The 105,922-nt window shown below is 47.0% G+C and overlaps 4 protein-coding genes across 25 annotated transcripts; 3 read left to right on the top strand and 1 right to left on the bottom strand.

Moving 5' to 3' along the window:
• The first annotated feature begins 10,941 nt into the window (after positions 1-10,941).
• On the top strand, positions 10,942-41,867 carry KLHL20 (kelch like family member 20). 7 transcript variants are annotated; one of them, XM_054834300.1, is made up of 13 exons: positions 10,942-11,087; positions 13,244-13,304; positions 20,743-21,316; positions 25,883-26,041; positions 27,198-27,292; positions 28,514-28,629; positions 29,005-29,188; positions 30,370-30,513; positions 30,730-30,863; positions 31,470-31,678; positions 33,326-33,432; positions 35,491-35,571; positions 35,656-37,388. In XM_054834300.1, exons 2-13 carry the CDS (start codon positions 13,282-13,284, stop codon positions 35,684-35,686), a joined length of 1,857 nt encoding a protein of 618 aa, XP_054690275.1. In that variant the 5' UTR covers positions 10,942-11,087; positions 13,244-13,281; the 3' UTR covers positions 35,687-37,388. The 7 variants fall into 7 exon arrangements, with proteins under 7 accessions (XP_054690275.1, XP_054690280.1, XP_054690276.1 ...); XM_054834301.1 differs by lacking the exon at positions 10,942-11,087 and adding an exon at positions 11,105-11,952; XM_054834305.1 differs by having other exon boundaries at positions 10,943-11,087; positions 35,491-37,388.
• CENPL (centromere protein L) lies at positions 37,780-42,587 on the bottom strand. The gene is made up of 4 exons (XM_054834321.1): positions 42,411-42,587; positions 41,870-42,121; positions 40,670-41,212; positions 37,780-39,267 (listed from the first exon to the last, which is right to left on the bottom strand). Exons 1-4 carry the CDS (start codon positions 42,570-42,572, stop codon positions 39,196-39,198), a joined length of 1,029 nt encoding a protein of 342 aa, XP_054690296.1. The 5' UTR covers positions 42,573-42,587; the 3' UTR covers positions 37,780-39,195.
• An 85-nt stretch (positions 42,588-42,672) lies between these two features.
• DARS2 (aspartyl-tRNA synthetase 2, mitochondrial) lies at positions 42,673-72,061 on the top strand. Of its 7 annotated transcripts, none has more exons than XM_054834291.1 (19): positions 42,685-43,124; positions 44,527-44,626; positions 45,954-46,020; positions 46,308-46,409; positions 47,464-47,559; positions 48,509-48,632; positions 49,256-49,302; positions 49,999-50,105; positions 50,907-50,976; positions 51,559-51,738; positions 52,566-52,673; positions 53,908-53,970; positions 54,149-54,301; positions 55,129-55,347; positions 55,650-55,760; positions 55,948-56,023; positions 68,661-68,763; positions 71,121-71,434; positions 71,925-72,061. In XM_054834291.1, exons 1-18 carry the CDS (start codon positions 43,010-43,012, stop codon positions 71,431-71,433), a joined length of 2,154 nt encoding a protein of 717 aa, XP_054690266.1. In that variant the 5' UTR covers positions 42,685-43,009; the 3' UTR covers position 71,434; positions 71,925-72,061. The 7 variants fall into 7 exon arrangements, with proteins under 7 accessions (XP_054690268.1, XP_054690266.1, XP_054690267.1 ...); XM_054834292.1 differs by having other exon boundaries at positions 68,661-68,799; positions 71,121-71,272; positions 71,925-72,029; XM_054834293.1 differs by lacking the exons at positions 68,661-68,763; positions 71,121-71,434; positions 71,925-72,061 and adding an exon at positions 57,328-58,224 and having other exon boundaries at positions 42,673-42,723; positions 42,991-43,124.
• RGS8 (regulator of G protein signaling 8) lies at positions 72,011-102,460 on the top strand. Of its 10 annotated transcripts, none has more exons than XM_054834308.1 (8): positions 72,011-72,119; positions 76,137-76,185; positions 76,335-76,439; positions 80,270-80,328; positions 84,263-84,364; positions 85,282-85,346; positions 93,669-93,835; positions 95,857-102,460. In XM_054834308.1, the coding sequence occupies exons 1-8, from the start codon at positions 72,100-72,102 to the stop codon at positions 96,037-96,039; spliced, it is 750 nt and encodes a 249-aa protein (XP_054690283.1). In that variant the 5' UTR covers positions 72,011-72,099; the 3' UTR covers positions 96,040-102,460. The 10 variants fall into 10 exon arrangements, with proteins under 10 accessions (XP_054690283.1, XP_054690286.1, XP_054690285.1 ...); XM_054834309.1 differs by lacking the exon at positions 72,011-72,119 and adding an exon at positions 73,530-73,590 and having other exon boundaries at positions 80,249-80,328; XM_054834311.1 differs by lacking the exons at positions 72,011-72,119; positions 76,137-76,185; positions 76,335-76,439 and adding an exon at positions 73,461-73,590.
• Positions 102,461-105,922: the final 3,462 nt, after the last annotated feature.

Here is a 105,922-nt window from a genome sequence, read left to right as displayed (position 1 = left end):
GTGGCATGCTCGCCCTAGCCTTGGAGGTCCTAAGGACCCCACATGGGCAGGCACTGGCCACCGCCACCTTACAGGGACATGGGTAGCCACCACCAGACACGTCAGCGGGACATGAGCACGCGCCAGGCACCTGAGTGGGATGTGGGCACCCTGCCAGGATGTGGGCCCTTCCTCTGGGGACGTGGGCACCCATGGGGCCCCTCACTGCCACGGATGCCTGTTTTCTCCTGCCCCACGTCCCACTCTGCACAGAAAGCAGCACTCGCACCGCTGCCTTTCACGTTGCCAACCCGCCGGGCGCACGCTCCAGCTGGCATTGCACGGGGACCTAGAGAAGGCTCTCCTCACCTTTTTGCCATGACTTCTTCTTGCAGTGCCGGTGCCGCACCTCTTGCAGGTGGAGGCGGTAGATAAACCTCTGGCACCTGACCAGCAGGGCGATGTTGGCTTCCAGCCAGCTCAGCATGTCGTATTTGCAGAAGATGCACTGTTGCTGGCAGTCTGTCCCCATGGTAGACGAGGCCGTCCATCCCCTTCCCTGGAAATGACAGTGCAGGAGGCACAGTGAAGCAGGCGGGAGCTTGGGTGGCGGACAAGTGTCCTGCTGGGCTTGGCTTCCTCTGGAAGACCTCCAGCCTCGCAGGACTGCTCGCGGCAGCACGTTGGGCTGAGGAAACCTCCGCCTGGGCCCATGTTGTGCTGGGGGCTCCCGGAGGGCTTGAGCCCTGCGGCTTGGCGTGTCCCAGGGAAAGAGGCAGAGGATCTCTCGGGGCCTGCTGAGGCTTTCTTGCCCGCACTGGGTTTGGTTTTCTCATTGCAAGCCTTCCTGGCCAAGGCTGTTGCGGTCCCCTGCTCCCCACAACCCGGACCCTTCCTGTGTGACTGATCTCCATTGCTCACCTGTGCTTGGGGTCTCTTCACATTTCTCCAGAGGCCAACCACAATCCAAGCCATGCAGAGCAGCCACACGGTCTGACAGGCCCTGCAAAGCAGCCAGGCCATGTCCTCCTGGGCAAGTTTGTCCCAAAGCTGGCCCAGAGGGTAGGGCAGGTCAGAGGCCATGCTCTCTGTGCCAATGGGCTGTTGCTTCCGGCCCTCAGGAACGACAGCCATCCTGACCCTCACCCAGCTCTGGGGGTTGTGAAGGCCAATGGTGCTGCTCCATTTGGCGGCCATCCTCTCGGTAACAACGGACCATTGCTTCCGGCCCTCGGGAACGACGGCCATCCTGACCCTCACCCAGCTCTGGGGGTTGTGAAGGCCAATGGTGCTGCTCCATTTGGCGGCCATCCTCTCGGTAACAACGGACCATTGCTTCCGGCCCTCGGGAACGACGGCCATCCTGACCCTCAGCCAGCTCTGAGGGTTGTGAAGGCTGATGGTGCTGCTCCATTCGGCGGCCATGCTCTCAGCGCCAACGGGCTTCCGCTCTTCAGGAAGATCTCCTCCATTGGCTATGACACGGTCAGGGTAGATGCAAAGGCCAAGGCCAGTGGGGAACAGAGACACCATGTAGACAGCAACGGTGAGGGACAGAAGCAGGCTGAGCTTCATCGTGGTCTCTCTCAAGGAAGAAAAAATTTCCATGCACGAGCTCAGTTGAGCTGTCACCCTGAGCAGTGTTCAGGCAGTGACGTCCAGGAGCGAGTGGCCGCGATTGCAAGTGTCTGCGCTTGAAAGGGTTGCCGATGTGACAAGTCATGGGCTGATGTCACACAAGGCTCTGTGATGTCACAAGGCCGTTCCTCGCCTGCCCAGCAAGCCGTGAGGGCTGAGGCAGAGCTGGGGAGCCCCTCTGTAGGTGGATTTTGAAGCCTGCTGCTCCCACTGCTGTGCCCGCCAGGGCACACTGAGCCCAGCAGAGGAGCGGGACTGTGTCCTACGTGATTCGGGCTGCGCCTTGAACTTCTGAGCGACAAGGAGCTGTGTCCAGTGCTCCATCCAAGCTGCGTTCAGTGCTGTGCCCCAGCTGGGCAGCCATCACCGGGTTCCGCTCAAAATCCTCTTGGGGACAAAGTGGCAGCCCACGTTAAAAGGAAAGCCAAAAATACACTCCTGTTTGACAAAAATCTTCTCTGCTGAGAATGAGGAGCATGATTAGTCTAGAAATATTCCTGGAGGGACATGATCTCTGGGTTCCTGAGCGTGCAGTGGCCACTGCCACCACACAGGGTCATGGGCGCCCACCAGCCACCTCACAGGGGCATGGGCACCTTGGCTGGGATGTGGGGTCCACTTCCTGTAACATGGGCAACTGTGGGGCACCTCACAGCCATGGATGCCCGTTTCTCTCCCACCCTGGCTCTCCCACTTCTCCCGGAGCGCACGCTCCACAGGGCCGCGTACAGCAGCCTGACTGGCACCATTGCCTTTCATGTTGCCTCTTCCCTGGAACCCTCGGTACTGAAATGACACGTGCTACAGGAACAACGCGCTTTATTGATCTGAACAGCGCTAGAAGATCGGGAACGGAAGCTGCTCCCGGCAGGACTTTTGCCGAGATTCCCAGATGTCTCTGCGGCCCAGGCATGCTCTGGCTGTCCCCTTCGGAGAGCTGGAGATGAGCCCTGGCCTTTGGGATGCCAGCGGGCCCCGGCAGCACCGTTGGGAGGGTGGAGAAGGGGACCCTCTGCAGAGGTCCTCACCAGAGGGTTGCCAAACGCCCATTAGCTGTTGTGCCTGCTGGGCACAGGAATGCGATCGTCAGGGCGATAACGGCCTCCAGCCAGCAGGAGAGGTTGTAGTCCATGGAGGTGCCCTCAGCCCAGGAGCCTTCGGTGGGCTGAGGCACGTCCTGACGCACCAGCTGGCTGCTGTCACCCTGAAGAGAATTCACTGTTAGCTGGACGAAAATGCTACAGTTGGCATTGTTGTCCACCCACTCGCCAACGCCTGCCCCTCCTCCTGGTGGCATGCTCGCCCTAGCCTTGGAGGTCCTAAGGACCCCACATGGGCAGGCACTGGCCACCGCCACCTTACAGGGACATGGGTAGCCACCACCAGACACGTCAGCGGGACATGAGCACGCGCCAGGCACCTGAGTGGGATGTGGGCACCCTGCCAGGATGTGGGCCCTTCCTCTGGGGACGTGGGCACCCATGGGGCCCCTCACTGCCACGGATGCCTGTTTTCTCCTGCCCCACGTCCCACTCTGCACAGAAAGCAGCACTCGCACCGCTGCCTTTCACGTTGCCAACCCGCCGGGCGCACGCTCCAGCTGGCATTGCACGGGGACCTAGAGAAGGCTCTCCTCACCTTTTTGCCATGACTTCTTCTTGCAGTGCCGGTGCCGCACCTCTTGCAGGTGGAGGCGGTAGATAAACCTCTGGCACCTGACCAGCAGGGCGATGTTGGCTTCCAGCCAGCTCAGCATGTCGTATTTGCAGAAGATGCACTGTTGCTGGCAGTCTGTCCCCATGGTAGACGAGGCCGTCCATCCCCTTCCCTGGAAATGACAGTGCAGGAGGCACAGTGAAGCAGGCGGGAGCTTGGGTGGCGGACAAGTGTCCTGCTGGGCTTGGCTTCCTCTGGAAGACCTCCAGCCTCGCAGGACTGCTCGCGGCAGCACGTTGGGCTGAGGAAACCTCCGCCTGGGCCCATGTTGTGCTGGGGGCTCCCGGAGGGCTTGAGCCCTGCGGCTTGGCGTGTCCCAGGGAAAGAGGCAGAGGATCTCTCGGGGCCTGCTGAGGCTTTCTTGCCCGCACTGGGTTTGGTTTTCTCATTGCAAGCCTTCCTGGCCAAGGCTGTTGCGGTCCCCTGCTCCCCACAACCCGGACCCTTCCTGTGTGACTGATCTCCATTGCTCACCTGTGCTTGGGGTCTCTTCACATTTCTCCAGAGGCCAACCACAATCCAAGCCATGCAGAGCAGCCACACGGTCTGACAGGCCCTGCAAAGCAGCCAGGCCATGTCCTCCTGGGCAAGTTTGTCCCAAAGCTGGCCCAGAGGGTAGGGCAGGTCAGAGGCCATGCTCTCTGTGCCAATGGGCTGTTGCTTCCGGCCCTCAGGAACGACAGCCATCCTGACCCTCACCCAGCTCTGGGGGTTGTGAAGGCCAATGGTGCTGCTCCATTTGGCGGCCATCCTCTCGGTAACAACGGACCATTGCTTCCGGCCCTCGGGAACGACGGCCATCCTGACCCTCACCCAGCTCTGGGGGTTGTGAAGGCCAATGGTGCTGCTCCATTTGGCGGCCATCCTCTCGGTAACAACGGACCATTGCTTCCGGCCCTCGGGAACGACGGCCATCCTGACCCTCAGCCAGCTCTGAGGGTTGTGAAGGCTGATGGTGCTGCTCCATTCGGCGGCCATGCTCTCAGCGCCAACGGGCTTCCGCTCTTCAGGAAGATCTCCTCCATTGGCTATGACACGGTCAGGGTAGATGCAAAGGCCAAGGCCAGTGGGGAACAGAGACACCATGTAGACAGCAACGGTGAGGGACAGAAGCAGGCTGAGCTTCATCGTGGTCTCTCTCAAGGAAGAAAAAATTTCCATGCACGAGCTCAGTTGAGCTGTCACCCTGAGCAGTGTTCAGGCAGTGACGTCCAGGAGCGAGTGGCCGCGATTGCAAGTGTCTGTGCTTGAAAGGGTTGCCGATGTGACAAGTCATGGGCTGATGTCACACAAGGCTCTGTGATGTCACAAGGCCGTTCCTCGCCTGCCCAGCAAGCCGTGAGGGCTGAGGCAGAGCTGGGGAGCCCCTCTGTAGGTGGATTTTGAAGCCTGCTGCTCCCACTGCTGTGCCCGCCAGGGCACACTGAGCCCAGCAGAGGAGCGGGACTGTGTCCTACGTGATTCGGGCTGCGCCTTGAACTTCTGAGCGAGAAGGAGCTGTGTCCAGTGCTCCATCCAAGCTGCGTTCAGTGCTGTGCCCCAGCTGGGCAGCCATCACCGGGTTCCGCTCAAAATCCTCTTGGGGACAAAGTGGCAGCCCACGTTAAAAGGAAAGCCAAAAATACACTCCTGTTTGACAAAAATCTTCTCTGCTGAGAATGAGGAGCATGATTAGTCTAGAAATATTCCTGGAGGGACATGATCTCTGGGTTCCTGAGCGTGCAGTGGCCACTGCCACCACACAGGGTCATGGGCGCCCACCAGCCACCTCACAGGGGCATGGGCACCTTGGCTGGGATGTGGGGTCCACTTCCTGTAACATGGGCAACTGTGGGGCACCTCACAGCCATGGATGCCCGTTTCTCTCCCACCCTGGCTCTCCCACTTCTCCCGGAGCGCACGCTCCACAGGGCCGCGTACAGCAGCCTGGCTGGCACCATTGCCTTTCATGTTGCCTCTTCCCTGGAACCCTCGGTACTGAAATGACACGTGCTACAGGAACAACGCGCTTTATTGATCTGAACAGCGCTAGAAGATCGGGAACGGAAGCTGCTCCCGGCAGGACTTTTGCCGAGATTCCCAGATGTCTCTGCGGCCCAGGCATGCTCTGGCTGTCCCCTTCGGAGAGCTGGAGATGAGCCCTGGCCTTTGGGATGCCAGCGGGCCCCGGCAGCACCGTTGGGAGGGTGGAGAAGGGGACCCTCTGCAGAGGTCCTCACCAGAGGGTTGCCAAACGCCCATTAGCTGTTGTGCCTGCTGGGCACAGGAATGCGATCGTCAGGGCGATAACGGCCTCCAGCCAGCAGGAGAGGTTGTAGTCCATGGAGGTGCCCTCAGCCCAGGAGCCTTCGGTGGGCTGAGGCACGTCCTGACGCACCAGCTGGCTGCTGTCACCCTGAAGAGAATTCACTGTTAGCTGGACGAAAATGCTACAGTTGGCATTGTTGTCCACCCACTCGCCAACGCCTGCCCCTCCTCCTGGTGGCATGCTCGCCCTAGCCTTGGAGGTCCTAAGGACCCCACATGGGCAGGCACTGGCCACCGCCACCTTACAGGGACATGGGTAGCCACCACCAGACACGTCAGCGGGACATGAGCACGCGCCAGGCACCTGAGTGGGATGTGGGCACCCTGCCAGGATGTGGGCCCTTCCTCTGGGGACGTGGGCACCCATGGGGCCCCTCACTGCCACGGATGCCTGTTTTCTCCTGCCCCACGTCCCACTCCGCACAGAAAGCAGCACTCGCACCGCTGCCTTTCACGTTGCCAACCCGCCGGGCGCACGCTCCAGCTGGCATTGCACGGGGACCTAGAGAAGGCTCTCCTCACCTTTTTGCCATGACTTCTTCTTGCAGTGCCGGTGCCGCACCTCTTTCAGGTAGAGGCGGTAGATAAACCTCTGGCACCTGACCAGCAGGATGATTTTGGATTCCAGCCGCCAGAACATATTTGCAGAAGGTGCTCTGTTGCTGGCAGTCTGTCCCCATGGTAGACGAGGCCGTCTGTCGTGTTCCCTGGAAATGACAGTGCAGGGACACAATGAAGCGAGTGGTAGCTCAGGGGGCAGAGAAGTGTCATGGAATTGTTTTGGTTGGAAACGTCCAATCTAAAGGTCCCCTGGCGCAATTTGGGTCAGTTTCCTCTCGTCCTATCACTTGTTACTTTGGAGAAGAGGCTGACCCCCACCTGGCTACAACCTCCTTTCAGGTAGTTGTAGAGAACGATAACGTCTCCCCTCAGCCCCCTTTTCTCCAGGCTAAACACCCCCCCAGTTCCCCCAGCCGCTCCTCATAAGACTTGTGCTCTAGAGCCTTCACCACTTTGTTGCCCTTCTTTGGACACACTCCAGCCACTCTTCCCCAAGCCTGTAGCGTTGCATGGGGTTGTTGTGACCCAAGTGCAGGAGCCATCACTGAGCCTTGTTGAACCTCATACAGTTGGCTGTGGCCCATCGATCCAGCCTGTTCAGATCCCTCTGTTGAGACTTCCTGCCCTCAAGAATATCAACATTCCGCACAACTTGGTGTCATCTGCAAACTTACTGAGGGTGCCCTCGATTCCTTCATCCAGATCATTGATAAAGATATTGAAGAAAACTGGCCCCAATACTGAGCCCTGGAGAGCACCACTTGTGACTGGCCGCCCACTGGATTTAACTCCATTTACCACAACTCTTTGGGCCCAGCATCCAGCCAGTTTTTTAGCCAGTGAAGCATATGCCTGTCCAAGCCACAAACAGCCAGTTTCTCCAGAAAATGGTGTCAAAGGCTTTACTAAAGTCTAGATAGACAACATCCGCAGCCTTTTCCTCATCTACTAAGCAGGTCACCTTGTCATAGAAGGAGATCAAGTTGGTCAAACAGGACTTGCCTTCCATAAACCCATGCTGACTAGGCCTGATCGCCTGGTTATCCTGTACGTGCTGTGTGATGGCATTCAAGATGATCTGCTCCATAACCGTATCCGTCTCCAAGGTCAGACTGACAGGCCTGTAGTTCCCCGGATCCTCCTTCCGGCCCTCCTTGAGGATGGGTGTCACATTGGCTAAACTCCAGTCAACTGGGACCTCCTCCGTTAGCCAGGACTGCTGATCAATGATGGAAAGTGGCTTGGCTTCTGCCAGCTCCCTCAGTACCCTTTGGTGGGTCCCATCTAGCCCCATAGACTTGTGTGTGTCTAAGTGGTGTAGCAGGTGGCTAACCATTTCCCCTTGGGTTATGGGGGCTTCATTCTGCTCCCCATCCCTGTCGTCCAGCTCAGGGGGCTGGGTACCCGGAGAACAACTGGTCTTACTGCTAAAGACTGAGGCAAAGAAGGCAATAGGTACCTCAGCCTTTTCCTCATCCTTTGTCACTGCATATCCCTCCAACAAAGGATGGAGATTCTCCTTAGTTCTCCTTTTGTTGTTAATGTATTTATAAAAACATTTGTTATTGTCTTTAACTGCAGCAGCCAGGTTAAGTTCTAGCTGGGCTTTGGCCCTTCTGATTTTCTCCCTGCATAGCCTAAAGACATCTTTGTAGTCCTCCTGAGTTGCCGGCCACTTCTTCCAAAGGCCATAAACTCTCCTTTTTCTCCTGTGTTCCAGCCAAAGCTTGCTGTTCAGCCAGGCCGTGCCCTGTCTGTTGGCACATGGGGACAGCCTGCTCCTGTGCCTTTAAGATTTCCTTCTTGGAGAATATCCAGCCTTCCTGGACTCCTTTGCCCTTCAGGACTGCCTCCCAAGGGACTCTGCCAACCAGTCTCCTAAAGAGGTCAAAGTCTACCCTCCAGAAGTCCAAGGTGGCAGTTCTGCTGACGCCTCTCCTGACTTCTCCAAGGATCAAAACCCCTATTATTTCATGATCACTATGCCCAAGATGGCCTCCACCCATCACACCACCCTCATGTCCTGCTGGGCTTGGCTTCCTCTGGAAGACCTCCAGCCTCACAGGACTGCTCGCGGCAGCACGTTGGGCTGAGGAAACCTCCGCCTGGGCCCATGTTGTGCTGGGGGCTCCCGGAGGGCTTGAGCCCTGCGGCTTGGCGTGTCCCAGGGAAAGAGGCAGAGGATCTCTCGGGGCCTGCTGAGGCTTTCTTGCCCGCACTGGGTTTGGTTTTCTCATTGCAAGCCTTCCTGGCCAAGGCTGTTGCGGTCCCCTGCTCCCCACAACCCGGACCCTTCCTGTGTGACTGATCTCCATTGCTCACCTGTGCTTGGGGTCTCTTCACATTTCTCCAGAGGCCAACCACAATCCAAGCCATGCAGAGCAGCCACACGGTCTGACAGGCCCTGCAAAGCAGCCAGGCCATGTCCTCCTGGGCAAGTTTGTCCCAAAGCTGGCCCAGAGGGTAGGGCAGGTCAGAGGCCATGCTCTCTGTGCCAATGGGCTGTTGCTTCCGGCCCTCAGGAACGACAGCCATCCTGACCCTCACCCAGCTCTGGGGGTTGTGAAGGCCAATGGTGCTGCTCCATTTGGCGGCCATCCTCTCGGTAACAACGGACCATTGCTTCCGGCCCTCGGGAACGACGGCCATCCTGACCCTCACCCAGCTCTGGGGGTTGTGAAGGCTGATGGTGCTGCTCCATTTGGTGGCCACGCCCTTGGCAACAATGGACCGTTGCTTCCGGCCCTCGGGAACGACGGCCATCCTGACCCTTACCCAACTCTTGGGGCTTCGAAGGCCAATAATGCTGGTCCATTTGGAAGCCGTGCTCTCAGCAATAACAGGCTGTTGCTTCCGGCCCTCAGGAACGACGGCCATCCTGACCCTTACCCAACTCTTGGGGCTTCGAAGGCCAATAATGCTGGTCCATTTGGAAGCCGTGCTCTCAGCAACAACAGGCGGTTGCTTCCGGCCCTCAGGAACGACGGCCATCCTGACCCTTACCCAACTCTGGGGGCTTCGAAGGCCAATAATGCTGGTCCATTTGGAAGCCGTGCTCTCAGCAACAACAGGCGGTTGCTTCAGGCCCTCAGGAACCATGGCTGTCCTGACCCAGAGCCAGCCCTGGTGGCTATGAAGGCCAAGGCCAGTGGGGAACAGAGACACCATGTAGACAGCAACGGTGAGGGACAGAAGCAGGCTGAGCTTCATCGTGGTCTCTCTCAAGGAAGAAAAAATTTCCATGCACGAGCTCACTCGGGCTGTCACCCTGAGCAGTGTTCAGGCAGTGACGTCCAGGAGCGAGTGGCCGCGATTGCAAGTGTCTGCGCTTGAAAGGGTTGCCGATGTGACAAGTCATGGGCTGATGTCACACAAGGCTCTGTGATGTCACAAGGCCGTTCCTCGCCTGCCCAGCAAGCCGTGAGGCCTGAGGCAGAGCTGGGGAGCCCCTCTGTAGGTGGATTTTGAAGCCTGCTGCTCCCACTGCTGTGCCCGCCAGGGCACACTGAGCCCAGCAGAGGAGCGGGACTGTGTCCTACATGATTCGGGCTGCGCCTTGAACTTCTGAGCGAGAAGGAGCTGTGTCCAGTGCTCCATCCAAGCTGCGTTCAGTGCTGTGCCCCAGCTGGGCAGCCATCACCGGGTTCCGCTCAAAATCCTCTTGGGGACAAAGTGGCAGCCCACATTAAGAGGAAAGCCAAAAATACACTCCTGGTTTTGTAGCCAAAAAGATAGGCCTGTAATGAAGGCCTACTTATATGTGATAAGAAACTATTCATTGTTACTTTAGGTAGAAGGCTAACGGTTCTTAGAATGAGCACCTGCTACACATCATGATAAAAAGGAGCTACAAGACACTTCATGGTCCTTATGTACACCCTTTTCAGAAAGGGAGGACACTAATTGCCTCCAGGAGCATCCTTATCTTCCTGAGGTATATAGCGAACAATTACCAACACAGAAGTATTGAGAAAGTAGGGGAAAGGTAATTTGGGCCAGGGTCCCCACAACCACCGACCCATAAGCCCCCTACCAAATTATACCACCTACTCAAAAGATAGAGGTGGAGAAAGGAACTGAGCGTGCATTCTAGTTTGCATACCAGGCGAAGAAATAGGAACCAATTATTGTAACGGGGAGTGTACCGCCTTGTCATCTTTGTAACATGTCCATAAATATGACAAGAGAACCAGCATTAGGGGTGCCTGATTAGAGTTACTATCCTCCTGACACCCAACGCTGCAATAAAAGGCAATGCCTGCTTCTTAATGCTAAATTGGTGTTAAGGAGTTTTCTTTTATTCCCCAATTTCTGTGACAGTTTGACAAAAATCTCTGCTGAGAATGAGGAGTGCGGTTAGTCTAGAATTATTCCTGGAGGGACACGATCCCTGGGTTCCTGAGCATGCAGCGGCCACTGCCACCTCACTGGGGCACGGTCTCCTACTGAGAACCTCTCCAGGCCATGGGCGCACCACTGGGACGCAGTCACCCCGCGGCACACTGGCACCTTCGGCCGGGCACGGCCATCCTTCCGTCACTACGGCTGACGTGGACACGTGCACGCGGCCGTCACGGACACGCCAGCTGACACGGGCCCTCCGGGACAGGGCCACCCCTTGGGACAGGCCGCAGCAGGCCGCGCCAGGCCTTGCCCGTAGCGGGGCTGGGGCGGGCTCGGGGCCGTTGCCGCTGCCGCGGGAGGGCGGCGCGGGGTGGGCAGGGGCGGAAGGGGCGGGTGCGACTCGGTGCGCGGCGGCGGCGGTTGGCGGGGGCGTCGCGCGGGGCCGGACCGCTTCCTGCCGCTGAGGAGGAGCCCGGCGCGGTGGGCTCGGCTCGGGGCGGCTGCTGCGGGACCGCGGCTTGGCGGCGGATCCCGCGCCCGGCGTGAGTCGTCCTGCGCCGTCGGGCAGGGGGGCGGCGACGGCGCCTTCCTGGGGCTGCGGTCGGCCGCCCGCCCGCTGGAACGCGGAGGTGCCGGGGGTCCCGTTGCCCCGCCGGTGCGGTGTCGGTTCGGGCTCGCTGCCCTGCCCGGGTACCGCCGGGGTGGCGGTGCAGCGCCAGCAGTGGTGTGTGTGGCGGCGCCTAGCGCGGCCCGGGCCCTCCGCTCCCGGGGGCGGTGGGGAAGGCGGCGGCCTGGGGCAGCGTGCCCGGCTCCTCGGCTCGGTCTCCTCTTTGCGGGCCGGGGCTCCGCGCTTCTGCCCTCCGCCTGCGGTCGGTTGGCGGTGTGTCCTGTTTGCCGCGGGCTGCCGGCGTGAGGCGTTAAGGGGAAGGGGGCGGGAGGGGAGCGGTGTCCGTCCCGGAGGAGCAGCCGCACGCCTCGGAGAAGTTACTTGTTCCTGCGGGTGCTCGAGAGCCAGGGCCACTTCTTGTTGGGCAAACCGCCGTTTTATCCAGTGGCTGCCCCGCGGACATAACTAAATCGAGGACCCTGGCCCACAATGTTTTTTTCTTTTTTTTCCCCATGACTTTTAATTTGGGTTTTAAAGGGATTAAATCTGATGCAATCGGGGGTCTAAGAATAGCACCGGCCACGTTTCCTAGCATGTGCAAAGTGCTCTGAAGGGCTTTTGCATGTGTTCTGCACACGGCCGGTTGTGGAGATGCTACTTCGCAGTGGGGCACCCGGTGTTGCCCGCGGTTGCATGCGGTGAGGTTCGCTTTTCCATGGAGCCCCTCGATGCTGGGGAGAGGAGCGGCAGCCGAGTCTGATCGGGGAGAGGCTGGGCAGTCATAGCTCGGATTTAAATTGGTATGCGATGCCCTAACCGTGAGGAATTAGCTTGCTTTATTTACAGGAAAGTATGAACCTGAGTAACTTGCAGCAGTGGAAGACGGCACGTCTTGAGCTTATTCTTCATTAACTGGCAAACTGCTGTACTTGGAGAATGTTGCATATAAAATAATGTGCTTGTTCACGTAGCCAAATAAAGCTATAAGCCTTTTGTAGTTCAGTTTAAATTGTGCCAGAAATAGTTTGTTATGGTTGGACTCCAATCTGACAGGGCTACAAGCTGACAGTCTCAGTCTTCCAAAAATGATTTTATTCTTCCTAAATTTAAGTTTTTTCTAATTTAAATGCTGCTTCTGTTTATTTTAAGAGTTATTCACTCTCATTCTGTCATTGCTTTTCCTATTGTTTCACTGGTTTCTCATTTCTCACTCCATTTCTGGGTGGGAAGAAGTCTGCAAATATCAACATGGAAGCAGAAGACCCTTCTGTTCTTTTAGTACATGACAAAAAGTTAGGCTTACTGCTTTAAATAATGATTGACTTAAATTTATTCCTAATTGCATAGTCATTAAAAGTGAAATCGGGATGAGTGATGCCCTTGTAAAAAGGGTTAATCTACATTAGAATTAGAAGTTCGTGGTTGAATATGGAAGGCCTGTGCAGTTTGCAACTGTTATTCCTCTCAGAAGATGAATATTTGGAGTGGAAGTGTAGCGAGCATCAGGCAGCATCATTAATCTTTGCAGACATAGTACCATTATTAGCATCCCTCTTACCTCTGGGGCACATAGTTATCTTCAATTTCCAGACACAAGTTTTATCTTCTATCAAATTCTGGCTCTGCAGTGTAGCTGTTGAGCAGTGCTGTGCTGTTTATTAGGTGCCAGCCTGCCTTAAATCTCTGGTGAATGTATGAGGGAGAGATGCCTCCTGGCTCTGAGCGAGGAGTGAGAGCGAGCACCCTGTTACTTGAGATATTTTCTCCTTTGATAGAACAATTTTAAGGGTTCAGGGAGGCAGACAGTTTACTGACTGATGTGTGTGTTCCATTTGCCTAAAGAATCATTATGCAGCTGTGGTAAAATTACTTTTAATGATGATTATATTTTCTTTTGCTTTATTCTCTGCAATCTAGACATTGTTAATCTAGGCTGTGAATTTTATAGCTGGATAAGAGCTTGAAGGCATATTAGTACATGGATGTGGTCAGTTCTGTGGTCCTAGAGCTGGACTGAAGAGAGAAAAGAAGGTTCTCTTGCTTCAGAATATCACTCTTTTTTTTTTTCCTTTTTTTTTTCTTTTGGATCAGGTCTTGAAGCATAGGGTGAAGGTTTCCTTTCACGGTGCATGGACGGAAAGCCAATGCGCAGGTAAGGTACAAAAAATGATTGTCCTTCTCCAAATAGGATAAATCACATGAGTTGGTTTCATAAGTGCCTAGACCATAAAATGTTGTTTGTTTGGTTTGTTTGTTTGTTTGTTTTTTTTTTTTTAAGGCCTGGTTAGGAGAATTAGAATATAAAGCATTCATTTTTAGTCCTTACTTAAATGTATTTAGTTTTCGATATTTACAAGACCAGATGTCTTTAAATGAATATGCTGTTAGAAAGAATAGGGAAGACAAGTTATCATAATTCTTCATCCCCCCTCCCTACTTCCCCCATTTACTATCATATTTAAAATTCAGTATTTAATTACTTAGGTATTCAAATTGTGTAAAATAAACTGCCTGAGAATACATTTAAACTTGATTTCTAAGGGACATTATTTTTCCCTTAACTAAAGGTGTTTTGTCCCTTTGATGGGGTGAGGTCTTGGGTGAAAAGGAGATTTCCTTTTCTAATTATGGATGCCAGCTGCCTCGGTCCTAATGAGCTGAAGATGCAGCTGAAGTTTAATTCAGGGGAGTTCTTGCTGTGGTTATGTCAGGAACATTTTCTGTTATATAGAGAAAAAATTGTCACAGTAAATCAACACAACGACAAGTTGGCAAACAGGATTGTGTGCTAGTTCTAGTTGCTTTTTGCTATCCGCTGGCAATCCTGTGGCAAAACTTAACAGCAGATATATTTCTGTATTTGATACAGGCTGTGTGGAAGCAGTTTCCTGAAGTTCTATACTGCTAAATGAAATAAAGAGAACTTGTGCAAATTGCTTAGTCTGTCTGCATTCCTTAGGATCTTGAAAGGGGGGAAACTTTATTACGGATAATTCTGTAAATAGTCGTATAAGGGAAGGCAAGGAGTTTTAACCGTACATGAATATGTAGAGCATTTCTAGCTACAGCATTTGCAGAAACTGTTAGCCTGGGTTCTGTGTAAGGAGGTAAGAAGTAAATAGTCATTGAGACCCTTGAAGAGTGGCCTGATGTTGTTTAATTAAATGAACCCCTCAAGCGCAACAAGAAAAGACTGTGCCACCGCTTCAGTTAAGCTAATGAGTAAACCTTGGGACATGATATGGGCATCACTGGGGCTATGTGTTCAAAGTTTTTGCCAAGATAAGAAATGTGGTTTAGACAATGAGGAGCCGTATGTGAATCTTACAGTGAGTTCCTTTTTCTCCAAGACGGATTAAGTAGCAGATGAGCTCTCTTCCATGTTCATCTTCTACAACGGAGACTGTTTTAATCTTAACGTAAACCCCCACAGCTTTTCAGGTTCTTATGCTGTACTCCATTTATCAAAATGTTTTTGCAAAATGACATAAAATTGGTGACTAGCTTGGCTTGTGTTCTTGTTTTCTCTCTGCTTTACTTTTAGTGTTCCTAGTGGAAAAATTGGGTTTCTAAATTTATTTTTATGTCTGCTGTTTTCTGCACGTGGCATTGAGGCAGAGAATTAAAGTGCTCAAGTTTGTATGTCTCTTGTGCGTTTGTGGCCTTGGACTTGCTATCATGAAGTTTTTCTGCCACTCAGACTGGGTAGTTTCAGTGGAGGAAGTAGAGGTTTTCTATTGCGGTGCTGATCCTGGCACTTCAGGCTTTTTTTTTTTTTTTAAATTGTTGGGGGTTTTTTATTTTATTTGAATAATGGATGCAGACCAGACCTTTCAGTACCTTTTGTTTTTCCTCCCTCTCTGGCAAGCCAAGGTAGAGCATGAATAATAGGTTTGACACATTTACATGGCTTCACTTTTGAACCACCCTTACAGCTGATATCTGTGCCTGGATGTATTGTATTGCGGCAGTCTAGCCTAGCAAGCATGGCTCTTGGACTTCAGTTCTTGAATGTGTTTACATGTTTTAAGGGCCTCTGTGTGGACTGTTAAAATTTCTGTTTGTTGTTCTACTGTGTATCTTAGCAGAAAATATAAAACATTCCTGACTGGATTTCAGGGTCACAGATTTTCTATGAAGTCCAGCAAAGCAGATGGCAGAGCACTTCCTTTTATCCTTTTACTCGGGGCACTGCAACCGTTTAACACCACGTGCAAGAGTCGTGTTAGATGTTGCAGGAAGAGGGAGTGAGACTTGGTCAGTATATATTAGTAAACACGGTGAGTTGGTATCAAATGTGTACAGCATTCAGAGGATGGGAAGTACAATTTGAACAGAAAAGGCATTGCAGCTATTCCAGTCAAGATTATAGTAGAGAAGATGCATTGATGTTGAAACAGGATTTATCTTGCATTAGAAATGAAGTGATAGCTGGGGCAGGCTATTCTTTCTCACTGTCAGTGTTCTCTCTGCAAGAGAACATTGTTTAGTTGAAGATAAAAGCAAGGCAGAGGGGACCTCTCCAGTGAATGGCATAGTCCCACAGTACCCAAGCAAGGAGGGCAGAGCAGATCTGATGACCAGGGTCAGCCAAGAGTCTGGTGCTCATCAGGCAAGTCTGTAGTGATGAGGAAGGGCTGAGGTCAAGCTGAGGAAGCCAGCTCAGCAGTTCATTATCAGTGGGGTACATGGTCAGGTGCAGATGTGCTCAGGCCAGGCACGAGGGCTTGAACAGCTCCCAAGCAAAGTGGGGAGGCCTTCCTCCCAGCTCTTCCTCACCCAGCTCTTTCCTGGCAGCCTGATCCTAGACCCTGCTGAGGGGGAGAGGCTGCAGATCCCGACGGTGCACTTGGGGCCCTTGCATGCACTCAGAAAGCCAACCAATTGCTTGGACATAGCTCTTGCCCAAGATAACTGCAGAAGGGTTAGGAAGGTTTTGGAAGACTCCAGCAATGACCTCATCTTTCAGAGTATGGACATCCGCGTTCTTGGTGAAACTGAGTTTTCTGGGCTTGGTCAGTGAAAATCAAACTAAACAATGTAAATAGGGATGTATATACCAGACCCTTGCAGTTCTCCTTTTGAGTAATGTAAAATAATATTGCAGTCAGATTTATCTGCTTGTTTGCTTAACGCAACCTCATTGAGAACGTATACCTAAACCTTGCTAGCTAGGTAAGAAAAGGAATCAGTGGTATTTTTACTGATAATCAGACTTTCAGCTAACTAATTCCTAGAGTATTGATTGCCACAATAAAGCATTTCCATTTATTTAGTAGGTAGTGTTGTGGTGGTCACTTCTATTGCTGAAGGTATCACCTTTGACTGGGCCAAATCAAAGATCTTTGTCCTAGCAGTTCTGTAATGAGTATAGGAAATATTTTCTCTGTGTATGCATTAAATTCAAACCCAGACATTGACAGAAATCACTGCACCAGTTTGGTTTGTTATCTTCAGTTGCTACTAAAATCCATTGTTACTGAAATCCACTAGAGCAATGTGTGATTTTGGATTTCGGTCAATGTTTTCAGCCTGAGACTTGTTCTGTTTCATAGACCTGAGGTCAGCCTATTGTTTTCTGCTGAACTGTGTTAAAGCTTGCTTGTAATCTCATGCTAAAACATACATTATCTTAAACAAAAAACCACGGGCCATTCTGACTTGAAAGTCAAGGAGCTCTATGACAGTATCAGAGAGAATTTTTCTTAGATATGTGTTATTAGATTTTTTTTTAAAACTTTGGAAAAAGCTGCTATAAGCTCTAAGGATGGATGTCTCAGATGTCTATGTTAATAAAGTTTTGGGAACTGGTATAGCTGAACAAAATGGAGGCAAAGCAGCCTATTTATTTAGCTGACTTAGTGTTGCAGACTGCCTGTGTTCCCATTTGTACTTTTCAGCAGTGTGCTACAAAAACTGATCCTTTGTCAGCCCTTTCTTAATCCCATTGTATTTGCTGATTTCCCCAGCCCTGCATTTTGATGGAAGCTAATCCCAGAATATCTGCATAGCTGAGCGTGAATCTTTTATCCTTGCATACACATTTCCTCTCCGATCCTCAACCCTTCTTAATCACCCCGAGTACTCAGGAGCAGCTCTTAGCTTTGCATGGTGGGCGGGGGGCGGGGGGGGGAGGCAGCTAGCCTGCCATGTGAGAATCAAGTGCTGCCTTCTGTCTTTCACACCTCTAAGCTACTGACTCATCATTTCATTCTCTATGCATATATATGCATAATGCACACATAATGCAGTTAAATTATTATCCTCATGGAGACACATGCCATCAGACGGTGTCCTTTTAATTCACACTTCTGTGCCTGTGTATAGCAGCAACCCACCGTGCTTAATATCAAGCATCTGGTTTGATCCAGTATGGAAATTCCCAAGCCCATTGATCACTAGCTTCTGCATTACCCAGAGATAAGTTATGGATGAATCAGGAGTGCTAATTTGATTATTACTCTTTTTTCCATCCATTCAATTTTCTTTAATCATTAACCAGCACTTTTGCTCCTGGAGGAAGGAGGCTGGATACAATGCAGGCACTCAGATAAGCACTGATGGGAACAGGAATGCCTCCAGTTCTTACTTAACCAGACTCCTTTTCAGTTAGTTAATTTAAAGAGGTGTTCAGCAGAGTCTCATTTGGGCAGAAAAATCCTGTTCTGGCTAGGAAGGACTAGGACTACTGCCTAAATCTGGTCCACTGTTCATGTGGCGTAAGCTGGTCCACCCCATTGCTCTGTGTCAGCAAAGAGCCTTGGGCAGTGGGATTGACAAGGCACGCTGCGTTCCTTGTGGCAGCGTAGCCTTAATGTAATCTTTTTGTAGTTAGAATCTGTGTTAGTATTAAACTCTTTGAGATCTCTTTAAGGGCTGTTTTTAGTGAGGGTTGTCTTTGAGGAAAGACTACAGGTGTAACAGAGAGGTTCTGCTTTCCAAAAGGAGGTGCTATCCTGGATGTAGGCTGTCTCTTGTGATCTTTAGTTATATGAAATGGGGTTTTATTTTAAGAATGCCTGTTCTGTGTTTAGATGCTTTGACAGACAGTCTGGTCAAGACAAACTGTCCAAAATTATTACAGTAGCATGTGTCTTAATAGGGTACTTATTTTTTCTTTTTCTTTTTTTTTTTTCCCCTCCCAGGGGTTGGTTTGACATAGCTTGAAACCCCTAATGCACAATAAAATCCATTTGGCTTGCTTAGCAAGAACTAGACTCTGCAGGGGGATTTTTGTCAGCACCTTTCTCCATCTCTTGGTAGAAAGATTAAATTACTTACCCTCTGGCCTTAGCTGCTAAGGACTATGAAAGTAAGCCAATTAGATAAATTAATCTTTATCCAAAGTTTCTTGGGGTTTTTGTGGGGGTACCATTAAACTTAGTTTGCGTATGCTGCTGTGAGGAGAGCTTAGCTGCATTGTTCGTGAGTGTTCGTGGCAGAGCTTTGAAAATGGTTGTCAAACCCCACAAGGTGAATTTGGGTTGTGAGGGACAAGAGTGGGTGGAGGAGAGTGAGAGGCAGTATAACAGCAGAAGGATTTGTCAGAGGTGTCAGAAAAGGAGAACGGTGATGGATATAGAAAAGATGGAGTAGGGATAAAAAAACCCAAAAACAACAACCCAAGGCATTTAAGGTGCAGAGGCTGAACAGGAGCAAGCAGCAAAACCCAGAGGGGAGACCCAGCTGGATCTGTGTAACTAAGATATGAGGAAGAGGTAATGGTCTGAAACATCTGAATATGATGATCAAGGAGAGAGTGTGGGGGGGAATGGGAAAACAGGCTAAGATGCAAGTGAATAATTTGAACTGCTGCAAAGAGACTGGTTTCCCTGTGGTTAGAAAGCACCGTTGACATAATAATGAGAGGAAAAGATGTGAGTTGTTTTTTTTCTAATTCTTTCCTTCAAGCATGCTGCAAAATACATTGAGCAGTGGCAAAGCGAAGTTAAATTTCTTTTCAACTCTTAATATGAACAAAGTGAAGTAGCGACAGCTCACAAATGCCAGTGTACCGGAGAAGCTGGTAATGGATAGTGTGTATTGGGTCTTTCGGTGTATCTCCAACAGCCGGTGCACTCACTGGCTAATTCATAACTACCAGTATTCTGATATTTTGCTCAGTATGCTTTAATTGCTCTAAGTGATGGTTTTCCTTTGAAGTGGGAAGAGGCAATAGTTTCCTGTATTTTCTTTATTTTCATAGTAATTGATATGTCACTGGTGCTGATGCATCTTTTTAAATAATTGTGCGTATGTTATCTGGCAGAAATTCACATGTGTTCGAACACGCAAAATGCTGTCTCAGTTACGTTCAGTCTGCTGAAAACAGAGTTGGGTTTAATTCTTCTTGTTTAGCACTGATTTCAGTCGTAACATGATAGCGAAGCCTGGGGTGTAGGCAGACGTCTCTGTAAAGTGAGGTATGAGATGTGTCATCTTGGTTCATTCCTGCAGAACTGCAGAAGGGCCCAGGGCAGTACTGCATTCCCGTTCTCTTGAGTTAGTAGCGTACAGGGTGCGAAGCGTGATCTGTCAGCCTTGTCGCCCTGCCGTGCAGAGCGGTATTGCACTTAAGCTGTGGCAGAGCTGACATCTGCTCAGGGATGTGAGGGATAAAGGAAAGGTGCCTGAACTTTCGTAAAGAGGGACATCAGGTAGTTGGAACATTGCGTGTGGAGCTGGGATGATAGTATGCTTTTCCTACCCTGTGCCAGAAACTTGGTTTATATATTCTCAAGTCATTCCTTGTCTCTAAAGTTACCATCTTGGCTTTATTTTCTTCCTTTTTTGGTAGGCAAGTAGTTGTGGATGCTTTGATTGTTTTGACTTTTTCGTGATTGTTCTGATAATCCCTATTGCCTTCTACAGTTCTTAGTCTGCCATCCCTGGGAAAGATTAACTATCTTTTGAAATGTGGCAGGGAAGGTGGATTGAGTCAGAAGCCTCTATAATTCAAAAATAACTGAAGAGGTGATGATTAAATGGATATTCTGTGAACCTGAAAGATACCCATGTTAGGCTGCAGGCCATTTTAAGTTACTGAAGTCTGTGTGACAGTTTAGTGTGTTCAGATATCAGAGTGATGAGTGACCCTATCGAAAATGTAGGTAGAAGAACAGAGAAGTTTGGCTAAATCATGCAGCTGGAATTCTTTGCAGTGGAAATCCATCTCCAGCTCTGTCAAAGAAAACTCAAGTGACAGTGGGCAAGTCAGCTAATCTTCTCTGCTTTGAGTCACTCTCTATGAAATGGGGATAATACTTCTCTACCGCACAAGGCTATTATGAGGTTCAGTTAATAAATATGTATGTGTAGTTGGATATTACAGCAGTGTGTCATAGAAAGCACATTAAAAGAGATATAAATATAAGCCTGTTGCAAGTTGGCATTTGTTTACTTCTAGGTACGCTTTGGTTTGAGACGGATTCCTCTTTCACGTGATCACCTGCTTGTTTCCGTGTACCAGCACGGAGCAACAGGCACTGCTAGCTTTGCGCTCATGATCGCTGCAAGCTCTAGAGCTTTGGCTGACAGTTGGTGGTAGATTAGTTGATGATGGTCCTATCTTATGGCTTCCTTCGCTGCAGGTGTACCAGTACTCGACCAGGAGAGACCGGAATGGACGTGACTAGCCGTTGCACACTCGGAGATCCAAACAAACTGCCAGAAGGGGTGCCGCAGCCTGCTCGCATGCCCTACATCTCTGACAAGCACCCTCGACAAACTTTGGAAGTCATCAATCTTCTCCGGAAGCACCGGGAGTTGTGCGATGTAGTGCTAGTAGTCGGTGCGAAGAAGATCTATGCCCACAGGGTGATTCTGTCCGCCTGCAGCCCTTACTTCCGAGCCATGTTCACTGGGGAGCTGGCAGAGAGTCGGCAGACAGAAGTAGTGATCAGAGACATTGATGAAAGGGCCATGGAACTGCTGATTGACTTTGCGTACACCTCTCAGATCACTGTGGAAGAGGGAAACGTCCAAACCTTGTTGCCAGCTGCTTGCCTTCTCCAGTTGGCCGAGATTCAGGAGGCTTGCTGCGAGTTCCTTAAGAGACAGTTGGACCCTTCCAATTGCCTGGGCATCCGAGCTTTTGCTGACACTCACTCATGCCGTGAACTGCTGAGGATTGCTGACAAGTTCACACAGCATAACTTCCAGGAGGTAAGGATTCTGGAATCATGGTGTAAAACGTGAACGTGTCCTGTGAGAGCCTGGGCAAGTCTCATTTTGTGCTTCTTTCCAAATCCTGTCTTTACATCTGCTGTGTGCCCTAATAGCGATGGGTGTCAGCCGTTAGTTGGGGAAGGAGGAGGGAAGAGGGTACTTGCAGGACAGTGTTGCGCTGATGGTTTGTATACGATCCACAGTGTTTCTTCTCTTCAAGTTGTGTGGTGAGTGCTACGTGGAAGGCAGGGTCACAGGCATCGTTGGAGTTTGGTATTATATCTGATATGGCTGCGATGGTGTGACATTCCACTCCCCTTTCAGAAATGTTCTGAATTCTACAGGATTGGAGGAGACACAGATGTTAAAGTAAGGACAATACATCAATAGAACAAAAAAAACCCCCCCACCTGGTGTTGAGTTTAGGGATTGGAAATGTGGGTGTATTGGGGGAGCATACAGCTGCCTCAGTGGAGTCTACAGCTCCCTTGCTGTAGGAGAACTAGGGTTTTGCATCTATTATTCAGCAGAAGTTGTTTGAAAGTAATTCAAATGTGTAATTTTGTAGCTGACCTTTTATAAACCCAAGTCTCTTTTCCTTTGTTAATTCTGCCTAGATCATTTTTGGAGAAAAAAAAATTGCCAGCAACTGTTTCAGGGAATTCTGTGAGCAATAGTCTGAGAAAAGTGGGTCTTTACTTAACTGTTACACTCAGATGCAGAAAGGAGCCCAACACTTTTAAGTGATGTCTTTCCTGAGCCTTGGTTGGAAGGGGAAGAATTTGCATATATGTTGGAAACAGCTACTCTCTAGGAGTGCACCCAGCATAAAGGTCTGTTCCCCTGCTAGAGAGGTTTGTGTCTTGGCTTTTCCAGAAACTGCACTCTTCCATCCTTTGGAACAGGTAGCCTGCTGCGGAGAAATCTCTTTCCACCTGCTTCACGAGTAGAACCTTTCCAAAGGGAGTAACTCCAGTATCGACTTCTGATGCTAATTTAGTTTCCCCAGAGAAATGGCAGTATGTAAGTGCAGTGATTGATTGCAGTTTGTTGATGTTTTTTTCCTCACAGGAAACAGATTGCAATTGTATTAATTTCAGTCAGATAGTACTTAAAATTATGAGCAGAAGCAAACACAATTGAACTTGACTTCTGGACACTTTGAAGACAATACTTGGTATTTAACTGTAGACATATGACATCAGTGTACTCTAAAAGTTGCAATTAAATACGCCTTTCCTAACCATAAATACTAGAATTTGCTGTTTAAGATGAGAGGTGGGTTTTGTGGGGTTTTTTTTGGTAGAACTTGGTGATTTCCCAAAAGCCCTACATTTTAGCTGGCCATTTCATGTGCTGTGTGCTTGCTCTGCATTTCTTCTATTCTGCTTTTTTTTTTTTTTTTGGGAGCAGGATGGTAACCAGATGGTCGTTTATTTTCAGTGCTTGGTCGTTTTAATGGTTAGATCTGTGCTCTTCTCATTATTACATGAGTAGGGCATGCTTGCAAGCCTCTAAATAACTTTTTAACAGCATAACAATTTTGTTTTAAAATGTTTTAGCATTAATACATGCAGCTGGCTGTTAAGAGCTGCCCGCTATGGAGTTCTTTTCTTTCACAGTCCCTCAAAGACTGCTTCCTGTCTTCCTTATCCCTGTTAAAGCACACAGAGGAAAAGTTTTGGACACTCTCCTCCTCAAAGATGATGCAAATTATAATTGACTTAACTGAATCATGGCCTCTGGAAAACAATTGCTTAGATTAGAGCACTATTTCTTTGGCCTGAGCAGGTTTTGGTGTCCCTTTCAGTGCCCCAGGAGTTTTGCAGCTCTTTATCCTTAACGATCATTTCTTTTGCTTCCACTGCAGACAATCTTAATGGTGCTGCTTGTTGGGATTGTGTTCTGCTCTGCTGTTATTTTCCATCTGGAAAGTGGATTGGTAAACCCTGATGGAAGCCAGTGACTTGGCTACTTAAACATCTTCCACTGTGGAGGTTGAGAACTGATAAAAAAATGTGCCTTTCTCTGCAGAGGCTATATGGTCATCGTTTCTCCAAGCTGGCAGAAGGAAACGTGAGATGGGAATTTCCTGAATGGCAATGTAAAATATTAAGCACTAGGCATCGAGCCAACCCATGCAGTTACTTTGAATGCGGTCTGAATTGCTTCATGTCCTCTGCTGTGCTAGTTCTATTAATTTTTATGTGTATTGCTGCATTACATCATTAACTTCTTGGTAGAATGTTTTTCCAAGTTTTCCATTCCCCTCAATTTAATTTGTTGACTAAAACCCCTAGTGAATCTTGTGCATGTAATGTGAAATGGTTCTATTAACAACTCCACTGTACAAGAACAGCCTTCGTATTTTTTTGTTTGGTCTCTGACATCTGTGTGAAGGGAAAAAAATATACGTAAGGATGAACGACTTGTACTTTGTATCAACAGACAAAAATTGCACTCCGTATTGTATACTCTGGCATTTATTCTATCTGTTTGTAAATATAGTAATGCACATGAATACTGTAGAGGAAATGAAGCCCATCAAATTCTTGTTTAGTAAGCAAGTCAGTCAAATAGACTATTAATATTAGTCAGATAATTATTAGTGTCCTGATAATTAAGCCAAAGCATTTTAAATAATTATTTGTTTTACTCTGTAAACTAACAAGTTGCATAGTAGTAATAACTTGGTTTGCAGAAGTGCTGCCAATAGTTTGAGTTTTGTGAGGCCATTGATGCAACTGGGTTTTCTGAGGGTGGAGGAGAGCCTGGATGACCATCCTTAACTCATAAATTTCCAGAGCCTCTGTTTTCAGAGTCCGAGGCTGCATTTACAAACTGCTGGGGTAAAGCTTAGACATAAGCTAGTCTATGTGGAAGGGAGGGAGACTATGGAAAAATGCTGATAATAATCTTTAATGACCAACCCAGTTCTTCTAAGGCTGAAGAAGTGTGTGGGCTAACCTTGCTGTGGCTCCTACTGCCTCTGAAAGCCCACGGGATCCTAGAACAAAGTCTGGTAACTGGTTTCGCTGTCTGTTGTGTTCCTTCTAACTATATTTGCTGTTGTCAGTACTTGACAATTTTTGTATATTCATTCAGTGCTCTTAATTTCTTTAGGTAATTAAAAGGACTTCACAGCTGACTGCTGTTGAGATGATGGTGTCAAAGAATGTATTTTTCTTTCATTCATGCTGCAAATCATAAGTCCTGGAATCCTAATGTGGTCGCAAATGATAAGGGCAAGCCTGTATTCAGTTATTTTCTATCACTGAACCTCTTGGAGGCTCAGCGGAATGGTTGTAGGGAAGCCAAGCTGGCAGTTATCAATCAAACCATTTCTGCAGTTCTCTTTATTTTGATTCTTGCATCTTTCCCATCTACCTGGTATCCGTGCAGCAGATGTGGTTGTGCCTGAGCTCTGTAAGCTCTCAAGGCAGTCGCAGGCTGACTCACATGTGCTCTGTGGTGTGGTGTGTGAGCAGTCCTCCAGTGGTGGCTAAAGCCTCCTGAGAAACTCGGTCGCTATCTTGGGTACTGAAGGAATTAACATGTTTGCAGATTGTCACTGGCTTGAATTTCACAAGAGATCAGCCCTTAGGGCCTTAGGAGGCTCTGATTCCTTCTTAATGCATCTGGACTTGTGCAAACTCTATATAATTTAGAGCAAATGAAAAAGGCAGGATCAAATGAGTCCATCACCCTCTCCTGAAATATTTTCTGTTCTGCCACAAATCGGCATTCAGGAAGACTTTCCATGTTCTCTACAATGCGTCTGGTAGCTTGTTTGAGACTCGTATTTTTGTGCTCTGTTTTGGATTTCTTTTGACTAGAGCCTCTCTATTCTGATACCACTTTTCAGTCACATATTTATTACCTATGCAATGTTTTTATTTCTGCTTTTTTAAGCTGAAGGAGGGTCGATTTAGATTAGACGTCAGAAAGAAATTCTTTACTGTTAGAGTGGTGAGGCCCTGGAACAGGTTGCCCAGAGAGGTTGTGGATGCCCCATCCCTGGAAGTGTTTAAGACCAGGTTGGATGGGGCTTTGGGCAACGTGGTCTAGTGGAGGGTGTTCCTGCCCGCAGCAGGGGGGTTGGAACTAGATGATCTTTAAGGTCCCTTCCAACCCAAACCATTCTATGATTCTATATATATTAGACATGGCAAACAAAGAGACTGATTTTAAAGGAGGGCTTTGTTTTTGCTAAATTTGGAAACCTGATCAGTGTGTTCTGTGGTTTAACCCTTTAAAAGTGTCTGACAAGAAAACTTGTGTAAAATTCCCTTTCACTTGCAACCCCATCTCAAGGTGTCTGTGTTGTGTTGCTAGGGACTGCAGTCTGCTCTGTGCAGCAAACCCTTCACACGTGTCAATGTCAAAATAGTGATGGGTATGTGGCACTTTCCTGGATCAGTCCATTAGACTAATTCAAGTGGACTGTATCCACTTCAGACTTGCACTGAAGTACTGGAGTGGTGAATGGCTCTTTGGTGCTTTGGCCACTGTCCTTACCTTTTTTTTTCTCTCTCCCCTCCCCCCCCCCTTCCATTTAACCAGGTAATGGAGAGTGAGGAGTTCATGCTGCTCCCTGCCAATCAGCTTATAGACATTATATCCAGCGATGAGTTAAATGTTCGCAGTGAAGAGCAGGTGTTCAATGCGGTGATGGCCTGGGTGAAATACAGCATACAGGAAAGAAGACCCCAGCTGCCACAGGTAATCTTGAACGCAGTAATATTCGAGACCGCTTTATCCAGGGGAAGAGTAATGAGGGCTGATGTGGTGGTGCCACAGCACTGTCACAGTTCTGAATGCGTGCAGAGCCACAGTAATCCTCTCTGACTTCCACCTATGTTAGGTGGCTTCCACTCTCCCATCATCTAGGCTGGAAGGTGCAGTGGCTAGAGCCTTCAATAGGGGCTTTGTTGAATTGTTTCCAGGTAGGACTTGCCAAACTAGATCACTCCAGTAGTCTGTCCAGACAAACCTGCCTGCATTGCTTTGAGTGTTGTATAAAAAACCATAATGGATAAGGAAAAGCTTGCTTTCGTTTGGGCTGTATCTTTAAGCACTGCTGTTTGATGTATGCCTCAGCCGTCATGATCTTATACTGGAGCTTGTCAGAATGGTTTCGTTGAAATAGGATGCTTCATCTAAGCCAAGGCATTTCAGAGAAGCACCCATTCTGACAAAGCTGTCAGCTGGAAAGCCTCTGAAGTCTCAGGCTTTCTGATCAAAAGAGGTGAGAGTCTGCCTGCCTCAGTGTTTCTGCTTTGGAAATAGACATTAAATGCAACTTTATTTAGCGGAAACCTTTTGAAAATTATTTTAAATAAACCAAACCAGAAAAACCTGCTGTTCTCAAGGTAGCTCTTACTGCTCTTATAACTGCGTGCCTTTTTGGCCCCTCTGTACCTGCTTGCATCTCTAAATTCTAAACTGTTGTGAAAGGCACGTTATTTTCTATTGTTCATTTACTGCACAATACCAGTCACACTTGAGAGCTGAATAGTTGATAAAGCTTCTAACTGAGCTAGTTTTTCAGGCAGATGTATTGACATCTGTAATTTTGTAAAGGTTTTCAATTGTGACCTTGTTTTCAGCTGTTAATAGATCCATTGGATTGTCCCCTTTCAAAGACTGATTTTCTGTTGGGTGTCTAAATGGGTATATTGAAAAGGCAGTGGTGCTCAAAGATGAGCTGTGTTTAACTAAAATGCCAGGGTTTGGATGTGCAAATGACTGTGCATGTTTGCCAGAGGAATTACTAACTCTCTATCAAAATTTCTTAGCCACTATTGTTTTCGATTTGGCTTCTTGCATCTCTGTGAGTATATGTGCTTTACCATATATGTTCTGTTTTGTGTTTTAGGTCCTGCAGCATGTCCGTCTACCGCTGCTGAGTCCCAAATTTCTTGTGGGTACAGTGGGCTCTGATCCACTTATTAAGAGCGATGAGGAATGCCGGTAAATCTCCTGACTGATCTACAGATTTGGATTTCGTTGTATTTGGGTGCCTTATTTGCATCTGTTCTCTAAAACTGCTGATTGTCAGTGGTAAATGGGTGGTATCTCACAATTTCCTCTTTTGCAACTGGGAGGAGAAGAGATGCAAGAAAGTGTTTAGTATTTGCAAAATAGTGACTAGTGTGCCCTAGAAGTGTTTTTGTTCTTTCAAGTTTTCAGTGTAATAGTAAACTTTGAGTGCACAGTTTGACTGTTGGTAAAATACCCTTCAGTGTATTGTTTTCCATTTTGCTGCTTTTTTCCTCTAGTCATGGCCTTTCATTACAGCTTACCATTTGCATGGCATTCGTGATCTCATTAGGACTTAAAGTATGTAAAAAGTCTGCACTTTGGTAACGGAATTAGACTCTGGGATTAGAGTCTGCTATTTCCCACAATGCTAGTGCAGGAAAATTCTCATTTCCTCCTCTTAGGGTATGAGTCTCACCTTTCTAGTTCTGCAGAGTTCTGTGTCATCTATAAAGCAGGCAATTTTTCTTGTCCTTAATGTTAAAAAAGTTCAGGGGATAGGCTAAACTGTTCTCTTCCTGAATAAACATTCATAGTGGGGGAGTTCCACATATGTAGAGGGGAGGAGGACTACTTTTTTCTTTTTTTTTTTTTTTTGTTTGTTTTATTCAAGGGTTTGGAATATTAGGATTAGTCCAGGTGGCAAGTCATGAATGGATGGGCAGTGTGAGCTGGCCAGAGCAGATGGAGAAAATATTCATCAGAAGGGTACTATCTCCATCTGTTGGTCGTGCGTGTGTATTATGTATCTGTGTGCTTTTCAACTCCTGTTTTTTTCCTAGGCAAAACAACTGATTGTTAAGTTTTAGCTTGAGGCAGTCTGGGTTTTTCTTTTCTGCACAGTAAGCCTGACAAATCTCTTGTCACAGGTTTTTATCAGTCTTTGTATAGCAAGCAATATCTATTATTAACTCTGGCCAAATACTGATACTGGTCTAGTGCTGTCACTGTGTAAATGACTTGTAAACAGCTGATGAGTATTTAGGTGACGATGTACGTTTTAACTAGAGCTAGTCATGCACTTAGGTGATTTGTGAATACCTGAAGTGCATGACTAGTGCTGGCTGCTCTTGCCCTTGGTTTTGATTTGTACCTTCTCCTGAGACTGGTATCAGTGAACTTTGGGGATTAATATTTTCCTGTCTTAAACAGGGATCTAGTGGATGAAGCTAAAAATTATCTGCTGTTGCCCCAAGAGCGGCCACTGATGCAAGGACCAAGAACTAGACCACGCAAACCCATCCGCTGTGGAGAAGTGCTCTTTGCAGGTATGTATAGCTCCTTCTGGCTTAGGTCAGGAAACTCAAGTCTGGGTTTTCTGGTGATAGTTCTTCTGTAAGGCTAGTCTTTACAACATGTTTCTGAAGTGACCTGTGCATTAATATTTGGGGATTTATCTTATGCTTTCTTACTTGTGTGATTTCTTTGGTGCTACGAATGCCACAGTATTTCCAAAGTTATGCTAATCCTCTTGAAAATCACATTCTGTCTTCTAATTATAATCCTCAGAATGAGTAAGTCAGAGATGGGGCTACTGGGTTAAGGCTGACGAAGTCCGGAGGGATTATTCGTACCAGGCACATGTACAGTACGTGAGCTCAGTGTGTTATTATGATGCTATTTCTTGTGTTTGGTTCCTACAGTGGGGGGCTGGTGTAGTGGGGATGCAATTTCCAGTGTCGAGCGCTATGACCCTCAAACCAACGAGTGGCGGATGGTGGCTTCCATGAGCAAAAGACGCTGTGGTGTTGGAGTCAGTGTTCTGGATGACCTCCTCTATGCTGTGGGAGGCCATGATGGTTCCTCTTATCTTAACAGCGTAGAAAGGTAGGTCTCCATAAGGCCAATGCGCAAAATGTTAACTCTGGATGTTTAAACCTGGGTGCAGCCTCTTAAAAATGAGTTCATTTTGCCAGCTGCATTCTTGTTCTGCTGAAAACCTGAAATTTATATTGCACGTTATCTACATTTCCTCCTCCCTTGTGTACCCCTTCAATATTGTGTTGGTTTACTGCTGAACTAGGACTTCATGCATAACACCTTGTGTCACATAATCCCCAGCTTAACGAGACAAGATGTAGCCTTTGGTATAAGGAAGGCATATGTAAGAGATGGGTCTGGGTATAATTGATGGGAGAAGTGATGATCCTGGTTAACCTTCTTTGTGATTGCTGGTTTGTTTTTAGCATTGTTGAGGAAGGTGAGGTTACAGTAAGCATTTCTCAGATGGTGAGGAAAAGATCCTGGAATTTTATTGTGGAGCATTAACCAGAGAATTAAGGAACCTTGCAAACACTTACACAGAAGGAAAATAGGTCAGGTTTAGACCTGTGAAAGACATAAGTCAAACAAGCTTTGTCAAGCTTCCTGTTTCTGGGAGCTGCATATGGCAATCCCCATGCCTAAAAGCCACATGACTCAAGCGCTCCTAGCACTCTAAATCTCAGCCCTGTAACAAATCCAACAAGCAGTACAAATACCACCTTTGTCCTCGAGCCTCCCTTTCTTCCCACGTATCTCCTTGCATACTCCCAGCTTCTCAGATCATGGCCTTAGCCTTACATCTCCCATGTCCCATACTTTTCTGCTATGCACCATGTTTCCTTGTCTCTGGATTCCCAAGTCCATCTGGTTCCTTCCTCTTTTATCTCGAAGTGTAGGTCCCAGTGCTGGCTGAGTTCTTGTGTGAACTGCAGAGAACATACAGCAGAGGAACTCTGTCTGCTGCTCTTTGCATAGATGCAAGTTGCCACATGTCAGCCAGTCTCTGGTAACCTGCTGCCTTACGAAGCTGAACCTTTGATCTTCACTTTGAATCATCTCAAGCTGCAGTTTGAACATCCCTGGAATAACACGTATTGGATGCATTATATCACTTCTGGGGTTTTATCCACCTTACAGAATAGCTGTGTTGTGGTTTAAGCTCAAGATAAGCAAGTTTCACTGCCTGGAAGAGCCTGAAGTATACATAGACAAGCAATTTTGTGCTGTTTGGTGTGTTTTTCTAGGTATGATCCAAAGACCAATCAGTGGAGCAGTGATGTGGCCCCCACCAGCACCTGCAGGACCAGTGTTGGAGTGGCAGTTCTTGGGGGCTACCTCTATGCTGTGGGTGGCCAGGATGGTGTCTCTTGTCTCAACATTGTGGAAAGGTACTTTTTAGTTAAATTGAAAAAAAAAAAAAAAGTGGTGCACAGGGACAAGAGCATCTCTTAGAAGGTGCAATTGATGCAGACGAGCTGGAGAGGGGGGTAAGTACTGTACAAATTTTACAGGGATTTTTCTTTGGAGAGAATAAGGTCAGTCTTCCTGCCCCTTTGTGAAGATGCCGACACTTCACTAAGCTTCAGCATTTATTCTTTTGCCAGGTATGATCCCAAAGAAAACAAATGGACTCGAGTGGCTTCCATGAGCACCAGGCGCCTGGGGGTTGCAGTGGCTGTGCTGGGGGGCTTCCTTTATGCTGTGGGAGGCTCTGATGGGACTTCTCCTCTCAATACGGGTATGCCTTTTGCTGTCCCTCATTGCAGTCAGCACTTGTCACTGTCCTATTTGTCCTTAGTGTCCCCAGATGGCTGTTGAATAAATTAGTCATAACTTTGCTGAGTTTTTTCTCCTTTAAATGTGATTTTTACCATACAGTAATTCACTTTTTAGGCTTGTGAGCCCCTATTACCTGGTTCTGTGTTGGTTTTTTTTCTTTCTCAATGCCGCATTTGGCAGTGTGTCCTGAATAAAATACTTTGATTTGCATAACAGTTGCAAGCACATCTTTTTTCTGCAGTAGCCCTTTTCTGCTGTAGGAAGGAAGGTGCCAAAGGTAAAACTACTGCAAGATGGTAATGCAGGTCAGTTTGTAGCATTGTCAGCTCACTCTTGAGTGAAGATGCTGAATGTGATTTGACTTTGGGACTGGAGAGAGAATAGCAAGCCTTCTATAGAAGAAAGGCATTAGAGTGAGAGATAACAAACTGGTTCATCATATTTTTGGTGTGTGGAAATTGCAGCATCTTTACAGATTGAGCAATACTTTGGATGCAGGTTCAAAACTGCTAACCCCCACTGCCTGCCAATCCTGTTGTCCAAAGATGTGTCGTTTCCTCTGCAGTGGAACGTTACAATCCCCAGGAGAACCGCTGGCACACAATTGCACCCATGGGGACGAGGAGGAAGCACCTGGGCTGTGCAGTATACCAAGACATGATTTATGCTGTGGGCGGCAGAGATGATACAACAGAGCTCAGTAGTGCTGAGAGATACAACCCTCGAACCAACCAGTGGTCTCCTGTTGTGGCCATGACATCCCGCCGAAGTGGAGTGAGTTTGGCTCAGTTTGCTTGCTTGTACTGTATGTAATCACGTGGTGAGAGCACAGGGTAGTGTTATCTTGGGAGGTTTCTCTTTTGTTTCCTCTCTACCTTCACCTTTCCTCTTCTGTGAGGAGAAAGGTTTGCAAAAAGTCAAAGCTCTTTAGCAAGACTAGTGAATGAAGTGGTGGTTGTGTCATACAGCTGTTTAACATGCCTGAGGATGGGGAAGTGGAGTCATTTGAGGGTCTTGTTAAATAATTTTAGTCCCTTATATGGAGTCATCTACTTAGGCCTGAAACAGAGGAGTTCTTTAGGTTTTTACTTGGTGAAGCAGCCATACTTGGTGTGAGATACTATTAGAGAACACTATCAAAATTAGTACCCAAGTCTCATCCTGCAATCCACTTTGGATGAATTGGGAGGTGAACATACCAACTTGCCCAGAAGTAAGAGCTGGGAAACTGGGCAAGTATGTGTTTAGATACAAAATTCCAGCCAAGTCTTTTCATTGCCTTGAGATGTGTGTGGGAACAGGGTTTCTGGGCTTTCACTTAGTATGTCGCCTCTCTTCTCCGAATCCTGTGAGTATGGGGAGTGACAGCATCTTCACATTAACTGCTAATCTTCCTGCTTTCTGTAGACATGCGAACAAAAGATTAACATAGTGTTTTAAGTAGTCATCGTGTTTGGGCAGATGCAATTGTTATGAATATTTATCATTGGATGCTGGATTATATAGTAAAGAGTGGATTAATTCTGTCTCTATGTTAGTACTTCAGTGTCTGGTGAGGCAAGTATGAATCATAATTTGAGCAACTGCTGGTTTTGGAGGCAGAGAACACATACTTATTTCCATCCTCAAAACATATAGTACACTGTCCAACACACTCCTTTTTAGTTACTGATGAGGCATTGACTTTTCATGAACCTCTTCTATATTTGCTTTCTGTAGAAACTACTAAACACATGCGTCTGTAGCCTTCCTGAGTTGTTTCCAACTTCCTCAAAGCCAAAACAAGGATGGGCCGTTTTACATTGTGTTCTTGTTGTCTTTGTTATGCCATGAGATGTTTTCACTGGAAGTGATCTTCCAAAACCTCAGAACTGTTTGAGATTTCAGTGATGATGTGCTTCAGCACAAAGACAAGAGAGAAAGTCTGGAGGCCAAGGTGCTTAGAGATGTTCCAGACCTCCAGCCTGAGAGGAGTAGGGCAGAGGCTTACATATGGTTCTCCTAGTTTAAGCAAGCGTTCCAGGCTGTAGGCTGGTAGATACTCTGATACGTGTGTGTGTGTCATACTTTGTTAAGAATTTCAGTCCAGGACATAGCAAGTTTTGGCTGATAAAGGCTTAGGTTCTCATGTATCTATTATCACACAAGCAGATCTAGTTCTTGTAGTTGGTAGTGAGGGGAACCTTCTGCTTTTTCTTTGATGGTCTCTATTTTGAGATGTATATTTAACTGTTTATGTCTTGTTATTTTTTGGCTATTTTGTTTGTGCTTTTTTCTCCCCCAAACTCTCTACTACAGACTGCCTTTCACCAAACATGCTTATTAAATCCTTTTATTAACATTTTCATTTTAACCTTTTCAGGACCTGTCTTCTCAGGACATCCCAGCTAATAGCTACTATCTGTGGTGGTTGTTTTACAGGTTGGCCTTGCAGTGGTGAATGGACAGTTAATGGCAGTAGGGGGTTTTGATGGCACAACGTACTTGAAGACCATTGAGGTGTTTGATCCAGATGCTAACACATGGAGGTAACTGTTAAGTTTGTGAAACAATCAAATATTGATCCCCAGCTCTAGCAGCTGCCACCCAACTGGAGCTGTCCTAGCCAAATTAGAAATGTGAGGTACGCCATAGTGAAGAACTTGGGTGTGGTAGCCAGTCTAATCTGCACGTTGTGGCTTGTTGGCTGGCATGGAAGTGTAAGCAAGAAAACCACATTTTTCAAAATATCCCAGTATGCCATTTACCTTCAGCATCCCCATGCCTGTGACTGGGGCAGTTGAGAAATATTTTCATGCTTATTTCTGATTGAATTCCAGCCATTGATTCCATTTTAAGTAAAATGGGAGCGAGTTTTCCATAGTTTTCCCATCCAAGTATCCCAAGAGATTTAACCAACACTTAATGAATAAAATCTCATTGCATCTTTTGCAGGTAGGAAAATGGTGTGTAGATAGGTTACTGAGACCCAGAGAAAATAAGTGATTTAGCAGGCTTGTTGGGTAGCAAGCAAAGGATCATACCAAAACCTAGTTTGATTTTTTTTAAGTGCTGCTTTTGAACATAACAAAAATGGACCCCACTGAGAAAGAGATACCCCTTCTGTTTGTTTTGGGCTGAGTCTCTTCTGCTTCCCAATAAAATTAAGCTTGCATTAGCAGAAGGAGCTCACAGGCATCATGTAGAATTCCACCTACTCATTTTTTGCTTTCAAGCTGAGGCTCTGATTTCCAGATCCTTTTGGAGGAGCTGAAACAGAACACTTTGGGCATTCTTTCCCTTTAAATCTGCAAGACAGCAATTAGAAGAATTTAATCTGATTTACAGACTGAGAGGAATAATGGGTTGCCCTGAGAAGCTGTGGCTGCCCCTGGCTCCCTGGCAGTGTTCAAGGCCAGGCTGGATGGAGCTTTGGGCAACCTGGGCTAGTGGAGGGTGTCCCTGCCCATGGCAGGGGGGTGGAACTAGATGATCGTTAAGGTCCCCTCAAACCCAAACCATTCTATGATTCTATGAAATTGCCTATCAAAGATATGTACTGAGCAGAAAGGCTATTTTTCCTATTACTTTTCTAGTTATAACTACACTGGAAAGCAATTGCCTGTGTATTTCTTCCCAAGTCCTAGTTAGTATAAAATTTCAAGCTCCTGTCTGTATTCTTGCTGCTTTAGTAATCTGGCAGGGGTGGGGAACAGAAAGAAGCTAATGTCCTTATTTCTTCCAGCCTAGTAATACTAGTAGATTTAACCTTTCCTGGTGAGATGAGCTGTCATAAGCAGCAGTGGAGGAACTTCCCTTTGTTGAGCTATGGACAATGCCTTTTGAACTGCTGAGAAAACCAGTTGAGTAGAGAGTAATATGTACTTCATGTTCCTCAGCTGAATGGTTTCAGCTACTTCCAGTGACAGTAATAAGATGTCTAGAGGTAGGAGTTACTGCCTGGGATAGCATTCACAGAAGTTTAGGAGGTTGTTCAAGGTATTAGCTTGTGGTCTGTGACACAGAGAGGAATATGCAGCTGAAGTGAGTAGGATGTTGGAGTCTATAGGGATCAGATTTCTATATGAAATGGAGCCACCATTTCAGTAACATATTTTGGAGAAGCAGATGGTGCTTGGGATGTGTTACATCTTGGTTGGATCAGCTGAATTTAGGGTATTAGAAATAGAACAGGAATTAGTTGTATTGTAAGTAGCAAACCTATATCCTTGCTCTTGTGTTACCTAAAATACAGCCCAAGGTCAGCTGCAGCCTGCAAATCTCTCTCTCTTTTTTTTTTTTTTTTTTTTTTTTTTTTTATCGTGCACATAATCACTTGCTTTCTCCCTGTCTGGTAACTTGAGTGACTGAAAACTGTGGTATCAAAAGAAGAAGCAGTTTCTGTTTTGAGAGAAAGGCATGAGCAAATACAGCTGTTTACCTTGGAAGTATATAAAATGACTGCTACCCAACTTACTTGTCATGGTCCGCTTTAACCAGCGGTTAACAATGGTGTAATTATGCTGACAGGGACTGATTCGGTCTTTCCCGTAGTAGCTCCATGAAGGAGCTGAACCAGTGTGAGCACCGAAACCTTGTCTTTGCAGGTTGTACGGTGGGATGAACTATCGGCGGCTGGGAGGAGGAGTAGGTGTTATCAAAATGACACACTGTGAATCTCATATATGGTAAGCATCAAGATGGGGGGAGACCCCTTGGTTCTCGTTCCTAGAAAAACTGAAGAGACTTGTTGACACTGGACCTCTTTGCAGCTCTGGTATGAACGGTCTAGATCCAATGTAACTCTTTGCCGGTGACTCTTTCTATGGAATTATAAAAATTACTTCTGTGAGAGTGCCCAATGGGAGACCACGTCAGACTCCAGGGAACCACTGGACAAAAGTAGAAGTGTTGCTTATGTCCGTATTTTTTCTAAATAGTCTACATTTTTGAATAAACCAAATGGTAAAAGATATTGTAGCGTAAACAGTGCTGATGTAGAGACCATGTGCTATACTGGGAGTCTGGCAAGGAGGAGGGTTTCCTGCTTTCCCTCCTGCTGTGAGCAGTGGATGTGGCAGCTGTGGCGGGCGAAAGAGGAAAGTGATACGGAAAACATTGCTTTTTGCCTTATTTACAGAGAGCTTCAAAAAAAGTACTTGACCTGCAAGGTGCCACCTTTGCACAGAAGCTTTTCTGTGCACAGAGTATATTTATTTTTTCATTTAATTTGTATCATGTATTTTCTTTGTATCGCTCACAGCGATAATTCCAGCTTTTTATATACATATATGTGTATTTTATATATATATATATGTATATGTGTGTGTGCGATTTGAATTTTGACAAGCTGGTGGTTAGGGCAGGGCTATGTCCTGCCGGCTATTGTGGTTCCAACCCTTGTGGTATGTTTTAGGGTCTCTTAGAGTACAGGAGAGCTATGAGGATGGGTGCCCTGAATCTTTTCAGTCTTGCTGGAGGCAAGAAGTAAAACTGGAACTCTCATCTATCGACTGAATCAGTGAAGTGCCCAAAAAGGGTGAGAGTGAAAAGGATTTCAAATGATGCCTTTTTACTGTACAGCGTATGGTACAAAAGTTCAGCTTTTGTCTCTCCCCTCCCCTGTATATGAACCTAGAAACAACTAGTTGTTGCTTACTTATAAAGCCCTTTTTCTCACATTGCGTGCTAGCTATCGGTTCTTGTCTGAAGCTGGGATGCAGGTATCATCTGTTAATTCTGACTAGCCTAGATCAGCTCTCACTTCTCAGGTTCTTGCTAGAATGGCAGACCCGCAGTCGGCTCCTGCTGAAAAAAGCTTAGACCAGCATCATCTTCACTGCCCTCCTGCCTGTGTCCTTAGAACTCCTGTTGTGAAATGCTGACCCTGATGAGATGGTATCCTCCCTTTTAGTGATTTTTATGTCCTTTGCCTGTGTGTGTTAAGAGCAGGGAAAGGTATGAAGCTCACTAAAGAGTTTGGAGGGGAGGGACTATGAGTAACTGTCATGTTTCAGTGACTGTGGAGGCACCCAGGTGTGGGGGGAGAGGGGGGAGGAACTCTATACTCAAAGGTTCTGATATGTTTGTACTGTAATTTCTATCTAGTGTGAAAGAATGACCTTTTGCACCTGATATAACTTTGGACCTTACTAAGTCTGATTTTAAAAGAGTAAGAGGACTGTAAATTCTCAAGATGAAAAAGGCAGTGCTGACATCTTACGTTCTTTAACTTCATAGTTTGAGTCACATAACTCAGCATTTTAATGTGCTTGAATATAGTAAAAATTACACTACAGTAATAAATGGGTCATTAAAACTTTTTTAAAAGCCCCTTTTCCCCTAAAGGTTGGTATTCTTGTGTTTACATATGAAGATCATTTGCACCTTTACAAGGAAAACAAGTATTCTGTAAACAAATGTTTACATGTATCATTTATGCTTTTTTCTAGCATGAGTAACTTGTATAAATAGTGCTATCTTAATAAATTTCTTCTATGCTGTTTTTTTGTTTGTTCCTTTGGGTGAAAGCAGTGGACTATACTTTTGTATAGTTTGTGTGGACACAGATGCTGGGGTGTTTTTCAGATACCACTCCAAGTAAAACTGGCTTAAAACTGTTTGATATTATGCTCAGTTGCTTAGATGCACATTTCTTCCAGAAAAAGCTGGTTCTCAATTATCTGGCTAAATCTAGCTCTCTTCGCTTAACTGCAGTTATCAATGAGGGCTATACCCATTTGCAGATAAGCATGTAAAAAGAAAAAAGTACCTTTTCATTCCAACACTACCTTAATACACTCATACATAGCAAAGCATCACTCGTGAAAGCTGAGTATGGCTGTAGTTTACAAGCATACGCCACTGGAGTGTCACATGCTATTAGTCTGTGTTCTTAAGGCAAGGAAGAGGTTAAAAAAGGCTGTATGCAAATTTGTTGGAAAGAGCTGAGCATTAGACTTAAAACCAAGCCATGGGTGTAACAGTACTGTTTTCAAATCAAATACAGGTACCAGTTATGTCAGACTTCCTACTTCTGCTTTACCCAGTGTTCCTCTGAATTGATATAGACAAATAAATGGGAAACTAAAGCACCAAAAGTGATAGTTTAAATAGCTGGTGAGCTGTCAAGACCTTCAGAAGATTACTTAGCTGCTTCTACCAGGGTAAGAGTTATCACTTTACAGACAGCAACCTTTACAAGCAAAAATAATCCATCTTCAACAAGTAAACAAAAATTAAAACCAAGTGCGTATTTCTTTGGCTAGTAGTTTAGTAAGGTAAGCTATAGTTGGAAATAAACACTATACAAGTATATATTTAATCAGGCGTAGGTGGTCTTTACTTTGCTCAAGACCAATCTATTGGCAAAAGATGGTAAATATTTTCTTTATTTGGTACAGTAATAGAAAAATCATAACACTTGGCGTGCACTTACTCTACTTCCTTTCTGCTCATTTAAGCTATAGCCAGGCACTGTGCACTAGCTCTCTGAACTACCTGCTATAGAAGGGAGAGATCTAGTATAAAATTTTAACACCCATAGCTCCAACCCTGAGAGCTCTCTGGCCTACAAGATGACATCCAAGACAACAAACATCAGGCAAAGCATAGTAAATATCTAGCTTATACACAGACCTTAACTTCCTGTGTATTAATTTGTCTGAGGACCAACAGGCTGAACACACAAGGCAGTTGTCAGTCTCATGCTGTTCACCTTAGCCCAACCAGAACATAGATGAACACCTTTATGACCATCACCAACTGGCCTTAGCAAACTAGGAAGGAAGTTAGAGACCTGGATATTTCTGCCCTGGGTTGTAAAACATGCACCCTTTCTCAGGTGTGCTTGGCTTTGCATTTAGACTGGCCCAAGAGTAGTCACAGTTTAGCTAAGGCTACTGTCTGTATAGCTTTAGGCTAAACTAGTTAAGTGAAAACCAAATTGCTATTTGAAACAACAGAAAAACCTGTCAATAAGTTGCATCCAAGAATTGGCAAAGTGTTATCTCCTAGCCCCTGGCTGATATCTACACATAAATGAACAGAGTGACTATGATAAACCAAAGGTGCTTAAGAAGCTATTAGCAGTTTGTCCTGTAGCCCTTCTTTAGGGCTTTAGTCTGCTTTTCTTTGCTGTGCATGATGTTGAATTACAGCTAGTTAGAGTTGAGTGCAGGAGTTAGCATCCAACTTTGGACAGCCAGCATGGAAGGCAAAAAGATTCTGCAAGACTAAGTTTCCAATCAGTTTCTCAGCATGCATCTTCCAACAGTAAGCCTTTTTAGCCTGAAGATTTGCTGTAACAACTCTCATTGTATCTGAGAGATTGCTAGTTCCGTCAGAAGCATCAGCACTCCAGTTAGGTATTGGCTTTGTAGAAACTGTAAGGAAGAGAAAAAAAAAAAAAGCATCTCAAAACAAGAATTGCAGTTGCCAGATTTCCACACCCTTAAATGGTTGGAAATCTACTACTGAGTGTTCTGTGTGATTAGTCAGCTTCTCTGTTGTTGTTTGCAAGGTACCTGTTACTGTTTTGACCCTGGATATGCAGAAAACAGACATGCCTACAGGCTGCTCCCTTCAGAGCCCTCTGACTTCTGCTTCTGTCCCGTGTGAAGTGGGGTACCTAAGAGACACCCTGCACCCACTCCTGCTTTTTGAAAGATGAGAATCCTAGCACTTCTGCTACCTCCCTCCTTCTGTAGGAAGGCCAGGAGACTATGCCAGTTTCCTTGAATACCCATTTCTTCCCATCTAAATATCTGTCTGACTTGAACTCATCATCCCTATTATGGAAGGGCCATAACTGAGCTTACACAACACTTTCCAGAAGAAGAGAACCCTTCTTCAGAAAGCTTATTCAGTTGAGTATCTCTTGTGTTTACTTGTGACATAGTTGTTTAAGCCACTTTTAAACTACTGCAGGTAAAAATAGGCAATGTAACACTAACGTAGTGGTTTGCAGTTATCCTACCAAAGGCTGAAATTGTTGAGATTCTTCGCAGCAAAGCTTATTTTCTTTTCTTTGATGAACTCATGCTCCAGGAGAGAGGTGCATGAGTGGGGTCCCGGTTGTAGCCTCTACCATTCCCTCTGTACTCAGAGCAATGAAGTCAGCACATCATAGACAGACTAAATTTAAGCAATTGCAGTTATCCAAACTGTTCTTTAACTCAGAATACCATATTGTATTCCTTGAAGAAACTTGAGGAAGGGTTAATCCTCCATGGTTTTAAAGTGTGGTTTTGATACCTCTATAGGGAGACTAGCACCTTTATGAAAAGGGTTACAAGTGAAGTAGCTTTAAGCAAGATGTTTTGACTCTAAAGATCATCCATCTCTTAGCTTTCTAGTATTGCAGTTACTAAGACATAGGCAGAAGACAAATATAATTAACCTGCTATTTAGAAATAACTGCTGTGGGGGTGTGCTAATGAACTTTTTTTAAGGTTTTTGATTAAGTTTGGGATCTTTAAGTCTAAGTTTTGGACAATGGGCAAAGAAACTTTCTTGTTCATAGCGCAGCTAATAGACCTATTTCTGGCCCAAGACTAGGGTTAGTAGCTTCTGCTGCAATATGGTAGTAAAATACTACATTAATAGCTGCCCCACCTCCAGAACTAATTATGACTAATAAGAGCTGAGGGTTTAACAACTTCTTTGTAGGAACACATGCATAAGAAACATGAAGCCTTCATTTGTAGAAGTAAGGCATTTCTAGACAGGTACAGCCATTTTATTTGCCCAGTATTAGTTGGGACAACATGCTACTTAAAACCTCACCTTTATAATCCCATCACAGTGTGCTGAGGCAATTGCTGTAGAAACTTTCACCAGTTTTGTAGCTGACAAGCGGATCTTAAAGTGTCTGTGGAAGTGAGAGTAAAGGCAGTCCATAAAGACATCCACCTCTTCTTGAGTGATCTCTCCTGGAGTTTTTTGGACTGTGTCCCACAGAGCTTTTGCATCCTCTGGATGAATGGCATATGAAATATCCAGAGGCTGGGGCAGATGGGGAACAGAGAAAACAAGTTCCATGGCAGATGCAGTTTTGTCCACTTTGCATCCGGTCCACATAGCTGCCATCCAACTGAGATTGAGAGGGCTGATGGCTAAACGACGGAAGCAGCAGTCAAAAGTCTTCTGAAACCAACTTCCAACAATGGACGTGTAACTCTCTGCCCCGTTAGCAAGAAACAGAGGTAAACAAGTGAAGTCCTCTGGCACGTTCTCAGAAAAATCATCTCCAGACACAGAGCAGAACCAGCCCGACCATATCACTTTCTCTTCTGAGTTTTTTGGGGAAGCTGGTGATCTCGAAGAAAGCTAGGATGGGGAAAAGAAGTATTTGAATGCTACAGAGAAAGTTTGACTTTTTTAGCCAAAGATGGTTTTTGTTTTATCATTTCGAGTGTTTGGTATAAGATTTTTCTCAGGACCTCGTATACAACATTCTTCTCTGTAAAGCTCATACAGTTACTCAGTCTATCCATGACATCCCTAAAAGATGTGTGCAATTTTGTTGAAAACAGCGGGGAAAAGCATTTTGTACTTCATTAGGAACAGTCCTGAAATCTGAGTTTATGCTGCTTAAGAAGAGCCAATCCGTAGTACGTCCCATAACCATTGACACACTGAACTCAGTGTTTCAGTAGCATCTTTCACTTGAGGCAAAGCATTTCAGAAATATTAATTAGTCTTGAGCTATGGCCAGGAGGTAGGATTATACCAGCTTTGTCCAGGAAGCTAAATAACCGGAGTTCTTGCAGTAAATTGACTGCTGAACTGAAAAATTAGACGAAGATTGCTCCTTATATTCTTACTCTCATCTTATCAAAGAGTTGAACTCAAAATTGCAATTAAACGTATCCATTGCTTATGAGATGCTCTGTTCCAGTTAAAAATAGACAGGACTCATTTTCATTAAATCTCAACAGATACTACAGTAGTTATTCCATACAGCTAGGGTGGAAGACTCCTTACCTGCACAAGAATCGCAGCCTGGTCTCGGTCACTACCTCTCAGGTCTGGAAGGCTGGAGATGGCCACTTTGATGCCCAGCTCGACCCCTATTTCCACCGCTAATCCTTTCTGCTTCTCAGCAGCAATGAAAGCACTGAGCAGTCTGGCATAATCCTTCAGGTGAGTGTCAGAGAATCTGTACAGAGGGGTCACGCTGTATAAGGTCCACTGCTTGCGCAGTAGAAATGTGGTTTTCTGAGAATCTACGTTTTCCTAAAAAAAGAAAACCAACAAAAGTTAAGAAAATAAGATTACAGCCCAACAAACAAGGGCAGCTTCCCCCTTCGGGGCTTGCAAAGGGACCCCAGCCCACACGGCCCGGGCGCTGTTCCTGAGCAGGGGTGGTTTTCCTGCCTGGCAGCACTGCGGGAGCGGTACCGAGTAGGAGTCGGTAGCGCCGAGGTAGCCCCAAGTCCCGCTGAGGCGGGGAACGAGCTGGGCCGGGGGGCAGCCCGGCTCAGGGGACAGGTAGGCCCCACCACTACCACCGGCCCGGCCCTACCTGGGAAGGCGGCGCTGGCGGGAGCAGCCGACTGCTGGGGCTGAGCCCGACCCGCCCGTGCACCCCTCCAAACAGCAGCCCCCGCGACAGCAGCCCCCGCGACAGCCGCCCGATACTGGGCAGCGTCCGCACCGCCCCGTCCACCGACTCCATGGCCGACATCAACCCCGGCGCGACTCCCCGCCGGGCGCCGTTTGAACCCCCTTCCCGTCAGCCCCCGCGGCGCGCTGAGCGGGGCACCGCCCCCGGCCGCCATATTTACGGCGGGCGGAAGCAAGGGAAAGAAAGAAGGAAGCGGTGGCGGTAGAGTGAGGTTGGTTTGGCTTGGCTGCTGTGCTGCGGCTCCTGGTGGGGAGCTCTTCCTCCGGTGAACCGAGCCTTACCGTGAGGCGACTCGCCTGCTGCGGCTGGGGACCTCTCTGCTGCTCCCGGCTCCGGGGGTTCTGCTCCCCGCCGGTGCCCCTGGTCCCTCCGGGAGACGGCAACCCCTGAGGGGAGAGGCTGAGGCTTGGGGGCTGGCGTGTTCCCTCCCGTGCTTTTAACGCCTCGTAGGTTTGTGACAGCCCCCTCCCGTTTCCAGTTCAGGTGCAGGCTCTAGGATGGCCCTTCCCCGCCTGCTGCAGCTGCTGCCCCGGGCGCTGCGGCCCCAGGCCCGGCCGGGCTGCGGGCGGGCCCTGCACCGGGCAGCCTCAGCGCTGGTACCAGCGGCTCCAGGTGAGGAAGAAACGTTTGTCTTGTCCCCGCTGCCGCTTTTTCTGGATTTTGGTGGTTTTTTCTTCCCTGGGACCCAGCTCAGGGTAGTCTGCAGAGGAGACTAAAGGCATGCTCATCATAAATTGCTTTCTCTGGATCTTTTTTTTTAAATGTCTTTTCTAAATCCTGTTCTTGTTTGACTTTTGGTATCTTGCAGTGAATTGTGGTTCAAAGTATATTGAAACCAATTTAAGTTCTTTTTCCTGATCCTTTACTTTGCTTCCCCCCCCCTTTCTCCTATAGCATACAATCTATAAACAATGTGAAAGCAAACCTTCTTGCCCTCTACTCTCTGCAGCCTTTAGGCTGTCACAAAGGTGGCAAAGGAGACTAGTTCTTATAGTTACACACACATATATATGTCTAGGTAACAGCATCCTTCAAATTTCTCTTTGCAAGCTGAAGCTCTAGCATGCTCTATAAATGGTGTACTTGGCTTTATAATTAAGTCACGATGCCAGGCCACTGAGATCTGCGGAAAGTCTTCTGTAATCATGGTTCAGGTGTTTTACCAGTAGTTACAAGCAGAAAACTGTTGAATTTACACCCACGTGGTGAGTGTCAATATGTTTCAGTCTTGGCTTGTCAAGGCCCCTTTCTGCTGTGTTTTCTATGTTCAAATGTGGAATTGCCTGTGTGCCTCAGGGCTGATCTGCAGCTTTCCCTTCTCTTGTCCCTGGAATTTGCAGGGCAACAGTTTGCAGCAAGGCTGTGTTCAGATTCCTGTATGAAAGTGGGACTGAGACATAAAAATAATTCTTAAAAATTGTTTAAAATAATTTCATGTTATTTTTATGTCCTAACATTATAGCAATTGTACTGGGGATGCAATACAATACAACACCGAAGTCAATGAAAAAGTAAATAGGGGATATGAGTTCAGAGAGTAACTGCACAGGCTAAAAGGCAGCCTGGAAAAAAATGTGAAGTAGACAGCAAGGATGAGGAGTGCTGTGTTGAAGCACTGCAGTTTGTCTTGTTTACATTTGTGGAACAAACTAATTCAGTATAATAACTATTGATGCTGGTTTTTAATACTTAAGAGACTTTCTTTTAGATGTAGTTCCAAGAAAACACTTTGATAGATATCTGCCATTTTAAACTTTTAAAAGTCTGGTAGTTTCTTTTTCTCTAGCTATATTACTAGTGTTTCTTTTGATGGGGTCATTGTATAGTCTGGGTTTGGTTTCCTGGGATTTTATTAAGGCTTCTTGGTAAAGCTCAGAAGGGAAATTTTGGGATATAAATACATACAGCATAGGGATAAATATACATACAGCATAGAGATGGATTTTTCAGGGGAACTCTGTTTTGTCTTGCTTGCCTGCAAAAGCTACAAAAGAATTTATTATTTTTATTCAAGACTTCAATAGCTTTGTTGCTCGGACCAACACTTGTGGAGAGCTGCGTTCTGCTCACGTGGGACAAGAGGTCACGCTGTACGGATGGATTCAGTATCAAAGGTAAATGCAAACTGAGGTGAAAATGGCGATTCTTGTTTGCCAGATCCAATGTATGCTCCAGGCCTGGATTCAAATGCTTTTTTTATGCTTCAGGTTATTTTTTCATATCCTGCAGCAGTCGCTTTGGAAGTGAGCAAAACAGTTGAGAATCGTGCCAGATCAGTATGTAAAACTTCAGAGTTTCATACAAATGTTAATTGATCCTCATTACAACACTGTAAAGCAGTTAAATATTGCCATCCTCATTGTATAGGAGAGAAAACAAGTAATAGAGTATTTATAGCAATTCTAACAGCTGTGAGCAAATAATTTCTTTTAATTGTGTCCTTTAATTTTAAGCAGTGTTGTTTGTCTTTTCAACTACAGCATCCCATGATGCATATTTAAAGTATGCATGCTTTGCTTAAAAAAGAAATAATTAAGCAAAGGTAGCAAGCAGGGGATGAAATGTTAATTCCAATAGTTTGCTATAGGTGGCGTGATATAGACACTCCTAATGGACTTGAAGGTTTTGTAAATGCACACAGCATGCATGATGCTCCAAAATGTTCTGTTCTGGGGTATGTGCTTATAAAATGGAGATAGGTCCCGTGACTTTGATTAAATTAATTTGTATCAAAAGTTGCATTTTGCATTTTACAGTCCAGAGAGGTTGGGTTTTATCCAGCATTGTTCTGCAGTGATGGTCTGCATGGATTTTTTTTTTTAGCAAATCCTGACCACCTCAGTTCCGGGAAAGAGAGTTAGGATTATTGCAATGTGATCATTGCACTCTTGCTTTTAAAGACAGCCAGAGCATGTTCCATTTGGCAGCTTCTTGATGAATTAAGTACAATGGTAGTTGTCTCTACTGCAGCTGAAGGGATCAAGATTTATGATTCTGAGTCTAAAGTGTGGATTGTTCATGTGAAACTTTTTATGGGACCAGTGTTCTCCTCCTTGTTTTGTGGTTGGACTTTTTTTCGTATCCATGTGAACTTTAGTTTTATTGCTCATCTAAATATGTTTATCTGAATGATGTTTCCCAGCAGGAAATTGCATGTCTTCAGAATCCCTGCTCTACATGGATTAATGTTCAAATTAAAATCCTACCTCTCCTGGTTATTTGCACATTCTTTGTCTGTGGCTGGGCAAAATCTGAAACAAATTGTTCAGATTAGATTCAGATGTGGGAAAAGTATTTGTACGTACGTTATGTAGAAGTGCTTTGAGATTAGTCACAAGGTACAGAAGGTAGCTAGCTGTTATGTGGTTTGGCTTAAAAAGCACAAGACTACTGATTTCTTGGGGAAAAAAAGTTTTTCCTTTTGTGTTTTTCATGGTTCAGACAAGACCTGTTTCTGGTTTTGAGGGATTTCCAAGGGCTGACCCAGATCATCATTCCACAGGATGAGGTAAGTGCTACCAAAATATGAGGTTTTTTTCCCTTTGACAGCTTGGGCTCAGCAGACATGGAGAGCAGAATGAGGTACTTTGTCAGAATGAGTGCTCTGACTCACAAGTGGATGGAAGCATTAGGAGAGCCCTGATCTGACACTGCAACAGAAACATTAATGCTGTTTTCTCTGGGTTATGAGGAGCGATCCTGGATTCAAATGGGCCATTATGAAATGAGGCCCTTGAGCATGGTGTGTTTGTCCTCTTCTTTGAGTGTCTGTGAGACATGGTCATCTTCCTGCAGGCACATTCTCATGTGAAGAAGCTCTTGTCTAATGCTCCGGCGGAGTCTGTTGTCCGAGTAACTGGAATTGTGTGCCCTCGGCCCCCAGGGCAGGAGAATCCGGTGAGGAGGATGGGATCTCAGGGGTTTTTTCCTTGTGGAAAAGAGCACTGCATAGTAGGAGTATGGTGGGTTTTCTGTCGTAGCTTTGCCATGGGTTCTAGCGGTGAAATAATTGTTGTGACATGTAACTTAGGAGAACTTCAATGCACACTTGACACTCACAAATTAAATTGTATTCCAGCCCTTTGAAAGGATAATGGCTAGTTTTTCAGGCTTTCAAAGTGTGGTTGAGAATTTCTTTTTCTTGAGAATACATATTGTCATCACAAGTTCCATAGCGTATGATGACCTATTTCTCCCTCTGCATAGATTTTGCTGTTCTCATTGTATAGGAAACAGAGGTTGAATAATTTTTTTAATGTTATGCATTCCTCAGCTCTCATTGTAGTCAGCTGTAGATTAATCTGTCAGGATTGTACATATCCCATCACTGGCAGACCTAAAAAGAGAACCTAGATTTATGACCATACTTTTTTGCTCTGACCGCTTATAGATATCCATAAAGAATGTAGGCTTCAAGAATGCTTTTATTTCTTTTAATCATTTATCATTTTGTTGGAAGGTTGTACATACCTTCCCTTGGTAAATAGAAAGAGTTCTGTAGGATCAAATGAACTTTGTGGTACAGTGTGAAGTGGGGAAAGCTGTCTGTTCTCCCTGGGGATCCAAGAAAAAGACTAGTTCTGAAAACTGGTGTTCAGAACTAGAAGTTCCTCACAAATTGCCTTTTTTTGAATTGTATTAAGGACTGATGGTGATGCTGCTAATGGACATTAAAATGTATACTGTGTTATATTTCTGGTAGAGAGCAGTATGCTACTGGGAAAGAATATGCCATCTTTGGTGAGGTGACTTGTGTTTTTCTGAACAGAAGGGAAATCTAGGAGAAATCTGTCCCTGAGAGAAGTTCTCAAAGTTGGACTGTGTTAGAAGGCAGGGAGGATAATCACATGGGTTTCTTTTTTCCCCTGACCTGAAATACTTGAATGGTGAAATGCCTTTGTCCAATTGTTCTCCCTAAGTTTTGAATCTATTTTTTTTCTTTTTGCTCCAGAAAATGCCAACAGGGGATATTGAAGTGAAGGTGGAGACTGCAGAGATCCTAAACTCCTGCAAGAAGCTACCTTTTGAAATCAAGGATTTTATCAAGGTGTCTGTGTTTTGGGTTTTTTACCAAAGTGGTGGCTTTTCAATAAATTGGGAATTTGCCCAGGGCAATGGCAAAACATCTGAGAGCTTCATCTGGTTTTCTGCTTTGGGGGAAGGATGGTATTTAAGAGGGGTGCTGCTTGTTAGCTGTGGGGATGTATTTCTAACTAAAGCAGAAAACAAGGCTTGAATGATTCCGGTGCACAGGGTTTTCAAATACCACTGCAAGAACAGATGATAAAGGAAGAAGAGTGAAAGAAATCAGGCTACGCTAGCTTTTTTGTTTGAGAGCGTGAAACAGAACCTGCCAATGCACTTCTGTGCTTTAAGGCAAGGGTGATTAGTCTTATTTGGACAAGTAGCTAGTCAGCCAGAGGATTTTCTTCCTCTGTAAGTACACAGTCTTACAAGAGGTTAGTTTTAGTGCAGGCTCCGTGGTGTAGGAGTGGCATCTCTGTTAATAACAGATATTCTCAGTGCCATTGAAACTGTGACTAATACATAGGTGTTGGAATTGGAAGACCTAGGTCCCGTTCCTTCCGTGTTACGGGTCCTGAGCAATTCCCATCAGCCGCACTACTTTAGTTTTCCTGTCTGTCATAAGGATGTATCACCATTTAGTTGTTCTTTTAGATCTATGTATGATACCACCCCTCTGCTTAAAATTTGCAAGAAGAATTGCTACAGTCTGTTGCAGTGGACTGAAAATAAGGAGGGCTGAAATCCTGAACTTTATGGAGAAAGCTCTTATCACAGGAAATGTCTGTCTGTTTTTTCTAAAGTAATTGTTGTGCATGGAAACGCTCGGGGGCTGATGTTTGTGGCGGTTGTAGCAATAGAGCAATATCCCTTTTTCAGCTTCCCCTTTTTGTTCTGTGGCTTTAGGAGCAGCTTCATTGGACATACAGTTTGAATTTTGTCTCTTAATCCTAATTACCTCTTATCTTCAGAAATCAGAGGCCTTACGGATGCAGTATCGCTACTTGGACTTGCGTAGCTTCCAGTTACAGTATAACCTGCGGTTGAGATCACAGGTAGTGATGAAGATGCGGGAGTACCTGTGTAACCTCCACGGTAAGAAAAGTGCTTGACGAACAGTGTGCAGCAAACAACGCTTTAGCTTTCCCTTCTTCTGTTTCCTGGAGAGATTGCCAATCAACTTGCTACTCCAAACTGGTCCCACTTAGTAAGGACATGTCTGCCTGCAGTGGGGTCTTTAGAGGGATGTTGGCAGGCCTGAAGAACAAAGTATGTTGAAAACTTTCAGCATGCTACTAACCGGTTGTTTTAAATGAGCTGTATGCAGTGAGGAAAGGTGTTTGACCTCTTGGTCACCCACCTTGAGGTATATCAAAGGGATGGATTTCTTATAGGGCTTTTGCTTGTCTTAAAATCAGGAAGTCCTTTTTGGACAGTTCAAAATGGATAAAGGATTAATAACTTTTCAGCCTTTGTGAAGTCCTCTGTCATCAACAGTTCTGGCAGGACATCTGGCAGGGTAGCTCAGAGCCTTTAAATCTGTCATTATGCAAGTTATTAGAAGTAGCGAAATCTGTAGATCTTGGAGAGGCTATATGGTGTGCTAGATTACCTCTTTTGCTGACTAACCCTACTCTAGCTTACTTTGTGTCATACATACTTTGTGTTCTCCCTGCTCTCAGCATATTCTGTGTCTGAAGCATGTGTTTGTTCCTCAGGGTTCGTGGATGTAGAAACTCCAACGCTCTTTAAAAGAACCCCAGGGGTATGTATTTTATTAGTAATGCATTTTAGCGTAGGCAGTTCATGGTTGAATTACTGTCAATTGCTGCTCAGCCTTCACTGCTGTTCCCTCACTAAGTAACAGCTCATGTGCCAGTGTCTGATGTGATACATGGATCCTTTTAAATGTAGAGGGAAGAGGTGAGATCTTGTGTCTTAATTTTGAACCTTCAAATGAATAAAGCTTCTGTCTTGTAGAGTGTATGTTGAATGCAAGTCCTGTCCTGGAACAGCCAGATTATAAACCTAAAAAACTTTTTCTAAGCACTGTTTCCCTAGCATTTATCCTTTAACTAGTAGGTTACTGCAGTGGCACTGTCCTTTTTAATTTCTGAGTTTATATTCCTTTCTATCATTTCAAAAATAATCAGAGAAAGAGAGTTGTAGCACAGGAATTGTTGATGGAACTAACACATGGAGTTCTTGCATTTAAACCCCTGTCTTGGATGGTGTATTGTTATGCGTTAGTCTCAAAGCAGAAGGTGGAGAATCCTCCTTTGTGATATTTTGGACCTAGTTGGTTAACATATTTAAGTGTACAAACAGCCATTTCCTTACAAGTGGGATTTCATAATGGCAAAAATAGATCCTTTCCTCTTGCGCTTCTAGTCTGTGCTCTCTGTCAGGAATTGAGGTCACTTATTTGCTGAACTGTGCAAGCTTTTCTTTATGATGCTAGGGAGCAAAAGAATTCCTTGTGCCCTCGAGGGAAGCGGGCAAGTTCTACACTCTGCCACAGAGTCCTCAGCAGTTCAAGCAGCTCCTCATGGTTGGAGGCTTGGACAGGTAAGAGTTTCTTGGACTCCTGTTTTCTGCATGTCCCATCCAGAGTTTGCTTGCTTTGATCTGTGATGTTTTAGATACTTCCTCAAAAACTTACTGCCAAGGGTTTTGAGTTTTGAAGAGGGATTCTTAAATACTTAAGACTTTTCAGCTATGCCAAGCCCTTTGCCCCGCCCCCAGCAATAATGCCTCCCAGTAAGAGGAAATGTATCCTGTTAGACGGTTGAAATCTTCACTGTAGTTTTAAATGGAAACCTGATCTGAAGCACAGTCTGCCTGAAATGTAGAAAATCTAGTGTGTGATAAAAGCCTCTCCAAGAGTAACCTATAGAACTAATTGAGATGAGGCTGCGCAGCTGAGCATGACTGAAGACAAGGGAAGCATGTTCTTAGCGAGCATGAGTACAAGCTTTTAATTGTGCTCGTTTCTCAAATAAAATTGAAGGAGAGGGAGACAATTGTTCATGCAGTGAACTGCAGGCCAGGTGTTGACCATGAGTGAATTTTGCATGGCTGTTAGTAAAGTCCAGGTTTGGAGCAGAAGGTGAGAAAAGGGGTTGTGTATGCCTCTGTTGGGACACAGCTCGCTTGGTAAGCCTCTGCATGCCTCTGGAAGCTGTGGTTGGAGATGGATACAGCTGCTTCCACTCAAAATTTCATGCTTTTGAGGGGATGGGAACAACCAGGGCTATGATCATCTGCTGCACAGAGAACAGAGTGCTTTTTTCTCTTTTTTTCAATTCTGTAGTCATAATTTAATTTAGGGTACTTACAATTGTTATCTAAGTACAAGTACTATTGCAGGTACTTTCAGGTTGCTCGCTGCTACCGAGATGAAGGTTCACGGCCGGACAGGCAACCTGAATTCACTCAGGTAACAGCTCACACTGCTTTTCACCCTCCTCTTCTTCAACCCAAACATCCTGTAGCTGTTTTGCCTTCTGAAGGCTTAGTTTCTGCTAGCTCTTGTGCTGCTTGGGGGGCTACAGTGTTTGCTGCATGTTTCATGGACACAGCCCTTTGAAGTTAGTATGGGACACACACAGAGTGGTTACTGTCCTTGGCTGACTGCAGGGTCTCAGGTGCAGTAGATGTGGGAATTGTGTTGCAGCAGTGATTGTGCTTGATGATGCAATCTCCTCCTGTCCTGCTGGGTCAGGCATGCCATTCCTCAGCCTTGAGATTGCAGGCAGAGTTAGCCTGGTTCATTCAAGGCTGCTTCTTCTGTCCTTGTCATCATTACCTCATTCAGTTCTCTGAGGAGATTGTTGCTTGAGTCATCAGGCTGTAGGGAGATCATAAGCACATTCTTAGTCTAATGCAGTCATGCTATGATTTCATGTAGTATATTGTTTCTTTTTATGCTGACTTTATAGTCAAATGCTCCTGCAAGTAGTAGTGCAAAGGCAAAACCTGTAGCTAATGTGGAATCCCCCCTCTTGTTTTCTGTTTTAAGGTAGATATAGAGATGTCATTTGTAGATCAAGCTGGGATCCAGAAACTGATAGAGGGCCTCCTTCAATATTCCTGGCCTGAGGAAAGAGGCTCCATTACAACTCCTTTCCCCTCCATGACATATGAGGCGGCACTGGCTGACTATGGGACTGATAAACCAGACACCCGTTTTGGGATGAAGGTGAGGGTTTGCCTATTGGAAACTTGCAGCTTTTCCTTTCTGTTAGTCTTTTAAGAATAATCTTTTTTAAAATCATGTATGCATGATTGGCAGAGGTTCTTAATGCTGTAATTTACCTAAGGTATCTATCCTATCATTGCTGCTTTGTACAGGTAATCATCTCTCTTGGAGAAGAGAGGGCTTGATTATTTGGTTGTAGGAAAACGTATGATTTTAGAACCTTTTATTTTAAAGGTAATGTATTGTTAGGAAGCAGTGTATCTTGACTGTCCTCGGAGCAGAAGCCCATAAGGCAGATACTGTAAGCGCTTCTCTCTACTACTCTCCAAAGCATACTCCTGGTGAGCATGCTTCACGAGACAGGCTTCTCCAGCCTTTTAATGGCCTGAAAGGTATTTTCAAGATCACCAACTACGGTTGTGTGCATACACTGTTTGTATATGAAATAGAGTATGAAAGTATGAAATAAGAATATTGACAAATGTATTAAGAACAGTGTTGAAAACCAAGAAAGCATCTTATATTTACCCAGAAACTAATTTTGGGGGTTTCTTTTTCACTATTCAGCTCTCTTCACTGCGGTAGGATGTCACCATCTCAACCTTATGTTTTCCTGGCTGTCTTGCACTTCTGTTTCTGTAGTGCTCAGCCTGCTCATGGTCATTCCAGCTTAGCCCCATTCATTTCTTTCTGGGAACCATTTGATTTCTCTGAGCAAAGAAATGATATCCCAGGGAATGGTGTTGAATGTGTTAAGACATAGGTGCAAGATTTTTGCTTTGTGTTTCTACCACTGTTGCTTTTTCCTGTGATCTCTCCTTTCTCAGATAGTGGATATCAGTGACTTTTTACGAAGATCAGACATTCCGTTTGTACAGAATGCGCTCAGTTACCCACACGGCACTGTCAAAGCCATTTGTATCCCTCAGGGAGCGGTAAGTGATGCTTTTACATACTGCTTATAGTTTATGTGAAATAAATACAATATCAATTCAAATTCATTTGTTGGTATGGAAATGTTCCTTGCTATTACTGGGGCAGTAGTGCCCTTCAGGGAACTTGGGATTGGTTGTGATTGATGTCCAGTTGGGCTGAGTGGTGTTGAGGGGAATGGAGATGATCAGGTGACGGGAAGAAAATATTGTCCTCAGGAAAGGGAGGAAGAAAACAGAGCTGCAAAGTCCCTGAAGAATAGGGAAGCCTTTCAGGATTTCAGCTTGCTTTTGTCAAGGATGACTTCTGATGTGCATTTCAATAACAAATTGTGCCCTGGGGCAAGAGATTGAAATAGATCGAGGTATGGCATAGCTCTGTTCTGGACTAGTGAGAGAAAGGTTGGGTGGTTACATGCCCTTCTCATGTTTGCTTTTACTGCATTTGTGGGCATAACCTGTGTCTCGTAACGAGAATGGCACAGACCAAATCCAAGGCTGACAATAGATGTAGAAGATTATTTGACACAGCCATGTATTTTGGCAGGGATGCAGATTTAATTCTGCCTGTGGACATCTTTGCAACTTGGGCAGTATGGAAAAAAAAATCCACTAAACACTGAGTTTTATTTGGGGAACAGGACTTCCTGACTATGGTTTCTCTTGGGATTCCTTAATTTTGGGAGAAAAAGTGCAAGTTACTGGCTTCCCACGAGAGGGCACTAAGGTGTGCATGTGAGCAAAACAAAAGTAGAATCTTGAGCTCCTCTGAACATCAGAGTAGCTGGGGAAAAAAAAAATCAAGATCTTGATGCAGCTCCTCACATCTACTGCATTTCTTTGCACGTGAGAGTCAGCCTGGTTGGCTTCCTTCTGTTCCTCTAAATGGAGCTATGCCTTCCCCATCAACAGTGTGGTGTAATAATCTTGTTCCTGCATGCTGGAGGCAGTTGGCATGATCTGACTCTGCTGACGGCTGATCTGTGAGCAGGGAGAAAAGCTGCAGCCAGATGTACAGCCTAGAGGGGCCTCTTCCTGAATGGAGCCCTTGGAGAAGACACCCAGCTGCAGCCTAGTGCTGTGGTCCCTTTCCTATTCCACAGCCCTTGTAGAACTTCCACTAGAAATCAATAACTGGAGAGGTTTGGAAACAGATAAGTCAGTAAATTTGAATCCTGGTTAGGCTTTCCATAGATTTTGCTGATGTTTAACATGTTTTCTCTTGCTCTTTCCCCAGAGATACTTTAAAAATAAAGATTTGGAGTCATTAAAGGTGTCTGCAAAATCTCAGTTTAACCAGGTGAGACAAACGCTGCTGAGGCCTTGGAAATGGTGAATGACAAAGTGTGTATAAAGGCACTTGCAGGCAGGGGAAGGTAGAAGAGCAGTTTTTAATAGTTGAGAGTCAGTGCCTGAGCATGTGATGTCTCCAGACAAGAGAGGGCAGCACTGAACTGACATACGCTATCTTTCTTTAGGAAATTGTGGAAATTATCTGCAGGCCTGATGGAAGCTTGAAGTCTCTGCTTACAAAGTTTCTTGGGGAGGAGCAGCAGTCGGAGCTCATCCAAGTGCTGAACATGCAGGAGGATGATGTGGTACTGCTGGCAGCTGGTGAACATAAGCAAGTGGTAGGAAGCATTTCTTGGGTGGCTGTGAGAATTGAATGTTGCTCATGATGGCTTCGATGTTATCTGACCTTAGTCTAATTCTTATTATTATTAAAATAGGTCATCATCTAATTCTGTGCTTCTCTGGAGCTGAAGCTATAGCAATGGCAAATAATGCCTGAAACGTACCTGTTGCTTTTACTGCACCCAGTCAAATTCTGAGAAGAGCTTGTAACTGAAATGAAGGCTGGCATATAAAACAGGAACAATTTTGTGCCTCCTTTTCTCTCACCTGAACTTAATTTTTAAAGCATCAAACAGATTGGAAAGCAAGGTCAGCTAGGTAATTTTGTCTCCCACAAGCAGATGAAGAGCAGTGATGGGACATTCTGTCCCTACCCTCCTCTGCGTTCTTGCCAGCAGATGTTGCCTTCCAAGCATTGGTTTATGACAAGGTGTCATGCTTGGCTTGATAGCCAAAATGTTGTCATATTATCTTTCTGTGCTGTGATTCCTCTGTCTGCAAAGTGTAGATCTTACCTGCACTCCTCCGGTTAATCCACGCTTGGGTAGAGCTTGAGACTAGTGTAGTAGAGTTCTGTGAGGATGGAACATTTGGAAGACAATGAGCTTTCAAGCTCCTTATTTGCCTTTCTTTGTCAAACACTGGAGCTGCTGCTGCCGTAGCAGGAAGGTGATATCTTTTAGGAGACAAGGCAAAAGTGTTTAAGGCAACAATGCATTACAACTGATGCTGTCTGATACTACCTTTATGAAACAGTCAGTGTTTGAGTGACTTCCCTGTTAGTAAAATTGCCCTGTCTCATTCTCTCCCTTCTCTTTTGCAGTGCTCTGCATTAGGAAGCCTACGGTTGGAGAGTGCTGACCTCCTTGAGGCAGCTGGGCTGGTACTCCGTGATCCTAGGACTTTTCACTTTCTGTGGGTGGTGGATTTTCCACTTTTCCTCCCCAAGGAAGAGAATCCCACTGAACTGGAATCTGCTCATCACCCCTTCACTGCCCCTCATCCTTCAGATACCAGCCTCCTCTATTCTGATCCCACAAAGGTAACTAACTTCATGCCTACCATGCTGGCTCTGTTACAGCTGTGTGTCTGGGCAAGTACAATTGTTTTTACTGTAAAAAGGAATGTTGCTTCATGTTTGGAAGAGATGGCTTCCAGATTACTCTGACAAATATCTGTGCATGCTCCTGCCAATCGGTGCCTCTGATAGACAAGGTACCACAGAGAGCAGTGTTGTAGTATGTCATGTCTTCACTCCCAGTGTCTTTGCTGTCTGTATGCAGGTGGTTGGATACAGCTGTGCCCCAGCCTTGCTAATGTGCATGTTCACTTGTTTTTCTGCAGGTCCGTAGCCAACATTATGACCTTGTGCTGAATGGCAATGAAGTTGGAGGTGGCTCCATCAGAATTCATAGTGCAGAACAGCAGCGTTTTGTGCTGGAGAAAGTGCTGAAGGTAACACCTAAAGATGTGTCTAACACTTGGAGATCTGTTTCAAATTCTGAAAGAAACACTCATGTCCTTCTCAGATAAAGAAACATAACTCCTATTCCTGAGTAATGGATGGCTTTATCATACCTTCATCTTAGGTTGCTAGTAGGAAGAGCATTGTTTGTCCAGTGACACTTATGTAATTTTGCAGGAGGATTCTGAGGTGCTTTCCCATCTGCTTGAGGCTTTGGAGTTTGGAGCTCCACCTCATGGAGGAGTTGCTTTAGGTAAGTGCTCTGTAGCTCTCCAGGATGCTGGTGTTTTGTGACTTTTTTTGGCATATTAAATCCCAGGAACAAGCCTCATGCGTATTAGCAAAAGCCTTGTCTCCTCCTCACAGAGATGGCTGTTTTGGTGTTGCTATTTGTTACCACCAGCATGGGTAACACAGTGCTTCCATCTCTGTAGCTGCTTTGGAGAAGGAAATAGAGGTCTTGTCACCAGGTGCAGAATGTTTCTGTGTTCCTCTCCAGTGTCATAGTGTGATTTTTTTTTTAAGTTCTTATGCAAGGACCACATCACATGTTGGTAGCTTTAAGTATGATCATTATCTGCTGTTCCACAAACAGTGTATTCATTAAGATTATGCCGCCTTTCTTCTCATTCCTGCGCAGCCAGAACAGGATCCCTGTAGTGCATGTCCAGAGGCCTGAGACAGAATGGTACTTTGTTTCCTGCCCTGGATCACTGCCACAACCTCACCTTCTGCTTCAGTCTCACTTCCCTTCTTCCTTGTCTGTTTTGCTCACTAATTCAGAGTGCTAAACTGGCAGTTGATGAATGCTACCAAGTTAGCTCCCTGATCTGGCTCAGTGTGGACCTGATGGATACCTGTGCCAACACAGGGAGAAGAAGGTTGAACTGCAGAGTCAGAGGGCGTATAGGAGACAACAGCTCTGACCTAGGTTGGCTTAAGCTGTTGTGGCATGGCATCCTTAGAAGCCACTACAGTGCTGTATACAGCATTACAGCAATGTCAGATTTTTTTTCCTAGAACCTTGCAAGTTTGTGGATTTTAAAAAAGACAAAAGAGAAAAACCTGCACTGAAACAGACAAAAACCCCCAAGGTTAGCATTTTAACCTGTGATCTGCCAGTGTGACTTCCATCCAGTCACCCAAAGGCTCTTGTTCTTTTTGAATTCCTCTTTTTGAATTCCTCCTAGTAGTATTCCTTCAGAACTGGTTGACCAAGAGCTTTGAGCAGTTAAGCAGAGCCCTGATAGTGTTCCTGCAGCTTAACTGCCCTGGCTTGTTATGCCACATTTGCAAAGGCACTGTGTCTTGGAGTCCTTGGTGTGCCACAGTTTTTTTGCAATATTGAAAAGCTTTATTTTGCTAGGCATTTCTGCTTGCTCTAGGCAAGTCTCTTTCTCTGCTACTGGCTGAGATTAATTTTTTGCCTTACTTGCTTCAGTTTTATTCTTCAAAGTCAGTAATATTATCTACTCCATCTTTCTGGTTTTTCTAAATCAGAGGAAGTAATATAGGGCCATAACTCAAGTGGTTCACCAGTTTGTTTTCTGCTTCTAGGACTTGATAGGCTGATCTCTCTCATCGTTGACGCTCCAAGTATCAGAGATGTCATTGCTTTCCCTAAATCCTTCAGGGGACGGGACCTGATGGGCAACGCTCCAGACTTTGTCACTCCAGAAGAACTAGAGCCATATCACATCCAGGTTTCCTGGCCTCTTGCAGAAAAAGAGGCAAAGAAAAACTGACTTTAAAGCCGATGATGTAAGCTGATGTGCTTAACCAGAGTTGGTTACAGCTTCTAAATACTAGAATTCAGTTCAGAAAACATCAACTGTTATGGGAGGGTGGGGGAGCAGTACAACCTGCTGTACTATGACAGTTTCAGGATTGAATGGGAAATAGATACGAGGGCTCCCTGATAGGAATTCACCTTTGGGTTGCTAATGGGAAAAACTAGAAAAGCAAAAGAACGTAATTTTAGCATAGGATATTGAGACTGGCTTTGGGTTGTCATCTTGCAGGGAAGATAGGATCTATTTTTTTCACTCCCCACTTTTTACATGTTCCTTGTAAAGTATTTCTCCTCCCATCTGGAGAAGGTAGTGTCAGCTTCCCTGGCAGGATGGCTTGTGTTCCTGAGGATCACTGAATCTGTTAGCTGAGGACTCTTGCAATAGAGCAGTGCTGTGCTGGGCCAAGAGCTCCTGACGCTTCATAGCAAAACTTCTGCACAGCCAGCATGTTGGAGGATACAAGATCATCTAGAACTTGCCACAGGGAGTTTGTATTCAGCTGTGTTCTCCCTTCAAAGAGGGAGAGAAGTGTTCATAACCCTTGTCCCTGTAATACTTGTTAAAGAGATGATGATACGTCTTTGGGGCCTGTGGTCCTGGTGTTTTTCAGCATGCTAATCCTGAAGTTTGTATGTTTGTAAATAAACTTTACTGGCAATGTGGTTTTGACTGAGCTTGGCTTTAGGCTTTCTCTACAAGAGCAAGCTGCCAATTTTTTTGAGCCCTGATCCCTCCAGGAGATGACAAGAAACCTGTGCCAGCATAGCAGGATTGCCAGTCTTCTGTGAATTCTGCCTGGTCCTGCAAACCTGCTGCTACAGTGGTGGGTGAGTGCAGCAGCAAGTTCCTCACAAGCAGCTGTCTGTTCATCCCTGTCCCACACCAGAACAGCCACAGTGCAGGAGTGACTTTACTGAGTAGAGCACGAGCTGTAGCAGCATCCTACCAGACCAAGCCACTTGGCTCTGCTCTGTAGTATACAGCAAGCCCTCTGCAGAGGCACACCAGTAGGTGTTCTTTGCTCTGTTACATTGGAGAAAGCAGAGAATTGGTCAGAGGAAAGGAGGAAGGTGAAGGAGCTGAGGAAAAGAGAAGGAAGAGATAACCTGAATAAGAGGATGGTGCAAAGGAAGAAAAGGAAGAGCTACTGTGTCCCAGCTGGGAAGGACAGCAGGAGGCATCTGCCAGAGGAAGTGCATGAGGAGAGAACGAAGACTGTGCAGTTCTTGTCTGAGCTGATGCTGAACTCCAGCCTTCTGCAGCAGATCCCGTCTTCCAGATTATGACAGATTCTGGGCCGTTCCAAGGGTTATTGGCTAATTCAGTCTCCACATTGTGGGATAGTATTCCATGGTGGTGCATGCTGGTGGTCTTTAAATACTGGACTGTCCTGTTGATAAGGAACAGTGAGGGAGGTGGCTCTTCTCCTTAAGGTTGTTTGGGGGTTTTTTTGAGTACTTTATACAGGCTAAAAGTACTGTCCATAGACAAGTAACAGTAGAGCTGACTTGCTGTTGCTTTGCAGATAAGATGATGGAGTTTGTGTAAAAAAACAAACAAACAAAAAAACCCCAACAAAACAAAAACAAACCCCAAAAAAACTCCAAACAAAACCCACCCAAAAACCCCCCCACCAAACTCTTTAAGCCTTCTTATTCCATGTTAGGACTGTTATTGTCCATCTCGGAGCATGGTTAAATATTAAAAAAAAAAAACCAACCAACATAATCCTGGATTTGTATTCACATACATTCTAGCCAAACACTGAATTCCTTAACTTTTTCCTTCTATGAGCTATTCATTCTTATCTTGAAATTAATTCAACTTTGGTTTACTTTTTTTTTCTTAGTAGAAGCTGTCAGTAAGGGAGTGAGGATTGGTTTTCAGAGAGGCTGAGCTGAAAATTGGATCCCTAAGCAGATCCATGTTAAAAATAATTTTTAAATTTTTGTTGTTTTTGCAGGGAGGAGTGTCACCTTGTGAGAGTTACAGCAGGTACTTTTGTTCCCTTAACATATAAGTGGTGATATGGAATACAGCCACTACAAGGCTATGTATTACATTCAGACTGCTTTTTTAGAGGATGTTGGGTTTTGTTATTTAGTTTTTTTACTAGTAGTGAGATTAAGATTTGCATGGAGTTTGCTTGAGGATCATCTGTATTCCTAAAGCAGGGACATTGGAGGCTTGTTTGAGGATATGGAATCACAGAAAATAATGGTTATTCTGAAAAGTTCTTCACTCCCCAGGCTGTTGTTTACAGTTGCTGTAAACATAATGTGCTGAACTTTTTTAATTGTGAAATTAGGAGTACTGTATAATTTGGTTTGTAACTGTTTGCAAAGGCAAATGCATCTGAAGTCCCAGTTCTTTAAATTAGGATTATCATCAAGCGTTCAAAGGGTTAACTGATGCTCTAAGAGGCTTAGGCAGAAATGTAACACTGCCTGGAACATTCTTCTTGAGAGCACTTGTTAAAACATGTGGGGAAGCTGTCTCAGAGGCATACACATCCCTCTCTTGTGCAAGCTGGCTTGTGTGATATTTGTTTACCCACTGCTTGCTGCAGTTCTAAGTGTGTGACACAGCTGTGATTAGCCACAGTGGAAAAAAAAAAATGCGACAAAACATGTCATCTGAGCTGCTGCAGTCCTGCCACAATTAGGTCAGTGGAAAAGATGTATCCTGAATTTATGCAAGCCATCTGTGCTTGGATTTGTGAATGAAGGTGGCTTACAATACAAGTGTGTGAATTTGCCAGTGGTGGTGTGAATGTTGCCACAGAAAAGACATTCATTGTTTTTTATAGAGCGTTGTGTAAGGTTTCACTTAGGCTTGTGGAAGCCTGATCTACAGAAAGTCCCTGCTAAACCACAGTCTAGTTGGCATACTTAGCTCTGTGGTTTGGTAGAAGCAAGAGTAGACAGACATTACAATGAAATATATGGAGACAAACCTATGGAGAAATGTTGCTAGGTCAGCTGTGCCAGAAGATGCAAAGTCCTGGACTCTTCTGTTAAGAGTTAATCTTTAAGTAATCGTTTGTTAGAGGTGTGGTGTGTGAGAAAAGGTTGGTGAAGCTGGATTGCTGTGTGGGTTGGAGTGTTTTTCTGTTTTACTTTTTTTTGTCCCCCCTTCCACATGCAGAAGAGATCTCCAGGTCCAAGCCAAACCAGCAGTGTAAATCGATACAATGAGAGTCCAAAGTCTTTGAGGGTGCATTTATACTATCCTTCTTGTCCAAAGAGCGAGCAGTAATACAATTAGTATACACAGACTCCTCTCTGTGTTGGAGGTACTAATGAGACTGTTGGCTGTTACCAGAAATGCCCCCGGCACACAGAGCAGCCTCCCATGACAGTGTGTATGCACATGAAAATAGTAACAAAACCCATACTGTTACTATCTCCAGATTCCTGCAGTGATTTCCACATGTCATCGTGACTCCTCTGCTCTTCAGCCTCTTTTCAACATGCGTGCATACGTATGGTGGACAAGAGAATTGTCCAGCCCCTGGCTGCTCCACGTAGAGCAGTTGGCTTTGGGAATAGAACCACTGGCTGGACCCAGGTGCTGCCTGAGCATTTGTTTTGGGATTTTGCTGGTACAGATCAACTTGTGATAGTTGGGCGAGTTCTATGCCAGAGAACTTAAATGACTAGTACATGTGGGATACGAATGTTAGGGTGGGGGATAGGACTGTACAAGGGGTGTTCTTGCAGGAGCAAGAGTTGTATGTAAGGCCTCTGTACTCCTTTAACCCCCTGGCTTGCTGATTTTTCTAAACAAAACCACTGGTAAAATGGACAGGTTATTTACCCACCTGAAGGGGAACTGGCTCTGTACATATTTCAATAGATTTGACTAGAGCAACCCTCTAGTAAGTTCATACTACCCTTTTGTAACATCAGAGATAAGTTTCTGGTGTGTTCCAGTATTTTTCCTCTTCCAGAACAGAAATGTAGCATGCTGGTGGGCTTCTCAGCAGCTGAAGTGTGTTGGGTTTGTGGTGTTTTTTTGTTTCTGAAAAGTTTCCAAGCCTATCCAGAGTATTTCAGGTTGGGCCAAGCTGGGGAGGGACTGCAGCATTTGACTTCAGCTGTCCCTGATCGTTTGGGTGTGTTTGGCTGCAAGGGTCTTGTACAAACTGCCATAAAGTCAGGAACTGTTTTCAGAACTCAAGCTGGAGTTTAATCTGGTGTTGTGCTGATATCTGTCTCTAGAGTTAGCTAGATTACAATATAACTTCACAGCAGCTTTGTGTAATCCCATGCTGCAGAAACCCAGAGGTTCAGGGTGCTGATTAATTTCCAGTTCTGTTGAAAACAGACCACTGCTATATGAAAATGTTTAATTTATAACAAGTCAGCAGAAATTTTCAAAGAAAGGTTTCAGCTGTTTGCAGCTGGATTTGTACCCACTCTTTAGCCCATGGGGAGAAGGGGGGAACCACGCTCTGTACCGTCACTCTCCTGTAGCCCAAGTCTGACAGAAGGATATTTGTGTCACTTTTTCCTCTTGGAGAGCGCGAGGACCTTGGCTCAGACCTGATGTAAGGACTCTCAGTGCTGTGGAAGCAAGAGGACACTATTTGGGCGTACAAGACTATTCCTGGAGCTGGATCGTGTGCTAGACCCACTTTTGCCGCACATGAGCGGGAGGTGACGCTTTGTATGCTGGAGTGGCGAATCTCCAACCTGCAGCTCTCAACCCATGACTCTGCTGCTCTGTATTCCACAGCCATCTCCCGCTGGGAGCAATGGAGCAGGCATGGTGTCGGATAGTGTTCTAAGACCCAAAGAACAAGGAGAGCTGATTCTCCCAGATGTCAGGGTTTCTATTCCCCCCCCCAATTTATACTTTTAGCTGCTTGCATGATGACGTGTTTTGACCGTGCTTGCTGCTGTCGGTGTATGTAACCAGGTGGCCGGTGAGGGTGCTCGGTGCCTTCTTTGGCCCCTGTGTTAGCAGCAGCAGAAAAAGTGTAGGCAACTGACAGCCACCTACACGGGGGATTTCCATCTGGTACGTTTAAGCTTCATGTGACTTCACCTCTACATCTTTGGGCTCTTATTTTAGGCTTGTGTTGTAGTTTGTTGGGTTGTTTTTTCAAAGCATTGTTTTCTGTAATTAACAAATGCTGATTATATGCAGTCCCCAGCTGTGCCAGCCACAGTGTTACAGCAGAGCTCCATGACAGATTCAGCCTGGATTGCTCATGTTTGCCTCTAATAATCCGTCAGGCTCTGGCTTTCTTGTTATGTTTTGATAGCCTTTGTGTCTGCTGTAATGCTAGAGTTGAAGAAATATGGATAGTTCTCCCATTAATTTGATCATGATTTAAATGTATGCCTCTAGCCATGAGTTCTGCTGTTAAATTATGGGTTATTCTAAAAAGTACTTCCTCTTGCTTAATTTAAATCTCTCATCTGATCATTTAATGAGATCCCTTCCTGTTTAGGTTATTAGAAGGAAGAAATACTGAAATTCCTTCTCTATTTTCCATTCCGCTCATCATTTCACAAACTTATATACTGTTTTTCAATCACGTGAACGTTAAGCTGCAGAGTTTCAGGCTATCTCACCTGCCTTCCTGTGGAAATCACTGTGTACCCCCTGTGTGACTGCTGCAGTGGCCAAAAGTTGATGCTGTTGCAGGTTGGTTGGAGTCTTTTTCCTTTTTTTTCCCTTCACGTTACTGTTTATATTTATCAACCTTCACCTTCTGCTCTGTACTATGTTAAGGTACTAGATAACTTTTTTTGGGTGCAAAACCTAGTATTAACCATGTACTTAACCAGTGACTATTTAAAAAAATAAAGAAAATAATCAAGAAGTACCTGAAAAAGAAAGGAGGAAGCTTTGGCAACACTTTGCACTTTTCCAAGTAGCAGGTGTATACTGAAGCGAATGATATAAAAACATTTCTAGGAACAGTTAGTACAAGGGGCATGTACAGTGGCAGTTCTCTCTGGAACAACAATCAGTGTACTATTGGATTTTTTTTATATTGTATTCTATTTTGAGAATGATGGATTTAAAACACTGTCAGTCCTGAGAATTTTGCTTGTTTGCTTAGCAATTTGAAGGATTTGTAGATGAAGGCTTCAGCTCTTTCATGGTGTCCCTTGAAAAGCAGGCTCCTCATTTGTCATCTATTCAATTTTTCTTGTCATTAGATCTTTATTTGTGTGTAAAGAAAAAGACATCCAGTATGGTTTTATAAAAGAAAAGCCTTAAATGGGGTTGTTTTTTTGGGTTTTTTTGTAGCATGAACAGAACTAATTTGACAGCAATTACAGTGCCAGGGTTCTGAGTAGGGTGGTACCGAGCGACTTTAATCCTTTCAAACAGCATCATTTCACTTTGAGTGGCAGAACAACAGTGTCCAGAGGAAAAAGGGTGTGATATTTCTCATGGGTGCTACAGCACCCGGTAATTGCGGAACGCCAGTTCTCGCGGCTCTGTACAAACATATTGGAGAACAAACAAGAGGAGTGGGTGGATGACAGGCCAAGTAGCTCAAGGTCACGCAGGGCATTGTCCTAGGAATACCGTAACAGCTCATGTAAAGTTAACTCATCTCTAACCTCCCTTGCTTCTTTACAAGGAAAAAAGGCTGGAGTTTAAATAAAAAGTACGGTGTCATGTTCATAGTAAAAGTTTAAAAAAGCAATTTTGGAAGGCAAGAGCTTCATTTGGATGTTTAGTGTGTCTTGTGAAAATCCCAAGAATGTTTTAAATAGAATTTAAAGTGAAAGCATATAAACCCATGAATTCTCATTTCATATTTTCACTGTTAATATTGTATAACTAAAGACAGATCCAGAAAACCCCTGCCAAATGTTTGGGGAGGAGGAAGATTCTTTTAATGGGAGGAGCTGTTAAAGGAGTAGCTGCTGCCTGAGCACTTCGGTAGAGCTTGGTCCTGTGTATTTCCGTGGCAGCTGTGCTAAACTATGCTCCTGTTGAGGGATTTTAGTTGTTTAATGTAAATACGTTAATAATAATAATAATCGCCTTTGGAGATAGCTCGCTGGTTTTAATGCGGTTGCAGAAGGCACGTGAAAAAATATCTGGCATGCTGTTACTAATTGCATTTGTGGAAGATAAATGGTAATGAATGTAAACACCCATTAAATGCAGACTCACCAGTTAAATAACTATAATGACTAAATTAATATACAAAGAGGTACTTTGTAGTTAGGATGACATTCAGCTGGAATGATGCTCTCTGAAAGGCAATTTCTGCAAGTTTATCATTTTATGAATGCTATCCAAACAACCTTCTGTTTCAATCCAAGCTGTGAGTCTGCAGACCTTTTTCTTTGTGTCAAGGTCACTTCCATCCCCCTCTTTCTGCTCCTCACTGCTGCCTTGGCAGTGCTGACCAAAGCGTTTGGGGGATGCCGGTAAGCCGCCCTTCATTATTTCAGCTAGGACCAGTTTTGGGATCCGGCATGCTGCGTGGCCTTGGAAACAACTGCTGCAGCTCAGATGAGGAATAGGAGTGAGTAAGGTTTGAGGAATATCGGAATGAGGACTGCTTAAGCTGACTTGAAGTAAAATAATGTGCGGTTATCTCCTGCTGCCATCTTGTGGCTCCTGCTTAGAAAGATTTAAAAATACTGGAAATTGTCAAAATAATCAATCTATCATGCAACAGTAGGAACTACTGAAGCTGTTCTTTAAATAGCCAGTGACACAGATTTTTGTGCATTTTCCTTGGAGTTACTGTTCCCTTTGAAATCATAAAATGGATTGCCATTTTTCCCTTAGCCTTTCACAGTAGTGTGGACTAAAAGCTGGAGGTGTGCAATGTGCGTGTTTATCTTCTGCAATACTGAGCATCTTCTTATGGAGTACGGACATCACATAATGTACAGTTATAGAGTTTTTTATGCATTTTAACAAATTCATAAACAGAATATGGCATTTAATATGGAACTTGGTTTATAGTGTTCACTTATGTATTAAGTATACCTGGCGGATAAGTAAGATCAAGGAGGAGAAGTCACACCAAAGTTGTCTGAAGGCTGTGTCCACCGCAGTGTCACGAAAGAAGAAATGATGAGGGTGATCAGGAGGGTGAGTTGCTTAACTCGCCTTGCTTTCAACAGTCAGGACTTGAGCATGATGCTACTGAACAGTAGGATGTTTCTAATTGAGCTTAATAATTTTATGACCTCTTTGGCAGCTCTTGTGTTTCATTTGACCTTGCTTTTGAACTGCTGTAGGCTTGTTTGGTTTTTTCTTTTTTTTTTTTTTCCTCCTCCCTGGAGCCAGGATTGCTCATGCTAATGTCTCAGATTTCTTCTCTGTGGATGACTCCCTCCCATTCTCTCACACTGCAGGCCCTGTTGCAGGCGAAGGCTTCAGGATGCAGTGCCTCCTGGCACCTCTGTGGGCTTATCCAAATCTGTTTTCAGGGCGCTCTGAGACTATCCCAATAATGATCATTTAACTGTTGGTGTTTGGCATTTATAACGTTTAATGTAATATTTGCCAGGTGGTGTGTTGGACTGTGCTGCATAGCTTGTGTGGCCAAATGAGGCAACCTGAAGTGCCACTACTAAATGAATAACCCTGATTCTCCCTTTGTAACAGTGGCATTAGTTTGTATCTCTAAGCTTGCAGGACAAATGCTTTTTGCTTCGTCACGATCCCTTAACGTAAGAAATACTTGTTATGGCTGTGACAACCCATCCTTTCAGTAGTCCTGGTAAGCAGGTCAGCATTTTCCTTGGTGGTCCTCATACTGTTAATGTACATGTGGGATAATTGTGGGAACAGGAAGATCTACTGAAAAAATGTCAAGAAGGCCAAAACGCTTAATGCTTTTTTTTTTTTTCATACTAGTCGTTGTTAAAAAGTTCAAGAAAAGGAAGTGCTAACTAGCACCGTGGGTGATAATGATGAAAGTGAGATCTCTGCTTAGAATAGAGGAAGAAAATACATTCAGGAGGACTCTTGGGAAATCAGGTGGCCTCAAGCTGTCTGGGTGTCAGGAGTTTTATTAGAAAACTAGCTGAAGTGATTTCAGAATCATTTGTGGTGATTTTTGACAAATTATGGTGGATAGATGAGGCTGTCATAAGTCATGCAGTACCTGTTTCTAGAAGGACTAAAAAGAGGACCTGGGTAATTACAGATCAGTTTAGTTTTCATTTACTGAAGGGGGAAAAAAATCCGAAACAAAAGCAGTGTGGAAGATGTTGGACAAGTAAGCCATATTTTATTTGGAGGAAAGTCATCTCAAACCAAAGTAATATCATCCTATGACAAGATTAAAAGGCCTTGTTCCTTATTGCTAGGGGAGAGGCAGGACATGACTATGCCAAAAAGACTTGGTGTATTGTCATACCTAACATGGTTCTAGATGAAACTGGGTACCAAATGGTTGGATGATGCTATGCAGGGGAAAAATAAAATTAAATGTATAATTTCAGGTGCTTGTCCCAGGCATGTTTGTTTCCATCTTGGATGGGGAATAAAAAATATAGTTTCATATATTCATTAGCAAACTAGTACGAATTTGGAGAATTGGTAGGTTATTGGGAGAGGGATATGGCTGGGATTCAAACCTTGACAAATGGAGAAGTGGTCATAGAAAAACTAGGATGCTATGCAATACAGATAAACGCAAGTTGCTGTATTTAGGAGGAGAAAACCCAGCTCTGTAGACAGCAGCAGATGACCGGCTGTTTCGACAGCAGAAACTGCTGGTGTTTATGCTGGGTCACAAGCTAAACATGAGTCAACAAGCTTGTCCTATTGTGAAAAAGCAAATACCACGCTGTGGTGTAAACAGTCACGCAGGCAGCAAAACGTGCGCCGTTGTCTCTTCGTTCCGCTCACTGTGGTGTGGTCGCAGCTACAATCCCTGATTTTGGGGGCTGGAGCCGTGCCCTTGAAGAGAACCTGCACGCTGCTGTCATTCGCAGTCTGCGCCGCTGGATGGGCGAAGAGCAGCGCTGTTCGCTTGCTGCCTTGTGACTCGGGTGTGGAATGATTCTCTTTGATACAGAAAAGCTGTCTCCTCCTGTCTGCAGGCGGGGAAGGCAGAGACTCTTGTGAGAGTTGACCGGGTGACAAATTGGGTTCTCTTTTTGGTGTCGCGTGTGGTGCTGTCCTAAAGCTTGATTCCTGAGCCGTGCAGAGTTGACCTGTTACATCGGTGTGTTTTGACAGTTAGTTCTACATTTGACCACTCCATTCTGTTTAGTAGCTGTTGATGTTTTCCAAGAGGGAGAGATACTGATATTCAGGTAGTTGTGAAAGTCCATTCTTATATTTTTTTTTACTTAATCTCATTGCATATTTCTCTGATTTAACCTTACCCAGCCGATGAGCATGTTCCCAATACTGTATTTTTTTTTTTTTAAGAGCAGAGGGGCTGTTTACGTCGTACTTTTGTTACAGATTCTGGGTGCTGCCTGAAGTCCGCGTGCCTCCTGGGACTTGGCATCCACGCTGCCTTTGCAGGCAGTCTGAGCTCAGGATCATCTGGGTCTGGATCAACTTGACTTACCCATGCAGCTGTGGGGACTTGGGACCATCTTGTCTGCCTGCTGTCAGGGAAATAGTGCCTTTGCAAAGGCAGATGATGGAAAAGCTTGAAATATAACCCTCTCTCTGTGGGTCACCTTGTTTGGACATCTTTAGTCTTGCATAAGGAGACTGCAAGCAGGATGTGCACAACTTGGCTAATAAATACAGCTTTATGGCTTTACCGTGCAGTGAGGACAGGTGGTTTAACAAGCCACTAGACCAAGTGTTAGTCCAAGTTGCTAGACCAGGTGTTAGTCTGATGCTACCCTCCTCTCCCGAAGACATCCAGAGTCTTTGACTCCGTAGGCGTTGCCAGGAGCAGAAAAGTTGATTTCCAGTGCTCCCTGCAGCAGATCCTTAATGGTGCTTAGTTGCTGTCTTCTGCTTCCGTATTTCCTACAGAATTTCCAATATTGATGTTTTTCCCCTTGAATCTTTGAGCTCCTGATTTTCCCTGCTGCAACAATCCTGTAGCTTTGTCTGGCATTAGCTCTGTTTTATTTCTTTTTTTTTTCACTTCTTGGCAATTTCTTCTGCCTATTTTAGGGAGCTGGGCTGCACTGAAGTTAGGCGTTGGACCCTTGGATGCTGTTGAACTGCTTGAAGAGGATTACATTATCACCAGTCTTGGAGGCAGTGTCGATGTCAGGCAGGTGATGGGTTCGGCTGGCAGGGAGGGAGGAGGGTAAGAGCTGACCTCAGGCACCAGCCCCAGCCCCATCTCACCACCAGCGCTGGTTCTGGGGGTTGCAACGCTGCCTTCCTGGGGGACAGACCTTCCCAACTCACGGCTACTTAGAAGAGATTTTCTGCTGCCTCACAGCATGGCTCTAGGTTTTGCTGGGCTGCAGTGATAAAAATCCAAAAGAGGAATTAACCCTCAGGTACTTAGAGCTGGCATGTGGTTTTCCAGGCATGGAAACCAGTTCTCAGGGTCAAAATGGCTGGATTGCATTTATATATCTTGGCCAGTGTCATGAGAGCATCTAAATGCAACAGCCTGGGCACTGGAGAGGGATGACTTAGTTCCTGTGCCTCTTGTTCTTTGCCAAATGGTATTCGGGTCACACCATCTTCCATGGAGGGTGAAGATGTGCACATCTCCCCTCCAAGTGCACCGCTCTTTAAATAGATGCTCAGCAGTTTCCCCAGATGTTAGTTTAGTGATGCAAGGGCTAAACAAACAGCAACAGATGGGAAGTCCCCTGTTGTTGTGTGCCACAAAGCCAGAATACGACTCCAAAACACATTTTGCAGAGTTGCTGCTCACAGCAGGTTGGTTTGAGTGAGCGGTGAGCTACAGCCAAAGGAAATGAGAGCGCAGCGTGAACGTTGTTATATCCTTCTCAGTTGTGATTAGGAAGGAGCGTTGGAAGATGATGGCTCACCTCTGAGCTCTGTGTGTGGCTGCTGCAGCAAGGGTAAATGCAGAATTAATAGCAGGGGTTTTTAAAGACTTTTTTTCCTCCAGAAACACTTTATGAAAAGTGTTGCTCCCAGGGGCATTTACTTTAGAAGAGAGAGGTTATCTCAAGAGTCCTTCCCCAAAAGACTTCCCTGTTATGTGATGTTTTTAGCATGAAAGACCTTCTCTGGAGACTATGCTTTCCCTCTGGAGATTAATCCGTTTGGCAGAGCTTTTCTTTGTATGTTTCTAAAACTCATTTCTGTCTCCATTTGTTTGAAAACAACACTTAATATCGGTTGTAGCCCTTGGTCCCCTGCGATGGGGTGGTCTCCCTTACCTCCCAGGCTGGACTTCAGGCACACAGAAGTTACGATACTGTCGTGCTGCTTTTTGTTCGGTACTGCTGCTGGCTTGGTCTCTGCAAATGGACGGTCCAAGCTCTGGGTCACCGTCCTTTCTGGAAGTCTCATTCCCCACTGCTTTCAGATAGGTGTCCAGGAACACAGCCCCAGGATCGGGGACTAGTGGAACCAGAGGCTACGCAAGCATCCAAAATTCCATGCTTTTTCTCTTGGTTGCCCCATGGGAAGAAATTTGCCTTTTTTTTTTTTTTTTTACACCATTTGCAAGCCCAGTTTGGCCAATAAAGGGCTTTCCCAGGGTCACAGATTCAAAGCCAGACGAGTAGCAGTATCGTGCCATTTCCCACCAATGCCGGCACTGCCCCATAATGGTTTCTGGAGCTAAAAGACCTCTTGGGGTGTGGGGCATCTGAAAAACACCCGAGGGACTGGCACTGAGGCTTATATTTCCAAGGCTGGGAATTGCTGGATTCACGACCTGGTTTAAGTAGGGCAGAATATGTGCCTGTGAGGGGAAGGGGAGAGAATTGTCACGGGCGGTTGATTTGCTGGTGAAGCTGCCTGCCCCTGCAGGGACCAGGGCTCCCAAGATGGATCCAAGCCATCGGATTTTACAGCCAGGACGAGCTGCTAATTTCAGTAATAGCACTGCTCCGGCTGCCTGCTTTGAAAGATGCTTGGGTTTTGTTTATGCACAAGGGATTTGTGTTTTGTGAGTGCCCCATCCACCACGGGGGATGTCTCTGTGAGCAAAGGGCCAGCACTAATGCCATCCTGTGTGTCTGTGAATGAATTTGCCCTTTATTCAGTGCTCTCCACCCCTGCTGAGCCAAGAGCCCCGCACCGTTTCACAGGCGTGCATAGATGCTGCTGTTTGCAGTGCTCCTTCAGCCAGGCTTCCGCATCCCAGTGCCTCTAATCCCAGACAAAACCCAGGCTGTGGAGCAGCAAATGCAACAAGACCTCTATTCTTAGCCTGGAAAGCCTCAAAGCCAGTTCTCCAGGGTGTAGGGCGATGAATATGCAGTTGCTGGAGCTCTCGACAAAGCCGACTGAATAGCAGCGTTTGTCGTTAGCCCTGAACATACACTCCTCTCCCATTGGATCCGTAGCCTTCACTGCAGCTTTTCAGTTACATAAATATGGCCTATTTTCCCCTCACAAATTAACATCTTGCTCGCTAAGTTTAGGCTTTCGCACGCATACAAAACAAACCTTCTGATTTTTCACACGCAGCTGGAAATCCTGGCTCGCCCGGGGAGAAGGCAGAAGCTGTCCCTGCCTGTATAAAGCCTTCACAGTGGTGATGGACAGTGGTGCTGACAGCATCCCCTTGCAAGTGGCACGACTCTGCGAAGTCCTGGACACTGCATTGCAAATCATCCGAGGTGCCTTGTCCTTCTTCCCTCCGGGAAAGTCGGATCCCAGCTGTTTGGCTGCCAGAGGGTCTGCCTTCCAGGCAGGCTGCACAGTGTCCTGGAGACTGGAAAGTTGGTTGCATGCTTTGGGGCACAGAGCAGATGGCTCCTCACTCCCTGGAAGACACTGACGTGGGTATATTTTTCCTCAAAGATGGTTTGCCTGTACCCCCCTGAATGTACTGGGAGATCGCACTGCTGTATATCTGCATTAAAACCAGCACTATAGAGAATGGATGTCACTTGGAAATCTCCCAGCCCTGGGGTGGAAGAAAGCTGACTTGCATCCACTGAGACTCACTTTATTAGTGACATAAGTAACACAGATGCACAGGGCTGGGACACAGATGCCCGTGCCCCTCCCTGTAGGGGTATGATGCCCTATTTCAGCAGCCTAAAGGCATCCAGCTCCCCAGTGCCGCTGGGGTCTCTCTGGGGTGGGGGAATGGCCAGGACCTTGATGAAGCATCAAATCTCAGCTTCTTACTCCTTGTTGCGGGGGAAATAAGGATACCTGGTTGTAGGTCCTCAGACGATCATCCCCTGGGCCAAAGTATCTGCTGCTACGGTCAGAGAAACCATCTGTAGCTATGGATCCACAGTGAGACCTTTTCTATTCCAGGGCTGATGGCATGCTGTGACGCAAAATACCTTCTGACAGCTCCTGGCAGGGTGACCCGTGAGGGAGATGTTTCCTGGAGCTGAGCACCAACGCCCTGAGGCCAGCTGGATGGGCAGGCCATCGGGCTGCTGGATTATGGCTCAGTAGGACTGGGTCCCATCCTGCTCTGCTGTAGATGGGCATGCGTGATCTCGGGTGAGTCTTGGTGTATTATGGACTAGTCACTTAGAGATAGACGGACCTGGTAACGTGGTGTAGTCTCAGGTTAACTGCTGTGGAGGGTATTGACCTGGAGACTTTCTGCACTTGTAATTCAGTGCACCGCACGTTGATTTTTATTAAAGGCAGCCATGTGGCTCAGTGTCCCTGTGTCTCTGAAATCACCAGTGGGAAACCTTAGAATAGGGAGCTGTGGTAAATGGATGACTGGGGAGGGTCTTTGGGGAGGGTGTAATACCTTAAACATCTGACTTTTATTTTAATACTTCTAAACTGAGCACCCCAGGTGAGAACCAGCCCCTCTGAGGGGTACACCACTGGGGCAGAAGAGGGGAAGAGGCGTGGGATCTTTCAAAAAAGCTGAAAAAGGTGTTAGGCACAAAGCTCTTGCTTCCTTCTGAAGGGGCACACACTTCTAAGCATGTGATGCTTTAGAAAAACTCACTGTAAAAATCCGTGGAGTGAGGAATTGGTGCCCTTCAGGGAGGATTACGGCTAGATCCCCAAATCCCTGGCGTTTTGGGTCTGTTATTGCAGCAGCGTCAGGGACTGCAGGCAGCTCTGCATGCTGCTTTCTGTGCACCACACAAACGGGAGATGTTATGGCTGCAGTGCCTCCCCACACCCTCCACCAGCCCTGCAAGGCCTTTGGACCTGTACCGGCATGACCTGGATAATGGGAACGGGGTGGGAAAAGGCTGAGCTTTAAACGCTGCTGGTGCTTTGGGTACATGCAACCCGCTTTCTGTCTGTCTCGATGCGATGCCATCTTTAAAAGCTCTGGGTCAGGCCAGCCCTACGCCATCCCTCTGCGCAGCTGAGGATGACTGGGGTTGGGGATCTTGTTGCATTTGAAGGAGGAAAGGAGTCATCAAGGAAAAGCTGAACTCTAGCACCGCAATCCCTTCCTGCCCTCTAGTACGGCCCTTCCTTTCCCAGGTAAAAGCAAACAAAGACAACAAAGCGCCCGGTGCCCAGGTGGTAGTTTTCCTTGCTCCAGGGGTCGGCGAGGCCCTAACCTCTTCCCTGTCCTTTTCCTCACCATGCCCCCGGCCAGCAGCGGATGCTGGCGAGTTCTCCATGGGCAGCAGCCAGCCTGCAGCAATAATGAGAACAAGTCAGGCAGTGCCATCCTATACAAGCCTCTGCTCTGTGTGTGTGCATCTGCGAGAGCGCGCTCTCCCTCTCCCTTCTCCCCCTTCCCTCTCTTTTGTAACCCCCCTCCTTCCACCAGCTCTTGTTCTTTTCATGAGACGCAGGGCTAGGGAGCCAGGAAAAGTGGCATGGTGCTGCTGCTCCTCCAGAGATATCCGTGGCCAGGCTGGGTCCTTCGCCCTCCCCAATGCACCGGGAGTCTGCAGACACTGTTCCTCAAGGTCCCAACCAGCCGTGTCCGTCAAGCACCAAAAGCCACGTAGCCACCACGCCGCTGCCAGCTGCAGGACAGGTAAGAGCTAGGTGGCCTTGGTGGGGGATGAAAGGCTCTGTGGTCCTCCGCTTGGTTACAAGTCCCTGCAGGAGGGATTTTTACTTGCTCCTGCCCCAGTTTGCTGTGGGGAAGGATGGATCTGCAAGTAAAGTGGGAGGGGAAGGATGCTGCTCGGATGTTACCCCTATTAATGTCATGGCAGAGCTTCTCCCGGTGCGTTAATCTTCCCGTGGCATCTTAGAAATGGTCAAAGGGATACGGACACCACTTCTAATTAGCAGGCAGGGAAAGAGAGCAGCGTATTTCTTATGTTAACCCCAGGCCTGGCTGGGCTGATACAGAAGCAGGACTGGTTCTGGGGTGATCTCCATTTCAATGGGATTAGCGCTGGGCCTTTGATGCTGGGAGAAAACATCAGTCTGTGCTGATGCCTGTGGCTCTGAGATCGCCCCGTCTTTTCATTTTTTCCCCCCTTCACTATTGTTGTTATTTTAAAATGGTGGATTGCATTTCCTTTAAATATTTGTGGCCAGGGTATCTGTGACATTGTGACTAACACCCGGGCTGAACGCTGGGGCTGAGCTAGTTAAAAATAAGACTAATTGGAGCGAAAGGAGAATGTGTTGGAGGCGAGAGAACTGCATTGAGCAGAGGCTGTAGCGAAAACTTGCAGATGGCAGGAGCGTGTGCGCTCTTTGCGGGGAGAACCAGGGGCTGACCCGAGGGGGCTCGTTTTCCTGCAACCCAGGCTGCGGGGCTGCTGTAACTCACGGAAATCCCTGCAGCAGCAAGGGACATCTCTTCGCTGTTCGATGGGTGGGGGAGAACAGGCTGGTAATTTGGCACAGCTAAGAAATACAAGGGACCCGTCGTGCTAGCATCTTCTCTCTGCAGCTGGCGATCCCTGCACCGGATCCCAGATCCATCTGGGGAGCGTACATGTTGCATAAAGGGTTGTGCTTTCACTGTCCTGTTGCGCTGCCCTTCTCTGAGACTTGTTCCTGCAGCTCCAGGCTCCTCCAAAGCAGCCCTGCGGTCCTTCCACGCGGCTCTGGAGACGTTGCCCAGTCCTTAGGGCTTGACTGTTGCAGGCGTTGGCAGAGCTCGGTGTGCATCTCTGTCCAGGCTGGCAGGACACGGGCGATGATGGCAGGCCAGTCTCCCGAGGAGAGATTGGTGCTGGATGCAGCAGACGTTTTTTTCTGAAAGAACCACCATCTGCTGGAGAAAGAGGATGAGCCCATCTAACTTCATTTATGTTTTAATTAAGGCTAGAGCAGCAGCCTCCAGAGATGAAAGAGAAATCCCAGCTCACCCATGCGGTTAACTGTGTTTCATTGTACAAATATTCATTCAACTGCTTATGTGTTTAAAGTTAAGCACGTGCTCAGGTGTTTTGCTGCAGTGGGAATGACCTCCCAGTGCCACGTTGTGTATCTGTATAGTGGTTAACAACCCCAGTAAATCCTTGCTGTGGGACCTGGATGCCCTGTAAGCCTGACCCTTTGAAATAGCAGCGATAAAAGCAGAGAAGCATAGACCTTGTCCATCATAAATGGATTTGTGACTGCAGCCCCGAGGTCTCGGGGCTTATTTCTAACATTCAATAAACAACTAGTTTGCAGTGTTCAGCTAGCAAAATGCAGGCTGCTTGCAAGCACCTTGAATGATCTCTCAGCAGAAAATTAACCCCGTCTGTCAGCAAGCCTCGCTCCCTGGCCCGTGTCGAGCATCACATCTCAATCGAAACATACAAGGGCCAGAGCATCTGTGGTCAGGGATCTTTGTGGAGCTCTGTCTGTCGGGGTGGATCTGTCTTGGCTTCCCAGCCATACACACCAACTGCCTTACGGACGCTGCCATATTGACAGCAGCAGCGATGCTGAAAGCTGGGAGGACTCCAAGGCTGCACAGAGCAGCTCTGTGTCATCTCCAATCTTTTCTGCCTCCCTGCTCCACACTAACAGCATCCTCTCGCAGAGGCACTGACGCGCTTCTTTACGTGTAAGTGCTCCTGGGCACGGGAGCACGTTTCCTCAGAGAACAATTATGAAATTGTAATAAAGTGCTTTAAAGGGGAAATTCTTCCCTTTGATTCCTGCTGCCCCTCTCAGCCTGGAGCCTCCCGCACTGCTTAGCTGTCAGTTGTGCGTCCTACCTGCCCGGAGGAATTGGGGAGGGAGTTGGGAGTGTGCAAGCTGGGGCCAGGAGCCCTCTCGCAGCGGAGGCATCTGTTCTGCTGCAGCAATCGCAACGCCCGAGAGCCACGAACACGTCCAGGAGACACTTTTATCATTGACACGGGAGAATTTAAATAGCTGCCATGCTCTCGAGCTAAGCTGGAGACAGAACTGTGGATCACACTTTATGTAACTCATTTTTATTTTTAAACACAGCCTTTTATTTTCAAGAGGAGTTCAACTCAGTGGGTGTCTCCTATCTCCTGCCCTGCCTCGTTAGCACATGCGAGGTGGCTTCTTTTATCAACCCCCCATCCAGTATATCAGCTGCTTGGTTTCCTCACCTACCCCTGCAACTCAAGCTCTCCTTGTTTCACCTTTCAGGATTTCCTGCTGGCCTTGCCTGATGGTGGAGAATGATTTGAGGTTTAAGGTGAATAGAAAAATTAACCCCTTAAAAACATTCTGAGCTACCTCAGTGGGTATTTCCCAATGTTACTGGAGCTCCTTTTTAGAAGGAAGAGCTGTTCCTGTGGTTCTCATCACAAGTAAGATGGGTCTGTGATTTGTTTTGCGGTTTAGGAAGCTATGTCAGTCATAATTCCTTCCTGCCAAGACAGTCACCTTGTGCTGGACCAAGCGTGTTTTCCCCTGGACCCTGAACCAAGCAGGCAGCAGCCTGGCACAGTGAGTGGAGCATGGCATGTCAGGTGTCAGCAACTAACAATTTTCTTCCAGCTTTAATTGCAAACAGTGGTGGAGAACAGCAAGCTCTGGAGATAAATTAATTACTCATTTGAATTACCTTGGGGTTGGGCCCATATAGGTACCAGTCTGGGTTCTGGATAAATTTTGAATGACCAAGTGTCAGAGGAGGATTGTCACTCCAGGTCAAGGGTGTTCCAGTCCTCCAGCAAAAAACCAAAGCCCCCTTGGGTCACAGCAGAAGTGGACCATGGCTGCAGGTTTGCACTTGAGCCAAAGGCAGGCTCTGCAGCATGCAGGTCACCTGAATTCCCAAAGCAGAGACTATTGTGGGAGGCAATCAGCATTTTGCAGTCACAGAGCCTACATCACCGAGCATCTTCCGAAGAGATCACAGAGGCAACAGGGTCTCATGAAAACATACCAAAGAATGACTTCACCTATGGGGATGTAGCTGCCAAACATCGCAGCAGTCTGAAGAAGCGCTTTCTTGGCGCTAGGGAAAACCTCTCGGACTAGCAAGTTGTGAAGCACGCCCTTGAACAAGCTCCTTGCAGCATGGTATGAGAAAAGAGAGATGCCGGCACAGACCCAGGAAAAGTCACAAAGTAAGAGTGAATGCAACCCCAACGAAGTTCAAAGCCCTTGTGGCACGGATCACTGTAAATATGACAAGGTCATGAAGTCAGAAATGAGAAGTGGAAGCGACAGCGGCGGGCTCAGCGTGATGGCTCGTTAAGCAGAAAATAATGGAATCCCAGAGTGGCAGCAGACCCCCAAGGAAACAGAGCAAGAGTGAGAAGATAGGGAGAAGTCTGCTGAAATGTGAAGGTGAAGGAGTTTATTTAAGGCAAACCCACTGGAGATGTCAGCCAAGCAAATGAGCTAGTCGGTGTGGGCATCCTCTGAGCTTCCTGCTCCAAAGGGTGGGCAGCTGCCAGCCCCGGAGCAGCATCCCTGTATCTGGGGAGGCACAAGCCAGAGCTGCCTTCCTGGTCCAGATGGATATGTGAGGGTGGCTGTACTGGCAGGAACAGATAGATGTCTTCACAGATGTCTTCAGGCCATGCGATTTGGTCTAGCAGTTGGGTGGCAGAAACAGGGACCAAGTGAAACTGGTGGAGGTGTTTGGTCCAGAACAAGTTTTAAGATAAAAACCGTTAGAATGATGATCAATGGACTAAACACATGGAATAGGCAGGGAGGCATTTAAAATAATAGGGAGGGTGAAAAGGACCCTGGAGATGGTGGAGAGAAGATTGATGTCCAGGGAACAGGCTGGCAAATTCCCTTCCACCCTGTCCAGTGCCAGCCAACAAGCCAATGCTGCACGTGTTCACTGCTTGTGTGTTTGCTGTTAGCAGGTCATGAGGAAATGGCTTTAAAGTATTTCTTGGAGAGATTTAAAATTTTGGATGGGATTCAAGCTTAATATCAAAATGAGTTATTTTATTAAAAGCTTTTAAATAGAAGCTACAGAGTAGTTGGAAGCAGGAGGGCTATTTTAGAAGGAATTTGCTATAAACCTACTGCACAGAAGCTTTCTAAAATATTACCCTGTAAAAATATAATTCTCTTTATCTGCAATTTAATTACATTTCCCATAGTGCCTGTGTCAACACAGTTCACTTATTTTTGTTCTCTATTAACTCACACCTGGCCCAGGAAACTAGAAGAAAAAACTGTCAATGTTCAGAATCCTTTGTGGGTTGCTCCAGGATCTCAATGAGGTTACAAAAAGGGTGTACCGACGTACTGGAGAAATAGGAATTGGGGTCTCTGTCCATACTGGCGATGGCTGTGAGATGGCAATATATAAATCTGGCGTAGGAGGAGGAGTGGGAGCACCGAAGAGGTCCTCTGGTCCATCCCATCCAGAGTTAGTGCATCGGAGTTTTTAATCTGTTGGAGACTGCAGCAAAGTCCGGGTATCTGAAGAATGGATCAGAATTATCTAGAGCTTTGTTGATTGAACATTTTGTTGAACCTCTCCCACCGCACAATGTCTGTGTGCAAATGAGATCTGAGGGATGTCCTGGAAGTATTATGAAAACGTTGTCACTCGTGACATCCTGCGGTTGCCAAGAGAGAACCTGGATGTGTGGAAATGCATTAGAATAAAAATGACATGTTAGAAGTTAAACCCTCGGTGATGTATTAAATTTGGCTTGGGTTTGGGGCGAGGGCTGACGCTGACTGTTATTTAACTAGAACAAACCAGCCTGTGGTACCAGAGGCATAAGATGAACCTCAACCTCTGACCTTGGCTGAGAGGAGATTGTATCAGCCACGGCATTTTTTCAGTGCTTGTCTTCTGATAACTGGAGACATGATTAATCCGGGTCAGGATGACCTGGGCTTTGCAATGGGAGGATGAGAACAAGGCAAATATTTCCTTGCCAAGTGGAGCTGTGAAGGAGGGGATCAAAGATGATGGAGAGCTGAGACCGTTGCTGCAGTGCTACTAATCCCTGTGGTTTTGTAGTAAGTTTTGCAGGACTTTGTCTCTCCCCAAGGATGCTGGCTGGTGATAACGTGCTATCTCAAGACATGCTTCCTGCTAGTAGCACCAGGATGTCAGGCCCAAGCAGTGCTTTTTAGCAGAGGAGAGGCAGGTGACTACAAGTTTCCAGGAAAAAGGCAATGACTTGTTTAACTGCAGAGGACTATTTTTATTTTTTATTTTTTATTTTTTATTTTTTATTTTTTATTTTTTATTTTTTATTTTTTATTTTTTATTTTTTATTTTTTATTTTTTATTTTTTATTTTTTATTTTATTTTTATTTTATTTTTATTTTATTTTGTCAATCAACTTCATTAGGATCAAAAAAGCAATGGCCATCCCATGGTTTGAGCTCTCGGCGAGGCAGTGACCCACATTGGTGCCTGTGCAGCCTGTGTGACAGCCAGATGTTGTTACTGATGGGGGGCTGTGCTGCAGCCCTACCACTCAGGTGCATGGGTTACGTGGTTGTTAGAGTCACTGGGGTGCACTGGATGCCCCATATACATCCTCTGGAGGACAGAGATGTGGGTGCAGGAGAGAAAAGGGAATCGGAGCCTGTGCCGCAGGGTGAGTGCACCCAGGGAGGGGGCAGGGAGCGAGCAGGACCGCACACATCGGGTGAGAAGGGGACACGGATGAAAGGGGTCAGTCACATCACTGATTTGGCAAGTGGATTTTTTTTCTTCTTTCATCCCATGGCCTGCAATGAGGTCCTCCCTTACCTGGTAAGGAGTTTATTTGGCCCTGCCGACACCGGGGCTGTTTAATTAAACTCTCCCATCCCTTCTGTCTGTGGCAACTCTTGGTGATCTGTGGGCAGCAACCTTCCCTGACCCACAGAGGAGCCGATTAAAACGATGCAGGCGGATGCTTTATTCCAACATACCGAGGGTGACAACAGCGAGCGCTTTTGCAGGCATATCCCCCTCAATCCCCCCCGCCCCCAAATGCTCCCTGCCAGCATTCGGCATCCGCCGCCTGTGCGGAGCGGTCCCCCATCTCCAACGGGGGAGACGCTGGGGCTTTGCAGCCAGGTTAGCAAGGCGGTGGGCGAGGAGGGATGCGGTGAAACGTGCCGATCAGGTGGGCTCCTTGGCAGCGCTGCTGATGAGCGGTGGGAGCCGGCTGCGCAGCCCAGCCCCAGCCTGTCGGGCTGAGGCTGCTGGAGGGGTTTTTGCTGGATGTGAGAGAGCTGCTCCGAGCTGCGCTGCTGCTGCTGCTCAGGGAGGGGAGGGGTGTCCAAGTGTGACTTTCACCCCGTGCAGGGGGTTGTCTCTGAAGAAGACTGCTCTGCTCTCTCCCCAGAGCCTCTCTGGCCACGCTGTCAGCGCAGACCCACCGGCAGAGAGGACAGGTCAAAGGCAGTGAGTATCTTTTTCTCTGTGTCTGTCTGTCTGCAGTGCCTCTGTGTTCAGGTTTTTTTTTCTGGCTTTCTCTGCATGTGAATGGATGGTCTTAATCTCTTGAAGCCCCCGAGGTCTCATGGTTTGGGTTTGTGGGGGGATTTTTTTGTGGGTTTTTTTTTTTTTACCTTTGTGCTGCTAATTTTTTCTATTGGGATGGCTTCTTTATCTTTGCTCAGGTGATTTCCTGGGGTGGTTTGATAACCTGAATGTCATAATCGCATCCTTCCCTTTCCATCTCCCAAGGAGAACCCCCCCCAAAACACATCCATGATGAGACTGGCAATTCTCCTTGACCAGGGTCCTTTCATAGAGGGGGGAGGTAGGATGAACGATGGAGCAGGAGGCAAAAAAACCTCCCCATGGACCCCTACTGGGATGCCTCTACCACGCGCCACAGACCATAGTTCTAAAGTCATAATTGACTGGCTTTATTTGCAATCAGAGGAAATATCCCTGGGGATGCCAGCCTAGCAGTGGGATTGCCTTCACGGGAAATATAGGTCTCGGCATCCATGAAGTCCGACAGACTTTGGGATCGCAGGGAAGTTCGGTGCTGCTGAGCTGGGCAGGTTGTTGTTGCGGGGGCTGGTGAGCGGGTGGGAGCGGGGGCGAGCAGAAAGCTGTTTCGTAACAGTACCCCAAAAACCAGGCTGCTAGAGGAGGCTGCGAGGGAGGGGGCACCCGGCTCTGCTCCCAGCCGTCGCTTCAGAGCAGCAGTGGGATGGAGGAGTAGGGGCTGCTGGACTCTAGGAAATCATGTGCTGTGGCCCCACATGCGAGCGAGGCTGTTAATGAGGAAATTTAAAGGGGCTTAAGGAATTACAAGGATTGATTTCAGTTAAAGCGCATCGAAGCAGCCGGTCAGGGTTAGGGATTAAGGAAATGCACTCACTGGCATGTAGTGCAATCCCAGTTCCATTAATTTAGTTGGGAAGAGGCTTTGTGCGTTTTTAATGTAATCAGGTTTTAAAAGGGACGTTGCGATGGGCAGCCCAAGCTCTGGGAGCTCCCCAGGCCCCAGACGAGCAGGATCCTGGCTCCTTTGCACACAGACTCTGCTCTCATCAGTTCCTTTGTCTCCTCCTCGGTTGTTCCCTCCGGGCAAGAGGACATGGAGGCTATCTGGAGCTTGGCCCTACCCTGGCAAATAAGAAACCTTTGCCCTTTGCTCACTATACAGTCCTGCTCTCTGTCCCCTCGGTCTCCTGGCTGGTGGACCTCACCTTCACTCTCTGATGTGAGATTTGTTCAACCAGCTGCCTGTGTGCCAAGGCTCACGGGGACCCTGCCACCCCCTTTGTCCCTTCCCTCCCCTTTGCAGACTGTGCGTCTCCTTGGTGGCTCCCCGCAAGCTCCCACCACCCCGAAGAGGAGATGCTTTCTTTGACTTATTTCTGTGTGAGTGCTTGAGCCTGTGATGGTGAAAGGACCAGCATCTGCAGACACGTGAAGTCCTCCTGTTATTTTATTTGCAGTGCCAGCTTTTCCATGATGCCTGGCCAGTAACGTCAGCCATGACCTGGAGGGACAGGGACAAGAGGTAGTTTGGTCGTCTTAGCGAGGTCAGCCCGGAGCCCTGCCTGTTGAGGAGAGACCTTCAGAGGTGTTGAATGAGTGCGATAATGCCAGCTCCTGCCGCTCCGTGGTGAGCCGTGACGCCAAACTCAAATCACTTTAGACCTGAAGCTGGACTTTACCCGCGGTCCTGGTCTTAGAAGGAAATGCTGTCTCTCCTCTGTGATCATCCCTCAACTCTGAACGTCTTCCATTGAAAAATCGACCTTCCGCGCTAGGAGGCAAGGATCAAATGGGTTGAGAACAACTGGCCTACCTTTTTTTGCAGAGGATTCTTTGATATATTTTTAAGTGCCGGGACATGAAACAGTAAATCCCTCCTTCCCGCACTCCTGCCTCCTGCAAACAGCCCCGACTGCTGTCCAAGCCAGCCAGTTAAAGGGTTAACTATAACTGGATGCCTGAATGGCTGCCTTACTGATCCCACGGAGGTAACTGAAAAGACATGATGCATCCCTCACCCCTGCCCATCCTGTCACTGTCTACCTCGTCCAGCGAGCCTTCCAGCTCGCTGCAGTGTCCCCTCTTCCCTCCTGCCCTTCCCTTGCCTCTCCACCTCCTGCAGACCCGGTTTCTTTCCCTCTCTTTCTCCCATGTCCTGTCTTGGAAGTCCTCACCTAGAGATCGGTGTTCCATGAGACACAAGCTCCTTGCTCGTGGCACAGCATCTCTGTCCCCTGGTACGCTCTGATTCCCTGCTGCAGTCCCTTGATCTCAGGCATCAGAGAGAAATCTGAGCAGCGCTGCGGTAACGCGTGTCACACCTCTTGCTGAGAAATCCGTGAGCTTGCTAGAGCAAGCAGTGCAGGGAAGATAAAGGTTGGGGGCAGGAGGTATCAGGAAAGGTACCAGAAAGATCCTATAGCGGACTCGGTGTCCGTTTGAGCACAGCAGGTCCAGCGTGCTCAGCTGGGAATATGACACTTTGCAAACAGTGTCTCTGTGCTCGTATTTGAGGTTTATGTAGCGTAGTGTCCCGAGACTACCGGTCAAGGGTCCGTATTGTGAGGCTGTGCAGCAATTCCTGCGACTGAAGATCTCCAGGTTTTTGTGCTTGTTACATGCTGTGAGCTGCCTGTGCTGCACCAGGGAGACACTCGTTGCATTTAATTAACATTTAATTTGCTTTAAGATTACATTAAAATGTGCAATAATAGAAACTCTCTGAAGGGCGGGAGGAGAAGGGGGAAACAGGCGTGCTACGGATTGGCTCAGTCGCTGGTGCTGAAAGTGTTCTGCAAGAATTACATATGGAAGGGAAAAATACTGTGCTTCCCTCTGCAGTCACAGAAAGTATTTGGCATCTGTTTGGGAGAAGGGCTTTCTCCAGATCGGAAGTGGGTCCGGCGGCTGAAAAGTGCAGACCGGGTCACTGAATCCTCCTCCCATGGTCCCGAGGAGAGAACGGCCTCGTTCGAAGTCCAGGGAATCTAGTAGAAGAGATGCCCTTGGGCTGGAGAGGCAAATCACAGGCTCTGCCCTTCTAGAGACTGTGTAAAACCGTTAACCGGCACCTGTATGTTTTTGAGAGGAGACGATGCCAGTCCCGTATAATGCATCCATGTGTTTCCCCTCTCCCTTTGTGGTCCTCCCCATCCCGGGGTTATGTAATGAAGGATGCTGCGGATACGCCGGCTATCCCGGGCAGGGGCTGGCAAGGACGCGAGGGACCGGCGGAGGAGCGAAGGCTCTGGGGCTGGTTTGCAATTTAGAGGAGAAAAAAAGCAATAAAGCCATTTTCTGCCTGGTTAAGCCTGTCAGGAAAGAGGCAGTTTTAGCCTGCTTATGTAAGCCCGAGTCTAAGGAAGCTGCCCGGGATCCTGGCCGGGGTCTCACGGCTCTGCAGCACGGGCTCTCCTTGCAGGTGCCTTGCTCCCTCTCTTCTTCCTCCAGCCCCCTCCTGCCCTCAAGCTTTAGGACTTGTGCTGGATCGTGGTGACTGATTTCTGGTATTGCTGCCTTTTGCTCTGCTCCCACACCTGACCAGAGCAGGTCTTTCCAAGAAACCATCCCAAAGCGCAGCCTTTAAAAGCCTTTTTGCCAGTCAGAGCAGCTGAATGACTGGTGTGGGTCAGCCTTCGGCTGTTCTGGTGCCGTGTCCGTCCTTAGCATCTGCTTGGCATCTTACTGGAGATGTTTCAGGGTCCCCCCCACAGATGAGGGAACCAAGGACACAGGTTTGATGAGGCACAGAGCCACTGAGGTTTTTTGATTTTGTTGGATTATTTTTTTTTCCTGCCACTCTGGCTAGACTTGTAATCGTCATCTTCTTTGGTTTTCCCCTGCTCACACCCCTGCTCCCCCACATCGACCACAGGAACAGAGGGATGAGGACTCGCCTGGGCTGCCTGTCTCACAAATCAGACTCATATAATGATTTCACAGCTATTCTTCCGGACAAGCCCAACCGGGCTTTGAAGTGAGTATAGCTGCAGCATCCCACCCCACTCCATTTCTGTCCTTCCCCTCCCTGCCCACCACCCCCTCTAAGTATTATCTTCCTTTTGTTGTGCTTTGTATAAGCTTTGACTAGTTCTTGTAGCCACAAGGAAGGAGGAAATCAAAACAACACTGACACAGCTGGAACAGCCTCAGAAAATACCCGGATCATTGATATGAGTTCTCCCGTGGGACAGAACACACGCACGGTCCCCGCTGCTGTATGTGGGACGTGTCTGCACGTATTTGAGGACATAATTTACCCCTCCGTCATCGCAAATCAAAGTCTGGGCAGTTGACTTGGTATAAGAGGTGACCAGCAATTTTGGGTCACAGTCCTCCTTAGCTAAGCCTTGTTATTAAACACTACCAAGGGGGCCTACATAAGTTTGCATAACGCTTCAGGTAGATGCTTCAGACAATCCAAAGTCCTGATTTGAGACGAGTGGGATGGGATTCATCAGATCACAAGTCACTGCTTACATCTAGGCTAAGAATCTAACCTTCCTGTTAAAGTCAGGAGAGAGAAATAAACACTTCTGCAGGGGTGGGTTTCATTTCACTTAACTTTTGGCATTTACAATGTAAATCTCTACATCTGAACTTGTTCCCTGAGCCTCTGCTTAGAGTCAATGAGGAAAAATTGGTCCCTTTTCGGGTGTGATTCATCTGGCCTATTTTACCTGGATGTCAGGTGAAGAGAGTCAAGTCCCTTGGAATCTCCTCACTGACTCTAAAGGGAGCCCAGAGTGACTTGCTCACCTGGAGACCTCTACATTGTAGACCTCCAAAGTTAGGTGAGAAGAAGCCAGCCTTCCTCGGTGTCCTTGTCAAACAGCCCCAGAGGGGATCAGTCGCCATGGGTTGTCTGTAACTTGCCTCTTCCTTTCCTTACAGACGACTGTCAACAGAAGAAGCAACAAGATGGGCAGACTCTTTTGATGTCCTCTTGTCCCATAAATGTGAGTAGAGATCAAATTCTACCTTTTTTTTTTTCCTCCCCTGGTACCCTTAATACTGGTTGTAGCTAGGGCAAAGTATGCATTGCATAGCACAAGAATGGTCCCTCGGGTAGCTGCTTACTGCCCACCGGGCAACGGTCACGGTCATTTATAGGCAGGACTTGGCCTCTGGTTAAAAGGTGATGGAGTGAGTTTCTGTGGGTTCCCTTCCTGGCTCTGCTCTTGACTGGGTGATCACAACTGATAAAGTCATCAACCCAAGGTCTAGCCTTCTCCAGCTCCTGGGGACGCGTTGGAGGCAGGACCCCAAGGCTGTAGCCATGCGTACCGTCCTTTGGCAAGCGCCCCTGGGTCCAGTCTTTCCGCACAAGCAAATGGCAGGTTCTCAGCTTGCTAAACCCCCCTGAGATCCGTGACACCAGCTTCTCTCCCTCCAGCTGCTCTGCTGAGCTGCTGTGCAGCTGTGCCGTGTTGAAGCGCAGCCTTTGCTGGGACCGCTACGACGCAACGCCGTATGTGGTTCGTAACCTTGACCAACTTGCTCTGTAGCAGAGAAATCATGCGTGGTAGCCCTTTTAGCAGGATCTAATTCACAGTTACCAATGCAAACCTGAAAATTTCATGTCTGGAAACCTTATGCAATCGTATAATCAGCATACCTCGCTCCATTCAATAGATCAATCGTATCAGTTCTTCTCAGAAAATATTATTCTGCTTCACCAACGTTCTCATGCTGAGAAATTATAAACAAGACAGCGAAGTTCACAGTTTAGGTTCATTAATGTGTTTCTGTTGGAGAATAAAACAAGAGCGAGTCAAGGTTGGGGAAAAGTGAATGTGGGTGGTGAACTATTGCAATAAGGAACTGTCTGGTTTTCTTAGAGATTCAGGTTTTTCCGCACTCGTATTTTAAAATATAAGTGTAGAATTATATTATTATTTTAAATAAAGTGTAATTTTGCTGGATTTCTACTGCGATGACAACAGTTTTGGCAGGGAATTAAGTGACAACTTTAAACAGGCTGGCTGTCCAAGGCAGAAAAGCAATATATAATGTTAGCAGCAGTATCTTGTTGAGATCATTGCTCTTGCAGCCAGTAGAAAAAAAAATAAAAGTGGTGTAGCTGGGTATGGCTAAGAGAGAACGTTTCTTTTGTGGAAATTCAAAACAAGAAGGGAAAAATGCACCAAAGAGACCATGGGGTGCCTTGGGGCATGGGGAGGGACAGGATATTCACATCAGTGTTACAATTCTGTACTCGAGCCCCTGTTCCTCCTTCACCAGTGCAAAAGTTGAAATTTTCCTTATTAAATACAGACTGCAGCAAAAGTGCTTTGGTTACAAAAGCCAGTGAATTTACGCGTCTATGTGCTGACATTATACAGACTGTTCCCTCTTCAGCTGACTGCCGCGGATGCTAAATCAAACCTTAGTTCAATTATTTCATCCAACAACCTCTACAAGAGTGTCTGTGTTTATTAATAAATTAGCCTTGTAGAGTGATAAATGAATTATTAGAATTTGTCCTGTCTCTAGAATGGAAAGTAATTCTGATAACTCTCTGGCACCTAATGAAAAATGTTCAGTTTCTAACAGCAACAGAAGATGATCTTTAAAATTTAAATTAACTTTTTTTTATCAGAAGTCATGGTGACATTGCCTGGTGATCAGTCACAAAAAATATTGTTGTTTAATACACTACTTTCTAAAAGAAATATATTAAAACTGCTCTGCACCTGAAGTTTCTGGAATTCTGCCCTAGTCTGGCAGTCAAGGGTTATAACGATGCAAATACAAAAAGCTCTGTTGAAACAGAAGCGTTATTTTAGTTACACTGGTTTAAAGGAGAGAAGAGCGTATATCCATAAAAGGAATTATCTTGTAAAATCATCGTGGTTTCGCTTATGTACGCTTGTATCCAAAGCATAGAAGAATTGCCAAAGACCTGTTATAAAAGCGGAACGAAGGGTTGCGTTTTTGCTGTTAGAGATGTGCCGATATTAGACAGGTAAGGGGAGTCTTGTGCCTTATCTGACCAAAATTTCAGACTAAGAAAAGCGCTGCCTGCATCTGCCTGCAGTAAAGCTGCCGGCTAATGTTCTGTTTCTCCTGCCAAGAGAAGGGCAGAACTGTCTCAGACTAATTTCTCTGTGACCGCCCAGGTGAACAATATTAGGCAGGGAAAATTTGAATTCATGCTTGGGGGCACGGGCTAAGCCACCAGCTGGGCTCTGGGAGAATTTCCCCTGGGGCTCTCAGCATCAGCAGGTAGACTGCTTCTGCTTGACACATCTGCCATAAACTCTTCTTGGCTAGATGGCCAGTTCACCTATTTTGGAAGGGAGATTGCGATGCCGATTTCAGGGGGTTGAGTGGCACTTTCTGCTGCGGTCAGATGGTACGGTGGTTTTGGGTCCCTTCCAGTCAACTTGTTCTTTGGGGGGAGAAAAAAAAAAAACAAACCCAGAGTGCTCAAGTAGGACTCAGGAGCTGGATGGAGCAGCTGAAAATGGGGCAGTCTTTGTGGTTAATATTGCAAGGGGTTGAACAGATGCGGAGAAGAGCTCCAAGGAGCAAGAGAGTGGATCAGAGCTCCCTAAAAGGCTTTCCGAATGCCGAGGTGAGCAGGCTGCCCTCGTACACGGAGGAGGCTCGCAGGCTGCGGTGCTCGTTATGGGGAAGGGAAACAACTGGTATTCTTCCACTTCCTATTTTCATGAATCCCCAAATGGAAGCGACCCAAACAGGTTATTATGCATTATACAGACTCTGTGGAGAGCGTCATTATGCTCATTTTTGTCAAATATCCCTTGAAGCGTGCTGGCCCTGTGGAGCCCCTCCGTTCCCTCTCCCCGCGTTGGTTTAATGAATGAACTCTGTAGGTAATGTTTCATGCTGACACGCTGCTGTCTGGCAGCATCTCGAGTGGAGGATTGCAGACCCCTGGGTTTTGAAGCAGTTGCACGTCTCCAGCCAGGGATTCCCAGGCTGGGTGATACCCCTCAGTATAGAGTGGTCTGATTTGGATTAATTCCCCGGTCATTTAAAGAATAATTTGTGTTGACGTTAGCAAGAGATTGCGAGTAGGAAAGGCGGAAAGGCGCTCTCTGTCACACCCCCCACCTTCCTTTTGCACTGACACAGGGACTTCAGCATCCCTCAGCCTCTTAGTTACCAATGCAGAATTGCAGGATGCAGCTCAGCTCCGTTTGATTGGCAGCCCCAGATATACAGGTCAATGCAACGATAACCTACTTGTTTTTGCTAAGGGGTGAGGAAAATCAACTTTAAATCTTAGGGTCAGAGAGTCGATCCCCTTTTTACAGCAGGAGCCTTGTGTGAGCTCGCTGCAAGAGAAACAAGAACAGGGTTGCAGTGTATTCCCTTGGGTCAGGGCTTCCGAGCGCAGCAAGCAACAGGAGAGAGGAGTTTGATCCTACTTTGCAGCAGGAAACGGAGAGTAAGAGACAGATCGTATGTAGCATGCTTCCTTGGATGCTCAGGGAGCAAAAGCAGTGGGTTTAAAATGCTAGCTTTTGGCATCTTTTCCCATTTTGTACCAGTGTGGATTAGCAATGGCTCCCAGGGAAGCGGAGCTCGGTGTGGTCCGCAGAGTGTGTGTGCATGCATGTGAGTAACAGAGGAGTAATCCCCGCTCTGTACCCATGCCCAGGAGGTACAGGCTGGTCAGCCAGATGGAGATTTCTTTTGACAGGCTGCTGGAGGGAAATACAAGCAATGGCATGTCTCATTCTGCATCCCTCGCGGGGCTGGAGACATGGCTTGTCATTTGTCCAGAATCCAGCAGGACAGTCTGTCCTCAACCCTTAGTCACTTTTCAACGAAGCATCCAACACAGAAAACCTTTGCACCGAATTTCCATTTTTATCTCAAGGGTGATGTTCCCCCCCCACCACCATGTTTTGTGATCTCTTTGCTCTTCTGCACAAACTTTACTGTCCTCCTCCCGCTTCTGTTGTCTACACATTGCTCCTCCTCCTACACAGCACAGGAATATCTCAACCTACTCCTGGGTTCTTTCTAAGCCAGAACGGCATTAGCATTAGCATTGTGCTGGTGACAGGCAGCTAACATTCACCAAAGCAATGCTGAGCAGCAGTGGGAGCACGTACATCTGCTATACATTGTGGCCTTGTCTCTTCAGCCCTGGACCCAACACGCTCCATAGAGCTAATCCATTCATCTACCAGCCACAGGGGCTCTACCTTTATTCCCCACATGAAGCGCTAGTTGCCCCGATGGTGTGAAATGCGTGCATTAATTATATGATTGGTGATCACTTTCTTACTCTGACGGTGGCTAACGCTTGGTTATTAAGCTGTCTGCCTGAATGATTTAAGCCCCTAATCTCGGCGCTTCCTCGTGTTGCTGGAGCCTGCCTTAGGTAAGCCCTGTGTTGTGTTCTGTGCTAGCCAGTTCAGTCCCTTCCTCCACGGCCCTTCTTGCTGGAAGGGATCCCCTCTCCATGGCCCGAAGGACAACATTTGAACGGGGTGTCAGGAGCATCCGAGTCCCGATCCTCACGTACTTGATCTGCCTGGCAGTCCCCATCTATAAAACAGAAATCCTTGTCAGTGTCTAATTCACAGGTGACCTGCAGGATTGTATTTGTAGGGTGCACTGCAAGATCTTGGGGTGGGGTTATCTATAAATACTTGCACAATCCTTCTTGACAATCCTCTTGTGCATTCCCTTAGTCTGTTTGAACGGAGAGCAGTGCGTTTTGAAGCTTACGTTTACGCTGCAAATGTCTTCCACTCCTCTTTCAGACTCTTGACACTCAATAGAAAAGCTCCATTTCTTTATCTTCATCCTGTCTGCTCCACCATTCTGATTTACTCCTTTGGCTTCAAGCAAGGCCCAATAGTTGTCTTGAAGGGCTTTGCATCTATACCAGTACACCTCTGTCTTCTAGAACGGCCATGCCTTTAGGCTACATGTTAGGGAGACCTTGTGCTGCTGCATCTGAAGACATCCAATCCTGCTTTTAATGTCTGTGCTGTTTTTGTAAAGCATCCCTTTGGAATGGCGCTTCTCAGGTGCTCTGACCATCTTCCAGGATATTTCAGGAGGCTGAGTCAGTAGGTGATGCTCTCCTGCTCATATCACGCTGCAATCCGGTGCTGGTTGCCCCAGCAAAAAAGCTGTGCAGTTGGGTGGCGTGAGCTTTGAAATGCTGATCATTCATGAGTGACGCTTCCTTGAGAAGCCTTCACATGCAGGAGGAGATTAAAGTCAACATCCAGGTCAAATTCCAGCTCAGATGGTGGCAGTCCCAGCACCTAATTGGCCTCCTTCCCTTTCAATTAAATTTGTTGTTGTTCATGATAAACTTGTGGGCAGTGATTTACTACTGCACGGTCATCTGGGGTCCCATCTCTGAGCTCCTGCTGCCAGGCACAGCTGTAAATGCTGGCAGGCAGTCAAAGGCTAAAGATGAAATCTGTGGAGAACCAGGCAGCCTTGAGTCCAGGATGACCTCTCCTGCGTCCAAGGCCACCTCTGCGAGATCCTCCCAGGTCCGGCCTCATCGTTACCAGCTCCTCAAAGGCTGTGAGGAGAGCACGACAGGAATACATAAAGAAGTGGAGAATAGCCAGACACTATTATTTATCTATCCTCCATCTAAACTTTCTTCAAGATAAAAAGGAGTCGATTGACGTGAGAGCAGGAGGCAGAGCATATGGAAACCTCCTGGTCCCAGGAGGGACCTGCTGCAGCTGCTCTCCAGGGCAGAGCTGAAGCAAACGCCTTTCTCACCTCATCAATCATGAAGAAGTCCCCTTTTTTTAGCAGATATTCTATTTTGCAAATATTCTGTTTTGCAGATATTCTACTTGCCATGCAAAGCTGCTATTTCTGCAAGCGATCCTCTGTCAGTGCTGGGGCTCTGAGGCCGTTGTAGAGGAAAGGCGGGGGAACAAAAAGGCCAGGACAGAAAGGGGGAGCAAGACCTTTGCAGGGACACACAGCAGAGACTGTATAGTCATAACAGCGTGCTTGGGTGCTGGAATATTTAACGTCAAACGTCTTAGGAGCTGACGATATATAAAATGACATCTCACACAACTGCTGCTTTTTCCCTTTTGTACTTTCCTCTGTCTGAAACCTGTCAGCCTGCTGTTACGTCCTCTCCTTTTCCTCCTGCAAAGACTCCCTGCTCTATTCTCAAGTCCTCCACTCGCTCCCACGCAGGCCCCGTGAATTTTACAGGCATTAAGGGGGACACAGGTTTTGAAAAAATGTTTCTGTCTCTTCGATTTCAGGAAGGGGAGCAGCCCTTAAACCTCTCTCTTGTTCTCTGTATTTATCTCCCCATGGAGAAGCTCGAAGCAGCCATGTGCGGCACGATCCTGGCAGGTACCCTGCTCCTGGAGATGTCTTTGGTTCTCTCTGCTCTGCAGGCTTCTCCGGAGCTAACGTCACGTTATTGCCCCTGTCTTGAACCCACTATTTGCACTGCTAATTGCTCTGCAGTGCTCATGGACAAAAGCCCTGGTTTTGCCCACAGTAGCAGTCTGAAACCCCGATCTCCTCCTGCAAGTACGTTAATTAAGCGGCAGGATGAGTTGGTGCGATACAGTTATTTCTGTCCCTCCTGGGGCTGACAGGAAGAAGCAAGCGTAGCTGAGACGGGACGTACCCGTTTTAGTTGCCGATGGCCGTGCTCTTTGCGATGCAGCGTGCCGATGGAGCGGTTAGCAGCGCAGAGCCCGTTCACGAAGGCACTTTGAGAAACGTTGGGCGGGGAGACGTTCAGCCTGTAGTTTGGTCCTGTCTGCCCTAATATCTTTTCTGCCTTTCCCTTTGAGAATCCAGGCAGTCAGACGTCTGTGCTGACTTACGTGCAGCCAGAAATAGGATTCTTAGTTGCTGTTCAGCACCTGGGGCCATTTCTTAGGGCTTGAGGCTTGGGACCTAGAACTGGAAAATATCTCCATGTCCTAAGTTATTACCGGAAACAAGAGAAGGAGGAATAAGATTAGGACACACAGGGGAGAAAAAGGGCAGTGTTACATTGCTGCTTCTCCTCTCGTAGCTGGTGCAGGCAAGAAAACAAGGACAAAGCTGTAAGGGAGTGTGTGGTGGATCCTGTGACGTGGCCAGCTCCCGTCCCCGGTGGGCCCGGGCTTGCTGTGGACACGTGAAAATGTCCCGCACCAAGCATCAGGCATCGCTCCTTGGGCTCCGTCCCAGCTCCCACGGGAGGAAAGAGGGATCTCCCACAGCACTGCAGGAGTTCAGATCCTACAAACCCTCATCAGTCTTTGTCTGTCCCTGCCCCACACACATGCACTCGCTCCATCACCTTTTGGAGAGTCTGACCTTGCATTCCCGATTCCATCAATATTTTTAGGCACTTGCTTGGAAGTAGCTAATGCTGACTTAGGAGGTTTCCAGTCATGAACTGCAAATATTCAGACCCTAAAGTTAGAAACATGTTACTGGAAAAAAAGAAAATTAAGAGCCAAATTTATCCCAAGGCTAAAGGAAGGAGAAAGGGCATGTGTGAAACCTTCAGCTACTTCAACTCTGCTGGTGCCATTCAGGGAAAGGAAATAAGAAACAATAGCCGTGTCCATAAATACACCCGGGCAGGCATTTAAGAGGACACAGATTGCCTAATAAATCTTTCCATATTTCTAATCTGCCCCGGCTGACTCAGATTACGTTACTGAAATGTCACAATTGCTAAGCCTTAACAAGTGATAAAGAACACTTTTACCACCAACTAGACAAGTAGTAATTATGCCGCGTCCTTTCCCTCTCCCCTTTATTGTAGCTGTAACAGTTAGGCTTTCCGAGATCCTTGCTCTGTTTTAATAAGAACTAAAAATATGTCACAAGGCAATAAAGCAAAATGACAGAAAACATAGGAGACAAGTCCACTGTCACTATGTTTTATTAAAGGTTTTTCTTAATGACAGATAGGACATTACAACGTGCTGCATTAACACGCACAAGATGCCGTGGCAAAGAGACCATAGCATTGAAGCCTGACATTTTCAAGAGGAACTTTTTCAAAGATTAGGTGCCCCAATCTCAAAGAAAGCCTTTTGCCACGTTAGCTGGCAAAACACTTTTTCAGAGCAACAGCAAATGATGTTTGGCTTCGTGGCGGCTCACGGGACTCCAGCTGATGCGATGGTGTGAGTTGTGGACGTGTCCTGGGATTGCAGACCTTGGGAGAAAAATCAATTGGTCTTTGGTAGGCAGGGGCAGATGGAAGGACATCTAGTAATGAGACTGCTCCCTGCCCTCTTTGTCCTTCTGTTTAACTCCCCGTGTCTCTCTTGCAGATGGGCTGGCTGCCTTCCGCGCTTTCCTGAAGACGGAGTTCAGCGAGGAAAACCTGGAGTTCTGGCTCGCCTGTGAGGACTTCAAGAAGACCCGCTCGGCAGCCAAGCTGGCCTCCAAGGCCCAGCGGATCTTTGAGGAGTTCATCGATGTGCAGGCTCCTCGAGAGGTGGGTGTGCCAGCACCCCGGGGAAGGCAGAGCATCCCTCTGGCGCAGGGAGCAGGTCCATCTCCCAGCTGGTACCAGGGTGCAGGTCCCTCTCCCAGCTGGTACCTGCGGGGTGCCGGGGTGGTCGGGGAGCCCTTCCTTCCCTCCCAGAGGTGACGGTGAGGAGTGGGTAAGGATGGGAATGCCATCCTGTCTGCTACAGCTGCCGCTGCTTGCAGTGACTCATCCCCTGGTGAGGGCAACTACTTTGACGATACTAAATTAGTCACAGCCAGTGAGTTCACTGGCAACTGCAACCTACATTTCCTAATCTCTACGAGCTTCCTAGGAGCATTTCACCTTGCTCCTCTCATTTACTATCAATCCCCAAGCAGGCTATTGGGCTTGTTGATCACAGGACGTTTTCTGTAAGAGCATCCCACGAATGACTAACTTGTTGACTCTCCAGGGAGGAGTGTTTATCTGCTGACTAACTCCCAACTCAATTAGCCCTCCTAAAAGATGCGAGCAATAACTCAGAGCTGAACAAAAAGTGCAGTCACAACTTGAAGCCTGGAATTGTTAAGTTCTCTTTCAAGTACTGACAGGCTGATGCGACTGTCAGATCCTGTGTCGTGATGTTGGGTTGTGTTATTGTATTCATAATGCAACCAGGAGGGTACTTACTGCGCTTGCTCTCCCATGGCGGTCCTCCTGCTGGATTGCACGGGTGCTTGCCACCACACAGGTGCCTGCGAGGGGATCACCCTAAAAAGGGCTCTCTTCATACAATCATAGAATGGTTTGGGTTGGAAGGGACCTCAAAGATCATCTAGTTCCACCCCCCTGCCATGGGCAGGGACACCCTCCACTAGCCCAGGTTGCCCAAAGCCCCATCCAACCTGGCCTTGAACACTGCCAGGGAGCCAGGGGCAGCCACGGCTTCTCTGGGCAACCTGTGCCAGGGCCTCACCGGGAAGAATTTCTTCCCAACATCTAATCTAAATCTCCCCTCTAGCTTAAACAACTTTGCTCCATCTTTGAACTAGGAAGGCTATTGCAAGGCCACTGAGAAGCACCCAGTTTTACGCCAAGTAGTGTGGGCGTCTCGGGGCGCGCTTCAATCCCCATCGCCTTCAGGGAGCATCTCCCCGCTGTTATTCGTGAGGCTGGGTGAGATTTTTCAGGACTGCAGGGCTGAATCTGGATTAGAAATGTGAGCGCAGGTGGGATGGGGTCTTTCCTAAAATTTGGTCCTGTTGCCGTAGTTTTGGCGTGCTAGAATGTGAAATGACGCCTAAGTGACACAGGGAGCTAATCTATAGTGCTGTCCTCTGAGTTAAGGCAGACAGCTTTACTCTGTAGACTCCTTTAAGTTTGGACACTGAGTTAATAACAACAAACAACATCTTTTCAGCCAGTTTTTTAAACAATAACCCTAACAAACACTGACTGCTTTGCTGGGGAGAGAAAACAGAAAAACTCACGCTGTTGGTTTTGCAAACAAATGGCAGTCATAACATGAGGGTGGTTTATTTTTTTCCAAGTCCCTACTAGAGATAATTGTAACATGAAGCTGTTATGGGAAAAAATCAAACTATTTATTTTATAACAACAGAGTTTAAAAACATTTCGTAAGAATGTACTCATAGTTTAAACCCAGCTAAAAGTTCATTCACCTTTATATTTGGAATGTAGTGAAGAATAAAGTGAATAGAGAAATCTCGGTCGCCAGGAAAGCGGTTAGGCTGAGTCAGCATTTTTAGAAGATGTGCTACGTAAACCCATGCTTGAGAGCCTGAACAAAAGTAACTTGATTTCAGAAGTGCTCAGATCAGTATAAATCTAGTTCAACTTTTCCAAATTTGGGGCAGGATTTGTAACACTGGATCGCTAGGGTTTGGGGGGGCTGTTTAGGCATGGACGAGGGTAGGAGCTTGGTTGTTCTGCTGCTTTTAGAGCAACGGCTGAGGTGAAACGTGCCATTTTAAGCAGGCAAACTGGTCACTCAGTACCAAACTCTCTTCTGCTGCTTTTCCCAGGTGAACATAGACTTCCAGACACGGGAGCTGACAAGAAGAAATATGCAGGAGCCCTCCCTCACTTGCTTTGACCAAGCTCAGGGGAAGGTGCACAGCCTGATGGAGAAAGACTCTTACCCCAGGTTCCTGAGATCCAAAATTTACACAGACCTGCTGTCTCAAACCCAGAGGAGGCTCAGCTAGAGCAGTGATGGGGCCCTCAGAAACCACGTGCTTCCCGCAACAGTCAAAACCCATGTCTAAACGTGAAACTTTCTTGGTGTTAAAAGCAGTGGGAATGAGGAAAGAGGGAGAAGGGGAAGAGGAGGCTTCCAGAGCATGATCCAGATGTGGTATTAGGACTCTTTGAGTTTCTGTGCTTTTTTTGGTTAGCGGTAGCATCTTGCAGTTGTTGCCTCTCTCTAGCACAAAACCATAACCCTCTCTAGTCATGGGGTCATCTGTTGGGAAGCCAGGTTTCCTTTAAAATTATTACGTTGGTTTGCGTGTAAATAACACCACTGCACCTTTCCATCCTTCCAGACGTCTCCCTGGCTCTCACCACTCCCCTGTGTTTGGAAGGGCCCTCAGGGCAGTTCTGAAACTTGTGAGGCCAAGTCCAGTCCAAAGCATCGTCTCCCACACTGGCTGCTGGGGTCCGGATCCAGAGACTGTGAGGAAGGAGAGAGGGGAGGGAGAGGAGAAGGCAAAGGCACATGATTCATGTTGCTCCCCGGAGTGGAAATCATCAGCGAACTCAGCTCACCTTTCCATTTTGGTTGCGCATCTTATGACACCAGCTGCTACCCCGTCACAGCCCCTCATCTTCCAGGGATGGAGACTAAGAGTTATTTTCCGTATGACTGTCAAGGAGCTGAGTTTTTCTCAAGAGGAACGTAATCCCAAAAGCTCTCGCTAGACCTGGTCAGGCAAGTCTTCTAGTACAAATGATTGTTTTTCATTAATATCATTTATTTGTACTGTAGTTCAGTCTCAGGACCCCAGTCGTCGTTCAGGCTTCATTGTGCTAGGCACCATACCAAAACCTAACGCAAAGAGGCTCCTGGCCTCCAGACACATTAACAAGCTTGGTGGCTTCTCGGGAACGACCTGCCAGCTGTCAGGAAAGAGTCGAGAGGAGGAATGTCCCATCTGCCCCGTGCTGAGGTGTAGGAAAAGCACAAGACCTGCCTGCTATGGCAGATGGCATTTTTCATGTAGTACCTGACCAGCGCACGGCAGGGAGAGGTAACATGAAAAATCACAATTATATTTTTGCTACTTACTGATTATTGACTGTTGTTGTTACCTACCGATTGTCCACTGTGGGTTCAATGCCATGTAAAGAACTGCTAAAGGCGCAGACCCTGCTGCATGGTGCTTTGCTTCAGAACAGGATGCAGGGAAGCATGCAGCGAGCAGGACGAGCGTCCGGGTGGGAGGTGGTGTGTGAAGGGTGCTTTGGCCCTGTTCCCGTAGCCCGGAGAGCCAGCTGCAGGAGAAGACTCCGTGCAGATGTGGGTTGTGTCGCACCACCTCTGTGCTCTGCAATAATACCTACCATCTGAAGGCCCCGTTTCTACGGCGTTGCTGTTCCAGCTTATCTGCTGCCAGATTCTTACAATATTTTCTAGTGGAGAAGCAGACAGCCTGTCTGTGGATTTGAGCCTGCAGAGCAGAGGTCTATTTTCTTAATTTTATGAGGGCCTGGAAAGTGACACCATGGTTCTTTTCCTTCTCTCAGTCACCCACAGATCAGAGGCTGTAAATCTCTGCTCTAGTTGAGGGCGGTGGCTGGCGATAAAGGTTTAGTGTAATGTGGTGTAAACTAGGCAGGCTGAATTCTAAAGCTAAGCAGAACGTGTTTGGAACGGTATACAAAAAGCCTGCTTGGATATTAAAAGTTACTGTCCATGTTTTAGATAGGAAGCAGGTTTTGAGGCTTTTTGTAAGGATGCTGTGCAGGATGTTAGGACAAATAGGTTTATGATCATGATAGGGGTGGTAAGCGTGTTTGTTTTATTTTGGAGGTGTATTCCTGTGGTCTCTAAGACACTAAAGTCTAAATACGGTGCAAGTGCAAAATTTATGTTCAGTAGGGAAACCTGCTTTTCGGTACCTGGTTGGTTGGCTCTAGAATTCTCCACTTGTTTTGTAGGAAAAGACCAGTGAAAGGTGGGCACTGGAAAGTGCCCCAGATTCATCCAAGGGGTCTACGTCATGCAGTGGCTCAACCGGCCATGAGTTTGGCTGTTCATGGGCCCATAGCTTTATGGCAAAGAAGGTCTAGTGGGACAGGTCTCTGTGGAAACTCGTGCCATGCTCTGCAAGGAGTAAAAGACAGAAGCAAAGGATAGCGAGTCATGCATCCAGTGGCTGTCCCCGGTGGTATCTGGACTACACCAAGTGGAACAGAGACACGTCACCTCTATAGCCCCCTCCTGCTATAGCAAAAGGGAAGGAGGAGGGTAAATCATCCCACACTGCGGTGAAACGCTCTCAATGTTTGACCTGCAAGGGAGGATGCAAAGCCACTGACTGTGAGGGGCTGGAAGAACTCTCCTTTCCAAGAAACACTATGTCACTACACCTGCACGACACCAGATGGACTGGGATCTCTCAGGGGCACAGGTTGCTTTGGCTGAACAGTTCCCCTTGAGATGGCCTGTGGTGCCAGTTGCACCCAGTGTCACTGCCACCGCAAAATGGCACAGCGACCGGTGATTCAACCGCTGCAACGCGGCAGCTCAGCTTCCCAGTGCTGCGGTGTCACAGGAGCTGCTGTGTTGCAAGGCATGAAGGGAGGCCACCTTGTCTGGCCCTGCCTTCCTCCGTTTCAGCCTCCTCTTTGCACATGCAAAAAGCATCCCAGTGCTGCCCTGGGTGTAAGAGACGGCAGCAGCAAGCTTATGCAGTCATTGCTTTGAAAGAGAAGGCAGAAGGCCACGTTAACCGCCTTGCGGTGTTTCTCTTAAAGCCACCAATCCACCTTCTGAGCGGGCTTGGATGATGCTGACCTCTAGTGCCAGCCGATGCATCCCAGGCAAGGCTTTTCAGCAACGTGCCCTGCAGGCACCCATGGCCATGAGGGACCCAGAGACGGCCAGGCCGCGAGGAAACAGCAGAACGAGATGTTTTTGTCGAGGAATGAGGAACAGAAACTCAGAAGTGAGGACAATTCCCAGGCTTCCCTGATGGCTACAAAGCCTGGTCCTGTTCAGAGTGTGACTCCAGAAAGCCCAGGAGGTAGCATCTCTCAGCAAGCTCCTCCAGCCTCAGCGCTGGCGTCCTTTCAGTTCGTGTCAGAACTCATCGAAAAAACTTCAAAGTAGCCAACACTGTGTGAAAACCAAGCTCCCCTCTCTCCTCCATCGACCTGGGGAATTGCTTTGAGCAGGCACGCTCGGAGATGGCATTGCTGCAGTTGTGACGGGATCTGCATTCATGCCGGCTGATGCAGAGGTGTTTTGCCCATTAAATCGTTGCCAGATAATATCCTCCATGGGAAACATCCTAGAGCACAGAGTGGAGCAAGAGTATTGTCTAAGGCATATGAGTCTATCACGGTTATTTTTGTTGCTGCTCTTACAGTTTGTCTCTCTTGAAGGAAAGCAGACTAGTTATTTCAAGTAATTTTTTTTTTTTAAACAAGAAATTGGCACCAGCTGCTTCTTTTATGCCAAATGTCAGTCTGAAGTGAATTAAAATAGGCAGCTTATAGCTCTTCCCCTTAAACCAGGGGCTCATTAAGGAAATAATGACTGAGCCAAAGCTTCGGAAAGTACTGAGCGATGACTAATCCCCATCAAGGACAAATACCCTATCTTTGATTCATCTCTTACTGATGCGAAAGGGATATTCATAACTTACAAACCCCATTTCCCCCCTCCGCAAGTACAGACATCCAGAATTTCGCTCCTGTTTCAAGTAATGTCAGAGTGTGCCATCACATGAAGGGGGGGGGGGGGGAAATAATTTTGCTCAGCTTTTTTTTTAATTCTGTGTGTTTGCTGGCACGTATCCAGTCAGCTCCCAAGTCCTTTGACAGCAAAAGGGAAGAAGAGTTTACAAATTGCCTTTTCTATACGCTTCAGATGTTGTTAACCCCAGATGCAGAACCCGAATCTGCTTTGAGTTTCTTTCTCCTGCTTTGGCCCGTCAGCCAGGTTTGGGGTGATTTCCGTCACTTTTACTGGACTCGTTAATGTACCGATGGGTCCCTGCCCTGCACGCTGGGAAGGTGTGACGGGCAAAGTCCTGCTAGTCTCAGCAGGGGAGGGAAATAGGTGTGCGTGTCTGCGGGTGCAGGTGGGTGAGAGCGCATGTGACTTCACGTGTATGTTATTTAGTGTCTCCTACTAGAGAAGCTTTTCCGAGACATAGATGTGCATGTTAAAATAGGAGAATTAGGCATAAATGACATAAAAATGAGATTTTTAGCCAGTGTTGTGTTTGCCTCGTGTGTACGTTTGACTAGTAATGAGACGTTAAACTCTGCTAGGCTTCCAGTTACCCATAAGAGCACATGTATCAAACTGAACTGAATGTTCACTGATAGACACAAAACCAAAATGTTTACAGCATTCAGAGCAATAGCAAAGCATACCTCATGCCAGTCCTGGAGTGCCTCTCACCCGTCAGTACAAGCTCTCCCCTCCCTGGGGGTCTCTTGCTTCTCCCTCCAAACCCCTCTCTCCTCCTCAGCCCGGTCCTCGTGGTCTTCCCTCCTCCTCCTCCTTAGGGTTTCCTCCCTGAAGCACTCCTGTCCATGCCAACCTTCCTCTCCACCAGCACTGTTTGTCCCCATAAATCTGAGCCTGGGTCTCAAATAACTCCCTCCCATGCCCTCTTGTTCGCATCCCCTCCATCCCCATCTCTCCCTCCTCTCTTCTTTGCCTTTTGCTCCCCCAGACGCTTGTCTCTGGTCTTGCCATCTTGCTCCTACATACCTCCTACTGTCACTATAAAGCTCCGAGTAGCTATTCCTCGCCTGTTACATAAGAAGAAAACGCTTCACGTAATTTCTGCATTATCTTTCATTCCTGGGGCTGCTGCGGTTGTCGTCTTCCTTGGTATTGTGTTTTCTCCAGCATTGCAGAGTTACATCACAGAACTGGAATTAAAGTACATTTTGCTGCTAGACCAGAACGCTCTTCTCTACCACGCACCCCCTTGGGCTTTGCAGAGGCTTGGCTTGTCCCCAGTATTGGGTCGTCTTCCTCCATCCAGGCTCCATGTGCTGCGCTTGTGGCAGGGGCTGGCCGGTTGAGAGGGCAGCCGTGCTGCGCAGAGGCAGCGGCTGCTTCGGCAGGGTCACAGCTGTGCTTCCTCTTGGCTTTCTGATATAAAAAAAAAAAAAAAAGAGTGTCAATAAAGGTGTGTGTGTTGTATTTGCTTAGTGAAGTCAGTCGTTCCGCTCTGCGCCTCCTCTTGGTTTTACTGGAGGGCTGTATCTCTGATTTGAGACTGCAGTAAACTCAACTGGAGTTCAGGGAACTGAGGGCATGGGAGGGAGGTGGCACAAGGGGATGAGTTTATTATTGAAAAAAACCCAATGTTTCTGGCAAAAAGGCACAGAAGAAAAGGCAGCGCCTGCTTCTGGAGGGACCTGGCGTACCAAGGAGGTGTGGGCACCATCCGTGGCGTGAATCATTTGTTTCCAGTAGCCCCACAGCTCCCAGTTTGCATCATGTGCTGCGTGCCCCAGGCTGGATCTAAAACATGACAGATGAGGAGCTGCTCGGCTTTGCATTTACAGCGTAGCTCACAGAATCCCAGAACGGCAGGGGTTGGGAGGGACCTCTGGAGATCATCTAGTCCAACCCCCCTGCTAAAGCAAAACAGTGTTATCCTAAGAGAAATGTCTTCATGTTGCTCTATCGGTGCCCGCAGTCACCAGCTAAAAAGCAAGGAGGGGAAGGAGGCACCTTGTGTTGTGTGTACTTACGCATTCCTCTGCGGGATTACTGGTAGCGAAGAGAGCAGGGTACAAGTACTCCCTGGGGAGGATCCCCCTTCCTTAGAAAACACGATCAAACTAACTTCTCCTCCTGTAACTTCTCTCCCCGCTCCTCTACAAGCAACCCAAATCAGATACGCAGAGTTCAGATTTTTCTTTAAGCACTCTGGCATCTTCATCTTTGGTGGGATGGCCGTGTCCCACCAACAGGAAGGGGCCTTGGGGACCCAGCTCCAAACCCAAGCACTAAATAAGGCTGTATTAAATAATAAAGATGCCTTGTTCCTTGGGAAACACACTTGCAGGTGGCTCAGAAGAGATTTAGGAGGGCACGTACAGAACGAACTCAGAAGCGAGCCACCGGGTACCTGGGTAGAAAGAGCAGCTCTTTGAAGACCTTCCCTATGCCACGTTTTTATTTTAATTAGGTCCTGATGCTGTAACTGCCTCCGCAGTGCCTGGGTGCTGCTGGTGGTGGCAGGGAACAGCAGGAGCTGTTTGGGCAGGGCGCGCGGGCTGTTCAGTCTGATTCCTTCCCGTTCAGGGGAAGGCATGGGCTCGGGGTCGGGCTGACTTTCCCTCTGCATTAGCTGCTCGTTTGCTAGGCTCACCTTCCCCTGACGAGGCTGGAGACGCTCCTCAGCCACACCAGATGTCCGACCGGCAGTGATATCCCCACTGAGTCGTGTCACCACGTTGTGAAGTGTTACCTCTACTGTATAGAGACTGTGAGGACGTAATAAAACAGCCTGAGAACTACTTGCTCTGTGCCTGAGTGTCTGAAAAAGGTGAGGGTCGAGCACATTTTCCTGTGTGGAAAGCGGGAACTGTGAGCCTGGCGATGGAGGGGTGTCTCCCAGGAGAATTGCTGAGGAGGAAAAGGATGGGAGAAGCTTGTGCCTTCTCGGACCCTGCCCTCATCCTTCTGCGTGCTGGTTTCACTGGTGCGGACGTGCTGGATGAGACGGCGAAGCAGGGACGTGTTAACTCTAAGCAGTATCCTCTGTTGAAGCAATTTAGAATCAGTCTCCCTAGAGGTGCAGTTTGGGGAGGTGAGGCAGAAATATTGTCAGTAGGATCTAGGAGATTATAAAGAAGGTAAATCTGAAGAGCTTTACACCAGTGCATTGCTGTCCTTTTCTGGGCACACCCCGCTTCTGCCTGTGATGCCCCCCCAAACCCAAGGACCTGAGCGCAAGCAGCATCAGGAGCAGTTGTTGCTGTTGAAGGCTGCAGCGAAGCTTCCCTGCAGCGAGGGGCTGCTGGCATCTGCCCGGAGAGCAGCTGCAGTCGGAGCCGAGCGGGAGCACCGGCTTCGGCCTGGGGAGGCAGGCGGCACGGAGAGCGTTGCAGATGGGTGGCGTCAGCAGCCCTTCATCGCAGACAAATTACCCGCTCCCCTGAACTGCGTACCTCGCAGAAACCACCCATAAATCTGCAGGACCTTCCCAGGGGGAAGCCAGGGCTGCAGCAGCGGGTTAACTGCTTGTTCAGCCATGTTCCGGGGGAAAAATGGAAAACCAAGCACTTCTCTCCCTGCCGGGAGTGTGGCGGGGGCACACGGGGCTGCTGAGCCAGCCCGTCAGCTCTCTCCAGCCCGACTGCCCCCGTGAGCATCCTGCTGTCCTGTGGGGAGAAGCGGCCATGGCTGGGGAAGCAAACGCTCTTTATCAGCCCATTAAACCCACTGACATGCAGCCAGAAGTGGCCGTGGTGAAGGTGGCACGGCTCCCACCCTGGCAGCCTTTCCATCCCGCCGCCTCATTGCCAAGTGCAAAAACAAGTGCTGAGCCTGCTCCCCACACCAGGACCAGCGGTGGGGGATGCACGAGCAAAGGTCTCCCACAAAAGGAAGCAGTGCAGATGGATCAAGCATCATCAGGCCATGAAGAACAAGCAAATGCTTTCTCCAGTCTATAAAAAGCAGCCCCAGGCACTTGCATCGGCCCAAGGGCTGGGTTAGGGAGCCTGGGCTTGCTGGGGATGGGTTGGCAGCAGCTGAGAGCAATCCTGGGTACCGAAGGGGGAACGGGAGGTGTTAGCAGGGGCAGAGACCAGAGTAGAAGGCAGCTGGGGCTTGTTTGGGTGTTAGCAGAAAACTGCATGGAGGGGGATCCGCTGCAGAGCGGGGCTGAAGTGACCCCGTGGGAGCTGCTGCCCACCCAGAGGAAGGACTTTGGTGGGGTAGGGCTGAGGCCAAGTGGAGCATCTCTGGAGCAGGTCTGGCAGTGGGGGGAGAGTGGTGACCTGGATCTGGCCTGGCCCTGGGCACACCGAGGGCGCTCCTTCCCTCGTGCACAGTCCATCTTCCCTGCCGAAAGGTGAGTGTTTGCTGTGTGGTCTGCACAATGTTGCTTCTTCATTTAAAAAGAAAAATTAAATGAGCTTGTTTTTCTCTGGGAATCATTGCAGTGGAATTTATCAGTCCCTCTGTCTTCGTTCTATCCCTCTTTTTTTTTTTTTGCCCTAATTCCCTTCCCTTCTTTTATTGTTTTTCCTTTCATCTACTGCTTCTCCCCTTTAAGCCTGTCTCTGAGCCAAAACAATTTGCATGCATCCAAGGAAGGATCTGCCATTAGTGCTGCTCTGTCTCTCCTCTTAGTTAGGATATATTTAGCCATCGCCTTTGGGGTTTTATTTTTTTTGCTGTTCAGTGGCTTTAAAGAGCAGGTGCCGGGAACAGAAAGAGAAGATTAAAAATACCTGCTGTCAGATACCTCTCCCTATGCAGATGTGCTCCAGCGCTGTGCGAAGTGAGCACGTGAGCAGAGTGGATAACAGCTGCCCCTTGAAAAGCTCATTTGTAATTCTAATTTATTTTTTTTTAGTTCAATAATCTCTTTCCGCACTGCTACAAATTTCCAGAGCAGCTATTTCCTCTCGTGCTTCATGTGAACGCAGCGTGCGCTTTTGTTGGGAATCAATTAAACGCCCTGTGGGTCAGGGTGAGGGCCCTGTTGTCACGCAGGAGCCGCCGAGGGACAAGCGCTGCTGCCTGTGTGGGCAGCTGCCCGTCCTGCAGCGGGGCAGGGGTTTCCCTGGGCGGGGAGGCATGGATGGAGCAAGGCTCGCCTGCAACCACACGGCCGTGGTACCCGCAGCAGCCCCTGACCATGCCTGTCTCATAAGCTGCGCCCTTGGCCAAGACCCAGCTGTGATGTGGCTCCTTGGGGACCCTTCGCAAGCACCCCGCTGCTGTCGCAGCCTCAGCAGCTTTCCTGCTCCTTCCAGGCACCATCGCCAGCTTCCGAGTGATGCCATGCTCCTGCCTGCACAGCGGCAACCTCTCATTATGGGAGAACCCCTGCCAGCACCCCTTTCCCAATCTCCTTTGCCTACATCTCTCCTTAAACACAACCGGAGCTTAACCACAGCTTGCTGGTGGAGGAAGGGCTGTGCAAGACAAGCACGGCCTTTAAGTCTCTCCCTTCTACTCCTTTGTGTTCAGGATCTCCCCGATTTTATGCAGGCAGCTCCGGGGGACTTGTCGGGCTTCTGGCAGTCTCTGCTGAAGCAATGCAGAGGGCGTGCGGTGCTGCCTTCAGGTTTTGCTGGTGCTGATCGCCACCTCTGTGGTTCCCATCAGTTCAGGAGAAATCAGGTGTCGGGCTCCTCAGTGAGCCTGCCTAGCCCACATCATCTGCGACACAGCGAGACCCCAGCAGCATGGCTCACCCTGGCTCTTCCTCCTCCCTGCCTCCTTTTCCCATCCATTTCTGTATCCTCCCCTTCTTATTCCACTCAAACCATATAAAAATACAAAAATACCTGGTACCAGAAACTCTCCCGTGGATGGGAGGTGGGCTTCACGCCGGCAAGGCTGCGGCACGGTTATGGGAAGGGAGCCCGGCCCCGGGTGTTGCAACACAGATGAGGGCTTTTTTGTGTTCCAAAACAAAGACTGATAATAGAGGCAACCGAGCTGGAGCCGCAGGAGGCTGCTAAGCTAAATGAGACAGGAAGCACGTAATGAAATTAGATATAGAGTGGCATAAAGACATCTGAGTACGCATACGTCGTCGGGCTCGGAGGCTATTGCATAACCCTGCTGAAGAGCTCTGCGTTATAAAATATTGCACCTGCTGCGTCCCTTGCTGGTGAGCTGCCTGCCCTTGAACAGCATCTCCC

This window comes from Grus americana, chromosome 8 (genome assembly GCF_028858705.1).
Source record: "Grus americana isolate bGruAme1 chromosome 8, bGruAme1.mat, whole genome shotgun sequence".
In the NCBI taxonomy this organism is placed as follows: Eukaryota; Metazoa; Chordata; class Aves; order Gruiformes; family Gruidae; genus Grus; species Grus americana.
This window is presented reverse-complemented; position numbering and strand designations above follow the sequence as displayed.

Bases quoted from the DNA above. Each gene is read 5' to 3' on its own strand.
- KLHL20 (XM_054834299.1), top strand. From the start codon at position 20,711: ATGGTCCTATCTTATGGCTTCCTTCGCTGCAGGTGTACCAGTACTCGA. The intron at 21,317-25,882 runs GTAAGGATTCTG...CCATTTAACCAG, and splicing joins CACAGCATAACTTCCAGGAG to GTAATGGAGAGTGAGGAGTT. The intron at 29,189-30,369 runs GTAGGTCTCCAT...GTGTTTTTCTAG, and splicing joins TATCTTAACAGCGTAGAAAG to GTATGATCCAAAGACCAATC.
- CENPL (XM_054834321.1), bottom strand. From the start codon at position 42,572: ATGTCGGCCATGGAGTCGGTGGACGGGGCGGTGCGGACGCTGCCCAGT. The intron at 41,213-41,869 runs GTAAGGAGTCTT...TCCCCATCCTAG, and splicing joins AGGCTGCGATTCTTGTGCAG to CTTTCTTCGAGATCACCAGC. The intron at 39,268-40,669 runs GTGAGGTTTTAA...TCTTCCTTACAG, and splicing joins ACTGTGATGGGATTATAAAG to TTTCTACAAAGCCAATACCT.
- DARS2 (XM_054834291.1), top strand. From the start codon at position 43,010: ATGGCCCTTCCCCGCCTGCTGCAGCTGCTGCCCCGGGCGCTGCGGCCC. The intron at 47,560-48,508 runs GTGTCTGTGTTT...TCTTATCTTCAG, and splicing joins AAATCAAGGATTTTATCAAG to AAATCAGAGGCCTTACGGAT. The intron at 50,977-51,558 runs GTAACAGCTCAC...TTCTGTTTTAAG, and splicing joins GGCAACCTGAATTCACTCAG to GTAGATATAGAGATGTCATT.
- RGS8 (XM_054834307.1), top strand. From the start codon at position 80,072: ATGAGCGGTGGGAGCCGGCTGCGCAGCCCAGCCCCAGCCTGTCGGGCT. The intron at 80,329-84,262 runs GTGAGTATCTTT...CATCGACCACAG, and splicing joins GAGAGGACAGGTCAAAGGCA to GAACAGAGGGATGAGGACTC. The intron at 84,365-85,281 runs GTGAGTATAGCT...CTTTCCTTACAG, and splicing joins AAGCCCAACCGGGCTTTGAA to ACGACTGTCAACAGAAGAAG.